Below are 144,179 nucleotides of genomic sequence, written 5' to 3'. Positions count from 1 at the left end.
TGGACGTCTCCAGCACGAGGTATACACTAGAATTGTTGAAACTAATCTTAGACCATAGCCAAGATGGGATATTCCCCTTTGGTTTTACAGTCTGTATCTTTACACAGGTCCATGCTTCCTTCTTTGGGGAATTTAATTTCACATTTTAATAGTTACTGTAGAATAAACCTCATCTCGAATATCATCTCGAATCTTTAAAAAATACATTACGCAAGCCTTTCAGGAGAAAGGCCAACGGTAAAAGTAGATTAACCCTTTCGATAACCATGCATGGGAAGAGTCTTGGACCAGTTAAATGCTAAAGTGTAACAAGAATGAATAAAGCCCACAGATGCGTTCACTTAGCTCGTTTCCGCCAGAATACTTGGTGAAATAATTCTCATTTGGCCCAACTGCACAACCTTTCTCCTCTAGACCTTAACTGGAGACTACTGAGCAAGGTTATCCCAGCTAGCCAGTCTAATTGCGGCAATAACATTGTGAAAGGCAATCACGCGTAAATAGGCCATTGGTAACAAAGTCGGTGTTATGAAAACCGGTATTGATTATAGGATAGTTACGACCGTCAATCTGTTTCTGTTCCAGTTTGGCTCACATGAAAAGCGACCGTTATGCAGAATGATTTAAACCGATCAATACCACAATGAAAATCTCAACCAATCGACAGGTAACCAGCGAGCATCAAACAGATTTATTATGTAACGATAAAAGAGATGCACCTCACATAATATTTAAGCAAGATACACCTGAAAGAGAGAAATCGATTAATCAATATTTCTGCTTGAAAGAGAAGGAGTTAGTTATTTGTCAATTTGCTTTTGATCGAATATATCATAGAGATCTTGCAGCGCAAATCAACACACACCTTTCTTGTTCGAAACTTCGTTTGACCTAATGTATGATTAGAGGGACCGCCTCTGGTGTCCAGTGGTAGATAGTCTGTTCGGAGAGCGAAGGTCGGGGGTTCAATCCTCGGTCTCTTCATACTAAAAGACGTTAAAATATGGTACTTGTTCTTATCCTGGCAGGCGCTCGAATTTAAGGCGATAAATAAGGACTGGAAAAATAAGGACTGGTCGGCTCGGAGTCAGTATACTGTGTGTCTGAATGGGTAATTCATGTTCAACTGCGGCGTGGTATTTCATTGATTGAAAATAAGATTTTATCCCCGAAATTGCTTGAAAAACTATGCTATGTACTGTTTGAAAAGAAAGTGACTGCCACAAAAATTACATTGTTGCAACAATATTAAGCCTCAAAGTGTTAATTTGTTAAAAGAAAATCTAGATTGGCAATTGGAATTCTTCGCCATTCTTCTTGTAACGCGTTGGCTAGTTGTCGGAGCGTCTGCGGCATGTTCTGACGTTGACGTTCATCCCAGCGGTGTTCGATTGTGTTGAGATCTGGAGATCACGACGGCCAGGGCAAATTGTCGAATTCACGTACACAATATGGGGCAAAAGGCTCATTTCGACGACGATAAACACACTGTCTTCCATCTCACCGGAGAAGAAGAACTCGTGATTAAACGCTCAACCACACTCGTCTCCAGTTTCTTAAAATCCAAGGCGGTAAGGTATGGCACCAACGCAAGTGTCGCTGTCGATGGATCTGTTGTAAAACAGGAACGATAACTGGTCTTCTGGGTCGGATTCCAGGCTCGCGAAGATTGTTCCTGACAGTCTGGTCCGATATCCTCCTCAAACCAGGGATGCGCCCTGCAGTCTCCGTAGCTGTAGCATTGCGATGACGTTGGTGGAACAGTCGAATGTAGCGATTTTGTGCAAGGGTGGTAACTCTTGGTCGGCCGGTTCCCGGACGGTCTGTAGTGGAATAGAACTGTGAAGTGGCGTTCAACAGAAGACTGCGATTCCCCTCTTTGGATACGTCCTATGGCGATGTTCCGATCGGCAGCGCTGAATCTCGGCATTTTCGAACTTGAAAATGTTGACAATTGAATGACAAATGATTGGCTTATGCTTGCCTTTTTATAGCCACGACCACGAGTTACGAATGCTATAACTTGCACGTGCATTTTGCTTTACTGTTTTCTTCAATGACATTTTTGAACAAGTCAACAATGGTTGCGTTTTAACGCACCGTTTGTCGAATATAAGGCCACCAACATTTTCCAATAACTTATATCCAATTTAGATACCGGATTTTTTGTGTAGTCAGGTTCCCACCCCCACCCCCACAACACCACAACCGCCTCCACACACACACACACACACACACACACACACACACACACACACACACACACACACACACACCATAATACCAAATGGTCGGTCCCCAAGCAAAGAGAGTGCAGCTAGCACCAATGCCATATATTACGCAACACAGTCTGTATACACGATCACGACAAAGGCACTCTCACTTGAAGAAACCAGACAGAAATTCAATCATCATCGAGAACATGATGTCATACAAACAACTGGTGAGGATAGCTTTTTGGAAGCGAAAAAAGTTGTCAGTAAGTTGTTGTTAGTTCTTCATGACATATGAAAGGAATCCAGACAGTTACATTCATTCATTTATTTCATTAAATATACTTCTTCCTATGAAAGTTATATCATTAATCCATATGTTAATCATACATTGCTACAAATATTGCATAAGTTAACATGGTTTGCATTATTTATTATTAATTATTTATCTGTGAGAAGTTCACAGAGATCGAGAATACACAACATCTAATAGTATATGCAATGTAGGTAAAGAATATCCACGCCCCTCTTTTGATATTAATAAAAACATTGTATATAATGTTATGTATTAAGTATTCTCCTTTCCCATGCATGGGAAATCTATGCTGCATTTGCTGACGATTGGTTTTTTCCTTTGACATTGCACAGGAGATCTGTCACTCATTTGTTTTATTTGAATTCTTCGTCAAAATATAATTTATAAATACGATTGAATTGTCTCGTTTGTTTCAAGGAAACGGTCATGTGCTCCTTATCAAATTAAGTAAACCTCCAATGCAAATCGACATAATTTCAGGGTCCGGTTGCACAAAGCTCTCTTCGGTAACTCGTAACTCAATGTTATTACAATGGACTCCTAGCTAAGCTACTATTGGATGATAAATCAATTAACCTATTTGTCGAATAGACGTACCTAATGTAATCCATCATTTTTAACCCGAGGATGGATCTTTCAGTCATAAATTTCGTTTTGTACAGTTGCTACAGAGTATCATTCTAACAATACAGACATGACACAAGCTGCACGTAAAATAATTGATAAAGGTAGTCCTTGCGGGTTCACATACCTACATGTACATCGTCCAGGACATTGTCATTATTTGCTTTACATCATCCGAACAACGTCCCCAAAATGAAATTGATAAATAAATTGATATAATGTATATGAACATGTATAAATAAGCTTGCACACAGACTACTGCAGAATGACATGTCATCCATTTGCTAGTTTAGTTTAGGTTAAACATATTTTATTCACAGAACAAAATGAGAATTGTATTGGGGACAAGTTCTTGCAACTTAGTAAACCCCTCTCCGCATAAAATATGTACAAAGATACAGTTGCAAAATTAATAAATTTGCTTCAGTCAGTAAAAGTCAGACTTTCCACATTTACACATCAATATATTTTTGAAAGTTTGTTATGTTATAATTATTCCATTGTGTATATTACTACCTACTTTACCAATTGAAATATGATTCCATTAGGTTAAACATGAACAATTATGATGAAAATCGTCAATAGGATAAATTAAATTAAGTACAAAGCACACAGAGTATTTCTCAAATAGATAAGAAAACTAAGTTCATTCTAGTAAGTAATCCTCTTCTGGACAACCATAGAAATGAAATTCCAATGCGTTTATATATACATATAATTATACAACAATGTACGATAACGACCTCAAACCTCCCCCACACCCATACTTTCATGACGATTGTACGATAAACCCTGTACCAACCCTGAAAAGGATAGGTTCTAGTCATTTAACGCCTTTGAGACTAAACTTATAAGGTTATTACAATTTACGTAAAAGGTTATTACATTTTACCGCAAGTGGAGATTATTACAATTTACGTCAATTTTTATTACAATTTGTGTATTACAATTTAGGTCAAATTTTATTACAATTTACGTTGTTATTACAATTTACGTCAAAATTATTACAATTTGCTGCAAGTATTACAATTTACCTTTTTATTACAATTTACGTCGTAACAGCCCTTCTCAAATGTCGTATCAATTCACCGCTTTAACTATTCATTAAACCGACTATTTGGCCCTCTTGCATTATTGAGGTCGGTGGGAGGATCATTGCAAATTCCTGAATATCCAGACATTATGTTATAAATAGATCGTGCACTGACACACTGCGCTACTGACGAAATTGGCAACATCGATTAGTGAAAAATGCACAGCGTAGCATTAAGCCTCTCCTTGAATTGGTAATTCATAACAAAACACGTAATTGCAATATTCATAGCTGGCGCATGTGATGGGATACCACTTATTTGAGCTAATCGACATGGCTTCAGAGTTGGTGAAATGAAATATCAATATGATGAAATTTACACTGCCATAGTTGGTGTTTGCAGACGAATGCAAAGGACGCTGAGAACTCAAATTGCAGATCGAAGTTGACATTATTATATGTAGAAGAATTAATTTTATTATGATACAATATAATGTTAAAGAAACACGTGGCTTAGTAATCGGTAGACAGATACAAAGTATATACAGATATTGACATGTGTACAAACACTTGCAAGTTTTGTGAGTGGCGGGTGCTATGGGCAGACATGACGTGATCACTCTTTTTCAGTGATCCATTCATATAATGTTTACCGCTATTTTGCCTTTCACGCCCATTGGTATCTGTTTCGACGGATAATCGACTGGTTATTCTTTGCGTTGAGGTTTTACATTTAAAAGAAAGCTACTTTCTTCCATTCTTTCAATGTTGAATATTTAGTCAACGATAACACTAAAACATTAAAACAAGTGCATAGGTTATGTAAGATTCGAAAAGTGAACACTTTCTATATAGTTCTGCACACCAGATCAACTGGATCTGCATTATTTCTATGGCCAATCAGTGCATGTTGATGCCCTTTAGGGCAACTGTAACATGTCTACAAACACCTCGAGGTGTTTAAAGTTTATATGATATATAATGAGAAAATAATTCAACTTTGGATTGTTATCTTTATCTTTCGTTGAGCTTCGTCTAGACGGTTTACCCTAATCAGTTTGGTAGCGTCAGCATTGACATTTGTTTGTACATCGTTAACTTTTCAAAGGAAAAGTTTCCAGTGAATTTCATAATTCATATGAAAGCAATGTGCCTTTTTCTGTAGCTCTTGGCAAGACCATTGTCTTGATGAATCAACTTAAAATAATACATTGACCTACTCTTAACAGCGGTATTTTTCTCATTTCCTTTTGATTACTAAAAGCTGTAATAAATGTGTGCTAATCACAAACGAATACATATTCCTAGTCCCAGAATTTAAACATGTTTTGAAACCGTCAGCGAACAAATTGATTTGTAGAAAACATTATTTTTTTCAGTATTTACTTGAAATACATTATGTCATGAACCAACTCCCTGTGCCACACTTGAACACTAAAGCTCGTTATTATGCATGTTTGTAGCACACTGTAGTACGAAAATCAAGTATGTTTAATTATCGATAGGGCTTTCTATATAGGACCCGTGAAGATTCCCATGCTTGCCGTAAAAGGTGACTTATGCTTGTCGTAAAAGGCGACTAACGGGATCGGGTGATCAGGCTCGCTGACTTGGTTGACGCATGTCATTGATCCCAATTGCGTGGATCGATGCTCAAGATATTAATCACTGGATTGTCTGATCCAGACTCGATTATTTACAGACCGCTGTCATATAGCTGGAATATTGCTGAGTGCGACGTTAAACAACAAACCAACCAACCAAAGCTTTCTATACAGAGCTTGGAGTGATGTCGCCTAGTCTGATACCCACATGTTTCGTCTGTGTTACCCTGAGATCGCTTTCAAATTCCAACATTGTATGTGTTGCAATACTGTGTAAATGTATATATATTGTGACTTGTAAAATTGTCACTACCCGTTACGTATACTTTTATGAAATGTTTGTAATTTAAATATATTGTTCCAACATTGATTTTAAAGCGTTCTTCTACGTAGGGGTTACATAGTCATTTTGCCAATTTCTGGCAAGGTGGGTTCTGGGGAAGAATAGGTCTCCAGTATGCTTGTATTGGGACTAATCCTTCTATCGACCAGTATTGATACGATGTAATGACATTACTTTGAAAGCGTCTCGACGATCACCTCGGACTTATCCCTGTCTACGTGGTCCGCTCACTCAGTTGATGAGCAATAGTTTTGTGCCTGGTGTTGTTTCATCAATGACAGACGGTTATGGGCAGGCGTTTTATTTTCCAATACCGAGTTTACGGATCCGCTTACTCTAAAACAGGAGTGATAAAAAAAATACCATTCCAGTAAAAAGGCGTTTTCCATTGCTGCCGAGCATCAAACGTAAACGTAAGAAAAGAAATCACAAATTGTGGTGTACGTGTGTGGCTTTGTTTTCACTTTTCACAAACAAATATAAGTATTGACTCGTACCGACAGCATTTTCTGCAACAAAATAATACAACTGAAGGGCCTAATTCTATTGCATATATATTTCCAACACCGACCCAAGGTTTTAAAATAAATAACCATTAACCCCCTAATAAGAATTAAAGGCCTAATATTTCGCTCCTTTGTTAATGGCATTGTCTCGAATACTTTGGTTCATGGTTAAATGGATCTAATTCAAATAAAAGCGACAAAACCCTTTCTATATTCATCAAATCTCTGCCCAAAGCAGAGTCGATTGGACGATTCTGACCACATCATGAACATGTCTGTATGAATCCATATCAAATAGTGAAAGTGTTCGCTAAAAGGTGAGCGTATCCTGTACCACCGGTGGCACCCGCCACAAACACCAGCAAAGGTAAGTGAATTATTCGTCTGAAAAATCACGGGACCATATGGTACAAGTAAAAAACGGGATTTGCATTGGACATCATTTTTCAAAATAGTATTTTAACTCTTTGGAATACATTAACCACGAAAGAAAATACTGTTCATCTGTAATAGAACATGCTAGTGTTCAAAATGTTTAGGAAATGGATAAATGCATACCACCGCTACCTCCATTGATTTGTGATAATGAACGATAGTCCATTAATGACGTCATAAAATGCTGAAATAAAGTGGGGTGAGGATGAAATGCACTTCAGAACGTTGTGGGGATAGTCTTATTCAGGTTAGCCGTAAGCAATAATCTGTTCACTTTTGATCAATATATAAATCGTATATTTGTGTGCGTGGATATGTTTTTACGCCGCTTTTAGCAATATTCCAGTAATATCATGACGGGAACTTCCTAACATGTCGTTCATGTACCGAACACATGTGGGAATCGAACCCGGACCTTCGGCATAAAAGGTGAACACTTTAACCACAACTTAACCCCGCCTCATCGTGAGTTTAACGTTAAGGGCAAAGCTTATGACCATATGTATACGCTTGTGGTCCACATCGATCGATCGACCAGCAACATGTCCATAGGACACCCAAATACACGGGAGTAGGAGTTAGGCAGTTAAAAAGCACACAAGTTGGCATTTTAATTGTACAAATGCTCAGATGCAACGTGAAATGCATTTTATAAACAGCATATTGTAACGGGATACACTTTTGAACTTTTTGAACTTTTGAAATAAATCATAAATATTTTTTTATAGCACCACTATGATTGAACGTTCACTTACACATCATGCACATGTCGTCACCACCCTTATTCCGATAATAATGAACTCCATAAGAGATGAGAGATAACAATGTTGCTGGTGAGATGTTATCGAGCGATTGCTCTTTCATCAACCATGCTAATCGCATGCAACCTTAAGGCTAATCGCAACATATCCGAAGATAGAACAATCGCTCTGTACACAGTAAAGTTCAGCAAAGCTTTACATGCACATGTAATTGCTTTAGCTGAGTGTGGGAAACTGTAACATTGTTACAGCACACTCTAGAGTCTAGGTCTCCTTCATCCGTCCTTTATTCTTACGATGCTGATTTGCTGAAGGAATTTGTCGAGTGTATTTTTTTAATTTTAAATTATTTCTTTTTATTTAGCACGTTCGTAAAATGCCGGTAAGAGACCGGATACGATAAATGCATAAAAAGTATTGAAAGACTGCGTCTACCGAGCGACACTGTGTACGGTTTATTATTAACAGGAAGTCTACCAGTTTGAACTCATTAATGAGTGAGTTGAGAAGGTTTTGCGCCGCTTTTAGCTATGGTTCTTCCCAAAAGCGTGTGGCGGGTCAGCTTTGCACATTGCACCCAGGTGGGAATACACATGCCCAGGTTTGACTCTCACATACGTACAACAGCCTATATCTGACCCCATATGTGTATGTGTGTGTGCGTCCGCGCGTGCGCGCGTGCGTGCGTGCGTGCGTGCGTGTGTGTGTGTGTGTGTGTGTGTGTGTGTGTGTGTGTGTGCATACATTCATCCAAATATACTTTCCTAAAGATATACATGTATATTAATTAGCTACATACATCATTTCATTTCCCGATGGATTCTCTACTCGTATCCACCCATGCATCCCTCCATCATACATCCACAGATATTATTATTATTGTCCCTCTTCACAAACAGGGTGCAACCAGCGATGTTAATAATTACAGAGGCATAACTCTCCTAAGTACATTCAGTAAAATATTTACTTCAATTATCAATGAGACTTGTTTTCTGGGTGGATTCTTTGGATAAGATAAGTGAGTCACAAGCAGGTTTTAGAAATGGATACTCCACCACTGACAATGCTTTTATCCTATATTCTATAATTCAGAGATATCTATCAGTGAAACGAGGGAAGCTATATGCTGTATTCGAAGATTTTGCTAAAGCTTTTGACTCTGTGAAAAGGGATAACTTGTGGTCACTCTTTCAAAGACATGGGCTAAGTAGCAAAATTGGAAAGTTATTATGCTCTCTATATAAAAATGTGAAAGTGTGTGTCCGGAACAATGGCGCTATATCGGACACTTTTGTAAGTAGCAGGGGTGTCCGACAAGGGTGTATATTAAGTCCCTTCTTATTTTCCTTTTTCATAAATGATTTGGCATATCAAATCCCAAAAATTGCACTGATGGAATACAACTGCACCCCGAAACTATTAAATTATTTCTGCTTCTTTTCGCTGACGATATAGTCATGTTCTCGAGCACAATACCTGGCCTGCAAAAGCAAATACATGTATTAGAGAGTTATTGTGACGAGTCAAAACTTACTGTAAATATGGATAAAACCAAAGTTGTAGTTTTTAAAAATGGTGGTAACATATCCAGAAAATGGTTTTACAGAAGGAACCTTATAGAAGTTGTTCCATTTTATAAATACTTAGGCTTGTGTTATACAAGTAGACTAACTTGGTCAAGGAATGCACAAAAACATTTAATTGCAAGCCAAGAAATTTGTAGGCATATTAAAAAGTCTTAGAGTTCTGGACAATGTTACATATGATGTTTATTTTAAAATATTTGATACAAAAATAAGCCCGATGCTATTGTATGGATCAGAAATTTGGGGCCTAGAACATTTGGATGTTATTGAGAAAATACATTTATATGCATGTAAACGGTTCTTGGGGGTAAAATCTAGCACAGAAAACGCAAGGGTATATGGTGAATGCGGACGGTTTCCCATGTATATCAATAGCTATTTAAAGGTTATTAAATACTGGGTCAAGCTATTAAATATGCCATCTTCAAGATACCCGAAAAAAATGTTATAATATGATGCTTCTCTACGACAGCCATGGGAAACAAAATTGGGCATCAAAAGTTAAAAACATGTTACACGAATGTGGATATGGTTATATTTGGTTACAGCAACATGTAGATATGCCACAACATTTCTTCTCCCGTTTGACACAGACTTTAAAAGATATGTACATTCAAAAATGGCATTGTTCTTTGTCCAGTTCTAGAAAAGCAAAATACTACACTACATTTAAGACTACTATTATACTAGAAACTTATCTATTAAGTGTAAATTTACATAAGTTTAGAACAGCTCTTTCTCGATTCCGTTGTGGCTCACATGATCTATTTATTGAAACAGGCAGATATGAAGGTATTGGAAGAGAACACAGACTTTGTAGGATTTGTAAAACTGATTGTACTGAAGATGAATATCACTTTTTATGTGTACGGGACGGGATGTGTCGGAGAACATTGACATGCCGCGTGTACTGGCTTGAAGTAATGCCGGTTTATAGTGCAAGCCCTCCGAGATACCATGCCGCAGTTAAACATGGATAACCCACTCAAACACATTCTACACTATCAGATGTTGGTGCTCATTACCGCTACACAAACATCTGAGGACAGGGCACGTCAGAACGACCTTTCACGAACTTTGATCCACCTATGAAATAACTATTAAACAGGAAGTCGACCTTTTCCATCTTTTTCGAGCTTTACGGCACTGGTTTCAAAATGGCGACATCCATTACAGACTAGGCTAAGATCTGATTTTATTGTGATTAACACATTATAATGACCCCGAGCCGACATTGTTTTATCCCCTTAATGCCGAGATCCAATCAGCGTAACAACAAGTACCATATTTTAACGCCTTTTGGTTGGACGGTCAAGGGGGCCGTACCAGCAACCTTCCGCTCTCCGCGCAGGCGCCATATCCCCTACGCCACGGAGGCGGTTGCATGTCTATGAAAAATTAGATTATACTGTATAAATATAAAGCTAGACATACTTACAGGTTTATAATATGGTACTTTGTATTTATTACACACCTGTGGGTGTAAAACCCATTTGATATAACTGATATTAAACATATTTGTGACAGGCTACTCCATGGTGATGACATAAGGTCAGGTTATGACGAACTACTTTCTTGGTTGTAATTCATGGATTTGTTTATTATGCTTCAGTTGAACATTAAATTTGTTTCTGCAGCGAGAAGATTAAACTGCCTCTTTGATGAAACGTTTCGGTTTAAGAGTGTTTAATCAATGTTCTTTGATTTTACCCAGGTCCTTGAAAATCCATAGCTATGGCTGAAACTTTTTTTTGTGGAGGGGTCGTACAATGGACTCTACTTTTGAGCAGATATTTCTTATGATTACGGACACGCTTTAATTTAAATTAGTTACAAACACTTCCAATACCAGACAAATTTATCCGAGTTACTAACTGGAGCCTTGTTGTTTAATCATTTCCATAAACTAAAATTAACTGGGTAAAAACTGTTTTTCCAATAATAATTCCAATACAAAGGTCACAATGTTCGCTGGATAAACTGGTTATTTTACCACCAATTTGATTCCACAGGTCGATACAATAGTTATGCGTTAAGAGTGTACAGCTGTGTCTTGTGCTGGCACGACCCCAGGGAAACAGATTAGATTATTGATATTTTGACCATTTTATTCTAAATCTCTTGACCTGGTCACAAGAAGTGTTTCACGTTGGTAGCATAATTCCTGATGCGAAGATAAACGAGACGTGACATTTCAGGGACAATTAAGTCTTGTTTCTAACTGGTTTCCAGTTACACGATAGAGATGTGGTATAAATGTTAGTCCTTTTGTTAGGTTACCCTTTTCAGGTTTGGTGGGGCCATTTCTACTTCATCCATTGGAACATCAAGACTATCGTCGAAATCGAAATTACATTCGAGCATTTATTCTGGTGAGGGGAAAAAGTTTCTGATAGTTTTTGTTAACATGACTCATCATATCGACTCGGTCATAATAGATACCAAAACACTGCAGCAACAACAATATGTGTAATGTTTGTTAAGAAATCTGTCTTACGTTTAAATGAAGCATATATACTCTTGGTACAAATGAGACCAGAAACATAACCAGGACGAGTCAAACCGTGATCATAGGTTTCTGGCACCGTGGACGACTGGGCCACCCATGACCTCATCTCCTCCGAGAGTTTATTCAGTTTATACCTTGATTCCGGGATACATTGATGAGACTAACTTGATCTGACCAAGGGGTGAATGCGGACTGATGCAAAGGGTGAGTGAGCAAGGTGTGTTTTAGATATATCATGGCGTGTCAGCTGGAGGAAAGCCTGAAGTGATTCAGATCTTATGGTGTACATGTACCACTTTGGGGGAACCAACGAGCATGTGTATGGGGTTCAAAAGCACTGTTCATATCAGAACGAATCAGTGGTTGATAGCATGACCAACGCTCCATATCGCTGTAATATGAGTACGCAGATACGGAGACATTCAGTCACCACGGCCCACATTGTAACCACACAATCCTCCTTTTAGTTGCCGGTTACGCAAGCTTTAAGCAATCCTGAACAAATCAATTTCAATTTTTGTCGCTGTAAAGTATTTAACCGATGGCGTCCATTTCGTCTGATAAAATGACACCATAGGACAGATGGCTGAAAGGGAGACACGATTTAGTTATACAGATTTAGAAATAAACTGATCGAGAAATGAGTTTATTCACCGAAGCGTGACATTTTCTGTATTGGGTTCGGAGGCTCACTTGGACGACCCCTACATGAGAATTTGTATTTTTTGGCGTGGTTGATTTGATAGCTTAAAACCAATACGTCTAGCAGACACATTACGATGGGCTTACTTTCATCTTTCGTTCGTGTAATACCTCTGAGAAATTGGATCTCTGTCATCCATCTATTAGGCTTCGCTTACAACACTACCTTCCGTTTTTTTAAGTGGTGGCGTTATTGGCAACAGCCCATGATTACAATTGATAAGGTACGTGTTTTTATACCTACGTTCATATACAAATGTGCATGTAAGCATTTGCTGGAGTATGTTGTCTTGTTCATGTTTGGATCATGTTCATGAACCTCTATGTATTACTAGGCAGTCATCATAGACAGAACCAAGAATCATTATGTCACACTTCTTTGAATATGTGCAAGTGTATTCCTAAATCAAGCATTGTTTATCTTCTAGATAACAAATTACATATAATTAACCAGTGTGTGTGACTATTATGTGTTTTCAGTCCTTTCGAGCTGATAAAAAACAAAAAAGTAATGTGCAATGTCTTTTACCAGAAAAATGGCCCCTTGTGATTCAACTTGTCATTACCCATTCCAACGCCAGCTAGAATATATATAATATTTGCTCTCGATTTTTGCCATCTTGTTGCAATGCACGACAATTCGGATTCTGAAGTATATAAACATCTTGTATTGATCTAAACACTTTGACAATGCCCTAAAATTCCTTCAAATTACAGACTGAGCTCTACATCAAGTCAATTCATCAGGTCTCGTTGCAGCATGGATTACATGCATGTGACAGAATGTCGACAACATGTTTAAACAGGTGTTGTTTTGGCTAATATACAAGAGTTGACCCATTTGTGATCCTTGGTCTTTCAACACCACAGTCTTGCTCACCGTGTACGACCAGCATACCCCCAACATGAAGCTAATCCGCTCCACATACCTGATTCATCACATACCTAATTGTGAGAGACTAAGATTTGGAAAGGTGTTGAGTAAAAGAAAGACATTTGCGTTATCTTTTTATCAAGTAGATGTATTGCACTTCACAAATAATAATAAAAAATAATTTTAAAATGTATGAAAGAACTGATATACAGGTAGTATATATTCACCTATGAAAATCTATTGTATTGTATTTATTTGGAGATAGAGTTTTCCAGATGAAAATAAAAGTGCAGACTTTGACTACCGCTTTTAATAGCTACTGCTTTTGTTTTGTTTATAAAACTACATACTTTGATAGGTGAAATATACCCGTGTATCAGTTTTTTCATATTCATTTAATTATTCTTTTAAAGAACAATGCATCTGCGTGATAAAAGGATAATGTTAAATGTCTTTGTTACTCAACACCGGTTAACGTTGCACAAGATGTAGCTTCGTAGCATTTCATGATAAGGTTCAACTCATATCGGTAACAAGGACTATATGGCAGAATGTACATCACAACTGATGGATTGGGCATACTCGCATGCCGAAACATATACTGAATGTATTGCATTGACACCCACTGATGGATATGCTCATTATTATTTTTACACGTTGATTACACTGAGTTTCATATTCTGCTCATTTGGATTCTGGTATCGAATTAGGTGCCCCTTCATAGGGCAATTTGACACGCCAAGCTTCCAACACATTTATGGGATATACTGTCCTGTAGGCTGCAGACACATCAGAAAAACCGACTTCAGGGTTACTGTGTTTCCATTAGCGCCATACATGTATATGGAATTAATGTCATTTTAATCAATCTGATAAAGAAGCCAAGAATTTGTGATTCTGAGATTATTATGTGACAAGTCATGATGAAATGATACTGAATGTCAAAACCCCACGACATGGCCGTTTTTCCCCTATTTAGCACACTTTAAAAACATGTATCGATGGTTGTTACTTTTGGACATCTCTGTTTTGCATCTGGTTTTTTCAGAGCATTACAGTAAGGCTCACCATCTCATCAGAAGACGTTATTCTGTAGGTGGAATTATTCCCGGATTCGCTGTTCTGAGATTGAAAACTGAAAAAGTGAGTTAGGCCATGTTTTTCTTGCCTTTTTAATTCCGCTGATGGAAAGCGATACGGGGACTGTGAGTACAAATGGTGCATTTGGTGATGGAAGTTGGTCGGATTAATTTGGTCTCAATATATACATATGGTAGAGTCAACAGGGGAGGCGAAGGGATCTACAGTTTTATTTTTGAAATGGTTACACTATTGGCGTAAATGACAGCACAGGGAATATGTATAATGATGATTTTGATTACTTTTCGCGAACACCTCGTGTCATCACTTCAGTGATTCATTCATATAATTTTCACGGCTACTTTGCCTTTTACTCCCAAAGAATTTATTACGTCGGATAATCAAGACTGTCTCTGGTATTGATGTTTTTATAGGATAAAGTCATATTGTTATATTGATATATTGTTGAATGTTGGTTCTATTTCACATTACATCAGCTGGGATTTTACCGCTTTGTATGCCTGATACATCGTTTGAACATTAAGACCACTACAGTATACAGCTACCTCAGTCATGACCTAATTGCCTAAAGGAGAGAGTGTTGCAGTTGCGGCATGTCAGCCTAATGTAGGAGGAACGCCCGAAATTATGCAGGTCTCAGACGTTTACTACTTCGGTGAAACCCACGAGCACGGTTATGGTGCTGACAAACCTAGAAACATAATCAGGGCGAGCCGGGATTCGAACCCAAGGTTATAGGTTTCTGCACACCGAATTACGGCGCCTTCGACTGGGCCACCTGTTGTCTCCTCCTTCTAGGACATCAAGAAGGGAGCATATATACTCAAGTCTGTAAGTCAATGGTCCCGTGTAAGATGGCCAAGATGTTACTGGTGATTCATTGCCCATATTGTAAGTAAGAATCATCACTATATTTGAGTTTATACACAGTCTTTGAAAACTTAATATTACTATTTTAGCGTCCTTTGTGTGTAGAAAGTAAAAAGACTTTGGTTTAATGGCGAGGCGAGGTGCAATGGGGTTTAACGTGGCGTGCAAGATAATTGCACTTATATAGCGACGTGTATGCACGTGTGCGTGTGGCTGCTTGTACTAGTCCGGGGTGATGGCGATTTATAATGCTAGCTCATGGTAATACAATGCCGTAGTTTAACATGAATACCCCACTCAGACACAATAAACTGACACCCCACTCTGACACAGTATACTGACTCCGAGGTGACCAGTCCTTGTTTAAGCCCCTCAATGCGGAGCGCCAGACAGGGTAACAACAAGTACCATCTTATAACGTATTTTGGTATGACGCGGGCGGGGATTGAACCACGGAGGCGGTCTATCGTATTATTATTATTTGATTTCATGGACTGTCCATGTGAAACTCTGTACACCAAAACACAGGGGTATATTTATATTGATATATACACAGATGGTCTCTGTTTCTTTAAAACATGAAGATAAGAGATCAGCACTGAAATTATTCGACTAAAATCTAAAATGTTCATTACCCACTGCTTTATTTTGCATTTGAGTGAGATTACAGCGGAAAGGTTGCAAATTAGGGAAAGTCGAAAGAAATGTCTCTCCAATCTACAGCTTATCAATTACTAGTATTTTTAACTAATTAATCTGGCGTTGAATTTCTTAGGAAATACTACGTGTGGAATTCTTTATGACGTCACAATTAAGATTTCCCATGGACAAAGAGTTCGGTATTATGACAGTTACTATTAATTAGTGGCATTGTTGGAAAACCTTAAATCATAATCGTATTGAAGTAAAAAGTCATCTGAACAAGAATCTAGTTTTATGTTTGAACAATGATCAGGCTAACACATACGCCAGTCTACCAACCGGTGACCGGAAAACGACCAGGCAACCAATCAAAATTTAGAATAAATATATCCACCAATGTAATGGGCACATGAATAATATCCTGCTTCGTTTACCTCACGTGGAAGTCAGTAATGTAACATAAATCTTGTTGTAGATGATAAGTACAATTATACCATCAATATAATGTGTTATAAATAATCTTGACGTATGGACTCGACATGTATTCACTAAGTACAGCCTTTTGGCGATGTCACAATATGATCTTTGGTTAAACGATAAGAGATCCGCTGTTATATATATTACATTATAAAATTACATTTATTAAATCTACAAAATAGATATGTTTGTGAGTAAATTCAATGCTTATAATTGAGACATCATATCAGAAACTCGTTTCAATCAATTGACATGAATTTAGACTGATGATAACTTCTTAAAAGAGATTTTCAGAACTCTGCGTGCGGAGAATCTATGTTTCCTTATTAGACATCCAAGTTTAAATGAATTATTTTCTTCAATCCATTTGTTTTTTGTTATGTCATCACAACCTTCCACAGTTACACAATTCGCCATTTGTGAAGTTGATCGTTTTCCTGAAGAACTAATTATGTAGTCATGCCTTGTGCTTTTTTATGTTTTAATTCGAAGTGGTTTGAGAGGTTGAAACTAGTCGCAATTGCCCTCACAAAGAATTCTAAACACTTCGTATATTCAGTTTGACAAGAGGAATGACTAGTACTTTCCAATAGTCAACTTTCTTTTTATGTTAAGCAATATTCCAGCAGCTACAGTCTTTAGTGTTAACATTTCAACTTTTGAGGTACAATCGAGCATAATCTTTCTTCCAAGATTTCAAAGAGAGTCATACATGTACAATTCTTTCATAAAAAGTTGTTTCATCAAGGTTACAACATTCACGGACTAAGCAAAGAATCTCTACCTTCACTTAACCGCATGTTCCTGTGGTGAACAGTTGACTTGGCTGTGCATGTGTTTGCAACAGGTGCAACCATTGGGTCAGGATATGCTCACCTTTTCGCGAACACCTGGTATCATCACCTATTTGATCGTGATTTGTAAACTCATATTTGTGATAAAGTCGGAATCGTACAATCGACTCTGTTAAAGGGATTTCTTGTGCTTATGGAAATGCTATGTCTCCCTTTTTATGTGTCTCATATATCTCACATAATATTTTTGTAACGGTTCCTCATTTAATGATATGTCGCTTTTATATGTTGTAATACCGTAGCACAAAGCACTAAAGTGGTGAAAAACATGGCTTTAATTTGAAACATGTACATGTTCATCACAGTGTTATTTGTTCGACAGCGCAAATAAATATCTTTAAATAAATGTAAATTATTCAGTTGACCAGAGACTATGTGTTTTTATGGTCAAATACAATCTCATGTGTGAAATCTTCAACTGACATCAAAGCATAAATTGGACTTTATCAAACACTTTTTGATGATACAGAGAATATTGTGCCGAAAAAGAAAAAGTGTCTTTCATGTCAGCAATACATGTATGATGAAAGGATGACAATGCAGTCTCTAATCTCTATTTTTTCGGAAGGTTAAAGTATGGGACAAATGAAGCAGAGCAATCATTTTAAAGTCTTGGTTTCTGTGTACCCTATTCGAAAAAGTATGTGTTTTACCTTTCATCTGATTCAAATACAAAAACGTTGCCTGTAAAAGTTTGGCTTTTTTTCATTTCTTTAAGTTTTATTTAATATCAAAGTCATGCAATGGCATGAACACTCCAATGCAAGGCACTTCACCTTTATAAACAAGTAGACTATACAGACGCGGCCCAACCACACATCTATGAACAGTGCTCACTCGTCCCATCGACTACACGGGTTCGATTCTTTCTTTATAGATGTATAATGCCCGTGGTGCCCCTGCTGTATTACTGATATCGACGTTAACCTGAATCAAACCAATTTATTCTCTTGTATGTTGAGTACAGGCAGTGTTCGAAATAACTGCCTGTCCGCTAGCTACGTTAGTCTACGTTTTAACCAACAGTTCGTTAATCATACGGGGTAAAAATCACTTACCAATCAGAATTTAATATTTGATAGAATTTTGACTGATTGGTGTTAATCATCTCACTAACGTGTAATACAACGCCGTCTATACCATGCTTCTCGTAAATAAACGCGACAAAACCATTTCCATAATCATAAGAAATATTTGCCAAAAGTAGAGTGTATTGTACGATTCAGACTGTACTATGAACATATAAATCACTATCAAATAGCTATGATACCGAGTGTTCGCAAATAGGTGAGGTATCCCGTATTGCACCCGTCACATACACACGCAAAAGCTAGTCAAATGTTCACCTGAAACACGGAAACATATGGCACGAGTCAACGAATTCAAAGTGGTCACAATGCGTGACCTGATTGTATTTCATCGTACCACTAAGCTGCGGTACATTCCTGATGCTGTATATACTGTTTGGATATTCGAGACTTGCTTAGCTGCAGGTGAGCGTGATACAGATAGTAATCTTTAAGATGGTGGTCTTAAGCACATATTAAACCTCAATAACATGATAAACAAATTAGTTTCATAACAAAATTATTTGATGGATTATTATTGTTGTTTCTAATCTGTTTATTGAGTACTGACCTTTCAACTATGATGTGTCAGAAACACTTTCCTGCCTGAAGCGAGCTAATCACTCGTTCTTTCAGTCAATTGATGGCATTTGCTCAGACGATTTATGACAAGAGCCTCCCTCGATAAAACATTTTATGGATCTGCGTCTGTGTGATCCGTTTGATGTGTACCGAAATATAGACAGTGTAACTGATCTTGAGCATGAACGTTTATGGGGAAAACAATATACAATTTTCTATTTTCTATCGAATATTCATGTTAAGAAGATGAAGAATGATGACTCATCACTTATATCGTTCGTCTAACAATGGACACATTTACTTGACAATTACTCAATGAGGAAGTATGGGAGTTATAACCAGATACATGGCGACAAAATGTTTTTATTTGACCAAACTACTGCATGACTTCATCATACTCTGTCCGACCTTTAAGCGGTTGTTGTTGTTTTTTGTTGTTTTTTGTCTGTGTTTTTTGTTGTTTTTTGTTTCAAGGATATTAATTTCCCTTCTTAGGAAAATTATAGGAAAATATTCTGGTTGTTCATAATTTTATAAATACACCTAGCATTGCAATGTATGGTGTTTTTTATGTATGTATATATGATATTGTAAGTAAAACCCAGCAAACAATTCTACGTTGTGACAACGTTGTTACAACGTTGACTTTTCGTTGCTGCAACGTTGTGACGTAACGTTGTCACAACGTAATTCTGTAGACTCCCAGATTGGTTGCTACAACGTTGTGCGTAAACCAAAATACAACCAAATCAAGACGTTGTCACAACATCCATTTTTTACGTTGCTACAACGTTTATCCAAAACGTCGCGACAACGTAGGTATCGCACACATATGGCGACACTACAGTTGTTGCAATGTCCATGTAGATTAACGCCTGTCTTATTCCTCAATACCTCCCAGGCAGCCAGAAAAGTTTGTACCAATCTAGCTTATAGTTAAGACATCAGGTACCAATCTAGTTGAGACATCAGGTACCAATCTAGTTAAGACATCAGGTACCAAGCAATACATTCTGAAAACTGAATTCACTTTAACCCTATCCATGAAACAGCAAGTCAATGTAATGCACTCTCTTTTGGCAGAGTTTGAAATACGGCCAAGATAAAAATCTAAATGTTTTAAATTACATTGTACAATTTGGTTATATAATATTTATTTTCCCAATCAGTTTTCAAGGCTATGTGCAAATTGTTCACAAATGTTTCAACACAATTGAAAGATGTTTGATTTTCCCACGAATTTGCAAATTAATAACCATCAAACAATAAGCCCTGCACAAATTGAAACATTTAAATTTTCTTGGCCTTACCCCATACATTCAGCATTGAGAGCAACACTGTGACAAACAGAATAGTCTATGCATCTGATGTCCTAAGATCCATTTCCCAGCAACGAAATGACAATAGAATTCTGGTTGAGGTGACTTTTATTTATTTATTAAATGACAAGTCAGAACTTGGGCTGAGTGGCTGAGGAGCCTTTTCAGTCCTCAAATGAAAAGTCACAGGGATGATCTTCAACTGTATCCATAGTCTCTCCTTAAGCCTTGGTAACTGAATAAAAAATGACACAAATGTAATAAAATGGCAAGGCAAGGGACATATTTCTGACATAACACAATAATGGTTGCATTCCCCAAAATAATATTTTGATGTCTGATGTCAGTCTTTAAACAGGATCATGCATAGGCAGAAAAGCTTTTAACACTGAATCATTGATGTAACTTTATACCCCCGCCCTTTTAGATTGTGGGTATAATTAAATAAGAATCATCTAAATTTTACTTCTTGAAGATGTTTGTATATATTATTGCATCATACATACCTTTCTGTCAGTGATGTACTTTAAACAAATATGCTCCCACAATACTGTTTCTCCACCTGAAAGAAAAACAGAAACCACAAAGTATCACATTTTTAAATAAACCAGTTCTGTATAGATAAATAACATTTACTTAGAGTATGATGTAACTGGTGGTAGTATTGGCAAATAGTTTTATCAGTCAATAGATCAACTGTAGTTATTCAAAAGCAGTAACTTTACCTTTCTGCTGTACATCACAGTGAATATGTTGGCCAAGTTTCTAAAACCTTATTTAAAAAATATATACATAAATGAAAAATATATATTGCCAAATAAAATAAATAGTTCCCATATTTGAAGCATGAATGTTGAATATGAATTATGAATAGAAGTGTTAACACTTTGGGGTATTTATCCTAATTAAAATTGTGATTATTTTTTTAAAATACTTACCTTAATATTTTCCATATTAATATGCCAGGGTATTTATATAGAATCTATGTTCTAATATTTACAAAGATAGAAACATGGGAAAATTAACAAAATGCAATAGCTTATACAATACCAGACGAAGTTGAAACAGCAATTTATTTGTTACTACGATTATTAACATAATACAGTTCAATATCGTTAAATATAATTCTGTAGACCTAGTATGGTAGCCTACGTGGCAACATATGGAGATCGAAAACCGAACGAATAGGGTTGCTATCAATTCCAATTTATTTTTCATTGGTGCACATTGGCTACACCTATCTCACCTTAATAATCAACAAACGATGACCAACTCACTGACAATATATGGTGATATTTAACTTTTGACAATCGACTAGCTTATCATCACCAATATGACAATACCGCAAACACCCCGTTATAGCGCGCGACGAGAGACTCGTTTTACTTTTGCTCGTTTTCATTAGAAGGGAGTCGGACATAGATCTAGTTATCGGAAAATGATGAATTGATTCTTTTTGGAAATAATAAAAATACACCATGATAAGAGCCTTGCTAAAATAAAATGTATAGACAGCACCAACAACCTGATGGTCCACATTTAGGCTACTTCAGTCAGTGCTAATTAGGCCTTTTCGGAAACAACAAGTGTGTTTCTATCTCTTCCCGAAAATACAATTTTTCATAACATCATTGAGCGCATTAAGACTAAGGCTATAACTAGTAGCCTACAGAGAGTCGATCTGAAAATACTTCCATTGTTTTGATTCCCTCTCTTCGCTGTATAAGAGAAATCTACTAAACCTTTCCCATGGCCTGAATGAGCCACATTGTTTCACAAAAATCAAAGTCCGAAGATTAGTACAAGTAAACTTTGAATAGTAATGATTTCAGAAATAACACGGAAGTAATGGCGATAATTGTCAGTGGTCAGTAGGCGTTGCATAAGTTAGGCCTATTTACAGACCTACACGTTTACGATCGAAACCCGAACATAATATGACGCCATTGACGTCCACAAAACGCCGCCAGACTGAATTCTGGTCAAACATATACTGCTTGCCCTTAGTAATTACCCTTGGTATCCATAAAATAATAATATGGAAAAAAGTCTTGGGCCTCCTTCACCTCTATATACATCATGTTCTGTGTATTAAATATTAATATCAGCACTGACGCTCAGTGAAAGTGACTGGCAAACTGCATTCTAACCCCGCCACTTCTGAATAATACGATACATTTAAATCATTTGACGATCTGCATGTACAGAAACATATCAACAAGCGGAGGCTGCTTCTGAAAAATTTACTTACCTCATCAGAATTCACAGATCATCTGTCCAGTTCTAGTTGCTGCATAATCTCTTGGTTGTAGACTTCTAATATATGTCTAGAGTGAGCTTGAACTAAGATGGCTGGTGACAACAAATCTTGCGCGACAATGTGACGTCATTCTGACGTCACTTCACGAGGCAACAGGCTAAACTTTTCAGCAGTCGCTCTCACGCCGCTAAAAATGGGCGCAATTGTTTTTTACTGTAATATTGCTTGTGACAACATTTAGTAGACAGATAACTTCGTTATAGATATATATATATTTAAAAAAAATAAAACTAAGAGATGGTAGATCTACAAGTGGTTTCCTAAACATCATTTACAAAAAGTGTTGTAATGTCCAAAGCACAACGTTATCAAAACGTTAATTTGCAACGTTGCTGTTACGTTGTGGAATAACGTTGTCATAGAGATACGCAATTACGTTCAGGAAATTTTAGTATTAAGAGATGAGAATTTAAATGCCGAATATATAGAAAGGTAATGCATTAATGCCTTAGTATTCTGACAAATTCGTGTTGATTTTGATAAAGCAGTTCTATTCCTTTATGACTATCGAGAAGCAAACTCTATAACGTTTCACCGACGTTTCAGAAACGTAGCTACAAAACGTTGTGTGATGTCCAATGCACAACGTTTTCACAACGTGAATGTGCAACGTTGTTATAACGTTGTGAAATAACGTTGCACGTTGACGTTATAACAACGTTGTGACAACGTAATATCACGACGTTACCAATCCACAACCTTTCCACAACGTTGTGACAACGTCGTGTGTTAGCTGGGAACTGCTTTAAAGCGCGTAATGCTGTTGCTCAAACACGGCCTGTTGGGTACATCGCGATAGGATGGTGACCCTTCTCCCCACTAGTGCCCTCTACTCACATTCGCTTCATTATTCGCACAGGCCCACATACGCAACGCAAAGCATGGTATATGACGCTGTATGCAAATTAAGCAGCAGACGAAACTTTTAAAAATGTGTCATTTCCTCTGACTTTAGGGGACTAACTTTTCAGAATATATGCTGATGAAATGAAGTGCATGTTGTGTTTTAACAAATATTCAGTGTTTTGAAACACCCAACATGGCCTTCATGCGCTGTACCCATGTGAAGCATCGATCCCGGCACGTGGACATGAAGAAACAAAAACTAAACTTGGGGGCCATGGTGGGACTTGCAGTTTGGGTCAAGACATATTAAAACTTTCTTTGTCTGAAAAATTCAGTAAAATAAAGTATTTCAATTTTGTAATACCATTGTTACCCTTATTACGCACATACATTATTTAATTTGGACAGAAGCCACTTATTATAACCCTTATTATCACCGCCCTTGAAAATGAAAATAACGGAATAATACCTCTATCGCAAATAATAGAATTTCTCAGATGCCTCTTTAATCAGAATACTTTGTTGGCTTATTCCAGGACGGACGTGATAGGTCACCTGAAATATAATTATTTATTAGAAATGAATTGCCTTTTGATCTTTTGGGGAGTGAATATGGTTTAACGCCGCTTTTAGCAATATTCCAGCAATATCACGGCGTGGGACACCAGAAATGGGCTTCACACATTGTACCCATGTCGGGAATCGAACCCGGCTTTTCGGCGAGACGAGCGAACCCTTTAACCACTGGGCTACCCGACCGCCCCTGATCTTTTAGGAGAATCATTTTGTTATACATAAGTTGGTACCTGATAAGATATTCTTTATGCCGAACTTTCCGTCCTAGGGTTGTGTGATCACCAAAGGTCTCTCTTACATATGCATATAACCTGTGTTGAGCTACATTTACACATTCAAGAATTGATTTGGTATGATTATGTAAAACTGTTTTCTTTTCGCTCTGATCACCACCCCCATAGAGAAAGTTTTCAAAGAGCGTCATACGACTCTTGCTCAAACGCTGTTTGATCATGATTAGATCGTTCAAATAAAGCTTTAAAGTGTTTTGTGGTAGACATGTGCAGAACATTTCCAAATTTGACGCATCAGCGACCAAAATGAGTCCCTTTTATGAATTGAACCAAATGTCACCGTGGTATCATCACTATTGATAGTGATTCACTTACTCATAATACAGTCAGAATTGTACAATTGACTTAGATTTCTCATGAATATTAAGGGTTTTGTCGCTTTTATGAATAAAATGCCGATCGACTCTATATTGTGTTGAGTAGCCTCCATTCCTATATTTCCTATTATGTTTTAACTTCATTCACAAGAATTTTATCTTGTTTCATTAACTATATAACTATACAACCATAAAATCGTGTGTACCCAGTTTCAGTACTGCTTCTAAGGTTAATGTATATGGGATATAACTAGGGGTTATTTTGTAATTTGGAAATGTGTGACAGGGTGGATGAGTATATATTCTGGGGCTCCGGTCGTGATATTGGTGGAATATCGCTTCAACCATCATAAAAACATTCTCCAATTCCAAAGGCCAGCAGGTGTTTCAGGTTCGCAATTGAGCACGATTCCTGCAATAAAATTATATCGGCTTTTATAGGGACAGCCAACGTTCTGTAGGCACGTGTGTTGTTTTGTTATAGCGCCGTGCTCCAATGAATGTCAAGTAACATGTTTCTTAAAAAAACACAAGTTGAAGTTACCACCTGTTACCGTAATGCCGACCAGTTGCTTCGAAGAGCTAAAAAATGAAATTTGTAGATGTAACAGACTGTAGAATTGATTCACTATTAATATAAAGGTCTATAGGCAATTTACAAACTGCATTCATAAGTTTCAGACAAAGAGTACTGAAAATACTTAGGCTTGCTTCAAATATGAAGATGCAAACGACTAAAACGTTCATTCAATATAAAAAAATAACAACATAAAAATGTAAATTTCAAAGTTCTAAATGTTTGTGTCATTTCGGTTTTCCTCTAACGCACAGTGACATTGTGGAAAAATACTTTTCAAAGTGGCGTCAATCCCAGCTGATACTCTGTTGGAGCATTGTGTGTTTTGTTGCTTGCTCGTTGTTCAACGCCACAGTCAGCAGGTAACAGCTTTAAAAACACAAACTACATGTATATGGCTCATTGCACAAATAATCCCCTAACTGTTACCTTTATTAAATTGGTTTGGTAAAAAAGTTGTTGAAAGAGAAACAGAAAGAGCATGATTGATTCACATCTTTCAGTCCACATCCTGCAGTATGATTTGGCACATTCAATATCATAAATATTAGGGAAATGGACATGTAATATGTCACAAATACATTACAGAAAATGCACAGAAAGTCATATAATATGTCAGTAATACTTTAAACATTTAAAAGATCATTCCCTAAGCTTTGATAATATAGAAAACATTTTCGTGATCATAATAATAATAATAAATCAACAAAACCATTTCCATAATCATTGGAAATCTCTGCTGAAAGTCCAGTCCATTTGAACGATTCTGACTATAGCATAAGCTTGTGTTTCTAAATAACTCTTAACTAGTGAGGATACCGCCAAAATGTGGGAAATGCAAAATGTCTCCACCCCAAGCTAACATGCTGAAATACTGTCTAAAGCGGCGTAAAACCAAACTCCTTCACTCTAATTATACTCAGTATGATTTCCTCTATCTAAAGTTATGGAAAAATATAAATACGACCTAAATACGGAACAGAAACACATCATCGACACTCATTAAGTGAGCCCAAAGTATCTTTGACCGCTTTCGTAGTTTAGTGGATAGAGCGTCTGCCCGGAGAGCGGAAGGTCGGTGGTCTGATGCAGGGCCGCACCATACCAAAAGATGTTAAAATATGGTATTTGTTGTTGCTCTGCCGGTGCTCGTAATTAAGGGGCTATAAGAAGGCCTGGTCGGTTCGGAGTCAGTATAATGTGCCTGAGCCGGGTATCCATGATATGTCAGTCAGCTAGCACTATAAATCCGGCATTAATCCGGACTAGTACAAGCAGCCAGACACACGCGTGCATGCACGTTGCTGTATAAGTGCAATAATCTTGGACGCGACGTTAAAACCCCATTTCACCTCACCTCACCCAACGTGTCTTCTTATTTGGGTTGTCAACTTATCACACTTCTACTCTCACACGAACACACAGTCACAAATTGACATTTCAAAAATTGAAAAAGCAAAGATTAGACACATAGTCATTGTACAAGATCAATAGTTTATTGAATTTCTATGATCTTATACCCGCCGTAATACGTGTACAACAACATCATATTTGGATAAACGATCAATTTGCCTGTATAAAGTGACTCGGGGGAATATTTTACAAACGCGTTTTTCCTCACGTTTCTTCTTTTCCGATTTCAGCTTAAAGATTTTGTTTGTTCATTTAACGGCGCACAGCTAAAATCCGGTGGCACAAACACAATCAACCAGGTCGCCGACCACCCCGATCCATTTTGTAGCCAGTTTTAGTTGAAGGAGACCTCTTCCAACCCGGAATCACTTCGGGAGTCAACTTAACGAGATTCGATATAGTCAAATTTCAACTTAACGAGATTCTACTTGTATAAGGCACATATAGGGCTATGAAGATTCAACTGAGTAACTCTATATTGCTAATGCCTTTATAAAACATGAAAAGGACCACGGCACATACAATTTTAACACATCATGTCAACATGAAAATGTCAGATAGATCGTGCACATAAATTACTAGTAGGCCATTTTTGCACATATGTACATGTACATGTATATAGGATATATACTTGTTTCGTTTACTTGACAGATTCACGCATTGTAAATATTTAAACGCGTCATGAGAAAAGGCATCACGTATCCTTCCTTCCATCAGCACCCCAGGGAACAAGTATGTACGTGTCAATCACATTAGTGTTAAAAGGGACAGAAAATAATATAAATGATTTCTTTGGGTTTATAAAAAAGGACAAGAACAGGATTGTTGGCCTGGATACGTCCGAGGCTATATACGGGCCTTTTTCCAAAGAATTTTGTACTTATCATTTTCCATGACGCCCTCTACATATTCTGGGTCATGCCATGGATGGACCTCTCTGTCAAAACCTCAAGCTGGGGAAGGCGGTAATAAAAGTCATCATGTCGCTTAAGATATTGTGTTTGTGCATCCACTGACAATGTGTTGGACAGTCTCATTAAATTCATAACATAATCTACATTTCATATTTACATTTTGATGCAAAATCATACATTGACGGTTTCGAGTTGGAAGTGACTGGTCCTGAGCAGCAAACAGAAAGCCTTCTGTTTCACTTTTCAGGCCAGCCGACCTCATCCAAGAGAAGGAATCTGCAGGGTTGCTGTCCTCAACACACTTCAGCATAAGTGTTTGTGGCTTTATCTATATTGTGATCATTCGGCTTTGAACTCCAGATTTTCTTGAATCTACATATGTACTCTGCCCGAGGTTTATCCTTGATATGGGCATCGTGGAGTCCTTAACCTGCATCTATAAACACGTATAGGCCTGACCTTTCTGTAGTCTATCCAACACATTGAGAGGTTACGGTGGTAAGTTTTAGCCTCTTCTTCTGCTCCATGTAGATAATGTCAATCGAAGCGCAGTACGATGACACGAGATCTATAAGACACCCTGAAAATATTTTATACTGTGTATTCAAACAAGTACTTAAGCCGACTTTTTTAAGATCAGCCAGATCACCTTTCTTTGGGAGACGTATCGTTCGCCTTTTGTACAACCAAGGCGAAACATCCCCTGCATCCACAACAGTGAAGTAATGGCGTTTGGACACATGGGAACCGTTTCCAATGCCGGTTTCGAATACCATCAGGCTCTGGTGCCGTATTGGATTTGGGCTTTATAATTATTATATTTATCAGGCAATCAGGTGAAATGAAACACACCAATGGTGACCTTTATTTTTTCGTGTACACTATCATTGTAATCCTCTACCCATGGTTCCTCGAGGTTACAGGAACCTGGTAGAGACCACAACTGTTTCAAAAAATTTCACTGGAATCCATGGTGGGTCTTTTCTCAACACTGTCATTGGTTGCATTCAGTTGTCTCTAAAATTGTTTTTCATTTGATTTGAACAATTTATTTTGTTTTATTAAAGGAGTTTTCTTATCCCACTTTGTTTTTCTTTCTGTCCAACCCTTTTACTTTGCCTTCAGAGAATCAAAAATTTGATTGAGAAGTTTCTCCTTTGTTGTCTTGTGTTTTGTTTTTATCAATATATTTTTTTTCAAATTGATCCCTGGCGTTTTGTTTCATTCAGTTTAATTTAAACCGGGTTGTTTTTTTTAATAAACCCGAGCAACGATCCATGCTGTCCGATTACAACACATAATTACTTTTGAGACATTAAAATACTTGTAGTTGAACGCCTGAAAAAACGCGCCCCCACCCCCCTTATTCAGACGCCAGCAGATGGCCATGAAAATAACCAATAGCCTGACAGGCGTACGTTGATGTCAGATTTTATCACAAGTGTGTATCAACGGTGAATGGGACAATGTTGCAACGTATTGTTAATAGCTTCTCTGTCTACAACCATAGAGTGAACGATTTATTTTCTGCGCACATTGCTTAGCTCGACCCACTTAATTCGTGTATCCTTCTAAGTCATCGTGATTAGTTGTGATTCATTTATGGTGGTTGCAACCGCGAATATTTTACAGGCTGTCACACCCCTACACACCCCTGTTATACTGGTCCACACAGCGCATAGTCAAGTAGGTGTGTGTCCAACAGGAATGTCGTCCTAACTTTCCAATGTGTCAAAGCCTGTATGTGTTTTGTCCTCACGACTGGCTGAACACCGATTGATCGTGGCTGGCTAATATTCTTAACATGTGTTGACTGCGGTGTGTGCTCGCCTCGTATAGTAGGGCGACGACAATCAGATATCATTTCATAACAGCGGCCCCGGCTAGATTGTTAAAGGTGTGAATTTGCTCGAAAGCTGTTGCGGTCGGACAAGCAATAGAATCGTTGTGTTAACGTCTACGCCAGTGGGTCACTGGAGTAGAACTCCGTGTGTGATCACCTTAACCCGAATACCGAACACTAACTTCACGGATAAAGGTATGTTTCTTAATTATCTATACGCAGCCTATGTCATTAAGGTTTCACAGCGTGTGTATGTGTGACACGTATTGTTCATGTGAAATGTATTATGCACATACATTGTAGCATCGTCATATTTGTTGATCTATGTCATGACCCAGCCAATGATATAATGACAGAGTTTGTTTGTTCGTTCGTTGCTTAGCAATTATCCAGCAATATGACGGCGGTCTTTAAATAATCGAGTCTGAACCAGACGATCCAGTGATCGATATCATGAGCATCGATCCACGCAATTGGAATACGATGACATGCATCAACCAAGTCAGCGAGCCTGACCACAGGATCCCGTTAGTCGCCTCTTTCGACAAGTATAGTCGCCTTTTACAGCAAGCATGGGTTGCTGAAAACCAATTCTACCCCGGATCTTCACGGGTTTAATGACACAGAATATACATACAACTGACAAAGGGACAGAACATTATATTACCATTCAGAATTCATAATTATAAATGTTCTGTGATGTTTATATATCCTGAATGTTCTGACAGTTTTATGTAGCCGATGACAGTTGTGGCGATGCATACTGGTAATGAATAGGGGTTTGAATGACAACGTAGAACTAGGGCATTCACAAATCATTTAGGAAGAGGATCAGTCAGACTAGAGGATGGAGCCTGGAGATTGAATTCATTGTTAAAAATAAATCTGATGATCACAAATTAATGTTTAATCTCATCTTTAAACATTGAGTGAGTGTGATACAGGTTCTACATACAGGTTATTGTTCCTTCTATTAGTTGTAGTTTTTCACAGAATATATACTGAACCGTAAAAGAAACGTTACTATGGATAGATATATGAGAAACCTTATGTGTCCAAACACTGTAAACATACTTTGAGACATATTAAAAAGATGAAACTTGACAAAACTGATCATCAAGGTTGAAATTAAAGTTTCAAATGTTCTTAAAGTGAAACACAACACTAGTCTCTGAGAAAATGGCATCACAAGTCAATATCTCTTGTGTCCGCCATGTGCATTGATGACTGCCGTGCAACGTCGATACATGGAATGGATGAGGCGATTGATGAAGGCCATAGGCACTTAAGCCCACACCCTGAGGAACGCCTGACGCAGTTCAGCTGCAGTTGTCGTCCTTGGTCGGACGTCATTCAGCCGTCTTTGAATCTCGTCTCTCAGGTGCTTAATGGGATTTAAATCGGGACTGAGGGCAGGCCACTGCATGGTTATGATGCCATTTTGCTGGATGAAGTCTCTTGTTGCTCTCGCAGTGAGGGCACGGGCGTTATCATGCTGAAACTCGTGGTTGCGGCCAAATGAGGTATGGCGTGTGGTCTAAAGACTTGATCAATGTACCGAGCTGCTGTGACACCATTGCCTCTCCCTAGACCGATGTTCTGGAAGACCACAGGGCCGACCCTTTGTGCAAGACCAATTCCATATGGTCCTAACGTGGACTTGCAATGCATTGGCTACTTGCAGGGCGGTTTGTCTAGCTTGCAATCGTCCAAGGGCTTGGTGTCGCTAATTTCTTGTCAATCTTGGCACGTGGTGGCAATTCAAGAACGAATGAATGTTATCCGATCTGGGTGGACTTTTATAGGCCATGAAATGGGGGAACGCATGTGCATTTCAATTTGCTTGGCTGTTGCCGTGATGCGTTTTGGCGATCGGTTTTATTGTCATCTGCTTTGGGTTTTTTATCATCAAATTTCATTTTTCCGGACAAGGTAATGTTAAATTTTAAAAACTTTGAAAAAATTACCCAGATATTTAAATGACAACTTTTCATGCAATGTAACTTAGGGTGACGTTTCTTTTGAGGTTCAGTATATTTCCCCCATGGTGAGAGAATGATCACATAATGTGTGATTGTGTACCACCCAATGCTGAAATGTCACAGCCCACATTCATTTTTGAAATTTATACATTATTATACTTCAACATACGCACGATAGAGAAGATAGGTTTGACAATATGCAGAAGGAAACGTGTCGTTGTTTTTAAATTGTTGATTAGAATGGGAGAATACATATACTGTATATGTTATGCACATCGTCCCCGAAAGACGTGGTTCGTTCATCGTTCTATCGACCGCTGGTTTGTCAGGTCCAGACTCGATTATTTACAGGTCGTCGTGATATAACTGACATATTACATAAAACAATAACGAAACAAACAAACGGAGGTAACATTTACAATCATCAATACAATATTTTTTAATGGTTGCTGCTATACACCTATGACTTAAAGATAGCATCCATAATGCATTGGTGTTAGAAATATGTTTGTTGACTATGACGAAATCTAAGCCTTAAGGGCACCGTAAGGTGCACACTCCAAACAATATCGTTAGCTCAGCATGCTAAATTTCCTGTAAAAATTGTACTGTATGGGGGGTGGGGATAGGTTCCATTCAGAGACTTTTATACTTCAAATATCTGACCATGGTGATAGTGCAGTGAGTAGAATGAAGCTATATAATCGGGTGCATTGTACTCACATGAAGAATCTCAAATAAACCCTAGCGAGTCTAATACAATTTGTTTTGTCAGCATGACGCCGGGATTATTCTGATGCATCTGGAGCGTGAAATTGATGGGTATAACCGATGTCCTATTTACGTTTCATGCTCGAGAAATCCGCGAAGTATTGTGGTTATCACTTTCTCATTACTTTTCGGGTTTAAAAGGAAATCACTCCCATTTAGTTTACTATAATATTCATAAGGCCCTCGTTATTCGAGTAGCTTCTGGGACATAATCCTACGAGATTGAATTGCACTACTCTATGTTCATGGATTAGTTATATATCGTTTCCATCTTAAAGAGATGGTTAGAAGATACGGATAAGCTGGCTGGGCTCTTCTCCATATTCAAACATATGTTATTACACGAAGCATCGAAACGGAAAATCCATTAACAATTATAGTAAAATTGCCACATTGAGATATATTTTATTGCACCATGTATTGAGGCAAAGCTAGTCTTTGTCTGGTTACTGAAGAGAAAAATAGGTGCATGAGTCATTAAAATAAGCCATCCTCGTGATCACTTGATTTATTTATAAAACGCCGTGTTATATGTGCTCATTGTAGAACACAAGATGAGTTCAAATTCGTGTTTGACAATACCTAGACACCCAATTGTTATGAGGTTTATATATTGACATAAGCGAAGGGGCAACCAAAGTATACCGATTTGTTTTTTATGTAACTGTAAATTGAAAGAACTGTTGTTAAATCTGATTATGTCTACTTAGTCGTCCTTCATACCTGTGTAAAATGAAATCTGTGGCTGGATAATTTTGTGTAAAAATAAATTGGTTCAACGAAAACAGGTGTAAGAAATGGATTTGACATCTACCATGTGTGAAATGTAAATTTGTGCTAAAAAACACATTTATTGATTCTCAAACATGATATGTCTAAGGTACCCATCAGCAATTACATTTTATGCGAAAATTAATTAAATAGTTTGAATCAAATCTTATATTTAAAAATAAAACGACGTATATCTATTTGAGTGCTTCCAAAGCGCCACAACATTACAGAATTTTTTATATAATATTGCTAAGTTATTTTCAATTGCAAATCAGGAGAAGTATCAATCAACTCTTTAAAGAAATTATGAATTTGAAATTGATCAATATGTACGGTTCGCGCCCTGAAATGTCATATTTTGTTTACGTACAAAAAGGATGAATGATAATGTTCTTATTTGTCTTGAGATCTGACAGAAACACATGCACGTAAACAACCTAAAAAAACTCGATAACTCACAATAACTCAAATAACACGATAAATCAAATAACTGAATAATTCAACTAACTTGATAACTCACGATATCTCAAGCTCGTTTTCTGTGGCAACTTAAGGTGTACTGTTGGTGTACCTAAAAAAAATTAAAAAACTCAAATAACTCAGATAACTCAATAACTCGTTACCGTTTATTTCGGCTGAAGGTGGACAAAAGGAGTAAACAAAAGTAAAGTTGTTTAATTTCTTTTTCTCGTCAACACAAGTTATGGTGAAACGTCTAGTTTAGTTTATTTACGATCATAAATATGCAACAGTTGTGAGGAACTAATAATATAGGTGTGGCTTTTCATCCCAATACACGTTCATACGGCCTCATATTTTGGTAACGGACAGTTGTCAATAATTCATGCCTACGTTATTCCGAACCTACAATTGAATTGATGGAACTATTTTTATTTGACACACAGTAAATGATTTTAATATTTTTTCCGAAATCATCTATCGCCAGCGGGTTTCGAATCCGCATCTTATGATTTGAGAAGATGTAATATAGTCCACTTCGGCTTCTGCGACACATTATAGAAATTAATAATGTGAAATAAAACATTTCAAAATGTTTATATAATCAATAATATAATATGCACACTGCTGTTACATTATGTTACCCATAACATTGTTCATGTTAAACACGTTAACAGACAACCGTTAAATTTAACAAACGAAGAAGCTCGACGGTTTTAGCGACCAGAAGTAGGATAGGACCAGAACTGGGATAAACACTATAGAGAATTATATCTGTCACATGCAACTATGTGTTTAATTGACAAACATTTAATAAGAGTAAAATCATCTGCACTTCCTGTGTTTTTTAATTTTACTCCGTTTTGCAAAGTGCGCCAATGGCAGCGCTACTGACTCGATATCCACCATTTGTAGCTTGATATAGCATCGCATAAAAGTGGTAATGTGGAACTAAAGCGGAATACAATTTCTTCTTGACGGTACTTTTGCATTAACCGGCATTTATTCGTATATCTTTCATGTATCTAAATATAAAAAGGCGACAAACTCCATTCCCTATTCATACGAAATATCTATTAAAAGCAGCGTCTACTGTACGATTCCGACTACATCATAAACATGTGTTCATGCATGACTAACATGTTGTTTGTTTATTGTTTAACGCCGCACTCAACAATAGTCCAGCTATATGACGGTGGTCTGTAAATAATCGAGTCTGGACAAGACAATCCAGTGATTGACATCATGAGCATCGATCCACGCTATCGTGATTATAGCAGATGTTCGCAAAAAGGTGGCATCCACATACAAAGGCAAGAATTGACCTGAAAAAACACGGGAACATAAGGTACAAGTGAAAATAGGTCATCTAGGTGATTTGAAAAGCCACCTAATTGATTTATTATTTCAAAGGGACAGTTACAAGCTGTTTTCATGAGCATCTAACATTTATAATTATCTCGCAAATGTTGACATATCCGTTCCTACACATAATGTATTGTGAAACTGAAATTAGGATTGAATTATGTAATGCAGATATGTTCTTAATGTATCAGCTTAATAAATCTATCTGGTGCTTCCTTAGACTTCACTAAACACTAGCCATGGATAAGGTCGTGTCATAGTTTGGTAGGCAATCAACATAAATTATTTAGTGTAGTATAACAATAATAACAAGAAATAATTGTTTCATTTCGTTCACATTCCTCCAATACCACATACATGGGAAAGCATTTCTTTCACATTCCTTCAATATCAAACGCACGGGAAAACATTTCTTTTACAATCCTCCAATACCACATAACCGGGAAAGAATTTTCTTTGGCATTCTTCCAATAGATGGAAAAGCATGGGAAAGAATACCAAATGCAAGGAAAAACATGTCTTATACATTCCTTCAATACCAAATGCTTGAGAAAAAATACATTCCTCCAATTCCTCATGCTTTCATGGGAAAGCATTTCTCTTAATTCCTAAAGTATTTCGTTTACATTTCTGCAATACCACTTTCATGGGAAATCATTTCTTTTCACATTCCTTCAATGCCAAATGAATGGGAAGGCATTTGTTTTACATACCTCCAATACCACATGAATGCAGTGCTCTAAGCTACGGTTCAGTGTTCAGAATTGCGACTCTATGCTACACGGCATTCTCTGATAGTGGATTCGAATCAGATTATCATCTTTGGTTTGCCAGCATCCGTCTACGATCAGTGTCGCTTTGTGCTGTGCTATTTTTTAATTCTGTTCAAAGTTGCGTCACACTAAAAGGATTTTCGCATGATTCGGTCCAAGCTATTCAAAAATGTAATTTAGAAGGTTTGAAAATTAAAGATTACAACCACAACTGTATATCTGAAAATTGATCATTTACAGCAAGGCTGTTGATTTTATAGTGATGTATTTAATACTTGTTTGCATATAATGGAGAACCAATGTACCAACATTCCTCTATTCCTCTAGATACTGCATAAAGATAGTACATGAAATGAATCTGTCTGTAATACATTTGGTGAGGTAAGGTGAAATGGTTTCCTGAACGCGACATGCTTTGTTGTTTTTTTTGTTTGTTTGTTGTTTAACGCCGCACTCAGCAATATTGCCAGCTATATGACGGTGGTCTGTAAATAATCGAGTCTGGACAAGACAATCCAGTGATTAACGTTGAGCATAGATCCACGCAGTTGGGATACGAAGACATGCATCAACCAAGTCAGCGAGCCTGACCACTCGATCCCGTTAGTCGCCTCTTACGACAAGCATAGTCGCCTTTTACAGCAAGCATGGGTTGCTGAAGACCTATTCTATCCCGGATCTTCCCGATACATGCATGCACGTGTGTTTGACTACTTGTACTAGTCCGCACGTTTATGCCGGATTTATGATGTTAGGCCACTGAGATCCCTTCCCGTTCTTTAAAAAGGAAACCCTACCAAGACACATTATATTGACCCCAAGCCGAACCACCGACTTCCCGCTGTCCGGGAAAAAACTACATCCAATACACCACAAAGGCGGGCTGTAATAAATTTGCTTTTGTTCGATCACAAGGCTATAATCTACAATTGAATAGTCCCTATGCATATAACGCATGCTTTTAGAAAGACATTTTGCATGCAGAACTGCTATAACTGTCATACTTGGTATGCACCATTTTTTTAAAATCCTCAGATGTTTGCTTTAATGTTTTGGTGTGTTTTTTTCACTTTCTAGCACTTACTTTGTCTCAACATGTCTATGGCAAATAGCATAAGAATTTTATGTATACTATAGCTATAAGATCAGATTGACAGATTGTTTGGGGAGGGGTTACGCCAAGACTTGGATATAGGGGTCGCAGGCTGGTAACAGTGATGTCACATAATTGCATTAGCTCTGAAGAAAATCCACCATGAACACCGAACTGTAAGATATTTCTTAAATGCAACATACACTCTTTCATAACTTTTAGTTATTTAAATAGTCATTCTAGAATTTCTTTCCCCGCGATGTAAATCATCTGTTCCCTTTCTAAATATGCACGCAATACTAGTGGACGTCATCGTCACTTTTTGTGGTTACATGTATATAATGTAAGATGAAACGTATTCAACAACTTCTTCGCCTTTAATTCACAGTTCTTCACTAACAATGATTTAAATGACCTCATGTGGCATTGAATGTTGGATTATCTTGGGTCTGAGACTGTAGTGACGTAACAGTTACTAAGCACGAGTTGAGACGGCAACGTGATCGTTGTCACCAATACTTGCCTGCAGCCTCATCCTCCAAACTGAGCTAAATGAGCAGAGAGCATGACAAATGAATTCCACCAAGATCAAACAAAGATGTGACTTGGCAACAGTTGTTCGATAGTGTAATCACATCACATGCCCACCCGGCTGACATTCGAGATTGTCATGGTTAACTATGCACGCTTCCAACGTCATTGCTGCATAAAAGACAATTGCGAGTGGTTAGAAATTCGCAATGAAAAGAGTTATGAACCATGAATACCAGGTAACTGATGTTGATTCGTGTATTGTCTTGTCGCTAGTGATTAATAACTTTTGTTCCTGTGACTTTGGATGGCAACTTTTCTTTCTAAATCAGCCCTAAGACCAGTTGGAAACTCGGTTGCTCAAACGTTTTATGGGCGATTATGCAATATAACGACGATAGAGGCATAGCTCGTTTTCAAAGATATATCAGGCATGTCAAAGTCAAACCATCAAGGTTATTCATCCTGTCTTCGACGCCCAAATGTTTGCAAATATATCAAACATCGCTATTCTCAACATTGTATAGAGATGTGTTGCTTTATACATTCATGTTTGTGTTACACATTCTCGTTGCCTTTGGTACATTGTCAGTCGTAGGAATCCATTGAAAACGGTTGTGTTCGCGAAGCGTATTCACTATACGCCTGCTTGCACTTTTGAGGACTGTTTAATAGACCGTTCAGACAGGCTCAAATGTGTTGCTGCATGTCTAGTTTAATATGTAATTGATAGTGGTTGTTGCTGGTATTTTAATAAGCTGTATACAAAATGTTTCTCGGGAACCGTTTCTAAAAAGTGAGGAGGCATGTAGGACTTTTTATTATTTTTTATTGAAAACATGAGTGATATGCGGGAGGAACACATTTTATTTATTGCCATTGATAATACCAACTGACACAACTGCACACATGCTGAAATCGACTCTTTAATACAATGTCATTTGCCAAGCAGTGATAACAGAGTCTGTTGTATATGATGCATTGAATCTCGAAAATATATATTTTATTATTGGGTGGTGACTTTATATCTCTATGGTAATATTGAGTTCAAAAGATGTGCTTGAACCGGCAATGGAGCGGACATACATACTTATACTACAGCTTAACTTGTTTTTATTTTGAAGTGGAGCTCTAGTACGTTTTGGTGTTTGCTCTTTATCACTGATGAAGACTTGATGACCCTTGTCAAATGGGTATTTTTGTATTGAGATATAAGTTTATGAAAACAAGCATCCAAATATTCATCTTTTTGTCAAATGTTCATTATAAGCCATGACCTATATTTGATCATTGATCTTTAAATGTCTACTGTCGAGGTTTACGTGTGTTACTGGTCTTATGACATGTTAAGCTTCATCGCAAACACATTTTCAATGATCAATTCATATATTTTTCACCTCTATTCTGCCTTTAAAGCCCAGAGGAATCTGTTTCGGAAGGTAATCGAGACTGATTATTCTCTGGCTTTGACGTTTTATAGTTCCACAATGACGCCTATTAACCATACAAAGCAAATTAAAGCAAAGATTTCATCAAAAGAAATATATTTCTGTTGCATGTCAGTTTTACATTTAAACGAGCTATACGGATGGTCCGTTTTATAATAGGAGCCCAGCAATCTATGCTTGTACGAGGTGACATAATGTTTCATGTTACCAGGCTCGGCTCGGTTTCAAACACAAATCACATCACGTCAAAAAAGATGACTGGGATTTATGTGAGTGAGCCATTAGAAAGATGACTGAAACTGAGATGAGCAGTCCTGTTCACATTCGTGAAATTTGATCCAGGATTTGATGGTGTAATAAAGCAAAGCCAAGAGAGCCCCAGACGGGAATATCATTCGAAATACAAAGGTTAGACAGCACTGCACGAACGTAAGCATTTTAACCGTGATGCCAATATCAAATTAAATCTGAAGTTGTACAGCGAGATGTGTTATTGATTTGGGAATAATTCTTCAAAGCACTGGTTACTACCAAAGGATTTTGCATTGATTATATGACTTCCCGGAAAGTGCTTACGGATACCAGGCGTGTATCATTCAATATCCAAATATCTCCATCGGACAATGTACAAACTCTCCAGACCCTCATGCTTTATGTGTTTTTCAATTTTTCTTTCAAGACGTCTACGGGCGACTAGACAGGTCGCATCTATATCTTATTATTATTCAAAATGCTTTTAACGTTTGTTTTGACTGTCACCGACCCCATGTTAAGTTAGACGTTGAAGACAACCAGCTAAAACTATCAATAACGTCAGCTGTAATCTTGTCTTTTCTTTGTCTCCGACCCGTGAAGATCTGGGGTAGAACAGGTATTCAGCAACCCATGCTTGCCGTAAAAGGGGACTATGCTTGTCGTAAGAGGCGACTAATAGGATCGAGTGGTCAGGCTCGCTGACTTGGTTGATGCATGTCATCGATCCCAATTGCGTGGATCGATGCTCATGATATTAATCACTGGATTGTCTGGTCGACTCGATTATTTACAGACCGCTGTCATATAGCTGGAATATTGTTGAGTGCGGTGTTAAACAACAAACCAACCAACCAATCTTTGTCTCCGTCCTCTTTTGGGCAGTTTACTTTCAATCCTACCAGAACGTTAAAGAAATAATGGGCACCATTTATTCTGTGAAACACGACCTCACATTTGGTCTGCAAGTGTCGTAACTTCAAACGCCCTTATATTTTTATTGATTTTTCTTCCAATAACTATGGCATTTTGTCAAATGACTTTAAGCTGGACAGTAATCAGCCTGACAAAAGAAATCATAACAGTATTATTGAAGACACTTGATCAATAAAGCTTATCAAATGAAGATGCAGCCTCGGTTGTGTAATAAGCTTGATTCTTGTCGTTTATCATTAGTCATATTAATCATTGGAAAATGTGGCTAAAATAATCTGACAAGGGATAACGGAAAATAAATGGCAAATGTTTGCAAGTCCCGTCCATTATGGACTAACTTTGAATAAACATAATTATCAGAATCATTAAAAGACATTTCAAGGAACATCTGAAAGTGAATGGCTTTCTGACTGATTACTTCCTGACTGCCGTTAGACACGTCGCCTATAATCATCAGACATTGCGTTTTGAGATTTATGTAAAATGAGGGAAAATAATAGTGTCAGATGTATCATTATATAATTAAAATGTTTAATTGCGCCTGATAAAAACATAACATTATTCGATGTCACACCATTAGAACTGAAAAAGGTAATTACTTATTTTAGAATACCCTTGAGCAGGGTGGCCTTGTTGTTTAAGGAGCTACAATTTGTTGTCCAGAATTGCGTCCTTTCAATTACTCCTGTGGTAAGACAAACAATAATGAACTATCAAATGAGTTTTAATCATTGATGTATGGCAAAGGACGTATGTATATATTTCAGTTATAAACTCGCTCTAGTCAATCCATCAAGTCATGGATGGCAGTTAATAAATCTAACATTATGAGGATAATACTGAGACAATGATCATTGGTACTGCACAGCGTCTGCAGAACAAAACCTTTCAAGACATCACAGTTGGTGATTTCAACATAAAGTTCTCTGCTCGTGTCAAAACATTGAGAGTTCGCATGGATTCATACCACAGCATGGAGAATCAAGTAGATCAGTTGCCGGACATGCTATTTCCACCTACGCTTCAATGTAACATTGGTCATCTAATATCAAAAGATGCGTCTAAGAGGTTGATCTTAACACTAGTTCTCTAAGAATGGACTATTTGTAAATTTCTTCTTTGATAGGCATTTTTAGAAGTTGCTTAGATAACGGTGTTAGAACCTACACCGAAACGTCGCTCTTAATCGTAATAAAGAATGTGTTCATCCATAAATTCTTTCCTTACTTAATTTGTAAATTTGTAAATTCATGCCTGATATCAAGGGTATGTATTTGAATAGCTTGTATATGCTCATATTATCTGTACAAAAACAAGAAGATCATATGTTTCCAACATTTGAAATATTGGGTTCACGGTTCTTTATTTTCACATGCTGATGTCTTTGCCATCAAGGCTCATATAACCTCACTAACCTTATGACGCTGATGGTCTGAATACGCAGAACACCAGAATGCAAGCTGACACGTTCCCATTAGGTCACCAGCTTGATCACGTCCCTTCACCGGGTTGCCTGTTCTTTAGACAATTGAGTTGGAGTGTGGGACACCAGGCTTGCGAAATAAATTTTGAGCCATTGAACGTTAACTCTCATGTTATCATTCACAATGGTTATTGGTAGTGGGTTTCAGTGCGTAACCCTTTCCAGGCTGCTTGGTTTTGTAAACCCATGAGTGAACCTTTTAGAAAATAATTGACTTCTATGCTGTTTTAGGTTTCAACTTCTAATTTGGATGTGTTCGTGTGTTGCATGGCTTCAACTCAGTGATACAAGTTAAAATGAGCGAGATGTTGCACATTTGTATATTTCTTGTAAACACGATGCCTGCCATTCAGTCAGTAAGAAAGGATGTGTAAACGCATTTGTGGACTCAAACTGAAAAGCTACAATTTAATTACGCACAGTGTTGATATACTATTGGATTAATTAATTTCTTCATGCGTATGACTTAATATTTTACGCGTATTTGCACGCAAGCAACTCAAATGGGTTTTGATGATTTACAATGTGGTTTGCGTAGTTTACCTAAATACGCAGCTTATTTGCTTATCTGGTGCTCCGGAGAAGTATGAATGCCTTAACATCTTGTAGGGATCCCTCCCTTCTTCTCCCCCTTCCCCTGCCCCGATTATTGGAGAATACATCACACGTGCACATCATGGTGACACATTCCATGTGTGTGTGTGTGTGTGTGTGTGTGTGTGTGTGTGTGTGTGTGTGTGTGTGTGTGTGTGTGTGTGTGTGTGCGTGTGTGCAGACAGAGGTTTTACTTCCTTTGGGTAACACACGCTGCGCTGATCACTGCTGGTGACTTCCTAATATATGTTGGACTATTGCAGTTTTTAGGCCCATTAATGAACCAGCACTTGTTTGACAGATATGTTTCGTTAAGACTTCTAATCTTGTCTCTTTCCCACCCTCGACTCCTTAATCACAAGCTAATCAGCTTGAATCTCATTGACTTCTAAATGGACTATTGGGTTTAACGTTAAAACCCTCTTCTGCTCTTTCCACTTTACATCCGTCCGGTCCTTCATATCACGGAAAGTTAAGGACAGATTTAGTATTGCTGCACCTGATATGCTGATATGATGTAATGGATTATTATTATGACACTAGTTACAGTTTTAGTCTTTATCTTAGTCGTTCTAAATGGAAATGATCCTATTATATATATACATGACCCTTAAGAATTCAGTATTGTAGTGTGAGTATATATAGAGTTATGGTCTGATGGGACTCGTACGTGGTGCGAGTCGTCAGCAGTGACTATCAAAATTTATTGGTTGACAGGTGACTTGGTTCACTGTGTGTCATCGTACACCGACAACGTGGGACGTTTCTCATTGTCGAGAAACCACAAACAAACAAACAAATCCTGCACATGAGCATAATTATCATCCCTACATTTAGCTGAATATATACTACTAAACATTTAATAGGGACAATCAGATATGTGTATTATGGAAAGATTTTTAAAATCCTTATCAAAGGTTGTGTAGTATATAACTGTATGCCCATGTCATCAAGGAAAGTGCATACTTGATACTTTTAATCGCCCTCGAAGCGATATCTTTTATTTCATACATGATTTGACTTAAAATCCGTTTGCAAAGTATATCAACTCATTGCTTCAGGCCTACTTTAAAAGATCCTGCATCTTGTCCCAAGCGACAATTTCATGCATTTGCCTGACCAGTCAGGCTTAGGTTCTGTGGGTATTGCGAATTATATTGTATTCCATCGCGTCTGGATATCGTATAAAACAGGGTCGAACAGTGGTGAGGCAGTTGCGCTACTGTTTGTTTTGGTCGTGATGTAGTCATTTGTTCTTGTCTACCGCGTGATAGGTACACGAAGGAGGTAGCAAAAACACGTCCAGACTTTACAACAACTACTCGTTAAGCTCACCATGTTGCATAGCAGCAACTCCTACAGGGGTTAGACTGGTTGAAAATAGGCAAATGTCATTGTTTTCTAATACAGACTTGATGATGTATCCACCTGGAAACATGTAAAGCAACGCTTACTCTTTATTTCAATGTGAAATAGTCATTCGTGTTTTTGTTCTCAACCTACTCATTACAGAATCCAGTATCAATTATCCAATAACATGTTTGGAACTGTTCCATGCCAGTGGCTATTTGAGAACCCTTTCAGGTTCTTCCTCTGCTTTCTTGTAGAATATGTGAAGCAATACTGGTTTCCATCTGGAATCACAAGGAATCATTTACCTATTTTTACCGGTAGTATTTAGTCAGTTATTAAAATGAGATCAATGCCATATGTATATGGTTCCAAAACAAGTGACAAATACCGTTTCCACAATCATAAGATATCTCGGGGGCACGGGTGGCCCAGTCGTCTAAGGCGCCGCAATTCGCCGTGCAGAGTGGCGTCCTTATGATTGTGGATTCGAATCCCGGTTCGCCCCAATTATGTTTCTAGGTTTGTCAGCACCATGCCCGTGCTCGTGGGTTTCACCGAAGTGGTAAACGTCTTAGACCTGCATCACTTCGGGCTTTCCTCCCACATTAAGCTGACACGCCGTGATATAACTGGAATACTGTTAAAGGCGGCGTTAAACCCAACTCACTCACTCACTCATAAGATATTTCGATCAAAAGCAGCCCACTGTACGATTCCGATCACATCACGTGCACGTGTCTTCGATTCAGCATCACAGACAAGAGAAAGCGAAACGGTGCGCGTATACTGCCCCACGGTTGCACTCGTCACAACACACATGCAAAGGCAAGTCAATTGTCCATCTAAAAAGTTACAGGTTATATGAACATAAATGAGGAGTGGTGTTTAATCTCGTCATGCTAAAAGCTAAATCATGTGGATAGCAAACGAGATAGACGTTGTGTTGGTGTGGCGATTGTTCATGGTCGGTGATACGGCATTGATATGCTAAAAAGTAGACACTATTCAAAATGCACGTCTACGGCTGATTAATACGCTGTAAATGTGATATGACACTTATATGAATGAAATAAAAGCGACAAACCTCTTCCCATAAACATAAGAAATTTCGATTGTACGATTCTGACTATATCATGAGAATGTGTTTAAGAATCACTATCAAATCGCGGTGATATTAGGTGTTCGCGAACAGTTGAGCGGATCCTGCCCACCGGTGGCACCCGACACAAACACATGCAAAGGCAAGTAAACTGTACAAGTACAAGTCACAATAGGGACTCATTTTGGTCACTGATGCGTCAAATTTGGAAATGCCCTCCACGGGTGTACGATAAAACGTTTGGAAAGTTTTACTAAGGCTTAATGTTGTAACCCTGGTCATACAACTTTTGAGCAATAATCGTATGAAGCTCTCTGAAATCTTTGTAGAAAGAGCGTGCTCGATTGTACCTCAAAGGTCGTGAAATCTAGGCACCAAAGGCAGAAGCAGCTGGAATATTACTTCACATAAAGGGAAAGTTATCATTGAAAAAATGCCATTCAAGTCATCCCTCTGGTCATGCAACTGATATAATACATGAATCAACGACGATTGTGGCATTGCATACATGTAGTATTATTGTCACGTACTATTGTCGTTTTGCAAACAGTAATGCAGCAGTGGAAACAGGACCTCCATTTGGTAACTTTCATGTCACGTAATCACATTGTGTCGACACAGTGTCATGACTGGATGTCGATGTTGCTCTTATCACGTGACAAATACTTTGTATCCTTGGTAACGGTTTCAAACCACTGTCCCGAGTAGATATAGTTGGTTTTTCAGCACGCCGTGTGTACTGGAGATAAGGACTGGTCTGGAGGTGAAACAGTTAAGGAATTACTTTCTTTTTTGAATGCTAAGTTGGACGCACGTGATGATGGGTAATATAACAACAGTGACATGATATTCTGACAAATTGTTTTGTGTCATGGAATAACATTCGATCAACTTAAAAGCTTGTTTCGAAAGTGAACTAACATTCTATTATTCTACTAACTCTTTTACATGGTGGTATAGCATTTTATTCACTTGCTTTAGACAGTGAAATAGCATTAGACAGTAAAATAACATTCTGACAACTATATTTTCACTGTGGTATAACATTATACCAACTGTTTTTTACGGTGGTATAGTATTTTACCAACTTCTTGTGCCTGGTGCTATAACATTCTGCCAATACGTTTAATACAGCGAACTTGCATTCTAACAACTTCTTTTGCACGGTGGTATAACATTTTTCAAACTTTTGGCACTATCACAATTCTGAATTGCAGTATAATATTGTACTACCAGTTTCTGTTGCGCTGGGGTCTAGGATAAGCAGCTGTCTAGGGACCGGAATTCGCCGTCGAGAGGCGAACTAGAAACCTGAGTTTCTGGGTTCGGATTCCAATTCGCGCTGATTGTGGTTCTAGTTTGTTAGCATCATTCCCTAGTTCGTGGATTTTACCAAAGTAGTACAAAGTAGTACACGCCTCTCAGGGCTATCCTGCATCACCTATGATACATACCCTTTGATATCAAGCGCTTTTTAGACAACGCCCATACATCATCGACCTAAACTCTAAACTATTTTATTATTTGTCTATGTAAATACCTCATACCAAATACTGGTAATTGTAATTGATGAGAGTTTTTTGGTTAATTGTCTTGCCTGATTATAGATAACGAGGCCATTATCATTTACATTCGACTTGTTTGCCTTTTGACATAATTTCGAATGATCATATAAGAGCATATCTAGGAGATTTTTTCTTGATGAGATGTAAATGACAGATGCTTTATTCAAACATACACTAACATGAAATAATGAGACAGTTTCATGTGAACAAATCATAGACAGATTACATGGCACTTGCCTCTCATTCTAGAACCATTGTATATCAATTAACTATGTGAGAGACTTTATCGATAACATTTGCTTGATAACATCGTCAATACATGAAATTAGTTAAAGGTTTTGTTAGTATACAGTGTTTGAAAAAAATACATGATACCTTGAGACGCGATTATAGCGATGAATTGGCTGATTTTTCATACACAGCCAAATTGAAACAAACTTTACAAACTGTACTCGTGTGAATCACGTTTATGTAATACTTCCCTCATTAGCATAGAATGAGTGAGAAAGTTTAGTTTAACGCGGCTTTGAAAAGTATTTCAGTTATTCCACGGCGCGTCAGGGTGATATGGGAGGAAAGCCCGAAGTGATGCAGGTCCTAGACGTTTACCATTTGGTGAAAACAACGAGCACGGTTATGGCGTTGCGATACACAGAAACATTATCAGAGGATTCAAAACCACGATCGTAGGTTTCTAGTACGCCTAAGGGACGCAACTCTGCAAAGACGAGTTGTGCTCCCATAAAATTTGAACCATCCCCATACGTGTATATTACATAATGTATAGGCATGTCAATAAAGTGCAGTAGTAGTGGAGTTTTAGCATTATTCTGACAACATAATAGGATGTGGCAACGCTAAATATGGGAATCGTACGTAGCACCACCTTTAGTTCAACCATCACGGCCTGTATTGTGAGAAATCCATGTTAAAACTGGACTCGCTATTTTCACACGTTCACGTGAGTCTCACATAACACACCGCGCTCCGGTGCTCGATATCAAAGTGTATACCTACTATCTGTTAACCAAACTCGGCCGTCATTTTGTACGAACTCGTTGCAGAGAGAACGTTGATAGGCGGTGTGAGGGTTACGGTAAGTCATATCACTATGCCATTGTTTCCCGATGTTGTATGGTTGTTACGGATTAAGCCGAGGAGACCCGAATGATTGTACCCATGTGGGAAATAGAACATGGTTTCTTCGACGTACGTAAATACAATATCTATAAGTAAGTATAAGTTATGAAAGGATCAAAAGTACCGTGAGTTTTTGTGTGTTTATACATAACAATAATTAGGACAATATAAATTGTGATAAATCTATGAGGTTGGTCATGTATTCAACAATTAGGACGATATGTACTTCATGTAGGTTCATCAGCCGTCTTGTGTATACAACAGGCCACTTGCAAACGTTAAGTGAGTGGGTGAGTTGGGTTTAATGCTGATTCAAAAAGTATTTCAGTTGCATCACGGCATGTTAGTTTAACGTGGGAGGAAAGCAGGTCTCAGACGTTTACCACTTTAGTGAAACCTACGAGTACGGGTATGGTGCTGACACACCAAGAAACATAATCGGGGCGAACCGGGATTCGAACCCACAATCATAGGTTTCTGGCGTGCCCAAGGGACGCAACGAATTGCGACACCTTGGACTGACTGGGACGCCTGTGCCCCTGCTAACGAGACAGCAGATTAGCTGGATAACGTGTTTATACGTTTCCGTATAGCATACGTCAAATGTTATTTTAGTTTCAAATACGTCTTCATCTCCATTTTATAGGGAATAAAAAGGTTCACCACACGTTCAAATGTTACAATATGAGAGGTAAAAACATGATGTTACTTTTCCCTTCATAATTATTTATTTTTTTAGTTATCAATGTACATGTAGTTGTATGACCGAAGTTAGTTTCACCTATATAAACAAATAAGAGAGTGAGTGTAATGCTTAAAATACACTGACATGGAGGGAATAGTTAGTTTATCTTCGTGCATATAATATGATAATGGTAATCAGATGATGATGATGATGATGATGATGATAATAATGATAATGATAATAATGATGATGATGATGATGATGATGATGATAGAAATAATAAATGTGCATATTTATAATGCGTCAAATCACACCCAAAAGCGCAACATTGTTAAACTATTCACACAACACATACTGACATTTTCTGGATATGAAGCATCTACTCTACAACGTCATTTTTGGTTATGATTCAAGGTAAAGATACGGTAAAATATGCTTAGAAACTGGGATAAACATGTGTGCGGATTAGAGAATTTGGGTTCACAAGATCATTGAACGCGATATGTTACATTCCCTTATTTGTTTCCTTCAGTACATTTGAATATTTAACCGAATACCACGTACGCGTTTCAGATACAGAAATTGATCTTGCGGTTAACAATAGACGTATGTACCGCCTGCTAAGACATCCGTGCTTTGACACGATTAGCGTGTGAAGAAGTTGGTTTGGCACAGACACGTGATCTAATTCACCTGATATCATACACGAAATGAAGGTAGTTAAACTTCAAAACCTTGTTGTGGGCTATACTGTTAAATATAACACCGAAACAATCAAATCATCTGACCAGAATGATATCACCGCGTAATTCATATGTCGGTAAGCAAGTGGGTGGTGTATAGGGCGATATATTACCCTACGTGTAATTTATTTCTAATCATATTGCCCTGTGGGTATCGCGTACAACGATAAGGAGCCAAATTTTACTAGATTTTCATTTATCGGGTCCGTTGAGTAGCTATATGGCGTTCAGTTCACAGACAACACTGGGAGCCTAGAGCTGTGTTAACCTTCTTTATTCTACACATAGATTAATCTTCAGGGTTACCCCACGGTTGAGTTCATTGACGCGTCACACTGGTGGATGGGAAGCATTATATCCAGATCGGCCGACTGTATCGAATGGCACTCCGCCGGTGTAGGGCACCGTGTCACCAGTGCTTTAGTGTTTATTGATTCGAAGCTTCTCCGTGGAGAAAGTGTTAATACTATTTTGCCCATGCAATAGTTTAACCAGTAGCACGCTATGTGTGATGATTACGACGATAGTAGGCTCGGGCTGTTGTATGAGTCTATATTCTTATATCTTCTTTCTTATAGACTTGCCAACGATAGGACTCGCTGCCCTTGCAGTTACTCACTACATCAGGCCTGTTGAACGAGGCGCACACAGCGATAGCTTCGCGGTGACATGAAGCACTTCCCTGGAGCCAAATGAAGAGCCTCGGGCAGACAAGCGGAGTATACATCTACTTAATTTTTCTCTCTGACCTCGTGGGGACTAATTTCTTGTATACTGATTGCGGAGGTTTCCTGACAGAAGAGAGGGGATTCATAAAATCCCCTAAATTCCCCGACAGGTTCCCAACACCTATTTCATGTCACTGGGTCATTCAAGCACCACCTGAGAGGAAAATCATCTTGTACTTCACACAGTATTTTCTAAGGAGCGGATTCTACCTGTCCGAGTATGATCAATACCATAGTGAAGTATCATATACTGGCAAGAACAACCTCGGAGAGATCAACTTTGAGGACGAATTCACATCCTTGGTAGCCTATAAGCCATATGTGGTCATTACCTTCAACGTCCGTGACAACGGGAACATCCACCTGAGGGTGGAGGACTACCTCCAGGATGTTTATGGTTTCAACATAACCTATGAGGTTGTTGGGTTGGAGGAGAAGGTGGGCAGGGATGCCTGCTCGGTGCACGAATGTTCCTACCTCGGGAACTGTGTCGCGAACTTTAACTACTCGGAATATAGGTGTGATTGCTTCGAAGGATTCTTTGGAAAAGAGTGCCAGTATGGCCCATATTGCGACCCCGATAAAGGGACGAATATGTGTGAAAACGGCGGAAGATGCAGGTAAGGATCTGGGTATTTTTATATTTGACCATGTATTGAAAGAATAACAACGTAGGATAGAGACTTATTTAAGCCTGCTAGAAGCTGCCAAATTTTCTATTATGTCTAACATGAGGGAATGGTCGTCTTTAGAGATTTCTTTTGCGAACATATGTTTTAAATTCAACATGATCAAATCATTCACCTGAAGTGATATTCCGAGCATAAAGTGATAATAGTACAAATAGTTAGTTTGCCTGCATGGGTTTGAACAGCAATATAATAGATTTTAAAAAGCGCCTATTTCCAAACTTGAACAACTTCTCAATTATGCCTGACATTGAAAACAATAAAGATAAGTTTAAAGCACATTTAGTTCGCAGGTACACATTTTGCAGGTACATTTAACCGTGACTTTGCCCAAAATACAAGTGTTCTTTAATCTTGTCTACGTTTTCCTAACTTTACAATTTGTCATTATCAGTTGGACATAAAAGACCATTGACAAACCAAACCCTCCAAAGCTGTTTATGTTGCAACCATACCTGGTCCAAATTCAGAAGTCATCTCAATGCCTACCATGCACAGCATAATTGTGAATTCAACCTTTCATTCGTTTCTTTGTCCTCATTGCCTTTACACCCAGGGGCCTTTCCATTTCACAAACACTAAAACCGTTTACGTAGAAATGCTTGAAACTTAAAAACTGCATTGTGATTACTTTTATGTTAGCCAGCGGATGATAAATCGATTTGTTTTAAACCCTTGCAGCTCCAAGCAGATTTTCTGATACTAAAAATAGGCACCCAAATTGTTCAGGGATGCAAGCGGATATTTCTGTCAGTTTACAAAGCAGAAACTGACCTCATCTATGTTATGCGTTGTCCTCATTACGCAGGTTGTTGTGAACTGGGGTTGTCACTCTCACAGCACGGCGGAGTAGGTCACTGGGTATTAAAACTCCATGGAGGTTTTGTGGGTGAGTCTGAGTATGTCGACGTCTCTGCTGCACAAAGAGAGCGAGACTAATTGCTTCTGTCGTGCATGGCTAAGCCGTGTTGAGACCCACAGGATTGTTAGTAACAGTGGAGAGAATCTCATCTATCTGGATGATGAATTGGTGATATACTTTCTACATATGTTAGGATGATTGATATTAGTAACAATATAATGCTGTTTTAGATAAGTGAGTAAAACTATTTCCGTTTCGTTAAATAGAGTAAAATGTGTTCAGTATGCACATAATACGGTACCGGTCTCAAAATAGTGCGGAGGCGGTCGGGTAGCCTAGTGGTTAAAGCGTTCGCTCGTCACGCCGAAGACCCGGGTTCGATTCCCGACATGGGTACATTGTGTGAAGCCCATTTCTGGTGTCCCCAGCCGTAATATTACTGGAATATTGCCAAAAGCGGCGTAAAACCATACTTACTCACTCAAAATAGTGTGTCATTTTCTCATGCACATTGAGAAAAAATTTACATTCCGAGTCTGGTCGTTTTAATTATTAAAACTATTCAAAATCGTTATGTGCATGTTACATATGACGCTCAAAGACCACAGTATAAGAGGTTGAACAGAGAAATCCTCAGCTATTATAGGTTTAAGGCTTCTTGAACACATATATCGCCCATAAGTCCATGCCTTGGACTCATAATCATGATTGCTGAGAATCATCTGGAGTCTAAATAGATAGACCCAGGTACACCCCTGTCTTCTATAATCTCAGAACCTCAAATCAAAAAACGCCGGAGAATAATCAGTCTCGATTATCTGCAAAATCAGATTCATTTTGGCGAAAACGATAGAATAGCGCTGAAAATTATGTGAATGGACCAGTGATGACACCAGGTGTTCGCGAAAAAGGGTTAAAATGTTTGTTTGTTGCCTAACGCCACACTCAGCAATATTCCTACCACACGACCAGATAATCTAGAGATAGTATCATGAACAATGTCCAGTTCATGAAGTATGACTTCCATTCATTATAAAGATGCGCGTGCGTGCGTGCGTGCGTGCGTGCGTGCTTACGTGCGTGCGTGCGTGCGTGCTTGCGTGAGTAAGTGACAACAGTTTAACACCGTTTAAAAGTGTGTGTCTTTATGAGAACAAGAAACATTTTACAGTAAAAATAAGTTGAGTTGTCAGTTGGTAAGGTATATAACACTTTGGGGAATAGTCATGCAATATTAAGGCGTGAAACATGTTTTTCAATCGTTGTGACTAAGAGTGAATGAGCTGTGTTTAACGCCGCTTTGAAGAGTATCCAGTTATATCACGGCGTGTCAGCTTGATATTGAGGAAAGCCCGAAGTGATGCATGTCTCAGATATTAAAACCATTTTAGTGAAACTGATAAAACCAGAAACGGGGAAATTCAATCTGGGCGAACCGGGATTCGAAGCCATAATCATCGATTTCTGACGTCTCCAAGGGACGCGACTCTGCACAGTGAATTACGGCGCCTCTAAAAGTGAAAAGGCTGTCTGACTTCAATCACTGTGGCACCTAGATCGAGACTAATTGCTTGGCTAGCCATGCTGTTGAGACCCTGCGTGCTCGTTTTTCTAAAGTCGTGAGAAGGTAATCTATGTTATGTGATGTTCTATTCATACAGTATGGTGTAATCAGTTTAGAAATGGTAGGTAAAATGTTGTATTTAACAAGAAAACACATCAATAATCAATACTGCAATTCAAAAAATGTATAAATGCAATGTTGATATAATTGTGACCAAGTTTTTAATTATCATATTGTGACTTTTGAGAAGCACTCAACTCGAAAGTCCTTTCCTTTGTTTTATTTTAACGAGAGAAAATTAGAGATCCTTAGGCCTTCAGGTGAATATTTTCAAATCTAAATTTAGACAAATATTAAATTTGTCTAGCAAATGTTGTAATGTCTATACAAGTTATACTTATAGTGAGGTATTTTGTTATTTTCGTTTCAAACTAGATATGTACAGTAACTGCAGTTTCAAAGTAAACCAAAATATACGTAACGTTCTCTTTACCCCATATGAATTGAAACAATATCATAACTTCGATACAGAGTGTATCTTGGGTATAATCATTTTCAGTCTTTACATAGATGATCGTTTTTAATCAAGTTAGACAAAACAGGACAGTCACGATATTTCCATGTACCATTATCATGATGGATAGCATGAACTATATCATGCCAGTGTTGTCGTTTCCTTTGAGTTTCACCATCTAGAACCGTGTCTCATTGATTCATAGGGCAGAATGATATTCTGTAAACGTTTTTGTCCAACATTATTTGTCTGTACAGCGACAAGTGGGTGTCGTTTACATAAATGTGCCGAAAACAAATATTGTTTGCAAAGTTCACTGCGTATTTACTTAGAAAGCGACTAGGTTGGAAGATCATCGTCGCTGCGTAAATAGCTGATCGGCGAATAAAAATATATATGGCCATGTGTATTGTATTTAGAAATATTCTCCCTGATAAGATATGAAATAAAAATATAGGGGCTGTAGATTATCCAAATAATTATTGCGTTTCTTCGTCATGAAGACCGTCGTTTCTGCGTGGGAACAATGATTAGTGTCCCCTGCTGTGACATTGTTGGAATAAGTTAAAATGCTTTACCCTTACACACTCTAAAGGTTTTGTTGTAGATATATCGGTCTGTTTAGTGTGGGAATAAATACCAAGCAGATGTTAAGACTCATCTGATACAGTTGGATATAGTACCATGAGTAAGTATGGTTGAGCCTGGAACAGGCACGCCACTGGTTTATAAACGAGTGAGTATAAATTTGCATGCTATGTTTTTAGCATTGGTCCAGCAATATAATTTCGAGGGACACCAGAAGTGGTCTCTACACACGTTATTCGAATCGAACGCGAGAATTCGACATGAAGAGCGAACGTTTTAACCACTGAGCTATCCACCGCACGTACACACGATTAAGTGAACTAACAATACAGTATACATGTATGTATAACGAAAACATGTACAATTTCCTATCTCTAACACTATATATGCCTTACAGTATTTTTTCTATAACGAAAAAAAGGACTACAAAAAGGTCAAAACACATTCGATAATTCAAAAAAAGAAAGCAAGAGATAATCCTTACAGTAAATAACTGGGTATTTTTTCACCCACTAGAGATGTATATAAGGTAACAAATGTATGAGAATTGAACTTTGCTCATTTCAACTATCGCATGTAAGGTGTTACAAGTAAACATCAAGTGTAAGGACAGAATGTTTCAAAAGTAGAGATTTTTAGGAAGCATGTGTCTAATATTTGAACACAAGCAAGTATTTAACCCAAGATGATTTTCTGAGACGATGTATGTATAAACAGTGACAAACATGTGGTAAAAATCTTTTGGGGCCAAGGACAAGTTGATATACATGTATAATTGTCCGACACTTTAGTAACTTACCTCAATCATAGAATCAATGCCCAAATCATTTTGTGGTATCAATAGTGTTATTGTGTACGACAATATACAACATACCATAGGTACAGTTAGTTGTAATGCAAGATATGAAACTAAGGTTTGGTCCATTACACTTGACAACAGGCGTGTTAGGTATTGATCAAATTGACCCGTGAAGATCCGGGGTAGAATAGGTCTTCAGCAACCCATGCTTGCCGTAAAAGGCGACTATGCTTATCGTAAGAGGCGACCAACGGGATCGGGTGGTCAGGCTCGCTGACTTGGTTGATGCATGTCATCGATCCCAATTGCGTGGATCTATGCTCATGATATTAATCACTGGATTGTCTGTTCCAGACTCGATTATTTACAGACCGCCGTCATATAGCTGGAATATTGCTGAGTGCGGCGTTAAGCAAAAACCAACCAACCATTGTTAAAATTGGTGTACTAAGTAGATGATTGTAATCATCCATAATCTTTATTACTGCTGCTGCCTACATTATCACCACAACCATGTTAACCCTTCACGAAAGCAAAGACATACGTTTAACATTTCTCTATCATCATTAGTCAGATGCTTTGCATTAATTATAATCGCGGGTTTGGGAAAACAGCTCGATGAAAAACATCTGATAAATGTTTCTGTGTAGCACACAGGTCAACAGCACTCGTCTTGCATTAGTGAAATACATCTTCCACAGACACGCTCAGTTAAGCAGGACTGGTTTATGACTTAATGTGATGAGTTTGTCGGATACATTATTAACGTGCTTGATTTAAACATGAGCACTAGCTTAGTTTTGTTACAAATGAAAGCAAATAATTCCTCTTGGCTGAACGTGTTCTAATTCACTGCTGTCTATTTCATGATGACGATTTCTTCCTGATATTGTTTTTTCATAAACTCAAAACTCTCTTTATCTCATGCTTTGTTACCAATCATAGTCACAGATGCACCTTATGGATCTGCATCATATAATTCATATGACGAGGCATTTGGACGGATGTATTTTTTATCAGTCGTAAAAATGACCGACGCGCAGGATTTAAAGTGACGAGCCGATGCCCGAGATTTGATTTTTAAGTCTTATGCATATCTCCATATATTTGAGGTGAGGTGAAATTGGGTTTAACGTCGCGTCCATGATTATTGCACTTATAAAGCGACGTGCATGCATGTGTGTGTGTTTGTGTGTGTGGCTGCTTGTACTAGTCAGGACTGATGCCGATTTATAGTGCCAGCTCACTGAGATACCATGCCGCAGTTTAACATGAATACCCCACTCAGATACAGTATACCGACTCCTAGCCGACCAGTCCTTGTTTTCGCCCCTTAATGCCGAGCGCCAGACAGGGTAACAACAAATACCATCTTTTAACGTCTTTTGGTAATGACGCGGCCGGGGATCAAACACCGGACCTTCGGCTCTCCAGGTTGACGCTCTACCACAAGACTGCGGAGGCGGTCCCATATATTTGAGTATACTATCCACTATACATATCCCAAAAATAGCATCACTTTTCGTCCTCTATTTATTATTCAACATAAAGTGGATTGTATCATCTCCTCGTGAATTACCACAGTTATTTGAAGTTGGAATATGCATTCTTTTCTAATTCAAGTCGCACGCTCTTCCGACTCGTTTGTATTACTGGCACAAAAGACTGTTTCATTTGCAACATAAATGGATTCCCCTATGCCTCGTTTAATTGCACACATCATGCTAAACACGAGGACTCAAGCTGCAGCGATTCAACTGACTATGACAGGGGTTACACGAGAGAATCGTGTAATGTCTTAGGTTGATTCATGTCTGCCGTAGAAATGCTGATGACATATAACGCGATGGAACGGAATTTCTTTCCTCTCCGAATGTTTGACACGCCATACTGAAACGGGCTTCAACTGTAGCATTGCTGGAATATTGCCATGTGCGAAGAGGACGAGTAATTGGAGAACGTTATATTTGTTCCACTTGACTGTTGTGAAACAATAGAGATTAGATGCTTTAAAACATGCTTGGATTGTCCATATATATTAAGCCCGTTTCTTTTGGTATCTTGTCAAAGCATTTGCGCAAACGCTGCTGTATATAAACATCTATTCTTCCATGAACTTGAAAAGTACTCGATCAATCAATCAAACTCGAGGTTATCAATCATATTAAACCCCCTCTGATTGAAACTGTCGATTTGACGGAAGCCTGAACACACCGGAACCTAATATTTTTAGAAAAGTACTTCTTTAACAGTCATTGTCTGTTTGCATATTTAAATAAATGCATGTACAAATATAGGCTTCAAAATGCAAAGTTGCTGTTACTACAATATTCAGAGGCTGTGTGGAAGTAGATATTCGTTTAAAACACGATAGAAATCTACGTAGAGAATGTATTTTGAGCTTTGAGGACAACGGAGAGCTTGCTAGTTGGCGCTTTTCCGTGTAAACATCTATGTAAGCATCTATGTAAGCATGTATACCAGAATCTATGTGAGCATGTGTAAGCGTCTGTGTGAGCCTATATGTTGGTGTCTATATAAACATCTATGTGAGCAACTATGTAAGCATCTATGTAGGCATCTGTGTGAGCATCTATGTGCGCATCTATGTGCTCATCAATGTAAGCATATGTGTGAGCATCTATGTAAGTTTCTGTGTGAGTATCTGTGTGAACATCTGTTTGAGCCTCTATGTAAGCATCTGTGTACATCTGTGTGAGCATCTATGTCAACATCTATGTAAGCATGTCTATGCATCTGTGTGAGCATATGTGTAAGCATCTGTGTAAGCATGTATGTTAGTGTCTATCTAAGCATCTATGTAAGCAGCTATGTAAGAATTTTTGTCAGCATCTATGCCAGCATCTGTGTGAGCATCTATATAAGTATATGTGTGAGTATCTGTGTGAACATCTGCGTGAGCCCCTATGTAAGCATCTGTGTGAACATCTGAGTGAACATCCGCGTGAGCCTCTATGTGAGCAGCTATGTAAGCGTCTGTGTAAGCATCTATGTAAGCAGCTGTCTGAGCATATATGTAAGCATATATGTAAGCATCTACGTGATCATGTGTAAGCATCTGTCTGTGCATTTATGAAAGCGTCTATGTAAGCATCTATGCAAGCATCTATGTAAACATCTGTCAGCATCTATGGAAGCATGTGTAAGCATCTGTGTGAACATCCGCGTGAGCCTCTATGTGAGCAGCTATGTAAGCGTCTGTGTAAGCATCTATGTAAGCAGCTATGTAATCAAGGGTAAGCATCTGTCTGAGCATGTATGTAAGCATATATGTAAGCATCTACGTGATCATGTGTAAGCATCTGCCTGTGCATTTATGAAAGCATCTATGTAAGCATCTATGTAAACATCTGTCAGCATCTATGTAAGCATGTGTAAGCATCTGTGTGACCATCTATGTAAGCATCTGTGTAAACATATATGTAAACATCTATGTTAGCATCTATGTAAGCATCCATTTTGGTGTCTATCTAAGCCTCTATGTAAGCATCTATGTGAGCATCTATGTGTTAATCAATGTAAGCATATGTGTGAGCATCTATGTAAGCATATGTATGAGTATCTGTGTTAACATCTGTGCGAGCCTTTCTGTAAGCATCTGTGTGAAGATCCGTGTGAGCATATATGCTAACATCTATGTAAGCATCTATGTCAGCATCTGTGTTGGTGTCTACCTAAGCATCTATGTAAGCAACTATGTAAGCGTCTGTATGAGCATCTATGTCAGCATCTATGTAAGCATCTATGAACTCAATTTGTCGAAGGGTAATTTCGAATATGGAAGCAGTTAAATAAGCACATTATCAGTATGTATATAAATTTCTAATACTGTTATGAATATTAACTTTCGAGAATGTTCTATTGCAGGTTTCTAATATATATATTGGGGTCCTTAAAACTTCACAGCTCCAACTTCGTCAGCTATACCCTTATCCAGGCATTTCGCAGTTAAATAAATGTAACTTTATTTAGAACGACCAGTGATGTTGCAAAATATACAACACACCTGTGTGGCTGTAACATGCCTCATTCTGTTGTCCCATAAAACTGTTTGAATACGTATCATTGTCTTCTAAATATAACTTACTTAATACGATATATCATAATTTAATAATGTATATAAATCGTGTGCGGTAGTAGGAAGTTCATTGTGTCTCATATGATTATAGCAGCGAAAATCCTTCTATTGTACACTCATACACAGTCTCTCGCGTGCTCCACTTAACACAGAGACAACATGTTGCACTCCCTTTATCATTTCAAACATATATTGAAACATTGTCTATGTATTATGACCATGCAAACATATGCCCCATTGTCTTCTCTTTGAGTGAGTGAGTGAGTGAGTGAGTTGGGTTTAACGCCGCTTTTAACATTATTCCAGTGATATCACGGCGTGTCAGCTTAATGTGGGAGGAAAGCCCGAAGTGATGCAGGTCTCGGACGTTTACCACTTCGGTGAAACCCACGAGCACGGGGATGGTGCTGACAAACCTAGAAACATTCTTCTCTTTGACGGACACATAGTCATTATGAATGTTCCTCGTTGTTAGTCGCTTATGATACAGGCAACTGTGATATATCTGAAATATTGACATTGCTCGCTCGCTCGCTCGCTCTCTCATATTGCTTAAAAAGAGTTGGTGCGACTTTCGTTCACTCTATCACTCACGCTATCGTTATTTTTATCACTTATTCTATCACTCACGCTTTCATTCACTCTATGACACAGGTTACCTTTCACTCTAATATTCACTCTTTCACTCATGGTAACATTCTCCCAATCACTCATGTTAACATTTACACTATCATTTATGATAACATTCACTCTTTCATTCACTTTATCCCTCACGCTATCGTGTATTTTATCACTTATTCTATCACTCACTCTATCATTCACTGTATCACTCATGTTACCATTCACTCTATAATTCACTCTCTCATTCATGTTAACATTAACTCTTTCACTCGTGTTAACATTCACTCTATCATTCAATCTCTCACTCATGTTAACGTTCACTCTGTCATTCACTATCATTCATGTTAACATTCATTCTATCACTCATGTTACTATTAGCTCTATCATTCACTCTATCCTTCACTCTCTCACCCATGTTACCATTCACTCTATCATTCACCCTTTCACTCACACTATCATTCACCCTTTCATCCACCCTATCATTCACCCTATCACTCACACTATCATTCACCCTAATATTCATCTATCACTCACTATCATTCACCCTATCATTCATCCTATCACTCACACTATCATTCACCCTATCACTCACACTATCATTCACACTATCATTCACCCTATCACTCACACTATAATTCATCCTATCATTCACACTATCATTCACCCTATCACTCACCCAATCACTCACACCATTACTCATGCTTTCATTCACCCAATCACTTACAATATCAATGATGCTTTCATTCACCCTATCACTCACTCTACACATATTCAGCTTCTTCAAACGAAGCCTAATACATCTTTTATTTACGATTCGAACTTGTACTACATCTGAGCTGTCACGGTAGAAACACTACTATGTACACTGTTTTCGGTTTCAGATGGGTTTTCCAGGTTTACAACTCATTAACACTCATGGAAATGGAAATGGGTATAACTGAGTGTTTAACAAGATATATATCGTACAGCCCCACTAAACACGTAAACAAATTATAGTACGAAAAAGCAGGCAACTTGTAATGTGTTTTAAATGTTTAGGTACTTTACAAACTGACTCCCCCGAGTAGGTCCGGGTTAGAAATGGTCTTCAAGCAAACCATGCTTTTTGCAAATGGCGACTAACGGGATCGGTTGGTCTGGGTCGTTGACTTAGTGGATGTATCCCAATTGCGTAGATCGATGTTCACGGTGTTAATCACTGGAATGGCCATACTTGATAATTTACAGACCGCCCGAAAATATGGCTGAAATATTGCTTACAGTGGCGTTAAACAACAAACAGACAAATATACTGATAGTTTAACGCAGAGTGGCGTTGTTACCCAACACACGCATTCTCTCACATGGCGACGTAGGAGATGTTTACGATTTTGTTGAAACCCTTTCCATATAGCTTTCTTATCAAAATAGTCATTGAGTCAGAAAAAAATGGGTTTTTTTATTTTTCGACACATGAAGAAGGAACAGACAAAGAATATGATCATGATGACCAAATGAATCGACCATCAGATTGGTGTCAAGTTTCTTTTTACCAACTCCTGTCATGTCTTTTTAATTACATTTTCCCCATTGACTGTGATTAGATTACATATTGGGTATTAAACGTCAACTCCAGGGAAAAAACCTGTCTCAATGGACAATGAGAAAACAGATATTTAAAAAGACAACACGTTTCTACATGGCCCTTAATGTGTGTGCTCTAACCTCCTTTTTTAACAATCAATCTTGAAAGCGTGCGAGTTGCCCAAGATTCTCTGCTTATCCTATTGTCGGTCGAAAGACGCGTGTTTCTCCCATCTGGTTAATAACTCCGTCACAGAAGAATGACGCTATCCAACATTCCTACGACCCACTTATGGAACTGTGCAATGGTAAAAGACCAATGGAACCTTCACATGTGCATTTGCTTGAGCCGCTACATTGTTTGGGGCTAAGATCCCTTCTTAAAATATGGTATTCTTATCATACAAGAATCAGTGTCCTGATGGATGGAGCTCCATATGCTTTGGAAATCACAGAACAGCTGTAACTCAAAGATATTTTCAAAGATCTTTTTTAATGTTATATATGAGTTATGGACAGGAAGAAGGCATAATTCACGATATTCACATCGCGTCGTTAATTTAGCCACATGTATCGTGTGACAAATGCTTCTAAGCATAAGGGTAACATGTTTCAATTTGTCACGAATGCCTCATTTGTAGACTGTATTCGGACATTCAGTCATCAAAAAACAGGACCTTATACAAACGGTTACTTTAGATGAAGTTTCACGCTTGTAAACCTGTAGTGGACCATTACCATTGTACAGGAAGTTGTTATCAAAATAAAGAAGAAGTCAACGAGGCTTAACTTATCCTCCTTTACGTCAAAGTAAAAGCTCATTGTAAAACCTCGCAAGACTAATGGTTGAACATGAATAAAGGGTGAGTGTGTGAGTGAGTGAGTTGGGTTTAACGCCGCTTTTAACAGTATTCCAGTTATATCATGGCGTGTTAGCTTAATGTGGGAGGAAAGCCCGAAGTGATGCAAGTCCCACTTCGGTGAGACACACTAGCACGGGTATGGTGCTTACAAACTTAGAAACATAATCGGGGCTTACCGGGTTTCGAACCCACAATCAAGCGAACCCACAATCAAGCGACGCAACTCTGCACAGCGAATCGCGGCACCTTAGACGACTGGGCCACCCGAACATGAATAAGACATGGGATTGACAAGTTTTATTGTTTGAAGCATACACTTTTAAACTGAATGTGAGACAGGACCCTATTGGACAGCTATCTATGTAAGTTCATCCTTAAGCACAGCAGCCTGCTTTCTGCTTATCATTGGTCCTTTTGTAGATCCTGATAGCTTCGTCTACAGTATGTACAGTAATAGTAGTAGTAGTAGTAGTAGTAGTAGTAGTAGTGTAATGTATGGACCATTACCTTCCAATTCTATTGCAACTGAATTATTTAACTCAGAGTTAAAAAAACTTGAATGTGGTGCAAATAAATACGAACGCGATGTTGAGCTTTCCAATGATATAATATAGAAAGATGAATTATCAAACGATACGCGGACCCCAATCACATGCACTAACAGCCAAGACTAAGATACTTTTACTCAACCACAAACAAACGAACATAACATCTTTCTCTCACTTCCATCCTTCCTGGTTTTCCTCCCATATTGAGAAGACATGCCTCAATACAACTGATATACTGTCCAAAACCTGTCAAACCAAGGTTACTATTCAACTCTGAAATGAGGTCGGATCGGTGTACGGTTAATCTGTGTATAATTTAGAATAATCACTTATTTAGATCTGTTTAACGGTCAAAATACGAAGGGCCAACATATTCGAAACAAGATATAAACATATTTTGCCTTGCCAAGAGTCGCTAGATACAGTTACCGAAAGACGATTTCTAGATCAAAGATATCGTTCACGAGCACATCTAATTCATTTCCTAAGGAGGTCAGTAGCGCGTTTGCACTCTTGCACTTTAGGTTACATGTAAGTAGTTTCGTTAAGCCTTGTCTCCATGACCTGTTAAATACAAGTGAGATGTTGTACAGAGTTGCTCCCCTTAGAGGTGCCAGGGTCTGATGATAATTGATTGGAAACCCAAATTCGCAACGATTGAGATCCTTTGTTTGTAAGCATCACATTCATTTTTTATGGGATTCATCGAAGTCGTTAACCCGTGGGGATTGCGGTTAAAATAGATCCCAGCAACCTTCTCTGTCGATTAAATCGATCTGGTAGTCATTCTCTGTTAGGTGATTTATTTCGTGTCATCGTTCATCGACAGCATGGTTTCGATTATTTACAGGCCTCTTTTATATACATAGCATATTGCTCAATGCGGGCTTAAACAACAAACAAACAAATATCGTTCAAACTGGCGTTGTGCCCAATACTGTCATTCACTCATGTCATGATGTTCAGATGTTTGTAATTTTGTTTGAACCCATTCCATATTCACAAATGTGAATTGTTAATGCAAGAGAATTAGAAATGTCGATTGTACGATTCCTACTACATTATGAGCATGTGTTTATGAACCACTATCAAATAGTGATGATACCAATTGTTCGCGAAAAAGAAGTGTATCCTGCCCCGCCGGTGGCACACGTCACAAACACATGCAAATGCAAGTCAATTGTTCACATGAAATACACGGTCACATTTGGTAATAGTCACAATGGAGAACTGAATCGGAAAAAAATTGCAAATGTCATTCAAAAATCTAGCATAAAGTTCTCTCATAATTCTAGCTGGCAATATAAGAGACATGGCTTCACATATTGAACCACTGAAGGGAGTGGAGCCCGCTCGTGCCGAGCGACCGTTGTAACTACTACTCTAGTTCACTATGATGCTGACATACAAAGGATTGCTCGAACGTTGTTTTCTGTCGCGCCCAACAATATTCAAACTGCCTGTTAAACAGGCAAGCCAATGGTTGTCAGTGTGAGCAACGATCCCGGCCGACAGAGCAGTTTGACCCACAATGGCCAAGGTCACACATTGCAACAACTTGATCCTCAATAATCGGTGTCTTCGACGAGAAAGGGCTCTAGGGACGTGTTCCGTTTAGCGTTTCCACAGAGAGTCACACAAAGCGTGTGACAAGGACACATCTGGGATTCGAACCTGTGACCACTGACATGCAAACCTGTGGCCTAAGACCACTTTGCCACAGTATCCCAGGAAATGTCTATAATTCTATTATCAACACACGCAATCAATTCAAGACTTACTTTGACGTTTTATTAATTTATCGTGTCATGTTGACGGAAACCAAGCACCGTTATGTCTGCTGATGCAATCCTGCATGTATCCTTGACATGTATCTGCTGTATGGATTTCTGAAATGACAATACAGTATTCACAACGGAAAACGAGACAAACGTTAATTTTAATTTGAGAACAACGAGCGTATCGCATTTTGTAAACGATTTTTGGCCAACACCTGCTCAAAACTATTGTGATAACATCTATTACATATACAGGGTATTGAACTGCGTATAGTAATATCTGCATTCATAATGGCACAAAGAGTAGACTTGAGATTTCAAAAATGAGGATCAGCAATCTTGTGACTGCCAGCGTACAAACATTACTAGCAATGTACTGTAAGGAATGTGCGTGTAGATGTAGAAGTTAAAGCGCTATCGGCTGGGGATATAAGATGGATGGTCGAGAAGAGGTGGGCTGCCATAGGGGAGTCGACAGACAGACACGGATGAGACAGACTGTCAGATTTACCAACAGGCTTGCATTCTATTTATTGTATTCTTTGTCTGGTCCAAATTCGATTATATTCAACCCGCTGTCATATAACTTCTTTAATTGTCATAAAGGTTGGCATGATGACCAAGGGGGATAGTTCCAAGGATAATATACAACTTCTTTATTAGAGTGAATACGACTTTTCGGTGTAGGTACTAACACCGTTATCAAGCAAGTGACGTAGAGAAATTTGAAGTATGACGGTTATATGCATATCGTCCTATAGCTGGAATTTGTCGGAGTGCGGCGTTAATCAAGAACAACAAAATTGTGTAAACACGATAACAACACCAACAGAAACAGAACATGTTCTGATTTTACAATTTTGCAACTCGAAAACCTGACAGAACAAAGGGATTTGCATTTGTATGCGTTGTCATGATTGCCATATAATTCGTAACTCGTTCCAACAGAGTTATGGGAGCTCGAAATGACACATCATAAAACGTGAATTTTTTTTTACACAATCACATGCAGAGTAAACCATTTATTTTATAGGCATGAACAGCGGGATCTAAATCTAGATAGAGCTCAATCTACTTATGGGAGCAAACTAAATATGTTGCTTAGTAATAATGTTGAAACAGTTGCGACAGATGTATATTCACATTAACAGTAAATATGTACTGTGAAACCTCGTTAATCCATACGCCTGAATCCGGAAGTATCACTATTTTACCTCGATATATCACTTTAGACGAGCCCCGTGGGGATCCAGCGTCATAATAGATTCCCAGAAACCTGGTCGTAAGATTTGACTTGATAGATCGGGGGTGAGGCTCGGTGACTAGGTTGATCATGTTGTCTCACACTGTACCCGTTTCAGTAACCACAGACTACTGTACATTTCATGTCTGTATCGCAACAAGCCAAAAATGTAAATTTGGTAATCCATTTAACAGTAGAAACGTCAGTCTTGTAAGAAATGTTCAATTAAAATGAAAACGTATAATTCCTCTGATAAAGACCGCCACCGTGGTCTAGTGGTACAGCGTCTGGTTCGGTGTTCGATTCCCTGCTGAGTCATAACAAAAGACGTTAAGAGATGGTACTTGTAACCCTGTCTGGTGCTCGGCATGAAGGAGATAAAACAAGGTCTGGTCAGCTCCGAGTCAGTATACTGTGTCTGAGTGGGGAATTCATGTTAAACTGCGGCATGGTATCTCAGTGGCACACACACACACACACACACACACACACACACACACACACACACACACACACACACACACACACACACACACACACACACACACACACACACACACACACACACACACACACACACACACACACACACACACACACACACACACACACACACACACACACACACACACACACACACACACACACACACACACACACACACACACACACACACACACACACACACACACCACCACCACCACAACAATCCGTGCTAGAGATTGTGTGCCGTACTCGTTTAACTGAAACGAATAATCTGATAGGTACTACTCATATTGTGCCAACAAATAGTCACTAAATGAATTTACAAATTCCAGGTAGTAACAAAAAACACAACTGAAATTGATAAATGTATAGTTGGGCAATCAATGTATAATGATGAAATTATCTGTCTATCGAATTTACCGTTTGTGTAATGGAGATATGGATGATTCAAATATAATCTAATATGATATATGATACAAGTATTTCTATTACAATGACATACAAATATATAACGTCAACGCCAGCGAATAACAGGTCTTGATTTTGTGCCGATACTGTTCTTCCCCTGTGCTTAAAATGAAATATAGTGATGAAAATTATATGAAAGGATCACTGAAAATCAGTGATGACTCGAGGAGTTCGTTTAAAGTGTAACCATGTCCTGCATTACCGTTAGTACCCGCCACTCAGTTTGTATAAGAAGTAAATGCTTGTTACATGACGCAGGAATAGAGACGAAATAGACAAAATTATATGCATAAACACTTAATTTTCAGACCGCCGTCGTGGTAGAGCGTTCGCCCGGAGAGCGGAGAGTCCGGGGTTCGATCCCCAGCCGCGTCATACCAAAAGACGTTAAAATATGGTACTTGTTGTTACCCTGTCTGGCGCTCTGCATTAAGGGGCTAAAACAAGGACTGGTCGGCTCGGAGTCAGTATACTGTGTCTGAGTGGGGTATTCATGTTAAATTGCGGCATGGTACCTCAGAGAGCTAGGACTATAAATCGGCATCCGTCCTGACTAGTACAAGCAGCCACACTCACACATACACGTGCATGCACGTCGCTATATAAGTGCAATAATCTTGGACGCGACGTTAAACCCCATTTCACCTCACCTCACTTAATTTTCAGTGGACAAGATTAGTAAAATTCCGGTAGAGCATTCCTGATTTTCCATCAGCAAGGGCGCATAATATATAGAGTATTACCATAGTCGGACCTGTTCAATTAAAAAAATGCAGAAATTACAAATCAGTTTGCTTCAAAAAGAAAATGTGCTCTAACTCTAGAATTTCTAAATTGCACCATGTGTGAAAACAAATTGTCTTTGTGTAATTGGAGTAATAATTAATTGTTCCACTGATCTACAAAAAGCAAACAAGGTTGGTTTTGAATGATATGAATAAATCATGTGCTGGAACTGCCACTTTGCTGGAGCATCTGTTTAAGTACGTATGAACAGTCAGTGCTTACTTGCCATCACCGAGCCAATCTTTCAGGCACGTTGCACTTTACGACGGGGGTTGTCCAAAGCGGTTACGTTAATTATCGATGAAAATACAAATACCAGAATGATCCAGGAAGTGAAATTGGAGCGTCTAGTTTAGTTTTCCAATCACATTTCTATATAACTACGTTTTTATTTGAGTAGGGAGGATCGCTGTTGATGTGTTTTACAGGCTTGTTAATCAAACAGGTTCTCTCAGAAGTATGGCAACTGATGAAAAGTTAAGATCACGTGTTTACTATCACATCTAAGTGAACCCTTTAAACCCCACGCAAACATTAAATGGCACATATGTTGATCAATATGTTATCACTTAAGCCTCAAATTATGTACCGGTACTTTAGCGGTCTACGAGACGATGGTGCCTTTATTAGTCCCAAGGGAGATATCTCTGGGTACACTGTCAAAACGGCTTGTACCGGCGGCATCTGCATCTGAGACCTGTAATTATTCGATGTGGCGTAGGCAGCAGTTATTTACCAATATGCCGTTATATCCAGGATTGTTTGTCAAACTATCCCCAGATCGTGTACGTGTGTGGTGAATTGAAATTAATCGGGTCTAATTAATTAGTCAGGTAATGGAATCTGAGACCATTAGGCTCAAATAAAGCTTGATGTAGTATGTTCTAGCGGCAGAGAAGGACATGCTCACCCTGAACACCTGTTGTCATCACTGATTTCAAGGGAGCCATTTCTATAATTGTCATCACTATTTTGTCTTTTATGACCAAGGGAATCTGTTTCGGGAGATAATGGAGACTGATTAGTCTCTGTCGTTGAATTTCTATAGTTGTATTTGTATGCAATACAGTGACACTTCACGATCGTTATTTCGAGTTGTCTTGGACAATTGGTCGAGTTATCCGAAATTAGCAAAGTGGCGGTAAAAGACCGAGATTTACGTTGTCTTACGTTGTTTCGCCTTAACCGACGTATGTCGAGTTAAGGGTTAACCTGAATGCAGACACATTCAATTACGAATACATCGAACTGCAAAACAATTGTTGTGTTTCTCCTGCAGATACTTCTATGGTTCTCTGGTGAATACATGCGAGTGTCCACCTGGCTATGAAGGCAGCAAGTGTCACCTGAAGACGGATAGACCCTTCCATCAAGGTAGGGATATGGTAAAGCATATGGGAGAAAAATATTGTTTTTGTTTTTCTGTAAAAAACTATTTATAGACGTGATACAATTAAATTGTCTGACTTTATAGATTAGTTAAATTAAATATGTTAAAATGATCCTGTCGATCCTGATACGTTGAAACTATACTGGTGGGAAGAAATAAGGAGACACATATTAAAAAAACATTTGTTTGGCTTGGTTTCTCATTGTGACCCGAATATTGAGGGAAATGTTTCTTGATGGCCGAAGATTGTTGACGATGACTGGAGATTGACGATGGCCGAAGATGGTTTTGTGATGACTGGATATTGTTTAACAATGATCGAAACCTTGTTAACAATGATCAGAAGTTGATTCCTCGAGATTTTTTGGCGATGACCGAAGTACAGACATTTACATCTCTGCCTTATTTGAAATACCATGTGTTCTCTTATTTGTTTCCGCCAGTATATATACACAAGGTAGTTTACATGTTATTTAATGAATAAAAAAGTAACAATTTTGCATTAATTTTTTACTTCAAATTCATCTCAAACGTATCTTAGGACATTGATTTAATGCAAACGTTGCAATGCGGATGTAAAGACATCGGTGTAATTACTTATTCTCTTTCATTCCAACCTCGTCATTGTAAAACCTAACTGGAAATCAAGTTTTTCATCAAGAAATTTTAACATTTAAGGTTTATTTAGGATTTGTGTAGAGTACATTGTCGAACACTTTGTGTGTGTGTATTCCACAACAGTCTGTGTGTATTTCTTCGTTTAAGCACGGGCACAACGTTCTACTAATTTGATAGCATGATCCTTTGTCATATTTTGTGGATGTTCTAGTGTGATACTTCTTCTTCTAACGATACATATTAAGTTGTTACGTTGTTACGTTTTGGGGAAACCTTGTGTGGGTACGTATTTGGTGTATGGACTAATTAGTTAGTCCTCGGAATCTATTTATATTGTGGGGAGGGGGGTGAGGCACGGGTGGCCCAGTCGTCTAAGGCGCCGCGATTCGCTGTGCAAAGTTGCGTCCCTTGTGTAACCCAGAAACCTATGATTGTGGGTTCGAATCCCGGTTCGCCCCGATTATGTTTCTAGGTTTATCAGCACCGTACCCGGGTTTCACCGAAGTGTCAAACGTCTGAGACGTGCATCACTACGGGCTTTCCTCCCACATTAAGCGGACACGCCGTGATATAACTGGAATACTGTTAAAAGCGGCGTTAAACTCAACTCACTCACTCACTATATAAATGGATAATTCAGAGAAAATGACAGCCCTGTGCTATCACACAAAAGTGATCATTTCTCATACTCATAAATCAGGGTGCTGAAAAATCAAGTTTAAGTGTAATGATACATTCATCAATATTGATAACTGATCATTGTTGTCACACATTAGTTATCAACGTATTGTGATTCCAAGTATTTAAGCGACGATGGGACAACCTAGTAGTTAAACATTCGTCCCATTGCCATAGTATGAATAAAAACGACATAATACCATACCCGCTTACAGTGTTGGATAATTTGGATAGATGTTTAATTACGGTATCATTCCTGTTGCACATCTAATCAAAGTACTACCACTCCTTCAGATACATAGGAGGCGTCGGTTTAGCCTAGTGGTTACAGCGTTCGCTCGTCACACTGAAGACCCGGGTTCGATTCCCCCAAATGGTTATGAGGCAAATATTTGGTGTCCTGCTGTAGCTGATGCAAGCGATCCAAACCCTATTCACTTTCTAATAATACATTAATCCTGATTTTGATTCCAGTATCACAAAACCAAACAAGACCGGTTGTGGTGACAGGATTATGTTCATACATCAAATCAAGGCTCATTACTAAACCATGTCTTTGTCAGTCAACAAGTTACACATTTCCAATTTCACTCCCATTAACGCATTCTTTTACAGTTGAACCTATGCACGAAGGTAAGACTTTAATGAGACACTGGCAGCTTGGTTTCAAGCTGTCATGATCACCCGCGGCGCCTTTTTTACTCTTCTTGAAATATTTTGTCTATGTGTTTATATTATTCATTGGGTGTCATATGTGTCATTTATAACGAAAACAGTCATCATTAGCTTCATCGGTCGTAGACTAGAGGAGCTTATACAATGGGTCCGTCGTCCGTCTGCCGTCACGTTAAACCGTCACCACGTTTCTATGAAGGAATGGTCAAGCTCGATGTCAGGTAGCTCATAGGCTAAATATGATCTGGCAAAACATTTCAGATATTGTTTTTCTATCAATTGAGATAGATGTTTGATGGAGTTTAACCAACTGATACAGGTCATGTCAAAGGAATTTCAAGTTGATCGCCATCCAAATCGGTCAGTGGTAAAATTTGATACAGTTATTTTTGTATTGATTTGAGACTGTTTAAAAGGATTTGAATGAAGTTCAATTTACAATCCAAGTTAAATATCATCAACTGATCAATCTTATGGTTATGTGATAACGACTAAAATTACCTTGGGTTCATTTCTAAACTAAAATTTCAACACAATATTGTTAATTGTTAATTAATTTTCGAAACATTTGCCCACATATGTACGAAACCAGTGTATCGAGAAAGTCTGAGATGACTCACAAGAGGTCCCACTACTATGAGACTGATGGATGAAAAACGGATATCAAAAGAGTTCGAAATTGCAATTTACAGACAAATCAGATGTCAATAGTAAGGGAGTCAACATCCATTTATTATGATATTCCCCAAATTGACAACAATCTGGAAGTGATGTAAGACACAATACTGAACATGGATTTTCACCATTTATTGTTCTTTGGAATCTCTTGCATGGACATCTAACTTATTGGTTTCATATCTGATCACCATGTGGCGCACTTATGTGTTTTTAGTGCACCTGGTCTATAAAACCAGTCCAGCATGTGTCATGATGCGTTTCTCCATCGGCTGTGTGTTAACTCTGAAACCACTGGACCAATAGAGTGACACGTTTGCATGTTCGAGAGATTCCTATTTCCAATATGGTCCCAGTATGGTAGCCATATTAACAAACCAGTTCGATATTTAACTACTGTTGTTCCCGATAATTGGCCCCGTGAAACCTTTGCTTATAGTTAGAGACGACTTAATGGATCGCCTAGTCAGACTTGATTACTTGGTTGAGTTGATCATTGTATCCTGATCCTGTAGGTCGTTGCTAAAATGCATCGTTGCATTGAACAACAAACAATGGAAGTCTTAGTTCAGTAAACTTTATGGTATTCATATTTATTCGAAATACATTATAAGCTGTAGCTGACCCGATCCTTGTCAGAGTCCCGGTACTTCAAAAGTTTTTACCCACAAAACCCCTTTATAGATATCGTTTTCTTATATAGCAATTACAGTTAGTGCTGTAGACATCGATGTAGCATTCCCAAGATACATAGATATCAGACGAGCTACAGAGATTTGGTGCTGCAGCTAAGTTGTTGCAAACAAGTTTTAATACAAATGCGTACGTGTCTATGTGTTTGTCGAGCGTTTGCTAAATGTGTTGTCTGCTGTAATCTCATTTCACTTCATAATCTGCGTCGCATTAATGCTTTTTCATAACATTACACTGTACTAGCACCCTGTATCTGTATCTTTCCTGCGTGTTGTTAAGCTAATACTTCCAATGCCTGACATCTAACTCCTGACATTGTGCTATTGCTTAATAAATTTGGATGAAGGATGAAGGCACACTTTCATCTCAGTTGCCCGCCAAGGTATCTCCCTGTTAGTTCAAAACGCTACGCCAGAGAACACTCAGTATTGATGATCTGCCGAAACAGATTCCATTGGGCGCAAAAGGCAAACTAGTAATGACATTTATAAAATCACTGTAGTGTTAGCGATATTGTAAGCATGTCCTACTCTATCGGTAACACCCGTCACTTCGTGGCCACCATCTTTTCACAAAGCATACACACAACTGTTTCTAGTGAAGTGGTGTCGCTAATGGATGCATGCCAATTTAAAATATTCACTGACTTCAGTTTTGCAATATGCAACTTTGTAGCATGTGAGTTCTTAATTCGTACTATCGGGATATAGGGATAACGTTTTATCTCGGGTTCATGCAGTTTCAATATTCCCTTCTCATTTGCTTTTTAAGCCGTAGAGTAATGCAACATTGACATTTCACTAGTCTAGTCGTCACAGCTAAAATGTAGCAATGTTAAAAAGTACCTATAGGACTAGCATACATAACTAAAATGGAGTGTATGAATCATCCTCGGTTTTATAGTGACTAAACTGGGTTAGTGTCTACCCTGGAATATGAATGGTAGTCAAAATTATCATTTTGGGATGGTACAGATTATGATACATGTAGTTTAACCCATACTGGCCTCCGTAACCTCCGTCATATTGGCTATGAGCTGAATACCTGCCTCCGGTATTCATATGCTCCTATTCAACATTGTTTCAGCAATGAACTCTCAATACTGAAACTTCAGCATGATAAGGAAACATTCGTTCCTTGGAGGAATATTCTCATACTAATAATATGATCAGTGACTTGGTACATCGTGCCTTGTTTTGGTTGTCTTGTCAAACAGTATTTCTATAAGAACAGTGAGACTTTCGTAATCAGGAAAGTTCGTTGTACATCATGGTCTGAATTAACACCTGGATTCTAGAGTTGTGAACGAGGTGGTCGTTTCTGTGTTCAATTGCGGGATGGGTGAATGAGTTTGTCAGTGGTGTTAATCTGGACCAGAGAAACCAGTGACAGACTAACATTACAGTTATCCCCACTGTCGGGATATGACAGCACTCGGAGCCCCATTTTCTTGGCTTCTGCCACGATCATTTGAAACTTGAGAAATACCGTTATATATTATTGTTTCCTGAAGACAAACCTCGACAGACCAAGCATTGATGAAAGGCAACTGTTCAGTAGCTAGTCACGACATTTGTACCAGCCCGATCTCAGTCACGACGAGCATGAGGTAGCAGGGATCATTTCTACTCCGAAGTTACAAATGAGATATTTGGGGAAAGAATAGCGGCCTCTGTTGAAGCCAATATACCTCTGCCGTTTCCATGTGATGAGTTTACAGTATGTACAATGCGATCATTAGATATAGGATAGACCTTCATTCTTTAGTGGTTTTATGTTTCAACACACTGATATGTGCTGTGATGACATGTGGTCCTGTGTACACCACACAGGTCACAAATCAGGTGAAGTTAACCAACCCGTGTCACGGAGAATGGTTGGATGGATGACCGTTGTCGGCAGCTTGGCTACTGAGATTGTCTGGGGCTTCGGTCTTTCCCCACCCACAAGAACGTGTAGCACATGTGGTATCTCCTTAGGCTGTTCAAAATATGCCTCACTCAGCAGTGAAAGGGTACCTGGTAGGATATGGTTATGGTTATTATGCAGCTTGGGTTCTATACTCCCTGGGGAGCTGAGATAGTGAATCGAATGCACACTGATTAATTGCCGGGGCAATAATGGTGTCAGCACTTTGAGCATCCGTCAACGGATGGCCTACAGCGCATTACAAAATATCCATGTATTATTACTTTTCCAAAAACATCTCGTTTATGACTCGGGAATAAAATAGACCCCTAATATTTCATGTTCGTCATGGGGGCACGGGGGGCCCAGTCGTCTAAGGCGCCGCGACTTGCTGTGCAGAGTTGCGTCCCTTGGGCACGCCAGAAACCTATGATTGTGGGTTCGAATCCCGGTTCGCCCCGATTATGTTTATAGGTTTGTCAACACCATACCCGTGCTCATGGGTTTCACCGAAGTGGTAAACGTCTGAGACCTGCATCACTTCGGGCTTTCCTCACACATTAAGGTAACACGCCGTGATATAACTGGAATACTGTTAAAAGCTGCGTTAAACCCAACTCACACACTCACTCATGCTCGTCATGACTAAGATGGAACTGATACAAATGTAAAACATATTTCCTGTTATCAGCGTCAGAGGTGGAAGTACAAAACGTTAAACAACTGCAAGAAAACATCATCAATGATTTGGCGTTGTGTTATACAATAGCTAATCACAACAAGTAGAATAAGTGATATGAAGGTATAAAGCTGTTTGTGTCCTGGGTGATTTTAAGATTGTCACGGGTAACATGTAGTAACGAAACTCCACAGCCCTACAAATATCAATACATTGGGATATTATGTGGAGTAATTTACTGATGCTTTGGGAAAGCTGTCAGGTGAATGGAACCTATCTGAAAGGGACACTAACTGATACTAATCCGTGAACGATTTATCGTCTTTCACGCGTACATTTGTCAAATGTTCATCCAAGCTATTCTCTCTATCTTCTGTCTTTATTATTACTTCCACTACATTATTTCTCTATTCTGACTTAACCGTATGAACCTAACGTGTGTGTTACGGCACCAACCGTTCATAACAATAATCAAGTAACCATATCACGCTTTTTCAAACTCTCTTCGGCACCCATTGCAAAACATTTTAGGTTACTCATACTAAATATTCAAATGTTATTTGCTCAGATCAGTATCAGAACTACTCTCTTTTGTTCTGATTAACCCAGTTTTGTAAAATGTAAAACACGTGGTTGTCTTGTTTCAGACTGTGAGAACCTTGGTTGCAGTCAGTTGTGTGAACAGTCTCAAGATGGAAGCTTTTATTGTTCGTGTTTGGAGGGATTTAAGCTGGATACCAATAATGCCACTTGCATGGAGAAAGGTAAAGCCTACGAAATGGAGTCTCTAGCCCATATTGTGATATTGTAATTACATAATACTACAAGCCTTGGTACGTAAATAATTGACAATTTGTTTCTTGAAGAAATGAAACGTGTTTGTTACGTTTCGAGGCTACCTCTTCCCTCTTCATTATGATCGAATCAATACATATAGATACAGTTTGGTTGCGCTCACACAGGAGAGTATATTCATATACACAGATAAGAAGATACTAGGAATGCAAACAGGAATACAAGGGGGCAGTAGTGAAAGATTAACAATGGCGGTAATGATAATTGTTCTATTTGTTGTTCAACGCCGCACTCAGCAATATTCCAGCCATATGACGATAGTCTGTAAATAATCTTCACCAGACAATCCAGTCATTAGCATCGATCATCGCTTTTGGGATACGGTGAAATGCATGCACCAAGTCAGCGAGACTGACCACGCGATCCCATTAGTCGCCTCTTTGAGGATTGATTTGAGTATATACTGAGTGGGTACATGCCTTGATCGCTGTTAAAAGAAGACACTCTGACAAAATGAGTAATTCATATACATTACCAAAAGGGTAGCCTAGTGGTTAAAACGTTCGCTCACACCGAAAACCCGGGTTCGATATCCAACAAGGGTACAATGGGTGAAGCCCATAGCTGGAGTCCCCCGCCGTGATATTGTTGGAATATTGCTAACGACGGCGTAAAACTACACTGCACAGCTCCGCAAAACATATTATTTATGTTATTATACGCCAAGGATGTCCTGAAGAATAGATTCGACAAACTAAGTGCTTTACGGACAGAATGCGCGTCCATAAACAACAAATAAAGACCCCAAAATAAAGTACACCCCCTTAAGCGCTCACTTCGACAAATGCGTAGCAGTAAAGGACATAATATTTAAGATATTCCTTTTCTTGTAAATGAATACTGCTGGTGCCATGCAGCGTAAAGCTAAAGAAAACCTTTTCATTAAAAAGTTGTGTGCATCGTTAAATAGGTAACGCAATATATATGGAAATAATAATGACACCCTCAATAGAATCCGGTCCACTTTATGCACAGGTGGGTATTTACCGCATATTCTTACATTCCTCACTTAGATTACTTGTATCTTTTCTCCCGAAACTGATCATCATATCTCTCCCGATTTGGGATGCGATCGTTCGACTACAGCGTTTATATACATTGCCCAGCTACATCTATGTGGAACAACTCACAAGACTCTCCCCTCTCAAAAATAACGTCGTCATATATACGACATCATCAAGTTGCAGCTTTGTCGATTCATTATTTCCCCATATCAAGCCTACCGTTGTGGTGAAGATAGAAAATCGAAGGCTAGAAGCTACGGTCAGGGTGCCGTTGTGTATGTGCTTTTAAATCAAAGAGCTGGTCTCATGATCTCAATGGCTTCACCATCCCCCCATTAACGATTTGAGACGCAATTTGTTTTATGAATATTGATTTTAGTAGATTTATCACGGGGTCTTAATGAGGCCTGCTTTTTAGAACTTTAGCTTCGAGAAGCATGCTGGTATTGATTCCATCTGTCTCTGGAATAATAATCACAAGGCAAACTGACTCAGATATCTATGACTGTTAATAACGCATTTATGACCCATATGCAGCATGTATGGTATATAGTATAATGTAATTGGAGCGCTTCATGCACGGTTTCATATAACAATGCGCTTGGGTCTCTTTATGCCAATCAATCATTGCTCGATGGTAAAAGACCAAAGTAGGATGTACGTTCACCATCACATCCTGATTTAGAGAGCATATCATGAAAATGCACCACTGGTAGAACTGAACTTGAACAGCCCAACCGTAATCTACTGCGTTCGGCTAGTGGATAGTTGGCTAGTTCTATCAATGTGTCCCGAGTATGGCCATTCAGTCCCCAAATCATGGTATTGATACGCCTTCCTTGTTAGATAATGGTGCAGTGGGGATGCAAGATTAAGAGCACTACGGGCTTAAAGCTTGGATAATATGCTGCCCCACTGAACAGGTTTAATGTGTTGCAAACACTGACGTCACACTGTCAAATTAAATATTTAGTGCTTGTCATATAACTTTCAAAGGAACTCTCCGATCCGCACAACTAACCATAATTGTGAAACGAGTCATTAGAGGGAAATTTTCGAGGAGGCCTGAAGTATGCACGTGTGTAGGTGGGGCAAAAGGCATAACCTGTTGTTGGAGAACCTTTATTGCTATTGTAAATAATGATTCTAATGGTAATGCAGATAAGGTTACCAAGTTCTTCCACAAAGCACCTAAGTGGTTCACTCATACATTATTAAAACTACTTCTTAGGCCATCTTCTTTATGTCCTATGTCATTGATAGTTCATGGCACATCTGTCCAAACCAGAGTGTCTCTGTTCAAGCATGCGGATGAGTATGAGTATGAGTGTAGATACGGTTAGTTGAGTTCAGTTCAACGAACGTCTTACAATCCAGACAAATGTGTCCTTTCAACAAATCTGGGGAAAAACCTCTTCAACAAAGATCATCAACCTGTAAACTGGATTGATCTGATTAAAATATCTTAATTTCGCATCTCATCATGATTTCATTTTAAACAAAGACGCCATTGCCATTCGGGGTTAATTGAAATTAAGCGTGATATGGTTTGTACATGACGGAATGACCCAGTCTTATCATTTTCAGTACGATATCAACATGCCTTAAAAAGCATGGGTGTAAAAACTATCAGCAATCACACGATAGTGTAATTACGTTATTCTAACCATCGCTATGACTCTCTCTGTTGACGATTCGGGGGCGGCCGGGTAGCCTAGTGGTTAAAGCGTTCGCTCGTCACGCCGAAGACCCGGGTTCGATTCCCGACATGGGTACAATGTGTGAAGCCCATTTCTGGTGTCCCCCGCCGTGATATTGCTGAAAGCGGCGTAAACCGTACTCACTCACTCACTCACTCTTGTTGACGATTCAAGACCATTTTCACAATTTGGAAATACGAACGAGAGAGGTAGACCCAAGTAAAAACATAAAGGTGTCATTTACCAAGTCAAAATAAATGAGAATATTAATTTGTGTAATTGCATCAAACGCCGTGTTGTCCGATATAAAGATTCATGATCTCTGTCGAACAAAAGGATGTCAGCGACTCTCCTCTTTTCCTGAATGCTATGTTGGATATTTTGCAAATACTTCCTTTCTTTGATTCCCAGAAATGTATCGAATTACTGTCACTGTACCGGTCAGAAAAGGCGTGATGATCCCTGCTGAATTTACATCACCACAGTTTGATGCAACGGCCACCTTGAAAGGACGGGTATGTGTTATGTTGTAATAGCTGTACATAAACCACGAGTCGTTTATGACAGTAGATACGGTTAGTTAAGTTTCTTGTTAGCTTATTTCAAATTGACCAGTACCCGGTTCCACAAAGCGATCGTCTGTGTTACAGTATTGGAGTTACGATCGCCTTAGCTCTACGAATACTTTGTGGGAAGGGGGCCAGATGACAAGGGTTTCTGCTGCATCTCAGACAGAGGAAAAGGTGCAAGCACCTTGGTGACATAGTTAAGACAAGAAAAGATTACTCTGGACAGTCTTGTCTTTATAGTTTTGACGCTTTCATTTATCTTCCGTTAAAATCCGGACAATAGTGACATTCTCAGAATATAAATCATAACCGGATTTTATAGCGGACAAAACCAAAAATTATCTATCGCCTTAAAGATTGGATGTTTTCAGATAAGGAATGATTATGGCGAGAAACACTTCTGCTTTAATAGTTTCAGCTATACTTATTTCTATTTATAAGTTCGGAGGGGGAACGAGTTGTGACTCGTAAGTACAAGAATCAGAGGGTTGTAGGTTCGAATCTCAGATTCAATTATAGTGAATGGTTTGCCAGAGAGGGGAATAGATATATCTCAACATTACATATTTCAGTTAATGTCACACATTACAATATGACACAATGACATACATTATTATTGTTGATGATGTTGAATATTGAGGGATGGATGGCCGAGTGGATATAGGAGCCGCAGCTCTACTGTGCAGAGTCGTGTCCTTAGTCGTGGCAGGATCGGGTGATGAATGACCCTTGGTCTGTCAAATCTATATCCTTTCTTGTGGGTTCCACCAAAGCCGCAAACGTCTGCGACATGCGACACACCCAAGTTGCATAAGTTGATACAATCGCTGTCTCACTAATGTCGGAAGACAAATTTATAAAGAACGTTACCTTCTATTATTATTTCTGTTACATATAAATGATGAAACAATTGTCTTTTCATGCGACAGGTAATCTATACCCTGGATCTCTCGGGAATAAAATCTGTAACAAGATTTGGATTTGATGGCCTCAGGTTTGTTATTTTTACTCTACTGTTTTTCTATCTACATGTTTAAGACGATTGGAGATTCCATAAAGCGATTCATGGGGCCATTATAGACCTTTTAAGTAGAGTCTATCATGTAATGGATTTTTCGAGCATATAAAACAAAAATAGCGCGAAAGCATAGCAGCATCACTTGACACATCACTGTATCATCGTTATAGCATCAAGCATCAAGCGTCAGTATAGCGTTGATGTTGTGTCGTTGTAGTAGTTATCAGAGTAACATTATTGTAGCTTGTAGCAGCCATCTAGCAGCACTTAAGTACACAAGAATAACTATAATTGCGAGACATGCCATAACTCACACACTCACTCACTCACTCACAGCCGTGGATAGCATTTGGTTCAAATGCAAGTTTTATCGCTTAATGTTTTCAATTTTTTGCTCTTGGCAAGTGGAACACATTTCTTCAGAAAATAAGCTCAGAAATTCTAGAGAAGCGTAGTGGTGCAAGAGAACTACCGGATGTAAACCTGGATCATATGCTTTTCCTCAGCACATAATTCATTTCCCTTGCTTAAAACATCCAAATTGAACGCAAGGTTCTCAATCACCTCCTTGCTAAATAACTTTACAACAACAACTTTTGAACCACTACATTACGTTTGTTTTACATCCTCGGAGAACATTATATAAGGAATGATTTAGTAAACATAGAATATATCTCATTCTGCAATAATAATAATGATGATGATGGTCATCTCAATGTCAGTATTGATATTGTTGATGTTTATGTACTGCTGGGCTGTACAGAAATGAGTGTCAACCAAGCGAAGTGCCGTATCAAATCAGCCCAGACTCGGTTTTTCAAGGAGAGGCTATCTGAACAACCGCTGAATCGAGTATACGTGCAGTGTGTTGAGAAAATCAGCAACCCTGCAGAGTACTTCGCTTGGATGAAGTCGGCTGGCCTGAAAAGAGAAACAGAAGGCTCTCTGTTTGCTGCTCAGGATCAGTCACATCCTACTCGAAACTGTCAATGTGTGATTTTGCATCAAAATGTAAATACGAAATGCAGATTATGCAATGAATTTAATGAGACTGTCCAACACATTGTCAGTGGAAGCCCAGCTTTGGCACAGACACACTATCTTAAGTGACATGATGGAATGGCTCGGTCATTTTATTACCGTCTTTGCCATGCTTGTGGTTTTGACACATAGGTCCATCCATGGTACGACCCAGAATATATAGAAGCGTCATGGAAAATGATAAATACAAAATTCTTTTGAATAGCCCCGTATACAGCCTCATGCCTATCCAGGCCAACAACCCTTATCTTGTCCTTTTTGATAAATCCAATGATCGGTGCCTTAGGTTTGGTACCTCCCAATCTTTTGACTGACATTGGAAGGGGATCCGGGTTTGCTACCAGGAATACAGCCCTTCTGACAATCTGGGTAATGCAGAAGACTGCAGTGTTGGGGAGTCTCCACATTCTCCGAAAAGTTCTGGGTGGATTCGACTGGGCAGAGCTTCCAATGGGAAGTCCCATTCGCTGTCTGGGCTGCATGTAGAGTAGGCAAGGGCCCTGAGCTGATGATATATACTTATTACCCAGGATCGGTGAACATTCAGTTTACATTCTCAGCCCCCTGAGGTGTTATATTTACTAGGTCCTAGTAACGTGGCAAGCACATATAGCAATTGGGAACCAGTGTTAGGCGCCACAGTTTGCAACTCGCTTAACCCAAGGATAGGCTGGTCGTGTGTTTGAGATTCTCCCGGATTATAGTCCTTTCAGCACCATATCCGTTTAATCGCCATGGAGCATGTGCATTATGCAAAGTCGCGCCAACTCTTAAGTACCATAACTATGCTCGTGGGTTTCTATTAAAGGACTGGGGTCCACCATGTGCTACTTTGAAATTTCCCTTATATTTTTTAAATACTAGAGTACATGTAATTACTTGCAATCATTATGTATGCATAATGGTCATTTGAAACATACTACATAATACTGTCATCATTATATTTACAGAGATAAATCTGGCGAGAAGGTCATGGCGTTCCACTTCTACGTTGAGAACATTGAGTTGGAACTGGTCTACAGAGGTCTGCAGTTCTTGACCACGGGCAGTAGGTTATTCGGTGTAGAAGTCGACAGTGCTGCCATGAAATATCAGGCAGATCCAGGTGAGTAATTACCTCGGTTGTCAAAGAACAAGAACATGCGTTACTCCTTAAAGCCTTTCGTGTCATTCCAGACAAACTGTGTCCCTTACGTGGACATTTTGACTGGGTCAATGCGTCGCCTTTGCACATTATTTTTGTTGTGTTTTGCTTAGCTTCAGAGGGAAGAAATACATTTTTAAATATAAAAATATACAAAATTGAATTTACAACTGATTTGTTGAAGATTTTGAGAAAACGGTTGATAACTGATTAGTTTAAAGTAGTGCTATGTTCGCAGTGCAACATTACTGTGTCGAAGTTGAAAGCCAAGGTTCTGGATTTCCTCTGCTCCGAATGGAACCTTTTCAAATATAGGGCGATGGGGTCGTGGCAAGGTCATCTCATATCGGGAAATAGTTATTTTTAACGAGGGCAGGTCATATAGTCTCGCGTGCTTAATGGGTGGATATGAAAAAAACATCCGGTGGGATGTGAGATACACAAATATGAGAAAATACAGATGAGCTTAGAGCAAGCGAGTATAGCGAGATGTACGATCAAGTTCTTGAACTACTAGTCATAACATAAATTCTGTCATAGTAAAACAGCTGTGGGGACTCTGGGTAATTCACAAAACGGTTCACACACCTGAAATTATCACTTGTTATATTGTTAGACAAAGAGTGCAAAAGCTAAAAAAGTTTTCTTTTATAGTCATGCGCTCATTTTGTTTGGTATGTCTTGTTAGTGTGTCTCATGTAAGATCTATCGAATGGGAATACGGGTGGCCCAGTCGTATAAAGCGCCGCAATTTGAGGTGCAGAGTTGCGTCACTTAGGCGTGCTACAAACTATGATCGTTGGTTCGAATCCCGTGATTATGTTTTTAGGTTAGTCAGCATCCTCATCGTTCCCGTGGATTTGTAAACCCACATTAACCTTACACGTCGTGAAATAACTGAAATACCATTCAAAGACAGCGTTAAACCCAACTCACTCTATCGAGAAGGCAAAACGATGAATGGACCATGTAGTTTGCACCATAGAATACTCAAGTAGTATGGAGGAGATAGTCTGTCCGAATAATAACTACATGTATTTGATCATCTGTTTTGTCTCTGACAGACAGATAAAGAATTACGGTCAGATGTCAATGTGATTGAAGGTAGATCGGCGTGTGAATTAGGACAACGTACATTAATCTCTTGTCTCGATTATTGATTATGTATCAGATCCAACGTGAACTACGCCACCCCCAAAATACTCCAAAACCGTTGTTTAAGTGTAGTTTACCTTTTACAATAGTTTAATAGCTCGGTTATCATTAACTATATATACGCGTCTGACCGCTCAGCATTAAAGGAATAAAACAAGGACTGGTCGCCTCGAGTCAGTATACTGGGTCTGAGTATGGTATCCCTGTGAAACTGCGGCAAACATCTCCCTTGGCCTACACTTTAAAACCGACACACATGCACACACAGGCTACTTTTGCCTCTTCGTCTGGTTTTCTTCTAAATTAAGAGAAAATCAATGAAATATTTTGTAGAAGGCTGGAATGTTTCAATTGTTTCGGCTATTTCTAAAATCAGCTGATCCTATAGTCAGTCACTGCTCAGGTACATCTGAGAATATGTATGACTCGTTTCAGATGTAGCAAGTTTAAACTTGCAATTGACTTGGGGAGATACACAAATGTCCCATACACTGAACGATTATGTAAATATTGTATAGAAAATGGTACATCTTTTATTGAAGATGAATTTCATGTTTTACTAGTATGTGAGCGTTATTCAGCCCTAAGAAATATGTTTCTTAAACAGTATATCAAGTTTCAAACTGTAACATCTTTTACTGAAATTATTTCATCAGAAAACTTTGATGTTGTATATAACACATGTCTATATAAAGTCCAACGGCTAAGAGAAACTTAAATCGACTACTTCCTTGGCATGCGTAGTTCATGCAATCAACCAGTGTCTGTATTATGGGCCTATGGTCTTTTTACTGAATAAACTGTCTGTCTGTCTGTCTGTCGCTGCTCAGGGATTCGTCTTGTATATTATTCTAATTCGTCCGAGAGTCCAGTTTTGAGGTGAAGTAAGGACAAATTACATTTTCTATAAATGCGCTTCCTCTTATACAGAAACCGACAGCATATTGGCTAGGTGATTTTTATTTCAAATGTAAAAGATATGTATCGATTAAAGATTCATTAGTATCAAGAAGAATATCAATTTGACATCATGACGCTATTGTTACAAGGGAAATGTCTCTTCATTTATTCGTTTTGATGTCGATCCCAGGGGGTTTCAGGGTAACAGTATTTACACCCGTCACTGTATGCGGTGACGTAATGGAACGGATGTTAAGAGTCGTTGGATTGGCTGATTGCCTGTCTCCGTACGCCGATAGTGTTTGTCTAACATCTAGTCTCAGCAATGAACATATTTTACAGAAAGAAACAGTTGTTGAATTATATCAATAAAATATTATGAAAAGGAGCCCGGAGACTCTCTTGATGTTCTAAAACTGCAGTAATCGAGACTCACTATTGTTGACTTGCATGGTCTGTATTAGATATAATTATTTGGTTCAGGGTCTGTATGACAGACAACGATGGTGTGGGGTTTTGCACATAACAATAACTGGATTCTCTGGTCCAGACTCGATTATTCGCAAGTTGGCGTCATAATGAATATTTCTGAATATAACAAAGTAACAATAATTATAAAATAATAATAACAAGTTTTGTATTCAGAGCAAGACAGAACACAGCGTATGTAAAATACAATAAAAGAACACAGTGCATAGACCACTTGTTCAGTCACGATATGGCTGAACTATTGCCAATGTGACGTTAACTTTTAACTCACTCACTCACTCAACTGTAGACGTGATAATCATTTTCCTTGTGTTTCACATTCGTGCAGGCGAAAGATATACGGTCATGCATGGATAGGTGATGGTGTTAAGTGCAGGGTAAAAGAAAGAATTCACTTGAAAATTGGATTTGATTAAACAATTACAAACGTTATCAAAACGTTACTACGCTGAGGTCCCGTGAATATTCCGGGCTAGAATTGGTCTTCAGCGACCCATGCTTGTCGTAAGAGGCGACTAACCGGATCGGGTGGTCAGGCTCGCTGACTTGGTTGATGCATGTCATCGTATCCCAGTTGCGTAGATCGATGCTCATGATGTCAGTTACTGGATTGTTTGGTCCAGACTCGATTATTTACAGACCGCCATCATATAGCTGGAATATTGCTGAGTGCGGCGTTTAACAACAAACAAACAAACAATACTTGGCTGAAAACAGTCGCCGGAACACATAAGGAACACATCACCGTTGAATAACCTTTTTTTTTGGTTTCATATTTTTAGCCACCATTAAAACGCAGGTGTATGCTTTCTTTTGACCCACAGATTTAAATTAAAACAATTTAGATTAAAACATATACATTTTGAATTCAAGATGTTGTCATGGAGACCGATTCAGGACACCCTTTGACTGAACTGACATTTAATTCCAAAGGCTATTTACCATGTAGCCATGACATGTATATGTGTAGAATCACTCAACTACCATTACAGATTTAAAGATGCTTGTCTCATTGTTAATCCTTATTAATGTTGATTTGTACATTTAATGTCAGCAAACCCCAACGAGCTTTGTGACTGAGTCACTTCTCATTAATTACTGTTATTTATGATTCAATCCGTGCAGGGTGACCTTTACTATATATGTCTTGGTCCAGAGAGACAGAGTGAGGACTCACCCTTAGGCTAGCTAGGGGGTTAGGCGAGGTGCTCCGGAGCACCACCACCACCGCTATCATTATGTGCCGATCTGACACATAGTGCTCCTTGTATATATCTACTTTTATATGGTAAATACGTTCAGAGACTGTGAGCTATAGACTCGATGTTGTCACTTTAGCAAGAAACGTGCACATGTACAGCTCCCTTCTCTATACGGATATGCAAGTGATCAGTGTGTGTCTAAAACGATTCAAAATGTGAACATAATTTTTTGGTTATTTGTTATTTCCTTATGGTTACTGTTTAAGAATTACTTACCCGAACAAGAAAATATGGGACATGTTATTTATTATAGAATGAAGGTCCTCTTAAGTAAGTGTATTTTGAGTGAGTGAATGAGTTTGGTTAAACAGCTCTATGACAAGCACTTTAGTTCTATCATGGGTGTTAATATCATGTGTGAGTAAAACCAAAAATGAAACCTACTATCCAAGGTGTTGAAAAACTAATCATCATAAACGATTTAGGATTCGAACATGCGATCAGCGGATCCTGACGGCGCTACTAAGTGACACAACTCTACTCCGTTTCTTATCCCGACATCGTCTACCAAGCAATTCAAAAGTATCTTTTGGGGAAGGTCGAACATTTTTCGTGGCCCAAACCCATCATACCATAAGAAACATGTTTTGAGTGAAAGCTAGGGTACACCCCCCCCCCCCCCCCCCCCCCCCACACACACACACACACACTGAACTGAAACCATTTCAATTCGAGCTACCGCTGTTACCGCTGGCTCTTTCGCCGCTCAGAACAGTACCGTGTCAAATATATGTCGAGGCTATCTAGTCCTTGGCGGCTTGACATAGTTTCAAGCGTGCAAATGGATGGATATAAAAAAAACACTTTTTGTCTCAATTATTTTTTAGCGGAAGGGTAATTTAGGACCGGCAAGATATGGGAAACACAGACAATTACCGTGTCAAATCAAGGGCGGTGTGATCTCAGGAAGTGTAACTATTCTGGGGCATGTTCCCCTCCAACACCAACCACAACCCCCTCCACCCTCCTCCTCCCCTCCACGCCCCCTGCCCGGACGCCCAGCTACACACACCCTTCATGTTCTGAGTTTCCCATACTCTTACACCCACCGGTCCCTCTACACACTAGTCTGCCGCACTCTCACAACCACCCATCCCTCCACACTCGAGTCTGCCGCCGCGCTCTCACCCAAACTTTGCACTCCCCCATGAAGGTGACCTACAGACTGCAGTCATCTGTCAAGAGCATGTTTGGTGTTCTCGTAAAGTCTATTTCAATATATTGACTGGTGTTATTGTACTCCCTTTGAGCCTGCATCTCAAGAGGATGTTTCCACGCTACGCTGTATCTTCACACAGTAACTCGTTATTGGTCAGTAACTAAAAATATATGCCCCCTATATATAATCAGACGTCACATATTACCTCACGTTACATATATAGTGGGTACATATTTTATTTACTGACCAAAACCGAGTTTCTGTGATTTTCTGAAATGATTTCATTAACCTTGAATGATATAACCTTGGTTTGTCTCCAAGTCAAGTAATGTAATGCTTTTAACATGTGAGGCAGTGGTGTACATACAAATGCTAATGGCATTTTTCTCTTTACTTCTTGTTACGTGTCTATGGCGTTGTAAGAAAAAAGGCACCGTCGGTTAATGGCAGTTCGTTGTGAAATGTATTGGTCATTTGTCCTGTCGACATGATATCATTATATCATTATTATCCATATTACCACAATTATCGTTGTGGCCAAATATAGAAATGTCTGAGAACATTTTAAAGATAATTATAAACTACCAGCCAGAATGTTGTAAGATTTAACTCTCTTAGAGCGGGTGTATATTAATTCGCCTCGTGAAAATATACTCATATTATTCCAGTGTCGGCCAAGTCAGGTTTCATTGCATTCATAACGTATAACATGCTATCTCAAATCACACGTGACGCTTGAAACGGAAGTCAAGTACCATTCCTCCTGCTTCGAAGCAAAACTGCCATTCTCACAACCATTAACAGCCATTAACGTCTCAACAGTTTTGACAGTGGAACTCGTTTTATTTGCTTTACACATCTAACGAGATCTTTCGAATGTATGCATCGAAGTGCTGTTGTGTTCAAAAGCTTGACTTCCTGACAAGTAATGTATTCGATTGAGGCAATATAATAAGCACCATTACACATATTGCCAGTCGGGGACCATTCATAGACTCCCATAGACAGGATTAGTCAAAAGACACATATCAAAGAAAGCCTACACACATGCACACACAAGTGCAGCCTGGGATCACACACAGACTCACACAGGCGGAAGGGAATCACACACAGGCACACAATTGGAAAGGCATTACACACAAGTGCAGCCGGGGATCACACACAGACTCACACAGGCGGAAGGGAATCACACACAGACACACAATTGGAAAGGCATTACACACAAGTGCAGCCGGGGATCGCATACAGACTCACACGCGCAGAAGGGAATCATACACAAACACACACTGGGTAAGGAATCACACACATACACATACACACACTGGGTAAGGAATCACACACATACACATACACACACTGGGTAAGGAATCACACACATACACATACACACACTGGGTAAGGAATCACACACATACACATACACACACTGGGTAAGGAATCACACACATACACATACATACACTGGGTAAGGAATCACACACATACACATACACACACTGGGTAAGGAATCACACACATACACATACACATACACACACTGGGTAAGGAATCATACACATACACATACACACAGTAAGTAAACCAACAAGCAAGCACACTGAAAATAGAAATACTGTGGATAACTGCATGTCGGAAGATATGAAGCATTATGTGAGGAATTCTGATAGAAAATCGACTACTATGTGCTTATTGTTGTGAAGCTCACTAAAGCACAATGGTTCCACATTAAATCATGTTGTTTCAAGAAAGCTTCTGAGTCAGTTTGTATCAACTGTAGTATATATGATGAGTGTACCTTCATGAGAACCTCATTGGAAGGCGATCCTCAAAATAAGAAATTGCTCATTTATCTGGTCACCGAACCGTGTCATGGATCGATGCACGCCCTGGTGACTTCTCATTTTGCTTACAGCTCACCCTGCCTACACTCATTCTGCTTACACTTATACAAGCTTACCAACCTTTCAATTAAATGAGACAGTCCATTTGTAAACACATTGACACAAATTATCAATACTAATGCTATTAATTCTCTTTCTTTCAAGTATAATAATACTTAACGCTGTTTGCATCACCTAAAAATCAAGATATTGTATGATTGGTTCAAAAATATAAATCTCCCTTAATTTGATTCTCTTTCACATTATCAAATCTTTTCTTTTTGTATCCCAGTACATAAACAACAAGCCTTCCAAGCAATTTTGCGGAACAAAATGTCATGATAAGGAGGACCCTTTATGTCTCTCTACAAATGTCAATTTATATACTAATGGAAAACTTAAGCAATATTGTCATTAAACCACTGGAACATAACTAAAATGAGAGAGAGAAAAAACAATTTTAAACATCGATAGAAATTATATACTTTGCAAAAAAGAGAAACGCAAAAGAGATTTTAGATGCATATTTTATTTATCATATAAAGATGGATATTGGCACACATCATTGACATTGACCCAGTTTCCATATGGAACACATGGAAGAGTAGATTTCAAGGTGAAGGTCATCTGTTCTCAGTATCTTGTATGGCCACCATTATAGTAAAAAAACGCACTGGCTTTGTCGTCCCGTGGAAGCAATCAGATCTCAAAGTGTGGCCAGGGGAATGTTTACCCACTCTGCCTGCAGTGCTTGTGCCAACTGTCGGAGGTTCTGTGGTTGTTGCTGACATGCTCGCAGTCGTTGATCCAGTGCATCCCATAAATGTTCCTTTGGGTTTAAGTATGGAGACCTGGAGGGCCATGACAGGACCTGGATGTATTGAATCCTGAAAAAGGCTGTTGTTAGCCTTGTCGTGCGAGGTTGGTGGTTGTCTTGTTGGAAAATGACGTTCGCTTGTTGTGTAATCGGAAGGACTTGTGGCCAAAGAATCTTATCCGTGTAACGTTGTGCCGTTTAATTCCCCAGAACCAGAACCACGTCTGTTCTACTTAATTCTGCCACATCCTCTATGCAGTTTCGTGCAAAACGTTCCCCGGAACGCCTGTAAGCACGACGTCTACCATCCGCACGGCGAAGCATAAAACGTGACACGTCATTGAACCAAACATGTCTCCTTCGCAGTTGTGGCCATACCCTGTGACCTTGACACTATTGACGTCGCGGCCGACGATGCAGATCCGTCAAAATGACACATCGAGTTTGTCGTCTACCGCGAATACTTTCAGCGCGTAAACGGTTCCTCATTGTCTTGTCTGATATCCTACGCAATCCTGGTATTGCCGTAGTTGTAGAGGTGACCGTGGTGTTTATTTCACGTAAGTGACGTAGCCGTATGAATCTATCTCGTGCTCTAGTAGTGATACGTAATCGACCGTCCCGTGTGTCTGATGACGGTTCCACCGTCTTGTACTGGTGCTTGGTGCTACACGGAAAAAGCTTGACACTGCTTAAGACATTTCTCCTGTTTGCAGTCGGTCGATGGCGTTGTGGCGTTGGGCTTCCGTCAGTCGTGGCATACTTTCGCTGTTCACTTGCTGTAATTATAAGATTAGAATCAATGAAAACCCAAACCGTGGTTGTGATTTTTCGATTTTTCTGTCTTTTCATAAACTCGGCCCCAGTCCATGCAGACATGACCAATAGATGTCATTAACACTATACATATCAGATACATGTTTGTACTGTCCTTCTTCTTATATCACAAAACTGCTTCCTTAAAACCCCTGATCCTTATTCATATGTACATTCTGATCCACACAACATTCGTCTATATTTCCGAAAGATTTCCTCATTTCAAAATATACATATCTAGTTGGACAAACAGGGTGCTAATCAGACCTTGTGTTTCCATGCGATTCCTATCAACGACGTTCCCATGTATACGTTTTTCTTTCACAGAGATGAAACTGTTGGGGGTTGAACACTACGGTCAGCGGCCAGCCGTTGAGGGCAACTTACTGACCATCATGTGTACAGCCCGAGGGTCAGGACAGATGAAATACCGCTGGTATAAGGACGGCTCCTTGTTGAACACCACGCTAAGTCAGAGGAATGCATGGGAAATTCGAATCCCTCGGACCATCAAGAAGAAACAGATCAGTGTACTGAACATAGACGGAGTTGAGTTTTATGATAAAGGTGAGAGTTTAAAGTTTTTGTGAATGAGTGAGTTTGACTGAAAGCTGTTGTAAAATGAAAATCGTGCTAGTGAGTGAGTGCATGTTGTTCGACACCAGAGTCACATTTAGTCAGTTAAGTTAAGAGGCCGACAGATCAATCACGATTATGTCAGTCAAAGAAGTTGTTGATGGTATCCACGCCATCAGTGCAAGGTGGCACAGTGTAAGCGTCTGATCCCTAATTGGTTCTTACGACAAGCTTACCGTTTTTCTTATTTTTTCTGCTCAGAAATTCCCACGATATGTAAGTAAGAACAGACAAAACAGCTGCATACAATAACAAATAACTAGACGTTGGATTATTGTTAGACATGGTTAACTTACATCTGAGACATATAAACAACATTTTAGCAAACGATGTTCAACTGACATCCTTGATCATATACTTATTGATTAACTAAATCTCATTGTGGTACACATTCTGAAGTAATCATGGACTCTTCGGTGCTTGTCTTGTCTTTGGGTTATAACTGTTTTGCAGAATGAGGTATGGTACCTTTGTTTAAGGACATGCCATTTTTTCCCCAAAATAATGTCTTCCAGAAAATAGTGGCAAAATGTATATTGGTCTCAAGGCTCGCTAAGTACAATGTTTATTTGCGATATATAATCGAACTATCAGGGAACCAGAAGAAGGATGTTTGTTGCTGGACTACATTGCATGAATATAGCTTCGTCGATAAGCTTTCATCAATACAAAGCTTTATTGACTAGAAGGTAACTTTAGAAGTAGCATTTAAGTTATAAAATATTAATTTTGGAAGAAAATAATTTCAGTATGCAAATACCTCCTCAAATAATGCATGACTTACCAACAAAATGTATTATTTTATATTTTACTGACTGGGTATTGTCAATGAATGAACAGATGAGAGTACACTGCTGAGTACATACATACAAACATACATACATACATACATACATACATACATACATACATACATACATACATACATACATACATACATACATACATACATACATATACAAGTTAGACGGTAACTACCAGTGCTGCCCATGCGAGTAAGGGGGGTGAGCTTCAAGTGAGTATTTCATCAATGCATGTTTACATTTTAGAATTGGAATATTTGAGTATTGGACAGCAAGGGTCGAGAATATTTGTATTAAAAGAGTGAATATTTCATTCGATCTAAAACGGCAAATTTCATACTTTTTTCATACCCTGGTTATGAAAGTGGATAACTTCCACATGTTTAAGCAGATATGATACTCTCGCCAGTTAATGGAATCCTAGGGGGGACATTGTCTCGTTGTCGCCCTTACCAAAACAAGCATAAAGTGTCAAAATTAACCAAAGCGCGACAATGCGATAGTTTGAGCGTTGTCACATTGTAGCGTTAATTTTGAAACTTTCAGATTGTATTTGTAAGGGCGACAACGCGACAATGTCCCCTCTAGGATTGCAGTGTTCTCGTAAGATGCGTTGCATTCTTAACCTGTCGCTTATATAGTGCACTCATGAGGAGATTCTTTGCACTGCGTACATTCTGACACCTGACAGATACATTATGTCAAAAATGTCTTAAAAAGCAAGCAAATAAGAATTGGGAATGTGTCCATAAATACAAAACGTCAGAGCCAGAGAATAACCAATCCCGTTCTTCTGCCGAAACAGATTCCATTGGACGTAAAAGGCATCATAGGGCTAACAATTAATTGAATGGATCACTGAAAATCAGTCTCATTGTCTAAACAGACATTGTCAACAACTGATTTCGTGAAGTCTCTTCCAATTAGTGCAGGGGAACTATTCTAAACCAGCTACACACTCCGAAGGTTCATGACATGGTTTTAATGATAAATGTCTGTAGGTATGGCTCTTCCACAAATACGCATTTGTTGAAACACTCATCGTTGTTCAGTTCTTTTTTTATAACGCCGCTCTTAGCAATATTCCAGCTGTATGAAGACTGTGAGTTTGGAACATACAAACACGATTGATCTTATGTGCAATGTCCTATCCGTCGGTGTACGATGACACTTACCCTGAAACAAGGGGCCACGCCAAAATGGACATATATATGACATTTCCGAGATTAGTTTCAAGAATATTGGGAGGTTATATCACAGATCAATACAATCATGGCTAGCCATCATCTATGTTAGCTCTTGTTAAATAGCCAAGGTTAGCCAAACGTTTGTATGAATATTGACATGTATTCATTTCCAAAATATCGTGTTATATTCTCATCAGTGAATAATGAATATTTTCCCTCACTAGGCGAATTTACCTGCGAAATCGAGGATTTCAATGAAGTAGACAATGCATCTGTCATCGTTGACGTCATCACGCTTCCTCTTTTGGAAATGAGCCCTCTGGCGGTGTCACTTACGAAAGGTGGCGCCACCAGCTTCCGGTGTCTATCCCCTGACGACACGATAGAGAAAGGCACTTTCACCTACAGATGGCTCAAGAACGACAACCAAATACCACCTGATTCTCCATCTGAAATAATAGAAGATGTTTTCCCCACCGGGAGGCGTCTCAACATCAGAAATGCACAACACAGTGCTAATTACACATGTATCATCACGAACCCAGCAGGATCTACTAATAAAACTGCCCATCTCTTTGTCAAGACACCAGGTACTAAGGGTGAGTGAGTGAGTTGGATTCTGCGCCGCTTTAAACAGTATTATCTTGTTATATCACGGCGGGTCAGTTTAATGTTAGTGGAAAAGCCTGAAGTGATGCAACTCTTCAACGTTCACAACTTTAGTGAAAACCGACAAGTGCCGACAAAAAAAGAATGTAATCAGTCAAATCTGGAATTCGAATTAAATAATATAATGTCAAGCTTGTGGGACGCAACGAATTGTGTTGTCTCAAATGACCATGAAGTCAGTGCTGCCACTTGCCACTTCTTTGATGAACTTTCTCAATATTATGTGTTTTCTTATCATCTCCATGGATTATTGATGTTTGATTGTCACTACCCAAATCCCTTTAAGTCTTTAAGTATCGATGTTTAGATGTCATAGTTCCCCCCATGGCAAAATATGTTCTTTGTTGTACTCCTATGGAGAACTGTATTTGCTATTTTCCAGAGGAGATTCAAGGTTACTGTCTACAAGATATTTACGAGGGCATCACTTGGAAGAAGACCTTTGGCGGATGTTTTGATGTACAACGTTGTCCAACCGATACCGGAGGTAAACATTTCCTTATTTCGTTCATTCCTTAATGTTTTATCGCATACCCTATGAAATGTTGAAGAGCTGCCTACATCTATTATGAATAGTGAATGACTCATGTATTACTTTATGGCTCTACATAGCTAAGAAATTGCTGAAAACAACGTAGTGACGCGTGTAAGAGATTATTTGTAATATTTATACGTTTGTTTTTTTATGTAAAGTAAATTATTTTAGTATAATATATATACACTTGGGTTTGAGGTCAGTAAGCTGCATGTTGATATGTCATTAAATGTATTCATAAGTTATATCATATTCACCCCCAACTCATCATCATCAGCGATCATGCTTCGTAGATTTCAAATAGTGTCATACGATTCTTGCTCAAACTTTGTTACAACACCCAAGGCCTCAGGCGAGCTTACAAATTATGTCCGATGCAATTCCCAATTTTGACTTGGACCATGTGTTCAGATGTTATATACAGGTAAACATTTTCCATGTAAAATTATACATAACATATCAAGTTATAATGATGCTCAGATGAAAATTCAATAAACAACATTTCCTTTGGAATATGTCTCATTGTTCTTTTGATTACTTTAAGGTCAATTGTGTTCAGATTCCTATCAAGATATATCAGCCCGAAAACGCTTTTAAAACAATTCATATAAAATAACTTATGCCCATATATATTTAACTGAAGATAATAACGTTATGACATTAATGGTAACCCTCTTTTATTCTGGATTATCTTTACTTATAATTTCACGTAGTTCTTGTTGATACTGAAAGATGTGTAATATGTATCACTATCATATCTGTCTAGTGGATTGCTTCATTAACATGGACATTGACATACGTCTTTTGAAATTGAATGATTTTCAGATTTGCGAGTTATAAAAGCGCTTGGTAAGTTGAGAGGAAGCCAATAATTCCACACCCAACAGGCCGCACATATGTTACTATGTTACTCTGCACATTCATTCAGATTGCATTTACTAAAACTGTCAACACTCTTTTTATGTTGTAGTTTCTGACACCAAATTAGTATTTGGTAACACAAGTACACACAGATAACATGTAACTAATATTACAGTGTTAATTAGAAAGGCAAACGGATATATGGACACGCTTCACGTGAACGTCCTTTATAGGACTCTCAAATGGCTACTTCAACGAAGAGCGCACCATCAACGCTATCTTAGATGCGGTTTCTGACATGAAATTTCAATGAAAGAAATGCAAACAGATATAATTTGCTAAAACAGATAAGACAATATTAATTGCAACGGTGTCAGGGCGTATGTACTCCCTCCTTCTGAACATCCTTGGTAGGACTCTCAACTTGCCACTTGGACGAAGAGCGCGCTAGTGCCACGTATTTTTTAAACAGGCGAACAGGTGCTGTCGCTGTATATGCCAACTGCTGCGAATGCTCATTGCGCTTTGTATGTCGGTATGCAGGCGCTGTAGTGGCGAAGGTTGTGCAATTGGACACAAAATGGTACAAACATGCAACGTGTGCATACATGTACGTGCAATATGTGTAATATTCTGTGTTGCAATCTTATCACCACAAGTGGTGTGTGCATTGCGTTGTACTACATGTGCTTAAGCAGTATTGGTGTATATGGTTTAAATATGGAACAGGGACAGGGACAAAATATATGATCAATGTTTTGTGGAGATAATCAGTGTAACTTCGCAGTGCTCTTACAAAAGGACGTATTGAGTAGACGCTGTGAAGAGTTGGCGAGGTGCATGTGTTGTCACAATGTGCAGCTAATAGTCTGGGCTATTGGTGTCTTCTCTTTCTATAATACCCAAGGTGTGAATATATCAAGAACTGCAGTGTTGAGTTGAAAGGACGCCCAAGGACATTATATATGACATGGACTGACAGCAAGACCCATAATGGGCTTTGCTATGCACAGTCTTATAGAAAAACAAGAACATGCAATGATCCGTATAGGCCTAACGAACAGCGGATCGAACAATGAACATACAGAAGAGGACAGTTTAAGAGACATATTCAACTTTTCAGTTATACCATAGCATGTCAGCAGAATATGTAACAGGTGTAGTTACCACTTTGCGAAACCCAGAGCCTGGTAACGAATGAGAGACCAAGAGAGATCATTATATCTTCTAATCTGGATTCGAACCCAAGATCAGTGGATCACAAATGGTCACAACTCTGCCACCATGTTACAGCACTGGACTACGCGTGCCCTCAGAACAGATGATCATCGAAAGAACACTGCAGAGCCTGATAAATTTTAGTTTAGATCATTTCATCGTTTCATCATAACTGTACATATAACTGTACATATATATATACAAACCATAAGAGGGTGGGGTTTAGTTGCATTCACTAAAAACCATGATGTGTAGATAGTTGCTTCACTCTTGGAGATGGGTATAACCTTGATGGCCTTCTTGGATACAAGTTTTCTGTAACTGCGTGTTGTGTATGTACACGCATCACCTGTGCCTTCTTCTGTCGTTCATTTACCTACGACATTCATTCAACCTCCCTATCTCTATAACCCTCTATTTAGATTCGCTTTGACCAACAACCTTCCTTTGCAGATGCGTAGTGGCCTTGTGTGTGTTGTGTATGTAACAGGTTTTGGGACGTGTTGAACATTCTTTCAGATTTGGTTTGGTTGAACCGGTTGTACGGAAAGGGTAAGTGGGCGTCAGCGCTTCATAGCAGCTGTCAGGCTGACCTAGCCAATTGCATGTTTTCCTTAATACCAACCTGTTTCGAAACTTTGGGCATGAAGATGTGATTATATCGCAGAGGCAACGTCAAGTTCTAGGTGCCTCATACTAGTGCTCCTAGTCAAGTAGGATAGCAATGTGAGATCGTTTGCATATAGTCTTGCAAGAGAGTGTGCTTTGCGGATATTAGCTTTTGTTTTATCGACCAGTATTTGTTTATTTATTATTTTGGCATAACATGTATTTAGTAGGCTTGGGCTACCATTTTTATGTTATGCTTAACGAGTTCATATTGCGTTCCAGTTTCAGCTGAGGGTTATAAACATTATACTGTGCCTGTGGATCACATATGTAATGCTGTCAATGTCATTTTACATACCTATGCATTATGATGTGTAATAATTTCAAACTGATCGTATCTTAGTACGTGTGTGGTAGTGTATAAGATATATCAATATATAACCAATAATTAGTAAGATAGAAATTATATATAACGGTATCTCTGCCACAAACAAGAAGGGTAAACAATTCAAGATACAATAGTATACAAGCACTACCAGAAAAAAAATGTTCATTGTTGGAAACGTATTTATATATACCCTTCAAAAAAAAGAAACGCAAAGCCAGATTTGTGTGAGGTAGGAAAATAAATTGCGAGGAACCGTACAAGGTATTGAGCCAAAATGTTGTGGTGAGAATACTTGGTGATTCTAGTCTCAGTTATCGGTACATAGGTAAAGTCCAAGGTGAAGGTCACCATCAACAACGGGTATGTCCCCCATTGGAATCGATAGCGGCCTGACATCCCCTGCCCATGGAAGAGACGAGTATGCGTATCACATCCTGGGGAATGGTAGCCCACTCGGCCTGCAACGCAAAAGCAAACTGCTCCAACGTCTGTCGTTGGAGTTGACGTTGGCATAGCCGTCTATCCAATTCATCCCACTGTATGCGGTAGGGCGTTGTCCTGCTGGAATACTCCGTTGCCGTTGGCTGTAATTGGGAGGACGTGTGGTAGGAGAATGTCGTTGATGTTTGGTTGAGCCATAAGATTGCCCTGGATATGGACCAACCTGTCCTGTCATGATAGAGATACCCACCCACATCATAACGCTACCCCCACCAATCCTGTCTACTTCCTGTACACAGTCTCCGGCGTAACGTTCTACCCGACGTCTGTAGACCCGTGCTCTTCCATCTCTATCGCAGTTGAGGCCATACCCTGTGTTGACGACACCAATGCTGTCGTTCTTGACGATGTTGTCGACACAACATGACGCGTCGAAGAGGACGTCTTGCTCGTAGACCTGCTGCTCTTAAACGGGTTCGTACGGTCTGGTCGGAGATTCTGCGCAGTCCGAGTATTTGGGGTGCGGTTGAGGTCGTCCTTTACACGTAGGTGGCGCAGTCGGATATAGCGATCTTGGGCGGGGTTGGTTTCGCTTGGTCGTCCCGACCTTGGCCGATCACGTGTTGACCGATGTCATTGAAACCGATCCATAGCCTTGTGATGATGGCGGGCGCTACATTAAAAACTCTGGCTACAGCTAAACGGGATTTCCCTGCCCGTAACCGGCATATGACGTTGTTTCTTTGCACTTCTGTTAATCTTAGCATGTTGTTGAACTGTAACTGTTCGATTGACGCAGATGCCAGGCAATCAAAAACCCTGCACTTTAATACCGTTCATAGTGCTGCTGCACGTGCAGAACGTTCAGCTCCATGGCCCTTTTGTTGTTGCGCTGTGTGCGGTTTTCCGAATCGTACGTGTTTCCCGACTAATGGTTTGCATGTCGCTATTGTAATCATTTTGATCCGGGAAATTTCAACCTCTTCATTTTGCACCTCTTGGTCCGCTAATTTTGCTTTTATGGCCAAAAATATCGGTATTGCGTTTCTTATTTTTTGGAAGAATATAGATAAATTACCAGTAATTTGGCAACGTACTTCTGATTCGTTACTCGGAAATGCGTTAATCGGATCAATTTCATTTGATTAACGACGTTTCACTCGTCGGAATAACGTTTACAGAAACTCGGACTGAACTGGATTCTTTAAATCAGAGTGCCCTTTGTACATTGAATACGGGCTCAAACATTTTGCTTAGAGGAGGGGCTTGAGAAAAGGGTTGTGGTTTGTGGGTCTAATCCATGTACGTTTGATATTTATACTCTGAGGCAAATGTCATGTGATCATAATAATGATAAGAAGTACTTACTTTTCCACATGTTGATAGTATATATTGATCACCTGACTGCATACAACAAACCGTCTGTCATGAGTCACTTTTCTTGCTGTAGGTGTCTAATACAGAATATAATCAACCAAACCATTTATCATAACTTGCGTAACGACCGTTTAAGTTGCTGATAATTGAAATGTACGTGTCATTTCATTTCATTGTTATATATAAACGAATTTTAGAAAGCCCTTGATTCCGATTTCATCCATATATAACAAAGGTGTATATGTAATCTTCAGAAATAATTATACGAGATTTGAGCTATGAGCTTCAAAATATAACCGTATTATAAAAATGAACACGAGTAAGCTACGCCTATGAGTATATGTGTCTGTCGTTCGTCATTGTTGGTTAAGACATGGGTCAGTTGTTCGCCATTTGGGGGCATTATTGTCATTATATTTGGGAGTTTGCTTGTGATAAATAAATTCACTGTCACTGATAGATCTGTTTCTCAAGCATCTCATTGTCCTAAAATATGTGATGTATATGCGAAGATCTTCTTCAGACTCAAAATACTAAATCTCCTTCTCAGATCCTACCTTGCTTGTGAGGTAATTACCTAGACAATATATGCCAATAGGCCTCCCTTCCGATGACTGCCAGTCGCCTCTATGATGACTGTCAGCCTCCCTCCCGATGACCGCCCATCGCCTTTATGATGACTGTCAGCCTCCCTTCCGATGACTGCCAGTCGCCTTTATGATGACTGTCAGCCTCCCTTCCGATGACTGCCAGTCGCCTCTATGATGACTGTCAGCCTCCCTTCCGATGACTGCCAGTCGCCTCTATGATGACTGTCAGTCTCCCTTCCGATGACTGCCAGTCGCCTCTATGATGACTGTCAGCCTCCCTTCCGATGACTGCCAGTCGCCTCTATGATGACTGTCAGCCTCCCTTCCGATGACTGCCAGTCGCCTCTATGATGACTGTCAGCCTCCCTTCCGATGACTGCTAGTCACCTTTATGATGACTGTATGTCGTCTTTATGATGACTGTGTCCTAAATTGGCTATTCCAAAAAGAATAAACATATAGGAATTTAGCAAAAAAATGTTCCACCAAAGATAAACCAATTAGGGTGTCATGTAAATGGACCTCTAAGATGTAACAACTAAACTTCTCTCCCTTGAACAAACTTCAGCAACACTCTCATAGTACTCTGTTAGAACGGCTAGCATGCTAATATCTACTATTTTTTGTTTCATAGTAGATTTTCTTTTGAAAGAAATTTGATTATCTCTATAGTTCCTAATTCTCTGGCATGAATCTGTAGTATAAATATCCTTCTGCAGAACAACATATGCATGGGAATACCTACAGCATATATAAAAAAGCATGGTGTCTTGTTACCTGTTTTGTTTCAGCTAACCAATATTAATGTCCGTTTCTGTATGAATATAATCATAGTTTAGCATTATTAGTATATGTTATATTTTGATATGCCTGCTTGTTCTAATGCCTTAATGAAATACCGTTCATGTCCACACTCAATTGACAGGTAGGTTGGATTCTATAACGTTCCATGTGTGTTCTGCAGGAAACACATGACATGATTGATGAAGGATACAGTTAACTGTTCGTCGAAATTATATCAAATGCACAATGTTCTCAATTAGTTAACCCATCAATGTTATTTTTAACCTTGATTTATTTCTATTCTTTGCTATCATCTATGTCTAGACTATTCATGTTGTTGCTATTTAAAAAGCATTGTGTCATAATATGTGTTTTTCATGTCGTCTCATCTTCTTTATACTTCCATGTGTGTTCAGATACATTTCAAACAAAATCTTTTCTGAAACTTTATATTTTACCAGAAAACAGCATTGAAACAAACAAAACTTCTAGAGAACATATTGTCGCATGAGACAAATCATTATGTTATTCACAAGATACGCCATAATTGAACATGGTCATTTACAAATATCATTTCGATGATGCATAACACTTTTATATCCTAAATTCGTGTAGTTTCCCTAGGGCCTACGCCTCTGTTATTATACACATTATGTGGGTTTGTGTGGAGTTTTTTTTTCGCCGCACTCAGCAATATTCCAGCCATATGACAGCGGTTTCTAAAATCACACTTACTAGTATTAATGAATGATGGTCGTTATTTATAATACTGTAATGACAGTTTTCAGATTGATGTCGTTATGATGAATAGTCTTGTACAGACTGACATTTGTCCACAGGATATTCTAAACGTTGGTGCAAGTGTATCGATCAACGTTGCGAATGGTCGAAGCCGAACTTTGTCAAATGCCAGTCTGGACATCTCATTATAACATTTGATAAGGTAAGAACGTGACTTTGTATCATAACATCTTATTTTAACAGTTGATCGAGGTACATGACAATATCGTGGCATCGGATTATAACAAATGATAAGGAACCTTACTTTATATCATCGCATGTGATTATAACATTTGACAGGGGACATCATTTTATATCATCTTAATTTATTATTAATATTTTTATCTTGTGTGTGTGTGTGTGTGTGTGTGTGTGTGTGTGTGTGTGTGTGTGTGTGTGTGTGTGTGTGTGTGTGTGTGTGTGTGTGTGTGTGTGTGTGTGTGTGTGTGTGTGTGAGGGGAGGGAAAGAGGGAGTGTGTGTTAGTGTGTGTGTGTGAGAGAGAGAGCGGGGAGGGAGGGAGTGTGTGTGTTAGTGTATGTGTGTGAGAGAGAGAGAGACAGGGGAGGGAGGGAGTGTGTGTGTTAGTGTATGTGTGTGTGAGAGAGAGAGAGCGGTGAGGGAGGGAGTGTGTGTGTTAGTGTATGTGTGTGTGAGAGAGAGAGGGGAGGGAGGAAGGGAGTGTGTGTGTAAGTGTATGTGTGTGTGAGAGAGAGAGAGGGGGAGAGAGAGGGGGAGTGTGTGTGTTAGTGTATGTGTGTGTGAGAGAGAGGGGAGGGAGGAAGGGAGTGTGTGTGTTAGTGTATGTGTGTGTGAGAGAGAGGGGGAGGGTGTGTGTGTTAGTGTATGTGTGTGTGAGAGAGAGGGGAGGGAGGAAGGGAGTGTGTGTGTTAGTGTATGTGTGTTAGAGAGAGAGGGAGTGTGTGTTATGTATGTGTGTCTGAGCGAGAGAGAGGGAGTGTGTGTGTTCGTGTATGTGTGTCAGAGAGAGAGAGGGGGAGGGAGGGAGGGAGTGTGTGTAAGTGTGTGTGTTCGTGTATGTGTGTGAGAGAGAGAGAAAGGGGAAGGAGGGACGGAGTGTGTGTGTATGTGTTAGTGTATGCGTGTGTGAGAGAGAGGGGGGGAGAGAGAGGGAGTGGGTGTGTAGATGCAGCTGTTTAGAAGATCTGGACTCAAACATACAAGATATCAATTAAATACATTTATTACATGTCACTGTAGTTGACATATGCGTATTACATACCCGACAGCTTGAGAAGATCAAGTTGGGCTACCAGCATGATAAGATGGCTTCTATATGGGAAGATCTGTACGGCCTAATCAGACAAGCGAGGGGGAAGTTGTACGCCGGCGATGTGGATGTCTCCTCCTCAATTCTTCACACATTTGTCAAAACGCTGGCACAATATCCGTCACTCGCCCCCAGGAACGGATCGTACTCTCTCATGGTAATACCCACACTGAAATAGGATAATGCAGATTTGTCGAGAGAATCCTCTTTAAATATTGCAAAAGTGGGTATTTATTATTCCCCCCCGATAGTAAAAAAGGACTTTTGGCAAAAAAATGTCAATAAGAAGGAAGATAAATTGATTTTGTCTTTCACTATTGAACCCACCATTTTTAATGTCGTCGCCGCCATTACTTTCGCGACCATATTTCTTAATATAGAAAGATGTAAATACGTGTGTCTTCAAGATAAGATTGCTCATATAGATGCCAACAGGAAACTGATGCATTATCAAATCAACTAACAAGTACATAATGCTATCCATTTCAGCAAAGAGTATTATATTCAATCGTCGTGTGCCTCTGTTTGTAAGAACGTTAGAAAATGTGAAACTGAAACTCAAGATGCAGGGAAAGCATAATAAAACAAATGCACTTCTAAACAGTAATGTGTGTTGGGTTTTTTCAATTTGAAATTACATTAAACTGTTTCATTGTACCTATACAGAGTCTTCTTGATCTTACGAACATCTTGATGGCAGAGGCTCTTCTTACAACAAGTGAAGAAAAAGAGGTGAGGAAATATGATGATATTAATTCTGAGTGAGCAACGATTTATGTAGGCTCTTCTTACGTGGATCAATATTCGAATTCACTTAAGACTTTGTTGAATGAGTCATACCGAGATTCTGAAATTCTTTATTCGATTCGATATAGGAGTCCTCATGGACAAGATTACAATTTCTGGTATAAGATTTTCGGTGGTCCATTCATCACTAGTTTTCCTTTTACGCCCAGTGGAATCTGTTTTGGAAGGTAATCGTGTTTGATTAATCTCTGTCGTTCTGTCAGATTAAATACTCACCTATACACACAAGTAGGTACACAATTGGTAGTCAAAGCATATACATGTAACTGTCATTATGTAATCATATTTCTTTCCAAATATAGGACAAGACCATTGATATTATTAGACATGATCAGTTTTGTTACTTTTTAGCAAGTCGGGTATTGATGATAATTATAAGGAATATAAAATATTCCTACTGACACTATGATTCGGACATAATTGTAAAATATACTTCTCTTCGGAAAGCTTTGATCAGTGTAAATCTTACTATAAGGTTGTTTTGCACGTTTACATGATGTGACAAGGTACGAAACTTGCCATTACACATGTCAAAACTTTCTCGGTGTCATACTGATGTATAATGATACTCTGTCAATATGAACGAATACCGTTTCCAGTGAAATCGCATTTCCGGATCTACGGATTAACTGCTAATGGTTCCAAAATTACGCACCATTAACAAACATTATATACGATGCAATTCTCCTATCTTGACTTATACCATATGTTTTTCAGGGAAGCATTTTACTTGCATTTGCATGTGTTTGTGACGGGTGGGGCAGGATACGCTCACTTTTCGCGAAGACGATTTGACAGTGATTTATAAACACATGCTAATGATAGAATCGGAATCGAACAATGGAATCAGCTTTTAGTAGATATTTCTTCTGATAATGTGAATGGGTGTTTCCTTTTATATTTGACTTTAAACATTCCCGTACGAGTTTTTCTGGCTAACGGGGCCCGGACTTGCGAGATTTGACTGTCTATGCGCTTTGTTTCAGTCCCTGTATGTTGGGCCAAAGGTAATGCAGATTGCTGAGATGACTTGTGGACTTCATCTCAGAAATTTCAATTTCTCAATTGGACTAAAAATCACAACTGACAAAATAGGTAAGTATAATATCAATTTAAGTAAAGTAGTCAAACAGTGTTGACTAATGTTGAATAATCTCAGCAGGATCATGCATGTTTGTGTTGATTGTTCTGCTCAAGATATGAAGTCCGTTAATGAGTATGCGTTTGTATATTTCGCATGTGAAATGCATATATAGTTAATGTAAAGGATCTCCCTTTTTATTGACATGAGTTAGTGAGTGAGTGAGTGAGTGAGTGAGTGAGTGAGTTAGCAATATTCCACCAATATCATGGCGGGGGTCACCAGAAATGGGCTTAACAGATTGTACTTTTGTGGGGAAATGAAACCGGCCGTTCGACGTGATGACCGAACGCTTTAAGCACCCTCCGTCCCTATTGATAGGATGAATGTCAACGGAAATATAGGCATATCCAAGAAAACAACATCTATTGAGGTTTAAATTCACCATTATGTTACAAGGACAAACCTCACAGAAACTAGGGCTAGCACTATCAAACCGACATAAGTCCGGACTTGTACAAGCACACACGAACAAACACACGCGCTCACGTCGCTATTAAAAGTGCATTAATCTTGAACGCGTCATTAAAATCCATTTCACATCAACTCACCTCTGAGTGCAGAGTTGCGTCCCTTGGACACGCCAGAAACCTATGAATTTGGGTTCGAATTCCGGTTCGTCTCAATAATGTTCCTAGATTTGTTAACATCATACCAGTGCTCTATAACTTGCAAGTGTTCACTTACTACCTCCCACTGATTTGTATTTCAACATTAATTTGTTGTTTGTTTCTCAGATGAGTTTAGATGTACATTTTTGAAACAGACATTATGCTTCTGTGTCTTTCATCAGTGGCGCTGATGGAGAATGTTCGGATTGTACCACCTAATGCAAGTCTACCAAAGCTGGCTAACCATACAGAGAAGTATGGGACGACCTTGGCCCGCGGTTCTCGATTACGAAGAGAAAAGATTTCAATATCAACAAATGGACATTTAGGTACATGCAGGTCGTTAAAAATTTACAATTCGGATTTCACGTAATAATAATGTTTGGCTTATAATCACTGAAGATTAACATATTTCATGTTTATATACTTCTTTATATTATAAATCGGAAAGTTCAAAACTACCCGTTTTGAAACACACTGCTGGACTTGAAAGACTAAAGACTATTCTCTATTTTTCAGACCACTCTGATGTTGTGTACAGCCACGAACCAATGTTTATATGTCACTACGTTGATATGTACTCATTGTTACATGACAACTATGCAGAGAACATGTAGGTATACTTTGGTTGATTGATAGCATTATGTTCTATTCCACAATGCATTGCGCTTGTATTGCATTATGTATAGTATAGCATTATGTATTATGTATACAGTAAATGTACCAATAAATAATCTTATGCAGTAACTTTATTCATGGGAATAGTGAACATGGTTCTTGTTGGAAAGAATAATGAAAGCAAGAGTTTTGTTTTTAAAATTCTCAAATCTAAATACTTTTTTCTGGTTCTTTTTCAGTCATGATCCCGATTTTATCACAGAAATACGATCAGTGTTTCCCCTCGACAACTTCTATCTCCAGAAGATCAGGAAAATTGAAATAGTATTTAAGCATCCGCATTCTGTAAGTAGTGACCTATTTAGTTAGCTTAAAGCTTAAACAAACGTGTATTGTTCAGATTTTTTCATTTCTAAAACAAAAATATTTGGTTTTATCAGTCCATATCTTAATGTTTCGGAGACAGTTGACTCTCAAAATACGCGTGTATGAGGTTAGGTTTTTTTGCCGGTTTTTTTAACCGCTCTGCTACACCTCTCGCCCTTCCATATCGAGAAGCTTAAAGGTTCACCGCTTTCATTTTCTTACATGATATATGTAAATTACAATATTGAGATTACTTTTTGTTTTGTTGACCCGGTTGTATAGTTTGATAGTGATGTGCCCTACGTCTTTATATCCGATATTAAACCGCCATGACAGTCAGTTCTGGATATGACGAAGCTAATTCCGGCTATGACAAAGTTAACTCCGGATCTGACGAATATATCTCCAAACAAGACAAACTTTTCACCGGACATCACGAAGTTGACATCGAATATGACATAGTTGGCTGGCATGGCAAATTTGGATGTAGTGACTCATCTGACAATCTAACTCTTCCTAATCCACAGACTTTGTACATGTCCTAAATGTTATTGCTTAATAAGGGCCATGGGACATGTCAAGCTGATCTTGGTGGAATAGCCAAGTGGTGAAAGCGTTAATTCATCTCGCCAAAGATCCGTGTTTGAATCAATGTGTGTAACCCGTTCTTTGTGCCTCATTCCTATATTTTAATGGAATATTGCCATAAACGACGTAAAAAAACGTTACTCTCCTAATGGCCTCTTGAATGTGGTAATTGATAGGCGCAAGGAATGTGTGATGTGTAATACAACTCAGTCACTAGAGATAACATTAACATTGTTCTTAAATGGTGATGTTTATGCATAATGTATTCATCTCTTTATTCATCTAATTTAAGGTGATACTACAAGGATCAAACGAAACTACGTGCATTTCATGGAGAACTGTTCGCAGGTAGGTGTACATGAATGTGTCATTTTACAGCCGTTGTTAATTTTTAATGTATGAAATTCTTCAAATAAAACAATCTATCACCGTGGCAACGATGTAACTCGCGGTCCACAAAATGGCATTGGCATTCCCATGGCATCACTCACAAGCCTATAAGGCAACAAAGAGAGGAGAATCGATTTCAAGAGTGCTACAATCCATGATATCTTAAACGTCGTTGAGTGACATGTAGCACGGAAGGGTCATATATATCAGCTTTGGTCAGACAGTTAGACACATATATTGAATTTAGAACGCCTTGGTTCAAACAAACACCTTTATTGATATTCTGCTAGTCTGATTGAAGTCAGCTATATTTCAGAATTGTTTAGACTGTCGACGAGAGCATAAAAACCGGGTTTGTACCAGTTGGAACTTTTTACTCCGGATCCCCATTTTACGGACATTACGAAAAATTACATTTTTTGATCGGTTTGTCCTGTCTTTTCCCTTTTGGTTCGTTTATTTTGTTTCAGCAGTGTAGTGTTATTTCTATGAATAACGTCTAAAAAAGTACTTGGTCCGTTGTTAAATACATTATGATAAAACTAAAGCTTTAACACATAGCAACCATCCCTATAACAGTCAAAATTATTTTACAATTTAGATTCTGAAAACAAACAGACCCAATGAAACAGGTTGTAAAAAAAAAATAACGCTCACCAATCATCATTGTGGCGTTCAACATGTTGTTAAAAAAGAAAGTTTCAATTCTGCTTTTGATAACAGGTTGTTTTTGTGTAAGAATATGGTTCATATAACATTGAATTATATTCTCTCCTCAGTCATTATTGAACTATCGATGATATGTAAGTAAGGCGTTGGGTGTTGAGAAACATAAGATTGCTATTGGCAGATACCCTTACACAATACGGTAAGTATACTCGGCTGTGAATGCTAAGGTATTTGGCATGTAAACAGCGTTGCAGCTTTGGCTGTGGTTATCGGTTAGCTGTTCATACATACGTGGATGTGCTACTCGGCTGTTCATACTAAGGCACTGCAACATGCACACGGTGTTGTATGCGTGGATGTGCTACTCGGCTGTTCAAACTAAGGCATTGCAACATGTACACGGCGTTGTATGCGTGGATGTGCTACTCGGCTGTTCAAACTAAGGCACTGCAACATGTACACGGCGTTGTATGCGTGGATGTGCTACTCGGCTGTTCAAACTAAGGCATTGCAACATGTACACGGCGTTGTATGCGTGGATGTGCTACTCGGCTGTTCAAACTAAGGCACTGCAACATGTACACGGCGTTGTATGCGTGGATGTGCTACTCGGCTGTTCAAACTAAGGCACTGCAACATGTACACGGCGTTGTATGCGTGGATGTGCTACTCGGCTGTTCAAACTAAGGCATTGCATCATGTACACGGCGTTGTTTGCGTGGATGTGCTACTCGGCTGTTCATACTAAGGCACTGCATCATGTACACGGCGTTGTATGCGTGGATGTGCTACTCGGCTGTTCATACTAAGGCATTGCATCATGTTCAAGGCGTTGTATGCGTGGATGTGCTACTCGGCTGTTCATACTAAGGCACTGCAATATGTTTACAGCGTCGCATGCATTGTATCAGCTGTAAACACCAGCGGACCGATTAAGATTACTGATACAAACAAGTCAGTATCTCGCCTCTGAGCCCTAGAGATCTGGACAGATTCAAGAGGTTTGGCAATTTAGACCCGCCAAATCATTCTAGTTTGACTGCCTTTTTATTTTTTATTCTCTAGAATCTGAGAGACAGACTAGATAAGCTTTGCCACCCGGCTGTTCATACTAAGGCACTTCAACATGTAAACAGAGTTGCATACATGGCTGTGCCACTCGGTTGTACATACTAAGGCACTTCAACATGTAAACAGCGTTGCATGCATGGCTGTGCCACTCGGTTGTTCATACTAAGGCACTTAAACATGTAAACAGCGTTGCATACATGGCATCCAAGTTATCCATAATCTTTTACATGGACTCAGAACGCGTGTACGCATTCACCTCGTCTTCAGAAAACCATGTTTCTTAAAGAAATCGATACTATCATGTAATGGAGGTAATTTTTGATTTATGTTCATTGTTGCAGCTTGAGCTTCTATTCGGAGCATTTCTGCTTAAGGGGTGATTGAATTGTGTGACAGTAACAGTCAGCGCTAATAGAGCTAGTTTGAACTTTGAAATGATGTTGGATCGCACAAATACAAGCTACGTTGTTCTTCGCCTTTTAAGAGAGCTATGAATAGGAAGCACATGAGTTAACTTAATACCTCCATTTTACGATCGTCACGTAAAGTATCAGGCCTCTGAAGAATCTGATCAATGAACAAAAGGAAAGGAGGTATACCACCCACTGAAGAATACCAGTAACAGCAAAATAAAACAATCTATCACCGTGGCAACGATGTAACTCGCGGTCCACAAAATGGCATTGGCATTCCCATGGCATCACTCACAAGCCTATAAGGCAACAAAGAGAGGAGAATCGATTTCAAGAGTGCTACAATCCATGATATCTTAAACGTCGTTGAGTGACATGTAGCACGGAAGGGTCATATATATCAGCTTTGGTCAGACAGTTAGACACATATATTGAATTTAGAACGCCTTGGTTCAAACAAACACCTTTATTGATATTCTGCTAGTCTGATTGAAGTCAGCTATATTTCAGAATTGTTTAGACTGTCGACGAGAGCATAAAAACCGGGTTTGTACCAGTTGGAACTTTTTACTCCGGATCCCCATTTTACGGACATTACGAAAAATTACATTTTTTGATCGGTTTGTCCTGTCTTTTCCCTTTTGGTTCGTTTATTTTGTTTCAGCAGTGTAGTGTTATTTCTATGAATAACGTCTAAAAAAGTACTTGGTCCGTTGTTAAATACATTATGATAAAACTAAAGCTTTAACACATAGCAACCATCCCTATAACAGTCAAAATTATTTTACAATTTAGATTCTGAAAACAAACAGACCCAATGAAACAGGTTGTAAAAAAAAAATAACGCTCACCAATCATCATTGTGGCGTTCAACATGTTGTTAAAAAAGAAAGTTTCAATTCTGCTTTTGATAACAGGTTGTTTTTGTGTAAGAATATGGTTCATATAACATTGAATTATATTCTCTCCTCAGTCATTATTGAACTATCGATGATATGTAAGTAAGGCGTTGGGTGTTGAGAAACATAAGATTGCTATTGGCAGATACCCTTACACAATACGGTAAGTATACTCGGCTGTGAATGCTAAGGTATTTGGCATGTAAACAGCGTTGCAGCTTTGGCTGTGGTTATCGGTTAGCTGTTCATACATACGTGGATGTGCTACTCGGCTGTTCATACTAAGGCACTGCAACATGCACACGGTGTTGTATGCGTGGATGTGCTACTCGGCTGTTCAAACTAAGGCATTGCAACATGTACACGGCGTTGTATGCGTGGATGTGCTACTCGGCTGTTCAAACTAAGGCACTGCAACATGTACACGGCGTTGTATGCGTGGATGTGCTACTCGGCTGTTCAAACTAAGGCACTGCAACATGTACACGGCGTTGTATGCGTGGATGTGCTACTCGGCTGTTCAAACTAAGGCATTGCATCATGTACACGGCGTTGTTTGCGTGGATGTGCTACTCGGCTGTTCATACTAAGGCACTGCATCATGTACACGGCGTTGTATGCGTGGATGTGCTACTCGGCTGTTCATACTAAGGCATTGCATCATGTTCAAGGCGTTGTATGCGTGGATGTGCTACTCGGCTGTTCATACTAAGGCACTGCAATATGTTTACAGCGTCGCATGCATTGTATCAGCTGTAAACACCAGCGGACCGATTAAGATTACTGATACAAACAAGTCAGTATCTCGCCTCTGAGCCCTAGAGATCTGGACAGATTCAAGAGGTTTGGCAATTTAGACCCGCCAAATCATTCTAGTTTGACTGCCTTTTTATTTTTTATTCTCTAGAATCTGAGAGACAGACTAGATAAGCTTTGCCACCCGGCTGTTCATACTAAGGCACTTCAACATGTAAACAGAGTTGCATACATGGCTGTGCCACTCGGTTGTACATACTAAGGCACTTCAACATGTAAACAGCGTTGCATGCATGGCTGTGCCACTCGGTTGTTCATACTAAGGCACTTAAACATGTAAACAGCGTTGCATACATGGCATCCAAGTTATCCATAATCTTTTACATGGACTCAGAACGCGTGTACGCATTCACCTCGTCTTCAGAAAACCATGTTTCTTAAAGAAATCGATACTATCATGTAATGGAGGTAATTTTTGATTTATGTTCATTGTTGCAGCTTGAGCTTCTATTCGGAGCATTTCTGCTTAAGGGGTGATTGAATTGTGTGACAGTAACAGTCAGCGCTAATAGAGCTAGTTTGAACTTTGAAATGATGTTGGATCGCACAAATACAAGCTACGTTGTTCTTCGCCTTTTAAGAGAGCTATGAATAGGAAGCACATGAGTTAACTTAATACCTCCATTTTACGATCGTCACGTAAAGTATCAGGCCTCTGAAGAATCTGATCAATGAACAAAAGGAAAGGAGGTATACCACCCACTGAAGAATACCAGTAACAGCAAAATAGATGGATTTCTTTAGTGCGTCGTATTCATGCCTGAAATCATGTTCATGGCATAAATCAGTTATTACCCCGGTCAATGGGCAATGTCCTTCTCTTAGAGGATTACATGATCATATCATCCCACCGGGTACCCATTCTCTGTTGGGTGAACACTAGTCAATTTCGAACAACGAGCCTCGCCAATGGAAACACAACATTAGATCACATTTGTTTCGGTTTGGGGAAGAAACGAGGCCAAGGACGCTCCCTAGAGTCAATCTTGTCGTGCGTTGGCACGCGTTAATACAACTAGTCTCCGCCTTCAGCGTTGCTGTGCTTCATGTGTGATCTGTGCCCTGTGCATAATGTCACTTGCCACCACACACCTATAACGTCTCCTATAGAATATCAGTAACAATCATGCATAACACCTCATTTGACTATCAGTAAGAATGATGCATGACACCTCATTTGATGTCAGTAAGTCATGCATAGCACCTCATTTGAATATCAGTAGGAATCATGCATGACTCAGTGAAAGTTATGTTTAACACCTGAATAATTTCGGAAGAAGATATGAACAGCGCCCATTGGAGTACCTGTGCGTTATATGATATAAAATATGTTGTTGTACCTTGAGGTTGTAATGGTTGTGTTACTGCTGTAAAATTGTAATCGTTCTTCTAAACTAGCTGTTGTGTTGTGGCGTTAATAACATAAGCTCTTTCCTGCATCGGTTCATGCTGTGAGCCTAAGAAACATATGTGACATAAAAATCAATATAATCATTTTTCAAGTTTTCCTGTTATTTCGCAGAGCCGTTTATGCATATATTGCATATTTTTGCACAGCATACACTGTAAACTGGCCTTTAAAACAGATGTACAAAAGAACACGAAAATTTCCATAATTGATCAGCCCCAATCACGGATATTGATAGCAAAATACATTTTCACAATTTTCCATTTCATATGATTTTGTTAGCATTTGTGAGTGAGGATTGTTATATATACCTATTTAGCATACTTTACATTATTAATGTTCCGGTAGAGCAAATTTTACGATGGTATTTTTGCCATCCACCCAGGGGAATTCAATTGATTTTGTACATCAACAATCGATGTTTTTCACGTTTCATATTGGATCATCACATTATAGTCACTACAAAGAGTATCAATGACGTTTGTCCATATCTATGCGTTTTAGAATATAGGTTTGTTGGAGACAAGCACTCACTCACTCACTCACTCACTCACTCACTCACTCACTCATCCACCCACTCACAGATACACACACACTTTACAGGATATCAAACAGTCATTGCTGCGATGATGTTGGCTTAGGCATGGCCTAGACATGGCCTTTTCAACTCCATCTGGACATCGTCATGAAGAGATTTTGTTATCTCATTTTATAGATTTGTTACGGACCAGTAAGTATGAGGCGATGTTAAGACTATACTGTGGTATATATCTTGACACTAAATAAAGCCCAAGCATTAGTCTACCTGCAACGTATACCATTATGCTAATGGATGTCTATGGGTTCATTTTGTATTAGACATATTGGTGTATTTTATGCGTTGTATAATTCTTTTATAGTTTTTACCGATAAAAGGTAAACTTTAATGCATTTTATTTCAAAATAACATTAAAGTTATTTTTAGATACGAATTCTATCAGCTGAAAGTGCCAATGATCAAACATGACGTTTATAATATTTGTTAACGTAATTCAGAATAGGTCATTGCTTTAAAGGGATGTCAGCAGTCAACTCCCATGGTGTGTCGTTTTTGCTGTGATGGATACTATACCATTCATTTCTACATCATTACAAAAAAGCGACAAAGCATTAGTTATAAGATGAATACTAGCGATGTGACAACTTGCTTGTTGAGACATTAAATGATATATTAAGGCTATACACTCCGTTTGTAGACACATTTTTCAAGATAAAAACTGTATTTATTTCATTTATTTAAAAAAAACACAATTGTAAAATAAAGAAAACCGATAAAGTGCATGATTTATTGGGCTCTAACATTGCATGTGGAGAATGATCGGTTGTGGTGTTGTTTATGCTTGGATAGTTGCAATATTACCCTGCTTTTCCCTTTAGAATACTACCCCCACTGTGTTTGAGGAATCCTCAAGTTCGTTTCGTTCTTTCAATATTTAGATATTTCATCACCACTGAGACTAAATAAGTATGAGTTAAATGAAATGACAACAAAGGGTTTTAGAAGTTGGATTCATATTTAATTTATATTACTGTTCATATATGTACTGACAAACAGATTCAAGAAATGATAAGATTAATCTTATTAAATACCATTGCTTTAAGTAAAGTTAACACTTTGGGTCAACTGTTTGATGGACATTCTAGAAGTCGATGAATAAATAAGAAAACACACAACTTTATATCCATGCCACCTTGAGAACGGTGTCAGAATCCACATGAAGTGAACCAGACGTTATCGTCCATAAAGTTGTGTCTTTTCTTAATTTGTGTCAAGGTGTTATTTTCAGGAAATATTTTCTGGAATTGTACAGGAATTAATTCGAGACATGGTTGATAAATACCTTTTTGTTTTCATGTTTGTTTCTATTAGACTGATACTGGGCACGTAGTACAAACTTTATATTTGTATATTTCAGCGATGTCTTGAACGGTCATTGGTCTGTTCACGATTGCGACGTCATACAGAGGAATGCCACGTCCACAACCTGTTGGTGTGACGTCCCTGGTCACTTTGCACTTGTTGTCAAACAAATAAACGTTACGGTAAAGAAATGTCATAACTGAAGGTTCCAAATGATACATCTTTTGTCATACGTATGGTTTCATATTAGAATTAAAATATATGTACCAAGAGGATAATGAATGTCTTTTCTTTGAAATGGTTTAGAATTAAACGTAAGTCCCTGTGGTTTAAGTATCTGACAGGTTATGTCTTATTGAATAATGGATGGGTGGATGGATGAATGGGTGGATGGGTCATAAAAACAGTACACTGAAACCCGTTAATCCGGATTTAACCGTTTCAAGATTTAAAGAGCGTCTTGCTCAAAAATTGTTTGATAAAGGTTACAGATTTCAAGGCTTCACTAAAACTTTCAAAAGTTTTATGGTGGACATGTGGAGGGCATTTCAAAATTTGACGCATCATTGACATCATGTCCGATGCAGTTCCCTATTTTGACATGTACCATATGTTCCCGTGTTTTTCCAGGTGAACATTAACTTGCCTTTGCATGTGTTTGTGACGGGAGCCACCGGTGGGGCAGAATACGCACACATTTTCGCGAACTATTTGATAGTGATTCATAAACACATGCTCATGAAATTGTATTCGAAGTCGTACAATCGACTCTGCTTTTAGCAGAGATTTCTTATGAATATGGAAGGGTTTTGTCACCTTTATTTGCCGAGTACCGAATAATAAATCTAAGTACTTTAAATCGTGTCCCTGTTAAGTTTGGTGACACTTAAAGTCTTTGATATTTGGACACCTTTATCATATGCGTGCGTGCCATTGTGTTGTTGACATTTGCCTACCTTTGCTATATGCGTGCATGTTATTGTAATCTTCATGATGATTGAATGATTGACTTATGCATTCTTTTTAAGTCCTTTTCTATCTGCCAATGCAACCTATCGGTACAGATGCTAGTACCCTTGTTATTGATAATGTGCTAGCATCTCTACCAAACGTTGCATTTCAATATAAGAAAGAAGTTGAAATCCACATGCCGATCCTGTCTTCATTGATACTTAGAAATGACACTTGTGGTGTGTTATGCTTGTGATAAGGCAATATCTGGGATTTTTTCATTCAGATTCCAGTCATTCCTGATACCTATGAAGGGGTACTGTTGGCTGGCTGTGTGGCATCGATATGCGGACTGGTGGCAACCCTCATAGCGTATCTGTTCACATGGAGGTAGGACGTTTCTGAAATTATAATGAGACAGATAAAAAATGGTCACAATACAGTAAAATACGTTTTTAACGAACACACTTATAACGAACTGACGAATATTACGAACTTAATTTTTGGTCCCGGCCATTTGCTGTATAGATGCTGTATATATGCTTATAACAAACTACGGTTATAACGAACAAAAATTAGTGGTCTATTGCTGTATTGATGTTTGATAAACTAGTTAGTAAGGTACCATTTCCATTTGCCAACTACTTGCCATATTACCCGTGTGGTGCTTCAGAGATTATCTATATCTAAAGTACTTATTTTAGAGCATAAACAGAATGAAAAACTAGATAGTCATGAATCATGTCCATGTCATTTTTCTATACGAAGTTACTGGGTCTGCACTTTCATCCATTTTTACTCAGTCGCTATATAAGTGCAATAATCTTGGACGCGAACGTTAAACCCCATTTCCACCTCACCTCACCATTTTTACTCGTATGATGCTTTACAGGTTATCAAGATTTAGCGTACTTTTTCTTTAGAGACTAATAACATGAAAACACTAGATAGTTATGAACCATTTTTCTATACGCAGTCTCTAGATCTGCAATAAACATTGTCATTGATTCATATTCTCAAAAGTAGGTGTTCGCAGAACTAATATATATACATAAAAAGACAGTCGACGGTTTTATGTTATTTGTTAGTGCCGTTCCAGATACTTGTTTTCAATGTGAAGATTAAAACATCCAAAGACAGGAAGGCTTTAGTCGCGCGGTGACTCTATATACTCACAATGGAATTAACCGTGTGTGTAGAAAACCTCTTGACACTAAAACTAGTAAATTAATGTAAATCTTGTTTATGCATTAAGCAGCGCTTGAAACGGGTGTTCGATGGCTACCTTTTATATGAAAATATTTTGCAGACACTTAGTTGGAGAGACCCACTATATTCACATCAACTTCGTGCTCAGCCTCACCATTATCAACGTTATATGCATCGCTTGTCTTGGGAAGACCCAGATTCAGGTAAAACCGTTATGTTACATTATTTATTTTACAATGACATTTTAGAATCCTGCATTCTGATTTGGCCGTCAGAGATTTATTCAGATGCACTTGTTTCGCAGGCCCGCCCGTTCGGTAATTGCAAATACTGATCTTACTTCTTTAAGGTTGCTAATAAAAGTGTTGCGGTTCATGCATTATTAACGGCATGTTTGGTAATTTCAGGCTGAAAATTTGACGAACAATTACTGAAAGACTGTATTGTAGAACTCAGTGTGAACTCAGTAATTATTCGTCATTGTGCATCACCTTTTGTCGCTACTGTCACGCACGGTGACAATGTCTATCGCTTCATGATGCTTAGACTTCGTTTTCTATCGGAATGTCAGTTGGAATAATGCTTTATATAATAATTCCTGACTTACTGAAAATATTAAGCTCAATCGATGCCCAATCATTTGTGACTATGCCATGGCAGAATGGACCTAAGCCTACTGTGTTTTCGTTTTAGAGGTTTCGAATTTCGATTAAATACCTGTATTTGTTTTCAAATTCGAAACCTCACGCTTCCGGTTTCAAATTAAATTTTTCAGGTATCAAATCTACGGATACAGGTACTATCAAAAGGTATATTTCAGTTACAGATATATTCCACAACTTGTAGGTGCCAAGACTCATCACCAGTTGGTTAAAAAAGCACAAGTGACTTCTCTGTTGTTGACAATAGAAGCATTTCAGTTATTCAAATATGGACCAAAATATCATAAGCAGTCTCCTGCCAATTGGGATCACAAGTTTCTAATCATTATGGATATGCCAATACATAGGCCAATAGAAAAGATAAACTTGTTGGATGTCTTTCAGCGTGCGTGATGTTGCCATTGGTGGAATGCACAAAATATAAAAGAGGAAACAGAATTGGAATTGGAATATACCCATTCTGTGTCCACCAGCTGTCGTTCGAAGTCTGGCTGCCCAGCATGAAATGTTTGTAGTTGTTTCCACTGATAATGTTTCAAATAACATAACCATTATATGTCAGCATCACCACATAAATTGATGATCAAAGAACTTCGTAAAAGACTTGGTTTGGTTTGGTTTGATGTTTTACGCCGCACTCAGTAATATTCCAGCTATATCACGGAGGTCTGTAACTAATCGAGTCTGAACAATCCAGTGATTGATATCATGAGCATCGATAATAGGGATTCATGACATGCATCAACCAAGTCAGCGTGCCTGACCACCCGATCCCGTTAGTCGTCTCTTACAACAAGCATAGACGTCTTTTACGGCAAGAATGGGTTGCTGAAGACCCCGGATCTTCACGGGTTATGGTAAAAGTGATATATCAAATAATGCCAAATACAGGCAGTCATCTGCCAAAGCCACACATCGTTACTGACAGCTTTCGTCTGACCTGAAGACATGTCTATTCATCTTTTGTAGTACTGGATTCCAAAATATCCATACAAAAAGAAATTGCTGAGTCCAGATTTTACCACAAAACCCCTGCCTTGAAGATTGGCCATAATACTTAAACAATCAAGGAAGGACAAGTGGAATTAATACTACGTTGATTCTCAAAGACTCAAAAGATTTACTGGATTTTTGTATATCGCAGAAAGAATTCAGTTATGTAAAAACATTTTTCTACTTTACCCACCGCTATCCCATGACAAACTTTAGGGGAAGTTAATTTCTTAATCCATGGGGCTTCAAAAATGAAGTTAATCTTAAACTTCAGGTATATGAACTGATCTGATATCCTTAAATGAAGGTCAAATAACCAATTCCCTTCCACTTGTGTAGCCACCTCTTCTGGGAATAACAGAGACCAGTGAGACCGCCTCATCTGTGTCAGATTTAGATCTATGTATAAAGATTCAGCGTGATAAAAACACTATCCACGATAGTATTGTATTCCACGAAGGATAACATCAGCTTTCCCTTTATGTCGAGCAATATTCCAGCAGCTCCAGGCTTTAGTGTCTACATTTCCCAACCTTTGAGGTAAATTCAAGAATACTATTCATGCGAATACTTCAAAGAGTTTCATGCGACTCTTGCTCAAAAACTATTTGATCAAGATTACAACATTGCAAGCCTCAGTAAAGTTTTCAAAAGCGTAGACATGTGGAGGACATGTCGAAATTGACGCATCACTGACAAAAATGATAGGCGGGATCGTTCAGTGGATTCTTCTTATGGAGACTTCTTATGATTATTAGAAGGGTTTTGTCACATATGTTCACGGCAGTCATCAATATTCCAGCTGTACCGGACCCGTGAAGATTCCGGGGTGGAATAGATTAAGCAAGCCATGCTTGCCGTTAAAGGTAACTATGCTTGTCGTAAAAGGCGACTAACGGGATCGGGTGGTCAGGCTCGCTGACTTGGTTGATGCATGTCATTGATCCCAATTGCGTGGATCGATGCTCGTGATATTAATCACTGGATTGTCTGGTCCAGACTCGATTATTTACAGACCGTCGTCATATAGCTGGAATATTGCTGAGTGCGGCGTTAAACAACAAACCAACCAACCAGCTTTACCGCCATGGTTTGTAATTGATCGAATAATCAGGGTCAGTCAAACAGTGGTCGGTAGCATAAGCAGCGACCATGCCGTTGGGGAAAAATGACACACATTCACCCAGGTCATAAGATACTGAGCACCTTTCCTGTCCCGGGAACACCCTGAGGAATTACATTAACAATGAGTGAGTGGATGTGTTTGATTTAAGGCCGCATTAGACAGTATTTTAGTTGTATCAGTGTGTCAGCATGATGTAAAAATGTCAGCAAAAACCGGTTTTGAGAACGATATTTAGAGAGTCGGTAAACAAATATTCGTGTGGTTAATGACTTAAGAAATGGGCTTCACGCTTCAAAGCCCTTACACCGAGAAGGATATTGATATTATATACGTATTCATCAAATAGATTGTGGAAGGAATAGAAGCTGTAATTGCAATTCTATGTTGCCAACACACAGCATGAGCTTGTCCCATTTGTTTCAATGAAAACATGACTGCATGACTGACAACATAACTTTATCTACGGACAAATTGAATTGCCTGACCTGGCCCACACACACGGCTGTACGTCGTGTCATCTTGTCATTGATGGTGGAGATATTTATGTACAGGAGATACGCAGTAGCCCAATTTGTCCTGTGACATGCCCTACTGTTTTACTGTCCAGGAAAAAGAAAGGATATTTCTTTGATCTGGTTGTTAGGATGATGGATTGCGGCAGGTGTATAGGAAACCTTTTCTCACGGTGCACCAGCCTCGTTCATTACTCATAAAAGTGCTTCTAACGCGTCGTGGTGGATTCAAGTTCCATGGACATCGAAAATAAAACATGATATTTCAGCTATTCTGCCGTCATACAGCTTACGCCTTATCACATAAATAAACTATAGAATGTCCACGAACGTTTTACAATGATAATTTGTGTCAGGCTTATTTCATGCCAAACGTTTACAGAACGACATACTTAATAATGAAGGGAGGGCGCGTTGCAAGAGAGGCCCAGAGTCAGAAACCTATAATCTTAGGCTCAAACCCCATATCATATTTCTCTGCACCATACCCATGATCGTGGGTTTCACCAAAGTGTTAAACGTGGTAGACCTTCATTCTTTCGGTTTTTCCTCACTCATCAAACTGACTGAAATACTGTTTAGTTGCCTTCAACGAAACTCATTCAATCACCTGTATAATGTGAGAGGTTTTCGGTGTGTTCAGATGTAATGGAACGGACCGTACATCTTTATTCTCGGTAGATACTCATGTCAACTGGCGAGCAAACGAAAGTATACATCCATGTGACATGTCTGATGGTGTCTAAATATGATACAAGCAAAACAGAAATTGCTTTTCGATAGTGATGTTCCACTTCGCACTCAGCAATATTCCAGCTAGATGAGTGAGTGAGTATGGTTTTACGCCGCTTTTAGCAAAATTCCAGCAATATCACGGCGGGGGACACCAGAAATGGGCTTCACACATTGTTCCCATGTCGGGAATCGAACCCGGGTCTTCGGCGTCCAGCTAGATGACGGCGGCCTGTAAATAGTCGAGTCTTGACCAGACAATCCAGTGATTGCCATCGTGAACATCGATCAACGCAATTCGGGACATGATGACATGCATCTACCAAGTCACCGAGCCTGACCACCCACTCCCGTTAGTCGCCTTTTCGCACAGGTTACTGAAGACCAATTCTAACCCTGATTTTCACGAGTGTCGATATTTGATTTGATACGGGCGTCATGGTTATGTTTTGGACCTTAAGTTTGTTTCGCCGACTGTTTTCAACCTAGAAATGTTTTGATAAGGTTTTTAATGTTTTGGTCAAATTAAAGTTTCAAGTGTATATTTTCTATACCTAGCAGTAGATATTATTCTGTTTGTATGTTTTCTGCATGTATTAGAAGTGAGACATCAGAAGGTTTCATGAACAAGAATGTTTTAACGACATTTTCTTATAAAACGTCACATCGGAAGATGAGTAAGGATTTGAAGTATATAATTCAAATGTTGAGTTTCAAAGAAAAAGAAACACATACAATAACTCATATTATAAGTAAGCTGTCAGTTGTCATCATGTCAACTTAGAACAATAGACTTTTCTAATGGTGCACCTGCAGGCTCTCATATTTGCTTCGCTTTGAATGCCCTAACCAGGCCTTCAACTATGATTGACACGTGCTACGCTACCGTCGATGAACCATAGGTTTCCTTCTTCGTTTAAATCTTATTTTAATCACAATGCATCTGAATGCCAAGGAATGCAAACGTCTAGTATTAACTTAAAAAATACCAATTCAGAGGAGGTCATGCGATCACAAAGCAGTAGTTGTTAACATGATTGCGCATTGATTTGTATGAGCTGTAGAGCTCATCGATCGATTGTACACAGTTTGTTAGCTGAAAATGCAAATCATGTTGCATAACATGTACTTGTGTACTTGTGAGTAGAGGGTCTGCCCGGAGAGCGGAAGGTCAGCGGTACTTGTTGTTCCCCTGCCTGGTGCTCGGCATTCAGGGGATAAACAAGCACTGATCGACTGTCGGCTTGGAGTCGGTATCTGTGTCCTGAGTTGGGTATCCATGTTAAACTGCGGCGTGGTAATTCAATTGGATAGAATTATAAAACCGATCAAAACAGGCAGCGCCACACATACGCGTGTATGCACGTCGCAATATAAGTGAAATGATCTGAAACAGGACGTTAAACCCCATTTCACCTCACCTTCAACCACATATTTTACATATATCTACAGGTGCAGAAATGATGCTATTAAATATGACACATATTATTCACATCATAGACAGCTAAATGACTAAATAAAGATTGATTGACTACTAGTTTGGACAAGTTGTACTTTAAATAACAGGTTCGATACTATTCGGGCCCACTCGGCTTATTTTGTTACCTCATAATACTTAGGACGGTTGTATAGTCTAGTGGTCAAAGCATTCGCTCGTTACGCCGAAGACCTGAGTTCGATTCCCCATATGGGTACAATGTGTCAAGCCATTCCCCGCAGTAATACTGCTTGAATACATATATTGCTAAAAGCTGAGCGGCGAAAAACAAAATTCACTGACACAGTGTAAAATACCTCGAGCAGCAATTGAGTGTCAGTGATAGCATTGCATGATTCCACTGAAAACCGAATACAGACGTTTCCATCCGTATATTGTACGTACCACACTACGGTCAGTATGAAATGTGTTAAATTAGATCTGGAGCAACGTTTATTTATGGGTTACGACTGCCACTAGATTGTGTTGCGTAATGTGATAGTCACATGAATTTGTGAAACTAGTAAATGCAATATGGATACATCACTGGCCGAGATAACCTATCTTCTACAGCCACCCCTTCAATTATATTTCGATTACCATCCTTTTAAAAAAAATTCTGTTTTATGCTAACATGTAAACAAACTTACGTCTTGTAAACTGCCGGGCAAAAGAAAGCATACACCGATACCTGACTGTGGCTAACAATGAAACAAACAAGAATTATTATTTTCCTTTAGCCTAGCTATATATATTTATTTCATTTACCAATATGATAACTTGTTTATAATTATTGATCAATACAATTCTGACCTTGGTTTAAAGCATCAAGTATACAGTCCTTACTTCTTATGAAAGGGAACAAAATTGAAAAAGTTAAAGTGGAGGGGTAGTCTAGTGGTTAAAGCGTTCGCTAGTCACGCCGAAGTCCCGGGTTCGATTCTCCACATGGGTACAATGGGTGAAACTCTTTTCTTGTGTCTCCCGCCGTGATATTGCTGGAATAATGATAAAAGCGGCGCAAAACCACACTCACTCACACTTTTTCAGTTAAATTAGCATGAGTGATCAAGTTGGTTTTTATATCACTGCAGCGGACGCCAAGCATAAACATAAGCATGCGCCATCGGAATCATAAACTTTTTTAGTGCATTCCATATATGATTAGCATATATTTGTAGCTATAAACTTTCATGGCATGTAAAAGAAACATTGACTAGTTACACATTTGGTAATACATTGTGGTATTTCTTTGGCGAAATTACGAGCGCTACCAGAGTATCCAGTTTCGCATTTGGGAGATATATTCTACCCCTGTGATCTTTGTGAGTAGGAACGAAGAGTGGGTAAACGACTCCACAGATACGACTCGCTCATTACATCATAAAAATCACATAACACACACAACAGAATGTGTGATTATTCTTTTGTAGGAGATAACCAGAAATTCTAACAATGACATGCGAGGTTTAAAGACACAACGGGGGGAAAAGGGTGGCCCTGTCGTCTAAGGCCACGCAATTCGGTGTTGGGCTTGCCAGAAACCTACGACTGTGAGCTCACTCACTCACTCACTCACTCACTCACTACAGACGCAATGATGTTACCATCTCTGTATTTCCAGACTTTGTGTGCCGCCGGCAAGATCCTACTCCAGTTCTTCTACCTCGCTGCCTTCGCCTTCCTCTTCGTTGAGGCTGTCCACATGTTTGTCACAGTACACTCCCGCCATAGTGTGTCAGGGGGATTCCTCAAGTACTTCCTCATTGGATGGGGTAGGTTGTCTAACTGTGTCACTAACTTTTGCGTTCATGTGAGTTATGTGGTTGGACGGCTATTGTAGCGTTGTGACATTCCAGGGTTTTGATCTCAATAGAACTAATATATAGTACACTATATAATCGAGGATTAACCTCTTCCTGCATGTTTTATTTCATCTTAATTTTCACCTTCTACCAATGCATCATTTTTATGCGCGGATGTGCAAATAAAAGACCACAATTTATTATCTGTTTTCAATGTACAAGCCTGGCAATGTTCCAGCTATTTGACGGCGGCCTGAAAATAATCGAGTATAGGTCAAACAATCAAGTGATTGATATCATGAGAAACGATTCACGCCATACAGGTCGGGCCATACCCGAGCCATTAAGTCGCCTCTTTCGACCATCATAGATTGCTTGTGACCTACAGTGCTAACCCTGAACCCCCACAGGGGTCTGTTAACTGAACTGTATCAAACATTCCAAATGAATTATAGGAACCGTTCTTAAAATACCTATTAAAAAATGCCATACTTGTGCAATTTGAGTCGGATCCGTAAAAAGGATATTGTTATGTCGAACTAACTTGTAAGAAGTAAAACGGGTAAAACGGTTAACTGTTCTGCGTTGTATCGATGGCATGATTAAACAAAGATATAACTACATTTACGTCTGCGCCTGACCTATTCAACAGACGTCTGAAGATAATTCAAATGAGACTACTTAAATTAGGTTCAGCTCCCTGGGCTAAATGTCACCCATTTAACCATAGTAATGCTTCCTTTTACTGTCTCTGAGTGGTGGAGTATTCATGTTAAACTGCAACAGAGCTTCTCAGTGGGCTAGCACTATAAAACGGCATTACTCCTGGCTGGTACAAGTAGATACGCGCACTCATGACAGCACGTCGCTATGTAAATGCAGTATTCTTGAACTCGACATTAAACCTACCCCATCTCATCGCCTACATTCTACACCCTCTTACCCCCACTACCACTATTTAAGCAAACACATTGAAAAAGTTTGCCAGATTTTACAACTTATTAGCATATATCTGAAAGTGATGGGGAGGCTGGGTGGAAGAGACACAGGTGGCCCACTCGTCTCAGGCGCTGCTATTTGCTCTGCAGTGTCGCGTCCCTTGGAAACAAGAAACAAATTCGCACTTTGTCAAGGTTTGACAAAACCTAAACCCTGCTCGTGGGTTTCCCAAACGTGGTAAAGTGTAAACTAAAACTCACTCATCCACTCACTCAATACTCACTATGACGGAATCTATGTCCCTTTATCTTAACTTCGAACGGGGATATTGACAGTGGACTGATTGGACAAAAGGTATAATTGCATACCTTTCAGTATCATTCTTGAGATAGGCTGAGCTACTGTCATAAATAACATGTATGTCATGTGATGTCAGACAAGGAATGACTGGTGAAACAGTTAGTATGTTGTCTGGTAGATGTATTTGTTCACCCTAAAATTTCCCGTCCTAACACTTTATCAATTCCAATACCACGGGTGACCGCCTCCGTGGTCTAGTGGTAAAGCGTCCACCCGGAGAGTGGAAGGTCTGTGGTTCGATCCCCGGCCGCGTCATACCAAAAGACGTTAAAAGATTGTACTTGTACCCTGTCTGGGGCTCGGCGTTAAGGGACTAAAACAAGGACTGGTCGAGACGGAATCAGTATACTGTGTCTGAGTGGGGTATTAATGTTAAACTGCTGCATGGTATCTCAGTGAGCTAGCACTATAAATCGGCATTAGTCAGGACTAGTACAAGCAGCCACGCACGCACGCACGTACAGACACACACACACACACACACACACACACACACACACACACACACACGTGCATGCATGCATGTCGCTATATAAGTGCAATAATCTCTGACGCGACGTTAAACCCAATTTCCTCACCAATACAACGGGTTTTATTACTCATATGGTTCAAGATACGAAGCACACCGTAGTTAATGATTTCACCTGTTCTCTGAGATTGTTGACTTAATTTAGAAACTATTGACGTAATATGTCATTCGTTGTGCAGAGTTATGTCCCATAGCCATGTCAGGATCCGGTAATTAAACGTTCGTCCCGCTTAAGATGCATGGTTTGTGAGTACTTACCTTAGCTCGCGAGAGTTATATCAGTGATAAACATCAACGACCTGCGTACATCGGGCTTTCTTCACACACTTAGCTGCTACATCTTAATGTAAATGAATACTGTTCAAAGCAGCGCTAACTACTTTCTTTCTCGTTCACTCACTCACTCACACACTCATACTCAACACCAGTTGTCTCCCCTGTCGGTTCATTGCCCCACTGATGTTGCCACAGACAGGCGTGCACCAATACACTTGTCATGTATTCTCGTGATACCTCTCGCATTTTCACTCACCCGCTCGTAAGACTGAAACTCAAACATAGCTTTCACTCTTTTATATGCTTTAAGTCGATTGAGAACAGCCCCACCACAAAAACAAAAGTATCATCTAACAATTACAACTAAGAAGATGGCCGTAGGTTCTTACAAAATATATATTACTTTCAAACGAAAATGATGACGTTCCATACTCCGGGTTTATTCGATGTGCAGATAGTACCTGACTTTTAGAAATATTGATAAATTTTCTAACCAATGAACTTCAACTTAAGTCCAACTTTGACATTTTACGTAGGTTAAGTGCCATCGGCTGTCAGAAGTAATGTTTCTTTTGCAGTTTTCTATGGCAACCACCGAACATGTGCAGCGTAATTAGGAACGCTTTCTTTAGCAGCGACACGAAAATCATAAAGCGGAATATGTTCAACGACGGGCAATGTTGATCCCTGTTATCTGCACTTAATGAGGGAATCTTGTTTTCTGATAAAGAAATTCAAGCTATGATGTCTGTGTATCAATCTGTCAATTTCGATGCGAAATTATTGATTGCAATTTACTTCACACAAATTTATCTGAGTTGGTGGGCACGTGAAAATGCCCCAAATAATAATCTGTTATATGAATAAAAAATATTATGTTGAATTGCTATGTTTTTACTGTGCTTTACTGACACATTTTCGACGAAGTCTCATTTTAATCAATAACCAGTGCCATACACCTTTAATGGTAAAGATGTTTTTTATTTAATATTTGTGACATTAGTTTATCACTTCAGTATGTTTTAAATGGGTTTTTTTTAAATGGATGCCATATTTCGTCATAGTTCCAATAACCCACGAGCACAGGTATGTTGCTGACAAACTAGAAACATAATCATGGCGAACCGGGATTCGAACCCACAATCATAGGTTTCTGGTGTGCCCAACGAACGCATCTCTGCTCAGTTAAAAGGGACGCCTTAGGCGAGTGTGCCACATGTCGTGAGAGTCGACTTAAATGAGGATCAGGTGGTTACAATGTCGACAAGGATCGGTGCCCATGTTGTTAACCACTTGTCTGGCTGTTTATTCACATGTCAGAGTGACATAACTAGAATTTCCTACCGCGCGCAAAACGCTATTCATTCGCGTACTCGGTTAGCTGTGTATGCATGTTGTTTTGATAATCCATGATAGAAGCACAGAATCGCCTGTATAGTGAGAGGGGGGGGGGGGGAGAGAGACTATGTGACAGCTATGGAAGGCCTCAACAATGTCGCAAATTTCTCACTGTAATGAACTGTTGCTCCTAATATCAATCACATGTTTCCCTAGTCCATAGTCGATTATGTACAGGCAACCGTCATAGAGCAGGGCTATTGAACAACAAACAAATAATCGATACGGGGTTCAAATCCGAGATTCGCCTTTATTCATCTTTAGTTTGTCAGCACCATATCCGCGCTGCTCTCCTATGCATAAACCGGCGGAAAGTAGGTTTGACGGTGTCTAAAAATGAAACAAACAAGAAATAGTTATTCGATGTATTTGGTACGGGAGTCCAAGACAGTATTACGTGCATCATATCAATGAGTATCTCACAACAGGTGACGTGCACATGGCGTCTCAAGGAACATGGAGTTCGCATTTTCACAGTACATGGTAATAAGCGAGAGAAGTGTGAACTTTCAAGTGTATACCTTCTCTTGCTCGGCAGTCTACTTATAAACGTCAACAGATCAATTTGTAATGTCCTGCCACATTAGTGAGCGAGTATAGTGTTACGCCGCTTTTAGAAATATTCCAGGAATATCACGGGGGGGGGGACTCCACCAATAGGCTTCACACATTGTAGTACCCATGTGAAGAATCGAACTCGGTTCTTAGGCGTGACGAGCTAACGCTTCAATCAAAACATTTTCTTGTTTGTTTCATTGTTAGCCACAGTCAGGTATCGGTGTATGACTCTTTTGCCCGGCAGTTTACTAGACGTAAGGTTTTTTTTATGTCAGCATAAAACTGAATTTTTTTTGAAAGAATGATAATAAAAATATAAATCAAGGGGTGGCTGTCGAAGATAGGTTATCTCGGCTAGCAATGTGATGTATATATATTGCAACAGGATATACTAGTTTCACAAATTCATGTGACTATACATTACACAACACAATCTGGCGGCAGTCTTAACCCATAAATAAACGTTGCTCCAGGTCTAATTTTACACATATTTCCTACTGACTGTAGTGTGGTACGAACTATATACAGATGGAAACGTATGCATGCGTTTTTCAGTGAAATCTTGAAATACTATCACTCTATTTTTCGTCGAGGTATTGTTCAGTGAGTCAGTGAATATTGTTTTTCGCCGCTTAACTTATAGCAATATTCCAGCAGCGGGGAATACCAGAAATGGGCTTCACACATTGTGAATGGAATCGGGGAGAAATTGAACGCGGGTCTTCGGTTTCGACGCTTCAACCACTGGTCTACCTGACCCCGCTCTCGCACTAAGCTGCCACCCTGTGTTATCAGTGAAGCCCATTTCTGGTGTCCCCCGGGTGATATTGCTGGAATATTGCTAAAAACGGCGTAAAACCATATTCACTCACTCACTCATGTTTTTGTCTCCTTCCAGGAATCCCTACTTTGGCAACCGGAAGTGTCGTTGTCGCTTCGGAGAGATATGGTTACGACGAAAGTTGTCACGAGTGGTAAGTATGGCGCGTGTAAGGTGTCATTGCATTCTTTTCTGGCACATGACAGTCTGACCAGGGAAAAAAACGTATATGTAATTCAGGTCGGACTATGCGTTTTTGTCTTTGTGAAAGTGTCATGGCCGCTGTCATCATATCATCATATACACAAATCCGCCTATAATGCAGTCTGGTAGACTGATACGCAGAATATTCATGAATATTTATTCCTGTGGAAACTAAACAACTGCAAACGAAATAAGAAGCTAAAAAAGGTGACGAAGTGATTAAATTACCAATTAAATAGAATCCGCTAAATGATTGGGGAAAAAACGAGGAATAAGTGAAATATAAGGCTGTTAGACCTTTGTAACAGAAACTAGTCCGAATAAACAAGAAGCGACGAACACTACAGGAATAATTGTTATTTTATGATAGACAAACACATTATGCAAACCACTGTATCAAACATGGCTGTAGACCATTATGTCAGGAAAAAGCGTGTACATTAGGGTGAGACGACTATAGATGATTCTCGCGTGAGTGTTTAACGCCGCACTCAGCAATATTCCCACTTTTTGACGGCATTTTGAAAATATTCCAATCTGGACCAGACAATCCAGTGATTGATATTGTGATCCACGATCAACGCCGTCTTGGTACGCTGACACGCCATCAATCAATCAATCACTGGGCTTGACCACCTGATCCATTTGGTCGCCTCATAAGACCAGGAGGTTGCCGAGGTCCAATTCCCATGGGTTTAGATGTTAAAAAACACTTTCTGACACTCTCTAACACTGCATTGCTAACCATAGCATTGAAGCATAAAGACAAAGTCAAAGAGTGTCAGCTTGCAATGGATTTTCAATTGAAGTATTTCGTGACTATACTACATCATCTAAATATCTTTGTTCCAGGGAACATGTGGTCTTTTTTAAAAAGTACCTCAACCAAGACTGACAATTCGATCCGTTTGTGATAGTTTTGGCGTTATTAAAAACTGGACACAATGTAGCGCCTGAAACACATGGCGAGTTCGATCGTTTCATCCCTTTCACACTTCAAAAGATTTATTATTCCTGTTCGTCATAAAACAGGAAAATTAAAAGGCCACGTTATTTTGCCTACTGCTCCCCTCTTTAAACTTTACGAAGCATGGCCACGAGTGTAGTGTAAGCTAGATTGAGATTGTTGATAGATAGACGCAGTGTCTTGACCTCAGAGATGAAAGCATTTGTTAATTTGTTAATGTGGCTCAGCTTTATATTGATATTTGATAGCATATATTTTCTCGCACTCCTATTTGTTTTAAAAGGGGAACTATTATCCGAAGTCAGGCTCCCATTTTCAATCGAAATGTAGGCGCATGTGCGTAACTGAGACATTGTGTCCGTGCAACAAAAACAAGCGAAATGTAGACGCATGTGCGTAACTGAGACATTGTGTCTGTGCAACAAGAACAATAGAAATGTAGACGCATGTGCGTAACTGAGACATTGTGTCTGTGCAACAAGAACAATCGAAATGTAGACGCATGTACGTAACTGAGACATTGTGTCCGTGCAACAAGAACAATCGAAATGTAGACGCATGTGCGTAACTGAGACATTGTGTCTGTGCAACAATAACAATCGAAATGTAGACGCATGTGCGTAACTGAGACATTGTGTCTGTGCAACAAGAACAATCGAAATGTAGACGCATGTACGTAACTGAGACATTGTGTCCGTGCAACAAGAACAATCGAAATGTAGACGTATGTGCGTAACTGAGACATTGTGTCTGTGCAACAATAACAATCGAAATGTAGACGCATGTACGTAACTGAGACATTGTGTCTGTGCAACAACAACAATCATTAGCTCGACTGATAGTCATCATTCAAGTCTAATAAGGAGACAAATACTCACTCACTTTTTATGATGAGTATTTGATGTATGGAAAAATGAGGATGTTTTCAATATTCATAACAAATCTACTATTTACGATTCTGACTATTTTATGTGCGTGTGTTTATGAATCACTATCAAATAGCAATAATACTAATTTGCTAAAAGGTGAGTGTATCTTGATGGATAGTGAAGATCATCATTCAGATCAAAGATGGATCAATAATTTTATTCTTGATGGCTCACTAATACACCAAAACTGTTTGCGAGTGCCCTGTGGCACATTGGCAATAATACATTATCACCCATGAGATGCCATGACATAGCTGGCTCGCATTTTCAATTCAAAATGTTGCTTTCAAATGTATATGACAAGGCTGTATTATGAACGTGATGATAATTCGGGGGTATGTGTTTGTGACGTGAACGTGATGATAACACCTGAAGGGTTTATGTTTGGACGTGAACGTAATGATAATCTGAAGTGTTTATGTTTGGACGTGAACATGATGATAACACCTGAATGGTTTATGTTTGGACGTGAACGTGATATTAACCCGAAGGGTTTAATGTTTGTGACATGAACGTGATGATAACCTGAAGGGTTTAATGTTTGTGACATGAACGTGATGATAGCCTGAAGGGTTTAATGTTTGTGACATGAACGTGATGATAACCTGAAAGGTTTAATGATTGTGACGTGAACGTGATGATAACCTGAAGGGTTTAATGTTTGTGACATAAACGTGATGATAGCCTGAAGGGTTTAATGTTTGTGACATGAACGTGATGATAATCTGAAGGGTTTAATGTTTGTGGCATGAACGTGATGATAACCTGAAGGGTTTAATGTTTGTGACATGAACGTGATGATAGCCTGAAGGGTTTAATGTTTGTGACATGAACGTGATGATAACCTGAAAGGTTTAATGTTTGTGACGTGAACGTGATGATAACCTGAAGGGTTTAATGTTTGTGACGTAAACGTGATGATAGCCTGAAGGGTTTAATGTTTGTGACATGAACGTGATGATAACCTGAAGGGTTTAATGTTTGTGGCATGAACGTGATGATAACCTGAAGGGTTTAATGTTTGTGACATGAACGTGATGATAACCTGAAGGGTTTAATGTTTGTGACATGAACGTGATGATAACCTGAAGGGTTTAATGTTTGTGACGTGAACGTGATGATAACCTGAAGGGTTTAATGTTTGTGACGTGAACGTGATGATATCCTGAAGGGTTTAATGTTTGTGACATGAACGTGATGATATCCTGAAGGGTTTAATATTTTTGGCGGGAACGTGATGATAACCTGAAGGGTTGAATGTTTGTGGCGTGAACTAGATGATAACCCGAAGGGCTTAATGTTTGGACGTGAACGTGATGATATCCTGAAGGGTTTAATGTTTGTGACATGAACGCGATGGTAATATGAAGTATTTATTTTGGGACGTGAATGTGATGATAGCCTGAAGGGTAAATGTTTGTGAAATGAATGTGATGATAACCTGAAGGGTTTATGTTTGTGGGGTGAACGTGATAATAACGTAAAGGGTTTATGTTTGTGAGGTGAACGTGACGATAACCTAAAGGGTTTATGTTTGTGGGGTGAACGTGACGATAACCTAAAGGGTTTATGTTTGTGGGGTGAACGTGACCATAACCTAAAGGGTTTATGTTTGTTGGGTGAACGTGACGATAACCTAAAGGGTTTATGTTTGTGGGGTGAACGTGACCATAACCTGAAGGTTTTATGTTTGTTGGGTGAACGTGACGATAACCTAAAGGGTTTATGTTTGTGGGGTGAACGTGAGGCTAAACTGAAAAGATTATGTTTGTCATATGACTTTTATGATTACCTTTATTCCAGGTGCTGGTTGTCGGACTCTCACTGGCATTTCTACTCCTTCCTTGTGCCTGTTATAGTTCTAGTCGTGGTGAGTCAGATGCTTGCAACACTTTCCGAATCTGTTCTAGAATCCTACACTAAACTCAATTTCATACGCCATTACCTTAGTGGCAGTCATGCACGTATCTCGTCACAAGAAAAGACAAAAGTGAAAAACGTGAACATAAGCGACAAATTCAATATAAAAAAATAGTCCAGAATAAACATCATCGATACTGGAATATTCGGTCCAGTTGGATTGGTGTCAATCCCAGTGGATACTGTATCGGCGGATAATCGAGACTGGTTATTTTCTGACGCTGACGGTATGTATTTAATACAATTCCACATACTTTCTTATAAACTAATATATAGCTTTAGCAACGCCGTTGCAAATGTCCATATATATTATTCAATATTAATTTAAATTATTTCCATTTTAAGATTGCTAATGTAGACAAGCTAGTCAAACACGTTTGGGCATATCTGATAGAAAGTATTTCATCCCGTTCCAGTAACGGGCACTGACATCGTTTTGTGGGACAATTCCCTGTCTTTTGACAACACTAACAAAGTATATTTTCATAATAATATACCCTTATAGAATATTTCAACGTCATGGTTTGGTTACCATTTGTTACCATGTTTAAGTGGTACAAAGGTTTTATATTCTTCCCCTAGGTCAGGTTTACTTGTGCGATGTTCTTATGTACAGTTCTACACACGCTATATCTTCTGTCTGTAGGCCTAGTCAACATGACTACACATGCTATATCTTCTGTCTGTAGGCCTAGTCAACATGACGGAATTTTTTACTCATGCGATGAATCAAGCTCAGTTTAATCTGTGTACAGTTTTACTTATGCTTCTTTCTTTAGGCCCAGTTAACTCTCTGTACAGTCAGTGTCATCACTGTGCGGGGATGGAAAGAGGAATGGAGATATAAAGATAGAAGGAAACATATGTACGTATGCATCCATGATAAAACCAAATTATATCTACTACAGTGTTATTAAAGTTGCGAGTATCGTTGCTTACAAATTCGTAATATGGCGTGATGACTTTGAGTTATATTTTGGCCATGCAATGCTCATGGTACTGACTATTTGATATTCTTAGTGGGTTGGGTTGTGAGGGGCTTGCAACATGTGTGTGTCTGGGGTGGGTTTTTTTGTAAATAGATTTTTTTCTACAACATTCAAAAAAATATAATTTATCCTGAGGTGTTACATAAAAAAAGACCTTCTGGGCAAAATATTCTGAAACAATATTCGGCTCTTGCTTTCATAGAAAGCAACATTAAATGATCAAACTCTTACTCGACAAAGTATTGTGCATGACAGCTAATACCAACAGTGACCTCTGGGGTGCAATAACCTAGAGTCTCGGTAATCGCTATTATATCAAGTGTCAGTGTTGTTGTATGTGTTCAAGTTGTATTATTATCTCTCCGCAGGTTCACTGCAGGGAAGTGTGGAGTGCTGCAGGTCCTGCTGACGATGTCCTGCGTGTCCGGGACCTTCATAGAGCACAATACGCACACTTCCTTTCTGTACATTTTCCTTCTTGTTGAGATAACTTTAGTAAGTGATTCGTCATCATATATGTATCATTTCTCTTTAAAGGATGTTGTTATGTGATTGACCACTAGCCCCCTGTTTAAAAAAAACACCTGTAAGTCGGCCACCAGCCTGTACGAATATCGTATGTAGGACATCATAATGTTTGATGTGACGTCACTAGCTAGTCATGTCAGAATTGTTCCTGTTCGCACATTTCAGTTACCATGCCGGAAGTCCAGTGGAGGTCACAAGAGATATGTAATCGTCACACACACGTATTTCAGCAAAAGCACTCTTGAGACTTTTGAACTGAATGATAAATTCGTAGTATGTCTGTTTAGCGGGGTATATGGGACTTAACGAACTGAGCCTTCGTGTACACCTCTCGACCTTGTGACTGGCGCATGTAGGAAAGGGATGGGTATATGATATTGTTCATGGTATTTTAAAGTTACTCGACCATTCGAATGTTATTTCGTTTACCACTGCGTAAAGTTTATCTATTCATATCGAGTAGAGCTTTTACTATGTACTTCCTTACATATGTTAAGATGGTACGTTTTCTCGTTTTCAGGGGACGACAGTGTTTTGCTTCCTTGTCCTAATGAAGCGTCAGGTATGTTGTCGTATGAGTGAGGTGGTTTAACGCAGATACTAAGAATATGTCTGAAACACAACGCCCTATTGTGGGAGGAAAGTCCTAAGCCACGCAGATCGTAGATTTAACGACTTTCTTAAACCCACATACATGGCGTTGGTGCTTGCAAACCAACGATCATATTCGGGGCGAATCTTAGATTCGAACCTATGATCAGCGGATCCTGACGCGGCTAAGTGAAGCAACTCTGCAATGTGAATTGCTGCGCTTAGCCGATTTGTTCACCAGTGACCCCTTTACTATAAGATATATACTCATCAACAAAAGTTCCTGTGACACTAATATTTTAGGGTATTTTTCAAACAAGTAAAATTTGGTTTTCAATATTGTATAACATGTATGGAATCAAGTCACAAAAACGCAACTGCTACAGAAAAGCATGCAATCCATGCAAAAGTTGACTTTTATGCAAGCCCCATGCATTTCACTACCCAAGAATGAGTATAAAAACATGTGCGTTAACGTGATTCAATAGGCATTGTTTAGCATCGTGCTGACAACAACCACTCAGAAAAACAACAAAATTACGCAATTATTCAAAATTACGAAATGCCACGCCTGTCAGCGTCTGCGAGCCATTTGTATGCTTGGAGCAGGATCGAGTCAACGTGATGTTGCAAGACAATTTAACGTCCACAGAAACACCATTTTGTGTTTATGGCAACGTTGGCACAGACGAATGCAGTCAGAGACCACCCTGGCAGGCCACGTGTAACCAATAATCGACAAGACAACTGGATTCGAACAACACACCTACGAAATCGATTCCAGCCAGCAACAGTGACTGCAAGAAGAATCCCTGGCCTTCGACGAATATCTCCACAAACCGTGCGTCGCCGCCTCAGATGTGCAGGTATTGTCGCCAGAAGACCCACCAGACGTCCCATTTTGACAGGAAACCACCGTCAAGCACGTCTACAGTGGTGCAGACAGTGTTAACGCTGGACAGCAATGCAGTTGGGACAATTTCTGTTCACTGACGAGTCTCGTTTTTACCTCAGCCACAGCGATGGACGGATTCGAGTGTTGCGACGTCGAGGTGAATGTAACGTCAATCAGTGTGACATGGAAGAAGGTCGGTTCGGGGGCGGCAGCGTTATGGTGTGGGGTGGGATTACAGCAAGACAGAGAACCCGTTTGATAGTGGTAGAGGTAAATCTCAATGAACAGCGCTACCGCGACGAGATTATCTGCCCTGTTTTTTACCGTTTTTGCGTCGTCATGGCCCAGGCATTACCTTTCAACATGACAACGCCCGGCCTCATATTGCTCGAATTGTTCAAGATTCTCTTCAACAAAACAACGTGAATGTCATCCCCTGGCCGGCTCGCTCCCCTGATCTCTCACCAATCGAGCACATGTGGGATGAGATGAATCGGCGCCTTCGGGCGTCAACCACGTGTTCCACAGACACTCCAGGAACTTCGAAACATGCTCCAGTAGATATGGACAGATATCCCACAGGACTTTGTGCGACGCCTGGTCCATTCCATGAGACGAAGATGTGTTGCTTGCATCGCAACCAGAGGTGGACACACACGCTATTGATTTGTAAATTGACATTTTGGCATGTTCATGTTTTTTATGAAATCATGCATTTTCTGAAGTCAGTATGGCAAATTAAACCATTTGAACACTTACAGGAGTCTTTTATCTGTTGCAAACCGAAATTGTTTCAGATTTGGTAAAAAACATAACTTTGCATTTAATCTTATTCAATGTTACAGAAACCTTTGTTGTTCAGTATATGATACATGTTTCTTGATAACTGTTAAAAAGACGAATGTGTGTGCGTAATATATATCACGATCCTTTCTATGTTTTAGATTCGCTTGTCCCTTGTGTTCATGTTGAACAGATCTGGGGAGAAGTCAGAAATGACACGGGTAATACAGCTTGTAGTTCTCTAGTTGCCATTCACTTCAAATATTTTACATGTATGTAGCCCCGTCTTTGTCGGTAGAGGCGACTTAATGGATCGGGAGTTCAGGCTCGGTGAATTGGTTAATTGCATGTCATCGTACCTTGTTGCTCATAATATCGATCACTGGATTGTAAGGTCTAGACTCGATTATTTACAGGCAGCTGGAACATTGCTCAGTGCGACAGTAAACAACACACAAACAAACATCAAACCATTGTGATGCATAAGTATGTTATTACCTTTATAAGAAAAAACTGTTGCATGTGTTGCATAACCATTGTTGAAATAGTGATACATGTTGGGTACATGTCAATAGCAATGTACACATGCAGCCAAATTTAACATTATAATACACGTTATGGTATATTATGAAAACAATGTTTGCGTATTATTGATGTTATTGTACTTGCTCTTGTTCTTGTTCTTGTTGCGAAATATGCTACCATGAAATAATGTAAAGTGTTTTCAATTTCAAATTTCAGAAATTTTCCTCGAGGTCTTTCAAAGGTAAGACCAACCATGTATTTCAATACAGCGATAACGTAGAAATGAACGAATGGAAATTATAACGATATAAATTCAGCGACATATCCCCTGAAATGTTGGAAAATTGCGCTGTTTAAAGCTTAATTAGATATTTGTGTTTGGGCATCCTTACATGGCTATCATGCCCTAGAATGCTCAGGGACACTGATCTAAGGGAGATTGCTTGAGGCTATTTACAACTAACTAAAAATATACATGTACAAGAGTCACCAGGAGATGACAAATCCCCCGCCCCCTACAATAGCAAAAGACACCACTTTCACCATTAATGAAGAACTGTCTCCTAGATTTTGCTGCCGCCTATAGCTGAATACTTTCAATCAAACCCATTTCACTCGATTATGGATAAAATTCTGTGTTAATTTCCACTTCAGCATACATGATGCCCGAGAAGATTGACGAGCAGCGAGAAACAATAGAGGAAAGCATCCACAGACATCAGAGTGAGATCAACCGCAATAAGTTCACGCGAGAGCGTAAGAAGCAGCTAGAGCATCTCCTTGGCAGCTCGTCCTCTGGTTCCGCTTCCGGTTCCGGATCGGACAATAGCCGAGAGAGTCAAATCCGTTTTGTGATTACCCCTCGCAGAGAAACACCAGGGGATTCTGGAATATCGGACAGTGACATCAGTGAAGTATGTTCAACGAAGAATACTGTAGACATCCATTACATTTCCCCCGTCCCTGAACATCATAGTGACTGTGATGTGGATCTGGATGATGACTCCTCAGTGGACAGTCCTTCTGAGATCCTAGAGTGTGCCTCTCGTATGGCCGATCGGTCTTTGGTGACTCTGCATACATGATCCGTAACTGTGCATTCCAATAACAGCATGGATTTACTTCCCGTGTTCATGTATGTGGCGTCTAAGGTATATGTTATCCATCGTTGATGGCAAAATGTCCTATAACTTACTCTGTGAAATCTGCATAATGATCTCGGTCCGCCTCTGCGACTTACCTACAGTGTACCTACAGTGCACAATGCATTGTAGGTGTGGGAAAATGCTAGATCCCTATCCATTTGTAAATGTTTAGACGCCGATCATTTGGGGTGGATGGGAGGGGTGGATTTGGAAGGTGGGTGAATAGTGAGTTTGTTCCGAGTTATATTGAAAAAAGGCCATTTGTATAAATATTGTTCACATGATGTGTTGGAACAAAATGTGTTGTCTGAAAAAAAGGTAGTCTGTTACTTTCAAAACAATTTGTTTGTATGTTCTTGAAGCAGTAAAAGAAAACATGAGATGCCTCTCTCTATCAATGTCACTCCCATTTCTCATCCTCCCACTCGCACCAATTTTAAATGGTTGTTCCCTAATGGTCATTTTCATAACAGATTAAACCATTTCTATTTTGTTATTGTTTTTAACATCACCACGTGGCCGCTCTCTTCCATTTCAATATAATTTTTAACCTACGTAAACATCATGTAAGTGTCCTCTAACATCTTTATTGATGAAACTATACTCTGTCTCTCCGTGGGTGTTTCAAAGAGACAACACAACGAGTGTTTGTCTAGTTAGAAAGCTGAGAAATGCGACACTTATTAAAACGCTTTACGACTTTAAACAAATATATAGTTGAAAATGTACATAAATATGACACGTATGGTTTTAATGTCAAGGAGAACCATTATCATAACATTGATATTTGTTGTTTAGTTGTCATTTACAATCTTGTATTCATATTCAATTCGTACGCCTATTATATTTATGTATCTTTATATCAAGATGTTCATCAATAATTGATTTAAAAAAAATATTAAATAGCTACGAATTTCCGATGTAAAAAAGCCATTTAATTATATCAGTGGGTAAGATGAAATACCTAAAAACAAATATTTTTCAAGTTGTCGATATCATAAATATTTATTCGAATCTTCATATCAGTAAATGCATTACGAAGAATTCTTCTTTCAAAGGAAGATTCGTCAACAATGTAGTAATTTAGTTTATTTTTCAACATGCCACATCTTGCTATAACATGAATTGCTCAAAAGACATGCATTCAATATATTCACTGCATGATGATACTGTGATGAGTGATCGATATTTTGAATTATTTATTTTCAATATTGATCTTTTATATAATGAATGGTGTGAGCGACAAGAGAACATGTTATCCAACGTCCCAAGATGTAATGTACACATGTTTATTACCATACTATCGGAATACTATACACGAAGTGCTCTACTTTGAAACATTGTATTTTGTCTTTCAAAGTTCATGTTCGAATGTGTGTATGTATGACGTGGAAGGGAATGGATGACATGAAAGGGAATGGATCTTTCCAGCGAAATGTAAATATGTACATTGAAAAATGTTTAGCACCGGTTACTGTATAGTTCCATATAAAATTGCCATTTTTTTCAATAGGGGCAAAAATGATTATACCGCTGAGTTGAATTTATTATATTTTTGATTTGCAATTGAAAATGTTTTCATTATATCCAAAATATCAACTTTAATGGCGTTAAGTCAGCATGAAAAATTAAGAACACCCCGTGTTTCCTTTGCATCACATGATATGAGATCGAAATACGTGTAGATTATCCAATCACATGACTATATAGTTCCATGACAATAGTATTTGACAACCCTTTCATTTGCAGCATCTGCTTCTTTACATTACATGCTACAACTGGGGGGCACGGGTGGCCCAGTCGTCTAAGGCGCCGCGATTCGCTGTGCAGGGTTGCGTCCCTTGGGCACGCCAGAAACCTATGATTGTGGGTTCGAATCCCGGTTCGTCCCAATTATGTTTCTAGGTTTGTCAGCACCATACCCGTGCTCGTGGGTTTCACCGAAGTGGTAAACGTCTGAGACCTGCATCACTTCGGGCTTTCCTCCCACATTAAGCTGACACGCCGCGATATAACTGGAATACTGTTAAAAGCGGCGTTAAACCCAACTCACTCACTCACACACATGCTACAACTGTTAAAACAAGATGTTATAGCACCAACTGATTAGCGGGTATTGAAGGTGGCTGATACATTTTTCATGATAAATAGTTCTATAGTTTCAGACATTTATGGACGTTCGGGATATATTTAAATAAAGAAAAGGGTGTTTTTCGTGTGTACATAGGAATCATATCTATCACGTTTTCGGACATCGAACTGTTCAACATGTAATTAGTCTGTTCCTTGTTTCAAATGGGTACGGAATGTATTTTGGCTGTGTTTGCATGATAACTTCACCATGCATGAGACGTTCCTCTTCATAATTGAAACGGGCGTTTAAGTGGCAAGTGCATTTATTGTCCCGGTAGTCAATACTCATTCCATTCAAACACGGTTGACCCAACCCAGAAAACACAGTTTGTATTAAGAAAATTAATTACCCGTTAGTGAATTGGTTTTCCATCGCTAGCATTCCCACTAACATCGACATTCCTCTCATTTCGAGTTTCCCTCTGAATGATTATCTTGTCTATAATATTTATCCGAAAAGGGTGTAATGGTTATATTGTCTTTGACTGGGGAATCAAATACTTGTGTTTGCAAATTTAACCATTTTGTACATTTTAGTTGTCTTAATGTTTTGTGATATGTTTTCGAATGCATTCAAATGAAATTGAAACGTATGCATTTTATTCCTGCCTTTACAACTGTATATAGAGAGCTATTTATATTCTTCTTTGTCAAGGGAGTACATGTTGATTCTTATCCTGGTCGTTCTTATACATGCTAGACCCCATGCACCTCACCTTGTTCATCAAACTATTCATTGTACCACACTTGTTATCATATCCATGTATCATACTCCTCATCATGTCCATGCACAATAATACTCCTTGTCATATTTATTTATCACACTCCTCGTCAAGCCCATGTATCAAACTCCCCATCATGCTCATGTATCAAACTCCTCGTCAAGCCCATGTATCAAACTCCCCATCATGCTCATGTATCATACTCCTCATCAAGCCCATGTATCAAACTCCCCATCATGCTCATGTATCAAACTCCTCGACAAGCCCATGTATCAAACTCCCCATCATGCTCATGTATCAAACTCCCCGTCGAGCCCATGTATCAAACTCCCCATCATGCTCATGTATCAAACTCCTCGACAAGCCCATGTATCAAACTCCCCATCATGCTCATGTATCAAACTCCTTGTCAAGCCCATGTATCAAACTCCCCATCATGCTCATGTATCAAACTCCTCGACAAGCCCATGTATCAAACTCCTCATCAAGCCCATGTATCAAACTCCTCATCATGTCCATGTATCAAACTCCTCATAATGCCAATGGATCAAACTCCTCGCCATGCCCATGTCTCAAACTCCTCATCATGCCCATGTATCAGACTCCTCGTCAAACCCATGTATCAAACTCCTCATAAAGCCCATGTATCAAACTCCCCATCAAGCCCATGTATCAGACTCCTCATAATGTCCATGTCTCAAACTCCTCATCATGCCCAAGAATGAAACTCCTCATCAAGCCCATGTATCAAACTCCCCATCATGCCCATGAATAAAACTCCTCATCAAGCCCATGAATCAAACTCCTCATCATATCCATGTATCAAACTCCTCATCATACACATGTATCATACTCTTCATAATGTCCATGTATCATACTCCTCATAATGTCCATGTATCATACTTCTCATAATGTCCACGTATCAAACTCCTCATACCCATGTATCATACTCCTCATAATGTCCATGTATCAAACTCCTCATACCCATGTATCATACTCCTCATAATGTCCATGTATCATACTCCTCATAATGTCCATGTATCAAACTCCTCATAATGTCCATGTATCAAACTCCTCATACCCATGTATCATACTCCTCATAATGTCCATGTATCATACTCCTCATAATGTCCATGTATCATACTCCTCATAATGTCCATGTATCATACACTCATGTATATGAATCTACGAACAACGAAATCATAAGTCGACATTTATAATGATAGCTTGGTACCGGTTTTAAACATCAAGTATAGATATCCTTCTGAAACCCGAGTGAACATTTATCTGAGGTTGTTATACTGATTGATGAAAGACTAATGTTTATGTGAATAAGGTATATAGGTACATACATTTATTGTTTTAGTGAAATATATCATCGTTTTGAAACTATTTAGGAAGTCCTAATTTCAAGCAAAGCTTGTGATAAAATATTTTTGAAAAAGTAGTTTTCGAAAATACAAGTAGTTCTGTCCATTCTATTTGACCAAATGTTTCTGTAGACGGTGCTGCTATAAACACTTGCATTTTTAACGTAGGCACATATAGTGTGTATTTAAAATATAAAGTCTATAAGATGTGATTAATAAAGATACTTTTATTCATTTCTCCAGTATCCGACAAACGTTCGTCCATTTGTGTAAGATTCTGATACACAAAATTGCAGTACACATGCCTAATATTTCGAAACGAAAAACATTACTATTCTAAAAACGGTCTAAATGCTTTGATGTTAACATTGGCATCAGGTTGTAAAGTAAGACACATGAAAAAGAAAGCGGTGTCAAACCATGCTAACATTTGCACCCAGATACATATCTTCGATAAAGTAAAATACTAACCATGTTATATATAAATAATCGGGTTGTTTGTTTCAAATGTACAGCGGGTATGAAATTTGTATATATTTTCTCTGAATATTTTCACTCCTTACATCCCTGATGTGGTATGTTAACAAGTGAATAGGTGTATTAACCATTATTTATATACACTGGTACTGTGCAATGAAGTAAATTGTGGTTGTACATGCATACTCTGCCGAGCTCATGACAACCGGTGTATAGTGTTGACAATGAGGCCTCGAAGAGCGAAAGTATTGCATAATACTTTAACAAATACGATAAACCACATTCAGTCTTTTGTAAAGATATCTCCATTTGTGGGCAAACTTATAATTTGCAAGAGGTGTACTGTTGCTTTTCGTATATTCTTAGTATCCTCCTTGTGAACTCAGACCTTTAAAGCATATTCGCCAGACGAGAAGAGGTCTGCAAATAAAATCTGTAGTTTATATTTGATCCTATGAGCAGAATACAAACGTTGAAAGTCAGACAAATTCGGATTATGCATGCCATAAAGGTTTATGGCATTGGCATCAACATATAAGTATTATGCACTATTGTACATATATATTTCTGGACGTTATATATGAAGATAAATATTGACATTAATGACCTTTCTAGACGATGTGGTTTATTGACTGGTTATATAAATCGTACTTCCTCCAGCTGAGATCAGATCCTCGTTGCAGAGTTTGTCTGGTCGTATGATAACAATTGTCATAAAGTAGATGGCGGTTTGAGCATAGCTCAACAGTTACATAATATTATTTATTCCATCATAAATGGGTATCACTATATTGTCTTTCATTTCTTACATGAGACAAGTAAATCTTTCGCGATAGTCGTTAAGGTTTTTAAGGAATATTATGTGTAGTGCGAAAATGTATGAGTCAGAAGGAAATAAATATGTTTCTAAAAATTATTTCTTTTTATTTGTGCTCACAATTCCGTTCGACCGTTTGGTATTAAGCTGTAACGACTTTATACACAAGAAAACGTGCCTTCGTGGCTCTATATATTTTGCCCAGAAGGGAATATCAGAGGACTAAGTTTTCAGAAATGCTACTTCGATCCTTTTGTAAAAAATCAGAGGCTATGCTTTGAACCACTGGGAAAGGTTTTCTGATCACATACTGGCTACATGTCGGAAGATAACATGAACATAAGTTATATTTTCAATTTTTGTAACGAATTTCGTCAATCACATGTTTTATCGTGATAGTAAATGCTAAAATTAAAGCAACTTTCTACAAGTGAGGAGGAAGTGGGTTACTACCAATATTTCCACAACTGGTCACCCAAGCATATCAAAGACTCCCTTTTCTAGGTCCATTCAAACCACAGTTCACCAATACTTGGCATCCACAACAGACCTCTATATCAGTTCGATATATTTAGTGTGTGTTATTAATGTGGTCGCTAAGGGGAACTACAACATACTTTCTCCACACAAATCAATATACACTGCATGTAAGAAATACAAAATGCTTGTCCAATCAAATAAAGTGAAGGGAATTGAAAGGAATGTAATTGATACACATTAGTCAACAATACGCATCGATCTTCAATTAGTTGTTTCATGCTTTGGGTAAACGAATATTGAACAGCTGAGCAGTACCTATCATAAAATGAATGCTGCGAAAATGGCATCTACAACAGACCTCTAAATCAGTTCGAAATATTTAGTGCGTGGTATTATTGTGATCGCTAAGGTTAACTACAACACACCTTTATCTTCGTTACATCCGTAGTGGTCATTATATTGTGGCCTTTCAACTTTGAAATAGGATGCGTATTACTTCTTGTGGGTCATTTTCTGATACTTCAAAGTATTATACCAGTTACTTCTTGTTGTAATTCGTTTCATATTGTGAAGTTTGAAACGTACTGCTCCTGGTAAAAGTGCGTTTGAA

General features: G+C 38.9%; 1 protein-coding gene across 3 annotated transcripts; it reads left to right on the top strand.

Annotated features, from left to right (window-relative positions):
• The first annotated feature begins 29,532 nt into the window (after positions 1–29,532).
• On the top strand, positions 29,533–139,345 carry LOC139480100 (uncharacterized). Of its 3 annotated transcripts, none has more exons than XM_071263115.1 (32): positions 29,533–29,712; positions 49,139–49,908; positions 68,039–68,133; positions 74,723–74,839; positions 78,046–78,149; positions 79,133–79,197; positions 81,213–81,367; positions 90,212–90,451; positions 92,735–93,100; positions 93,562–93,666; positions 96,313–96,345; positions 100,821–100,924; positions 102,010–102,207; positions 102,717–102,782; positions 103,844–103,952; positions 104,792–104,938; positions 105,129–105,222; positions 105,467–105,572; positions 106,474–106,529; positions 112,563–112,577; positions 113,803–113,929; positions 114,985–115,088; positions 116,008–116,110; positions 123,034–123,184; positions 128,173–128,248; positions 131,998–132,064; positions 132,894–132,979; positions 133,472–133,598; positions 134,152–134,193; positions 136,062–136,121; positions 136,642–136,666; positions 137,080–139,345. In XM_071263115.1, exons 2-32 carry the CDS (start codon positions 49,253–49,255, stop codon positions 137,508–137,510), a joined length of 4,230 nt encoding a protein of 1,409 aa, XP_071119216.1. In that variant the 5' UTR covers positions 29,533–29,712; positions 49,139–49,252; the 3' UTR covers positions 137,511–139,345. The 3 variants fall into 3 exon arrangements, with proteins under 3 accessions (XP_071119216.1, XP_071119217.1, XP_071119218.1); XM_071263116.1 differs by lacking the exon at positions 96,313–96,345 and adding an exon at positions 94,540–94,563; XM_071263117.1 differs by lacking the exon at positions 112,563–112,577.
• Positions 139,346–144,179: the final 4,834 nt, after the last annotated feature.

This window comes from Haliotis cracherodii, unplaced genomic scaffold (genome assembly GCF_022045235.1).
Source record: "Haliotis cracherodii isolate W230 unplaced genomic scaffold, xgHalCrac1.p SCAF_4, whole genome shotgun sequence".
NCBI lineage: Eukaryota > Metazoa > Mollusca > Gastropoda > Lepetellida > Haliotidae > Haliotis > Haliotis cracherodii.
The sequence above is the reverse complement of the archived record's forward strand: the minus strand, read 5'-3'. Positions and strand labels throughout refer to the sequence as shown.

Coding starts and splice junctions, on each gene's coding strand:
- LOC139480100 (XM_071263115.1), top strand. CDS start 49,253: ATGAAGAGCCTCGGGCAGACAAGCGGAGTATACATCTACTTAATTTTT. Junction 93,667..96,312: donor TTGTCCAACCGATACCGGAG/GTAAACATTTCC, acceptor ACATTCTTTCAG/ATTTGGTTTGGTTGAACCGG. Junction 132,065..132,893: donor CTGTTATAGTTCTAGTCGTG/GTGAGTCAGATG, acceptor TTCTTTCTTTAG/GCCCAGTTAACTCTCTGTAC.